The sequence below is a fragment of the Lytechinus variegatus genome, chromosome 3 (genome assembly GCF_018143015.1).
Source record: "Lytechinus variegatus isolate NC3 chromosome 3, Lvar_3.0, whole genome shotgun sequence".
In the NCBI taxonomy this organism is placed as follows: Eukaryota; Metazoa; Echinodermata; class Echinoidea; order Temnopleuroida; family Toxopneustidae; genus Lytechinus; species Lytechinus variegatus.
The window spans coordinates 22,972,780-23,093,653 of NC_054742.1; the positions used below are offsets into that span (position 1 = coordinate 22,972,780).

A 120,874-nucleotide genomic window follows, 5' to 3' on the forward strand; every position below is an offset into this window, starting at 1 on the left:
TGCCCCCATTTTTTTAAATACAAAGGAAGATTGCTGAATTCAAAAGATTAGAATATAGCTGCTGCTCAATTTGATCTAAATTTCATGTGAATTCTGGAAAACAGGTGCAACAAAACAAGGAAGTAGATTTTTTCTTCCTTTCCCTCCCTCTTTCATCATTTAATGAAAATGAAAGATTTGATTTACCCAATTCTGCAACTTCATTGTACATTATGCTGAGTACGAGTCATCAAAGACACTTCATGAAGTACTTTGTGCCTCTTAATTCCTTTAGAGAGTAATATTCAAATATTCAATTCATTGATATGATCGTCCTTTGGTATACATTACAAGATGAGATAGTGTGTTGTGTCAATAACGTATATATTGTGCATATATTTCATTTAGTTTCATTTCATTGTTTACATGAATATGCAATCTTATTGAAAACCAACACCTTTGGACTGGGCTATGAAAGATTGTAATAATTGCTGACCTTTACATCTCTCAGTAATTAGCAAATTTGTTTTATACAATTTTTTTTAGTAACCAATAATTTTTATTCAGATTTTGTAGATCTCTTCATACTTACCGCAAAGGATATCTTTAATTTATTCTTGCCAACTTTTTGACTGGAATCAGAAGGTTGTAATAATGGATTAATATTTTGAGCATTTCCATTTAGAGATATTAAAGTTTGTGATTGAGTTAACATCTTTTAATGATTCTTAATGTATTTTGTGCCATTATATATCAAAGTTGGTCAGTCTGCTAACATCAGTAGAAATCATTATGAGTCAAAAATTTTACAGTATAGAGCATGTATTTCATTACTCTGGGTTTACTTTTTTAAGTTTATTTTTCTGTTTTATTGAATGTGAGACTAAAGTGTGTGCCATATTGCCAAACTGAAAAAAAAGGATTCTTTTCATGGCAAAGAATATTTCCAATATTCCCCTTTCAAATATAAAGGTTATTGATATTCAGAACATTTAACTTGACATTTGTGAGTTAGGATTTTGCTTCTCTGTTATATGCAGCTAGTACAAAATACAATGAAATGATATGATTGATTTGTGGAATGTTTGCCTTTATGATCAATAGAGAAAAAAAACAGCCTATGGCACAAGGCAAGAATTATGACAAGACATTGCACTTTTGGGAGAAAAGGGAACAATTCAGTAAATTTAGGCTTTCTTTAGATATATACATGTATATGTCCAAGTTTTTTGGTACATGCAATTGTTGTCTCATGGATAGAATCATGTGATCTGGACATACCTTGAATTACAATGGAGGGGGGGGGGGGCTCAATAACAAATTTAGAGGGGAAAATAGTTACTGGGGTATTAAGTTGCATGTTTTCAGTTGTAAACATATTTTTATCTGTTGAAAAGAGAAATTCCTCTCCCTCTTTTTCGCTTTTTTGGCAGGAAACTATTAAAGAATTGAAGAAAATAAAATTTGTATTAATTTCAGTCATACCCTACTGTACATGTATCTCATATTTTTTAATGCATCTTTCTTTTTATGATTTTGATGTTCTTTCAATAGAAGGTATATTGATAGTATTTTGAAATGATACACATGTGTGTCAACATCAGTCTGTATGTAAGTGTTATTATTCATTTCTCTGCTGTCTCAGATATCTATATTTCCATCTAGGAAACATTATGGGGATATATCACACTAAAAGGAAATAATAGTTTGGCATGGTGTATTCCATGGTTTCTACATGTATAGTATCTAAACCAGAGTGTTTTAAAGAAGTTGGTCAGCATGAATAATGTGATTTCGTAAGAGTCCCTTGACCTTTTTGATGCTTCTCAGCCATCAGTTGCAAAAAGCTGCTGGGGGGGGGGCAGGAATGAGGTGCATGATAATAATCCGGTCTCTCTGATCACAGTCATTTGGAAGTCAGTGCTGTGCTAGCTGCAGGCAGGTTGAGTGATGAATGCTAGATGTGGAAGTGGGAATGGAAATGATCTTTACATCAAGCTTTACGAAAGCTGGCACAATTTAAGATCTGCATAACATGGAGATGAATACATGGGACTGCAGGGCAATTATAGTGTGATAAGGATGATGTATGATAGACTGTGTTGCAGATTGTCTTTGACTTGTAAGTATCATGGACCTACAAGGTCCATTTAAGTATAGATTATTAGTATGGCTGTAAGGAAGGAAAGAATCTATGTGGTACAATTGTTCATGCTTTCTCACTTAATGTTTTTATTATTAAATGAAGAACTGCATACAGTTTGGTAGATTACATTTTTTGACCATGCTTTGTGTTAAGACTGATAGTGTACGTGTAATTGGTTTGAAGAAGTGATACAGGTTCCAACGTTTCTGGCAAACATATTTCATTTTAGAAAGGGGGAAATTTCAGGAGAAATATTCTGTCGGGAAAAACTATCTTGTTAATCTTAATTTTCTTTATTACATCCTAGTATATTCCTTTCTGAGGAAAAAGGGTGATCTGTGGGTAGCATGAGAAGTATTTGATAGAAGTAATCTAATGCTTGACTATAATCAACCCAGGCTAGAAACCAAATTTCACACTTAACGTGATCCAGGTGGCCATGAACTTTCCTCAAAATCTAATTTGTCAAATTATGAAGAAGCCGTGAAGATTTGAAGCATCAGATTGCTGCATGGTATGGGTTTGTGAGCAGGCTGACTTTCGTGTAGCTTCAACATCTCCTGTTTGATTTATCTGATCTACATGTTTTAAGTTTTCAATGACATGAAGATGCCATTTGTTTATTGAATAAATTCACTTGCTGATAGTACTAAAGCAGTAATTAAAGGAGAATGAAACCATTGGAACAAGATAGCTTGTGTGAAAACAGAAAAATCAAAGAAACAGATCAACAAAAGTTTGAGAAAAATCGGACAAATAATGAGAAAGTTATGAGCATTTGAATATTGTGATCACTAATGCTATGGAGATAGCAAATTGGCAATGCGACAAAGATGTGTGATGTCACTTGTGAACAACTCTCCCCATTACTTTAGTATATATTTCACTTTAATTGCCTCTTTTATCACATCTATCCATAGATCATGTGTTCTTTCTACATGAGGGCATGTAATACATATTTTTTTAGAATACATCATGGATAGAGAGTTTGTATCATCATAAGAAAAAGCAAAAAGAGACATTTTGAGGGTATTTTATAGTCCACAAAAGGGAAAGTTGTTCACCAGTGACATCACACATCCTTGTCGCATTGCCAATGGGAGGATCTCCATAGCATTAATGATTGCAATATTCAAATGCTCATAACTTTCTCATTATTTGTCAGATTTTTCTCAAACTTTCTTTATTCTTATTTTTTTATTATTCTGTCTTTACACAAGCCTATTTGTTCCAAAGGTTTCATTCCCCTTTAAGTACTTCCACTCAATGTGTCATGTAGGGAGCCATATTAATATGCACCACTGGGTGGTATAAATTATGTTATTTTTATTACCTGAATATTTTAATTATTTTCTTTGTTAAAAGTTTGTTTATTTTCTTGTAAAGCTGACATTTATTCTTCAATTTGTCAATTTGTTTATTCATCCTTTGATTTGCAGTAAATATTATTGGTCTTTAATCAGGAATCTCAAGAAGTTATTGCTATCTTCTTGAGATGTTGATGTATTAAGAGGCGTAAATAATTGGCAAGTAAATGCTCAATAGTTCCTATTGATATTATACCTGGTGACTAAGGTTTAAACAATCAAGTTTACTTGGTCCTTCTGAGAGGATGTACAGACCTTTGTCAAGTGATAGCTGATGTACATGATGCCATTTAGGAATCATGTAAAAGAAGATATCTGAATCTATAGTATTGGGTTCTGAACCAAATTATACTTCAATAGTGCAGGAAATGTTAGTGTCCATGGGCACCAAATTAAAAACATACATATTTGTAAACACCATATACAACAACTGAATTGATTTACATTGTGTAAAACAGAACATGCTATATTCATGGACAACCAAGTTTAGACGTCAAATATAGTAAATTTATTTGCAGTGCGTAGTGTAATATTTTGTTGTTTGGTGAACACAAGGAAGGTGATTTGTTACAATAGAAGCAGCACTCATAAAACAATACATTATACATGCAGGTGTGTGAGATTTTATAGTGATGGAAATGAACTAGGCTATATATTATTTAGATCATGGTTATAATGTACAATTTCCAGGCAACCTAATTTCTGATACTCTTTTGAGTTGCCCCATTCAGGACCAACCACTTGGCCATTTTGACACACATGGATTCACTTGATGAGTATTATTGTTCCATCATTGAACCGCATCCAAACGTTCTCTTCTCCTTTCATCTCAACATCCTTTACTGTATTGGCTAGCCATCTGTCTTTCTCATATTCACCAAGACAAATTTCATCTTGTCTCCCTGTGTACTTGATGTTTTGAGCATATGCCAATGTCGTGTCTGGGTTTGCATTCTCATCATGTATATGAAGCTTTCCTACCTCACCTGTATGGTGAGTTGTTGTTAATAGCAAGAGTAAAATTACATGTACAGTGTTTTTGGTGAGTGTATTATGCATACCACATAAAGATTGTGATATTGCACTGATAGTATTACATTGATATTCTTCATTATTATTTACAGAGTGATTCTTCAGACTAATACTTTTTCATTTAATGATGGATGTATCTCATACACATAGGCCTGTGGTTGTAGCTTCTTACCAATAATCATATCATGGTCTTCAGATTGATATTTTTGCGGAAGAAATATAGTTTTAATCTCCTTGTTAAGTGAATTATACTTGATAAAAGAAATTTCAAGAAACATCTTTCATGCATCTCATGATACATGCACGCAAGTTGCACCCTTGTTATGATGTTGCTTATATGCATTAATCCTGAGAGATTTTTTTTTACCAGTGTACTCCATAAAATTGTACTGATTATTCCCTTATTCTTTACTATGCTTTGTTCAGTTGAATTTCTTTACATATAATTTTTCAATTCTTGTCGCCAATACTGTCCTGTGAGTCTTGAGGAAAAGAGTAGTTGACCTACAAGCCTCATGATAATTAACATGGGTGGCACATGTATTATGAAATGCATGAATAGGAAACAAATCTTTGGTATTAACATTTCATTGTATATTTGAGCTTGTCATGGTTTAATTTCTAATACTTTGATGAGAAATCACAGCCTCTTATTACTATTTTTCTTTCTTTTCTTTCTTAACGCTTGTAAAACTAATGTAAATATAGGGTTGCACTTTGCCTTCCATTGAAGTCAAACCGTAATAAACTGAAGGGTGAAAAATATCATTCCAGCTTGGAATTTCAGTTTCATTAATTTCTTTACTAATGTAAAATAAAAAGAGAACTTTCCCAATTTAACTGAGACTGCTTTGATATTTTTTTAAAATGAGCTTACATGAATTTGATATAAAATTGTAACAATCTTTACATCTAGTAAAAATGACTTTAATACCAATACTTATTTCATTGAGGTGATACATAGACACTATTAAAACTACAGGTATAATGATTGAGTGTAGGGGTGCAAAAATAGACAATGTATGAACTTAATGAAAGTGCCTACATGTACAAAGAATGATGCATTCAGTGAATGATTTCCATTTTGAAAGCCTATCTAGCTGATCAAAGGTGTTATCCAAGCTTAGGAAGCATTCTAAATAAAGTATCAATCCACACACATAGCAATCTACCCTCACTACAACAGTAGGGAGTGAGATTGTGTGCCTCTTCTATGTAGAGCTGATGATCATGAACGATGATCATTTGAGTGACGTAATGTGATACCAGTACGAGGCACGTTTGACATTTGCAATTCCGCCAGAGCTTCATGCCTCTTTAGAGAGACACAACCATGCAAATAAAAATGGAGTGTGCCTCTATCCTGTCCATTTCTTCTTCCTATTTTTCTCAATTTTAATAAATTTGTACCTTTTGTAATGTAAGTAAAGGATAGTCAGATGATATTAGCCAGTCCATAGTATTCATTATTTGTTTTTTTATTTCTAAATGCATGTCGCATCACATTGTGTAGATATAGTTTTTAGCTTGTTAAAGTCAGTGTTTGTACTTTGTTGCATAAAAATGTGAAATATAGTACAATAAAGACAAACTTTGGACCATATTAATTTATCAATGACAATAGACAGCGGTAATAAAATCACAAATTTTGACATAAAACATTTCATTCATTAGATGTTAGTAGTAAAAAAATTGACAAAGATATTGAATACATTAATTTTAAAAAGAAATTTAAGGTAATTAAGTAGAGGACAAATCATAACATAGATATTATTATTATTGGATTGATCATAACTTGCAGTGACTATTAAAATCTGTTCATTATTTGTGCAATACATGGAAAAAAATCTTATATATGCCTTTTGAGATAAGGCTTCTTGGGAGATTTATATCTTTCAACATCCATAAGATAAATTACATAAATTTTTTATTAATTGTGAAATATCTTCTTCATAATGATAAGATATTTACTGCATGTAGATGGCTCTGCTAAGTTGTGTTTCATCATATGATTCAACTTAATATTAAAGGTTTAATCCATTATGAATGATGATTTACTAAAACGTAAAAATATTTCTGCTTAATGAACATATCTATACTACAAGCATTTGCCTTACTGTTGTGGGATAAATTGTCACGTTGACTACCAACTTGAACTTATTGCTTAATTTTTCTTTTCAATTTGTTCAATTTCTATGTATTTATTAATTTCATTTTCTGTTTTATATAAGTTGTATTACAGTATGTCAATTGTACACCTTGAGTGTCATTATCAACAGATGCATGTACATGCGCTATATACATTGTAGATTTTAAATTATTATCATTATTAATTATCTTCATGTAAACTAATAGTCTACAGATATTCTTTGAAGAATTTCTTATGGGCATCTTTGATAGAGTGGAAAGAATCGATTGTTAATCTAAATTAAATAATATGATAATTCATAGAAGATGGGTTGAGTATATCCATGCATAATGGTAGAGAAAGAATCTGGAATGTATCAATGAGAGAAGAATACTCGGCAAACTAAGTACAGGTAACTCTGCCTAAGTTGAATCTCCTGGTACCAGAGAAATCTGTTTGACTTTGGCAAATTTGAGAAGAGGTGTATAGCGTACTGTATGTTTTGAATAATCTGGTATAAAAAATTGCTTTGACTTAAGGTGATTATGCGACTTATGGAAGGTCGACTAAGGCAAATTAGGTTACCCGTAGTATTTTTTATGAAGGTTTTGGTGAATATACAACTTTGCAGAAAAAAGCAATGTTTTGCTTATACCACAGTTTATATTTTACATTTCATACATTTACATTAAATCACATTTTAATCATGTCTTTTAATACAGAGCCAGCATAATTTGATCTGTAGTAGAAATGGTCATTTGAAATGAAGTGTTTCCATGATTTGCATCTTCCCTTCCCTCTGTTAACAGAGTAAGACTACATGTATATGCACTGCTTTTCTGCCCATCATTTTGCACAAGTTTCAAGTCACATGATCAAGGTCACAGGTCGTTGAGGCTCAATGAACTTAGTATTTCATTTTTGAATTAACAGTGTTTTTGTCTCACCTGCGAAGCAAAGTGAGACTATAGGCGCCGCTTTTCCGACGGCGGCGGCGGCGGCGTCAACATCAAATCTTAACCTGAGGTTAAGTTTTTGAAATGACATCATAACTTAGAAAGTATATGGACCTAGTTCATGAAACTTGGCCATAAGGTTAATCAAGTATTACTGAACATCCTATTAGAGTTTCATGTCACATGACCAAGGTCAAAGGTCATTTAGGGTCAATGAACTTAGACCATGTTGGAGGAATCAACATCGAAATCTTAACCTGTGGTTAAGTTTTTGAAATGTCATCATAACTTAGAAAATATATGGACCTAGTTCATGAAACTTGGACATAAGGTTAATCAAGTATCACTTAACATCCTGCATGAGTTTCACGTCACATGACCAAGGTCAAAGGTCATTTAGGGTCAATGAACTTTGGCCGAATTGGGGATATCTGTTGAATTCCCATCATAACTTTGAAAGTTTATGGATCTGATTCATGAAACTTGGACATAATAGTAATCAAGCATCACTGAAAATTTTGTGCAAGTTTCAGGTCTCATGATTAAGGTCAAAGGTCATTAGGGTCAATGAACTTTGGCCGAATCGGGGGTATCTGTTGAATTACCATCATAACTTTGGAAGTTTATTGGGCTAGTTCATTAAACTTGGACATTAGAGTAATCAAGTATCACTGAACATCCTGTGCACGTTTCAGGTCACATGACCAAGGTCAAAGGTCAATGAACTTTGGCTGAATTGGGTGTATCTGTTGAATTACCATCATAACTTTGAAAGTTTATGGATCTGATTCATGAAACTTGTACATAAGAGTAATCAAGTATCACTGAATATCCTGTTTGAGTTTCAGGTCACATGATCATGGTCAAAGGTCATGTAAGGTCAATGAACTTTGGCCATGTTGGGGTTTTTTGGTGAATAACCATCATATCTCTGTAAGTTTATTGGTCTAGTTCATAAAAAGTGGACATAAGAGTAACCATGTATCACTGAACATCTTGTGCGAGTTAGAGTAGTATTCAAAGTCAGCATTGCTGCTATATTGAACCGCGTGATGCAGGTGAGACGGCCAGAGGCATTCCACTTGTTGTGAATAATCATTCATCTTAGTTTTCAAAGTCAGCACTACTGCTATATTGAATCATGTAATGCAGAGATGTTCTACTTGTTTTGTATTTTTAGATTATCGAGTATTGTAATCTATAGGCTTATGTTGTAGAAGGTAAGACCACATGGTCATTATAATCAGCCCATGTGACTTCCATGTATAACTGATATCAAACCATTGTGTGAACAGTGCATAATTGTGTTATCACTGTACTGACAGACACTCTTGAAAATGATACCAAGGAGGCATATTTCTATCTCCCTGTTTAGTTCTCAATGTTCTTTGATGCCTAAATGTATAGTGTGTCAGCTACATCTGTAAGCCACTAAGATCTGACTTTTTTTTAAATTGAGAAAGTATTTTGTGTGAATTATAGAATGTAAAATTGTATTTTTACTCATTCACAGGTTACCAAAGAAAATCAGTATACCAAGTTCCATGGGATAATTAAAATGTCATAAGCCAGATCTCCATTAATTTCATAAGCAAGATGAACCTGCTTGGTCTAATGAATATTACAGCAATTAGAAACATTACTCTAAAACTATTATCATTACACTACATGTACATGTATGTGCATGTACAAGTGCCTTCCACCTTAACTGTTATATCAGTCAGTCTTTGGCCGAAATTTCATTTTTATAGTTTTCTTTAGAAATCAAAATGGGAAGTGACTTCTTTAAAAATGTTTTATATCATGATTTAAAAACACAACAACCTATGTTGATACATAGATACAACTTTTTAAAAAATGTTTCCTCTTTGAGAATGTGTATTATAGTAAAGTGATACAATCATTTGAATATGATAATTGTGGGTAATAATGAGCATCCATTAACGCATGTAGACTAATTTCATTTAATACATGTGTGAGCAGTAGGTTGAACGTGATATTGATTGACAGGTTAGTGAATTTTAAGCGGCTGGAATTCTTGCCACATGGTGCTGTTTGTTGTTAGTGTTTTTTCCTTACTATTTATTGTGTACAGGGCCACGTATTTCAATAATTTTTGCTTGAGGGATGATGAAAAAAAAATTGGCCTTGGGACAAGTACAGATCAATCAGAATTGAATTTGATCTCCCAAATGCCTGAATAATTGCTTAGTAAGAATCGATGGATTAGTTCAAATTGCTATAGATATGCATGCCAATTTTACATATTCATATAATCACATATATTGCCAATGCAGCGGGAGGGGACAAATTATGATACAGTTTGTTATATGTACATGCATTGATGTCTAGTATTGTTAGTTATCTAGTATGAAAATTGGGCTGCATTTTTTCAAATATTTAGCTGCTACATGTTAAATTGTATATATATTTCAGTATCATTCATTGTCTTTTTATATCGTCCTTCTATCCAGTTTGTTATTCTGTCTCTCATGTATAAAAAATATAACTCAATTCAACATTATGGTCTGAATGAATCATATGTACCTTCTTAATTTATTATAGGCCTCTAGTTTTATAAAAATTGCAAAAATAGATATATTTATACAAGAGTTTTTTTGAACTTCTGTTGTATATATTCAGTATATGACCTTCAGATTTACAAGACTTTGCCTGGAAAATTGCTGTTTGTAAACTTTAAAAGGTCAACAAGTTTTCTGAATTTGTGGTTCCATCAAGAATCTACTTTACTCTTACTGGTATGGTATCTCTGAAATTAAAACATTGTTTTGATAGTAAAGCAGTTTACACATTTTATTTAATTTCATTTCTTCATTCTATCTATAGCACAAAATATTGAACCATAATTATCAACTGTTGAAAATTCCATTATTACCACGTAAAATATGAATGATAATATAGACTATGATGTGAGTCATGTTTGTGAGTTTCATTTTATCCCTTTTATTTAAGATCATCTTCATTAACTTTTATTTTAAAGAGTTCAGTTTATGGAGGTGTAGACTGCAGAAATCAAATAAAGTAAAAAAAGAAATAAATGTCCTCTGATATAAAATCATTTTTGTTCATCTGTATCTAATCAATTCCTTATAATGATTTGAAGTAAAAAAAAAAAAAAATTCGTATCAAACATGTTTCTCATTAAAGTTTTATTATGTAGCTTAAATAGCTATTTTGCAGATTGTAGAAGAAAATAAAGCAATTATCTGTTCATTGTAAGTGAAAAGGGTCAAGGACATTTCTATTTAGTCTTTGCATTTGTATGTGCATATTGATATTGGCATGCCTTTGTATTGTGTTAGATTTTACCTTGAAATAAAAATGATATACATTTTACCATCTGTTTACTGCAAAGCAATTGATATTTAGTCTCTTGGTCTCGTTATAATTGCAGACATTTGCAACAAAAAATATATTTTCATATCTTAGGTAGATATCAACTCAGTTTATGATATAGAAAGGTTAAACCAGTATGCATAAACTTTCTCTTTAGCTTTTAGTATCTGTGAAGTGTGAAATGGCATTGGGAAATTAAATTAGATTAGGGAAGGACAATAAGACAAAATTTAATCAGAAATGTATTAAAAAATCTAGAGCCAAGTAATTAAAAGAGTGATACATGAAGAGGGGGCAGGGTCAAAATTAAGTTTATACATGGTACATTAATTTTATGATTGTATGTTAATACCCATCCATGGAGTCCATACTTGAAATACGCTAAAATATCCCATTAGCCACATTCATTGAGGAAATCCAATACTTGCATACAATTTTTGGGCAACATGGGTCCCATAACACAAAGGTTAGCGATTAATCGCTAACCTTTAATGATTGATTGTGTATTGTAGTCAATGGAATCAATCATAGAAAAGTGTGTCTACGATCACTGCTAAGCTTTGTGTTACGGGCCCTTGTGAGTTGCTGGTCCAAGTATTCAAATCGCTTTGTAAAGTAAGGGCTTGTTCACATAAACTAATAACATGAACACAACCATAAGCTATCCTCTATAATTTTTCACACTGCCCATTAGACGTGGTATAATACAAGTGGGTCAGTTTGTATGAATACTCCTCCACTGTTATTCATCACTTAATTTCACACACCCATCTCATCATCCTTTGCCACGTGTAAGCCTGTGTGTGCATGAGTGCCTAGATGCTGAGGATCCTAATTGACCAATCAAATGCTACTGGCTGTGGAATGACCCCTCCCATTTTACCTATCCAAGAGATGATGAGTGTATAGTATTACAGGATCAAGGATGAGAAGAGATAATCATTAACCTGGAGTTCATGCACTCCAAGAAGTAAAATCAGAGAACTATATGGAGCTATGCATCTCTTAAAACTGCCACCTACAGTTTAGTACCAGGAGAAAAAAATCTTGGTTCGCTTAAGATTTATTTGCATTTCATAGTTTATGAATTTATGAAATTTGTATAATTTATTGATTGTACTGAAAATCCTTGTGTATGATTTTCAATTAATTACTGACAAACCAACTACATTCATAGGTGCTATAGTATCCATGTACACATACACAGTAAATTTCTGTTTTCTCTGACAGTATTGTACTCTTGTTTGTATAATTAAATGGTAAACAGCAATATAAAACACAATAATAAATCGTGTTCATAGATGATGCAGTGATGTACTGTGCTTGTTGGAAGAGGGAAATTAATCATAAATACTTGTACAGTATTATGACTTCTCCTTTGAAATCTGATCTCATTTTTTTTTTCCTTTTAGAACATTTTCCTCTTCAGATACCCACAATTTTATAGAATGACAAGAAAAAAACCCCAGTAGAAATGTACAGCCAAATATTTGTATGTGCATGCATGTGCAGTGTATGAGAGTCACAGCCAAATATAAATTTAGTTGATTTCATTTTGGTAACAGAATACATGTACACTGATTATTAGGTGCATTTAAATCAACATTTTATGATAATTTTTCTTTCTCAAAATTCAGTCTCATCTGAACCTTATCTTTAAGCCTTACACCATGTTGAAATAAACGATTTAGACATGAAGTTAGAGGGAAGTTGCTAAGCATACATGCACACGTACTGTCACAAAAAAAATACCAGAGGAATTCCAAGCCAGAGGGGTGTTTCATGCAAAGTCTGCCGGGTTACAAGATAATTTGGTTATTGTAAGTGGTAATGTTAAGTAAAATCATTTTTTTTTCAAATGACATATTTGTCTATTTGGCCAATGATAAGATTTAGCTTTTGGCACAAGGGCAGTGAGTATATAAAACAACAGAACTTTGTAAACTTGCAAACTTAGGGATGATGGTAATTGAAAATTTTGGAGATATTGCCTTGTGTAAGAATTATAGTACCATTCCCATGCTATTTATGTGTTATTTATTAAACAAATAAACAGTAGGAAAATATTAAGGTATTCCATTGATCATCCAAGGTCATGCTTAGAATTTTGCCCCTTTTGTCATTCTATTTTGAGCAAACAAATATTGTTCATACCATTCCTGTTCTTAATTACTCTTGGTATCTCTGCAAAATATCATGCATGTTTCAAGTTTAGCTTAGGCATTAGACATTTCGGAAATTTAACCATATTCTGTGCATGCTGGATGATATGAATGTCTCTTTCTAATAGTTAGCTTGTTTTGAAAATGTTTTAGTATCAGGATTTGTTGTCCATTATAAAAAATCAGACTTTTAATTGTGAATTTTTGCAAATGCCTCCTCACCATACACATGACGGGGGGGGGGGGGGGGTTGACAGAAGATAATGGGTGCATGCTGTAATGTGCAATGTCTGGAGCGGTGGTTTAAGCTTTCATTCGCTTAGATCATTTTTTTTTAATTGACAGGAAATTGAAGGATCAACCTATAGTTTATCAGTTTGTTACAAACTTCCTTTTTTACCTTGATGACAATCCTGCAGGTAACAGCTTCTATGGAAAATTAGGATTTTTAAAACTATACAGTCATGAAAAAAAATGAAATGGAAATTTGGAAGTTTAGACTATTTATTAACTCAATATCTCTTGACAAAGACATGACAAGTACATATACATGCATTAATAAACATTTGCTTTGCTTTTACCTTAAATGTCTAAAGGCCATAATTTAATTTTAAAATGAATTTCATGGGAAAGTTATTTGAGTCATTTTCCATCTTGTATTGGTTCAGTCCTTGAATGATATGCCCGGAATAATTCCATGATGTTGTACCCTGGTAGTTGTCAATGTAGGTAGGTATTAAAGACCAAGAGACATGTTGGGCAAATTTGTTTGAAACCTACTCTTCCAAATAATAATACTGCCTACTATTATCATACCATCAAATGTGAATTATTTATTAGTGTACTTTTTATTCACCATAATGGATGGTTAATTTAGAATTTCCAGTTTTGAATGCATAGGTCTTCTTCTTATCAATGGACGTGCAGCAAGTGCTGTGTGTACCAATCAATAACATGAACTAGGGACGCCCTGGTGTCCTCCAATAGGGCTCACCCATCTGGTTACAAACAATAGAACTACTATCGTCATCACAGGTCTCTGGGAGCACACATGGTAGAACAAAAGACAGAAGGAATATGAAAAGAAATGGGGTTGGATCAATATGCATTCATTATTGCCATCCCAAGCACTCCTGATGCAACTTTAATAGACTGTAGCATAGCAGAATGAAAGAGAGGTAGCATAGAGATGGAAGTTGTGTGGCAATGATGTAGATTTAGGGGAAAACAAGATACTTTTATACGAATCAGAATAAAAAAAAAACATTTAATTTTGATAAAATAATTCTAATTCATTATATGAAAGACAGCTTTCAGTCTCATCCATTGTGTGTCCTATAATTGTCCTGAATATAAAGCTTTTTCTATGATTTTATCATTATATTCACAAATTACAAATTGGTGTACATACAAATAGCACTAACAACCTGGATTACCAAGACTCATGTTTATGAAACATTGTAAATACACTCCAGTGAACTGTACCACCACTAAACACATTCAATTTGTTTGCAGTAAACTATGGTGTATTATTTGTATATTAAGGGAAAATGTTCTTGTCCTGGTTGGAAAGTGATGTGTACTTACCACATTTTTCTTCCACAAGCATACTTGTGATGCTTTTAACAAAAATAAGTAAAATAACAGATTTCAGTCAATTAAATTAGAAAAATACATGTACACATAATGTATATTATTTCTTGATGAAAATTTATTTTATTTAAAAAAAATTGATCCAATCAGTGTGGTACATGCAAACCATTCAATAGCAAAATATTTCAAGATTAGCATTGAAATATATAATTGTAGAAGCAAACAATCAATTGAGTATGAATTAAAGGTCAAATATGTTTATCCAGAAATAAAGAGAGAGAAAAAAAATAAGAGCTTAAAAGTAGAATAGGTAAGTAATATTATTTCAATTTAAATGATCAAGTCTGGTAATTTATTTGCTTTATACCAGGAAGCCTTGTAATATAGAATCGTGCCTCCCATTGAAATGTGGGACTTGCATGACATTTAGCAATTTGATCACTTTTCCTTTCAACGAAAGTTGATTTATAGATATTAAGTTGCGTGAATTGCTTCTGCGTCTTTTGGTTTTCGTCCTTTTTGCAAACAAGGGGGTGAATTTGGGTTAATAAGTAATGCACACCATGTTGTTATGCTAAATGTTCTCTAATGATTTCACATTCATGTTCAACTCTTTTGTGTGCTGCAGAAAGTAAAAAGTTTGCCTTCTATGTTGCACAAGTTTTTTTCTTTTATGTATTCTTATATTTCTTACGCTGTTACTAACAGTGAGAAATAGTTTTGAAATAATGATCTGCATTCAAATATTTGGCTTGAAAATTATCTGCCTGCAGATCTGAACATATAATCCACGGTCATAACTATTGCTTTTTCTCAAGAAATTTACACTTACAAAATGAAATTTAATGGGGGTTTCCAACTAAGAACTTAACCATTTACTCCATTTACTGTTGTACCTTACTGCAAAGAAACGCTTATGATTCAGACAAGTATGAAATTATTAGTTAATTTTCATGATGTTCATATGGGTCTATGTTATCATGGAGTATACTATACAGTTGGTGATCCCATATAGTGGATTGATGGATGGATAAGGGAAAAAATGTTTGACGAAAGAGCCATGTTTCGCTCATGATTTTATCGAATTAATTTGACTGCCAGACTACCTTCAAAGGTCAATATATATCAAGCAACATTGGAGATGGGGTTTGGAGTAAGGTTTGGCTACAACATATGAACGGGGATAGGAGAAAGATGTTATTGATGATGCTCCCTTCTATTCTCCCAGAGGAAATTCTTCAAATGAATCAAATCAATTTTCAACATGTTGAAGGAGGGTTGCATCTCATACTTCCTCAGTGTATGAGTTCCATGTTCATTTTTTTTAAATTCTATTCCTTTGTTCATAATTTTGTTCTTTGAAATATAAGATTATTCTTCTATTATGAACATTTCTCTTTTTTATTGCTCTTTACATCCAACATGCATGTTCCTTCTTGATGTGTGATGCTTGATGCAATTCATGTTTTTCTCCCCTTCCCCATAGATACTGCCCCTTTATGCCCCTTTTCATGATCCCTTCCTGCTATCATATGCCCAATGTTTAAAGCTATGTAAATGTTAATTTCCTAACCCTCAAATGTATGACTGTATACAGTGTTAGGTTAATCAGGATTAAAAATAATGAGGGCTTACTATCAAATTTTAGTACTATTTCTTCTGATTTCTATGAGAAGAAATGTGATTCATGTTCAAGGTCTTTCCTTTACCAATATACATAATATGTGCTTTTTGTAATTGATTTAAGTATGGATGAAAACAATTATTAATGTGTAAATTTGCAAGTTAAGACAACTCAAACTGGACAGCACCCATGGTGAGAAGTACTATTATTGCAGGAGAAGTCAGGTGATTTTGGTCAATCGCCCTTCTCATAATACTGTTAAAGGTAATTCCCGGGAGTGTACAGAGGAATTATCATTTGACACTTGCAAACCACCTAGAGATATTATTCATAGCCTCTAGAGCCCACCAGATCAATATACTTTACTTGAACACTCATCACAAAATGGCTTGATGAAAATTCATTTTCAGTCTTTAGGATTATTCATTAAAGATGCAATAGAGTCTTTGCCCCTCCAGCCTCTAAGGGGAAGAAAAAAAAAGCCCTGGCCACAGGAGAGGAAAATTTGGCTTCCTGTTTCAATCCATTCATCTCAATCGTAATTCTTCCAATGAAAGCAATGTGGAGGAATTTGTATTAAAAATAAAGATACCATTCTATATATAAAAAAATGAAAATATACTGTGCTATTTTTGAGTCATGAATGGGTGTCATAAAAAAAGTTGTGAAAAAAAAATCACATGATGTTGAAGGTGCTTCAATGTCTGTAAATTGCAATATTCTGTTTGCTTTCACCTTGAGATTGTATAAATGTATATAAGCAATTTTGTCAGTTTTCATTAAATCAGATGGTTAAATCTATATAGCTTTGAATAAAGCGGTACTCATATCCATTACCAGGTCTGGATAAATTTTAGATACATTAAATACCTGTTCCGTGTAATCACAATTTAATCACAAATGCTTGAAGGCCTAACCTTTTTTCCATTAATACCTTTTTTTACTTTCTGATTTTTTATCTAATGTATTAGGAATTTTCTGGATTCATAACAAAAATGTCATTTTGCAAATCAATCTGATTCTCATTACATTAGATGCAGAATTAATGAATGTTAACCACAGATGAAATGTAACCCAATTGTGGCTGACCCATATCCATAAAGTAATTTACCTGATTTGTCCTCTTAAATTGACAACTTTTGCTTCCACTCTCCATCTGAATGATGAACAACAGTACACAAACAAAATGTGAATCAAGTGCAATATTAAAAATGATTTATTGATCAGACCAGACAATATCTCTGTGTGTAACAAAGATTGATGAAGTGAATTGAAAGCAGTTATTCATTTTAGCTGTCATCCAACCTCTTATTACTTATGAATGACAAGTACAAATGATGCCTTGTATGGTGTCTTCTAAAAGTATCACTGCTTTAATATGAAAGGAGCACATGCCTACATATTTTGGAAGTAGAGAAGAGTTGGAGCATGTTTTTCTTTACTCTGAATTTTGTTTTAATTAGTATATTTTAAATCTAAATGTAACATTTAATGTTGATATTTCAAGAGATGCAGAGATTCTAAATCATCTAGCTTCATCAGTGGCACCCATGATTATGGCTTGTAGTTAATATTGTACTATACATTCAGCTACACAAAAACATATATTTGTGTCACAAATTCATTTTTATGCCTTCGCCCGTCATTCTTTTACTTCACTGAAGTAAAAGAATGATGGGTGAAGGCTTAAAAATGAATGTATTTATTACCTTGTGTATCATTTATCAATACAAATGTTAACTACAATGTATGTACTTTTCTTGTATGAATCATCAGTATTTTTAAGTTTTTAATTTTTTCAGTGCAATGATGCATTACATATATGCATTGTTTTATATTTGTTCTCATGTCGGGTTTCATTTATCATGTCGTCGGCGGTCATCCGAACCGTCGTATCACACATGCGAAGGTGCAAACCCATTTCAGAGAAAATCGACTTCAAAGTTTACTATAATTTTCACACTTAGTCCCCCAGCCTTACAACATATTCATTGCTAGAAAAATACATGGTTGGAAAGTCCAAGACAATTGCTTGACATTGGTATCTTTATTTTTACACAAAACTGAGAATCCAAGAAAATATCGCAAAGGATCTACATGCTTGTAAATTCGGTTTGAGCGGTTTAGATTTCCCTGTACAAGAATGCCATAGGGAATACAACAACCCTGACCGCGATTTAAATGCGCGTGATCAGTCAAAAGGTTGTATCGCTTTTCACGTGCAAAGTCAATGCAGTTCCCATTGCCGATACGACAGTTTGGCTGACTGCGCACATTGAAATTGCGGTCAGTCAAAACATCGTATTGCTCTGTTACAGTACATGTTTCCAATGGGATTTGCGCATTTTATTAAAAATTTGTCTGGCATTGCCGTGAAAATCCTCTCATATCTCAGAAAATGAAATAAATTGCTGATTAGAAATTTAGTCATGAATAGAGTAGGACTTGTATTTCATTTTGTGAAAAAATCTCAAAATCATTTTTTTTTTTGACCAAAATTGACTGATACGACAGTTTGGGAGACCGCTGATGATGTATTGTATCTTTATTTAAATTTTCTTTTCATGTAATTTTATTTGCTATTTGTATATATATTTTCTAATGCTATGTTTGTTTTATTTTCATCAAATGTCCAGGTCTGGTCAAGCCCCTGGACCAGAGGGGGATTCACGACATACTAGCCACAAGGAACATACTAGTCCTAGATCACGTTCTACCAAACAGAGAGGGAGTGTTGCAAGTACTGCATCTAAAAGGGAATCACAACAGGTATGATTTATATCTCAGCTCACTCCATGTACATCAATTCCATTAATTACATGAGATAAACCATTTCAAGACTTTTGTTGGGGGGGGGGGTACCTATCATGTTCAGAATCCAGATGAATAGTGTTTCAGTAATAAAATAAATCCCTAATTTTGTAGCAATATCTGTAATGAATATTTCAAGGAAGGTTTTTTTACAATGAACTCTTTTCATCCATGGTAAAGCTACATCACTGCATGGTCCATACATCAATTTCAATCCTTTGAAGTGCAAAATGTTAAGAAGATAAGCCAACCTTTCATCTCAAGGTAAGAATAGGCCGATCCAGGGTATAAGGATTTCGGCTGAAATGTGTGGTGGATACAAGGAATGTTAAACCGTAGGACTGATTTTTCTCTTCTTATACTGAAATTAGCATAAATAAGTACATATTGCCAACATTTTTTTTTCATCACATTGATTTGTTAAGCTATAAGTAAATAATTTCTAGTGAAAAACTGATTGGAAATCTTCTCTCAGAATTTCTGTTCCTGTTTTAACCCAATCAATAGATTTTGTGATTTATAAGAGCATTTTGCTAGCTACAAGGTGCTTCACAAATTATAAAAATGTGTTTTAAAAGGAGCTCCCCCCCCAAAAAAAAAAAAAAAAAAAAAAAATTGTATTCTCAGTATTCTTTTCCCAATCATTGATTGGGGTACATAGGGACATGACCACCCCCCTTTGGTCCCAATATTGTACTGTCTGTACCCTGTGAAAATTTTTGCCACTTTCTTGTGCCTAACCCCCCCCCCCTCCACACACACACACACCTTTAGAAGTGATGGGAAAACTTGTTTTTATTGCCTCTTTATTTTTTAATGGGATTAGGAGGTGTCATAAATTTATATAATCTGTAGTAAATGTAGAGTATTCAATAGCTATTGCAAGGTCCACTTGTCCAGAATACACTATGGCTATAACTCCATCAGAGAAGTAGAATTACTTTTTTTCAAATGACAGATAGCTCAATATATGGAAAAACTGCTGCCATGCAGTATATACCCCAAGTACTATTGAGGTTGGAGATACAATGGCTAGATCAATTTATCACTTTGTCAAACAGCTCACAAGCATGATAAATTTGATCTGATCCTCTTTGATTACAAGGTTATTGCAGCCTAATTTCCTTATGAGGCTGAGGTACAAATACACAAAAGTCAGAAGTTTTTTTTAACCATTTTCTGTATCGATCCCCTCTCCTTTCTCTTTCTATGTTACACATTATTTTTCCACACATTTTCCCTTTTTTTTCTCTTATACAACTATTCAATCTCTTTAACATTTAGAGAAATGGTTCATTACAGACACTTGTAAAAGACAATTATTTTATTTCTTTGGGAATATTTCATGTAAGAAGAGAACATATTTGAATAGAGAATGTTGATGAGAGTAAACAGAAATGCTGATGAAATTGGGTGTCTGGTCTTAATGAAATACTGTGGATGCTTTTATGTCTGTATTATATCAAACTTGAAATTAATTTTCTCTGCCCAAGGATTGTACACTCAAAAGAAGTAAAAAGAATTGTTTCATTTTGACCTCTGAGTATTGATTGAATCAATTGATTCAAGAAACTGCCATGTCCTGTTAATAATCAGCTTATGGGAGTGTTATGAGATCACGATCGGGTAAGCTAGCCGGTTCCTGATGGTGACTCCAATGCCTTATGCGACTAAATATTGCCAAAAAGTTTGCATAATCTCGATGAAAGTGACAAATGTCATGTTTTGTTTGTGGAAAGCTCAAATGTGGTTCCATTAAATGCTCTTCTTCATAAAGCCATGAATAATTTGGGAAAAAGTGTAGATTTCAAATAATTAGAAATATAATTTGTGTTGGTTTGATCATATACATGAGATGTACACTGCCGCATATCCATCAATCAGATCATTAATTAAATTACATGTGTGAGTTGGCATTTAAGCATGACTCTTTGTCATACTTAAGTCATTCATAACAAAATGTAATAAGTAAAGTCTTCATAAAATTACCGAATCCCTTTAAGTAAAATAGATTGAACTAAATGCGATTCATTAAATGCATCAAAGTCAGATTGCATCCATGTACATGTATCTGATGTATTTGTTATAAATGGAATGTGGTTGTCAAAATAACAATAACATGGATCTTATTGATCTCCAACCAAGGATGACTTTATTCATTCTCCCTTTTCAAAAGCCTTTCTCTTCCTCATTCTTTCAAATTATCCAAAGTTATCTTGATAAGTGTCATTTTGTTGTATGATTGCATAATTATAGGTATCTTATTAGATATATTAACCACAGTCATTTATAAGCATTTGCCTTAAAAAACACCCTTTTGATTACTATTTAAAAAAAAGATGCAAAAATTTATAATTTACTTTGCACAGCGACAAATTTATTTTCAATTATTGATAACATAATTCTTAATTTGAAAATCACCCTACATATTCTCCAATAATATAATCTATAAAGAGGGGAATCAGCAATGAAATCTGCAAACATATTTTTTTTTTCATTCACAGTTTGTACTTTAGGGGTTTGATTCCTCTTGCTTGAACCAAACTAACCACTTTTGTTCAATAAGCTTCATTGTGTTCATTTATTGAGCCCCTAATCTTTCTCTTTATGTTGGTCTCGTAGTGAGTAGAGAAATGGCCGCCATGCTGGCATTCTCATTGGAACATCTGTGCTTGCTTTGGCATTTGGTTATCATGTTGAGGAATATTACTGCAAAAATAATGGCTTGAAATCAGGTATTAATTTATATTTTAAAAATCTGTTATTTAGCCATTTTCATGATGACTTGATCTGTCTAATTAGTTACTAACAATCTGTTCTAAATGACCAAGGTTCTTTTCCGTTTTGACAGCATCTGATCGTGCTATGCTTCAAGGTTCTCAAGTAGCATTGTCTTGTGCATTATACAGGTCTGTAGTATATTGTAAGCCACCTTTGGGTACAGTCAGAGATAGGCCTCTGTTATTATGTTATGATGATATTTTGAATAAGGGAAAGCAGTTTGAATAACAGGGGGGGGGGGGTCCTTTTTTCCACTTAATTGATGTACTGTGCATCAAATTTTGATGGAGTAATTTATCTCCATTGAATCTGCTTTTATATCACGATACTGTGAAATTTTGATGTGAAGTGTCTCAAGTAATTATACACACTATACATGTACATACAACAATGCAAAATGAGAAGATAAAATAAAATCCTAATTTGACTTTCATGAAATTGAATGAATTTATTTTGCATTTAGTTTCAAATTATGATCAGTCATGTATACATGAATAATTATATATCATATTTATATGTGATAATGCATAGCATGCAATTCTTCAATGATTGTGACTTATTTCATATTTTTTCAAAGAGATGAGATGATTTCATTTGATATACAATTTTAGTATTTCAATTGATATTAGACATTTCATAAACACATGGATGTCCGACTGCTGTTGTGTCTTTGATTTCTGTACAGGATTGCAATCACGATTTTTCACATTCAATTTCCTGTCAAATAATGAGCAGGATATGGATGTTATATTGAATGAAAACATATATGTATCATGTCATCTCTCTGAAAAAAATATAATATAAAAAGTCATGATCCTTAAAGCATTGCAAGTTAGGCTTCAGTTATCACAGATAGATCTGAAAATATGCATTATTGCACCTAATGAATTAGTATGACTGATTACAATTTACAACTATAGGTGAAAAATAAAGTCTGTAGATTTTATGTACCTCTTTATACTTTCCACAGGTAACCCATTTGTATAATTCTTTGTTTTTCTTCTTGCCTTTGTAAAATGGGTCACAACCAATCACACCTTTCAATCACTGTAATGAAGTAAACCTTGAGTGATATTAAATTTGCAACAAATTAAGCTCCCAACACTATTCCAATTAGATTGTTATTGCCCCAAACCAACTTCTCTCATGCAAAAGCTTTCATTTCATGTTACCAATTAATATCTAAACTGAAAGTTTATTGTAATAAACACAGTTATTGGTGGTTATGAAAAAGTGATTTTGATGATTTTAGGTTTCAGAAATGAATTTTTACCTTCGAATCACAATTTTCATTTCAAAATAGCTGTGTTTGAAAAGAAATTAATAATTGTAATTTAGAACTATATAGGGACTTGTGAAAAATGTCGAAGGATGCTAAAAATTGTATGATTGCTTTCAGATAGTATCATTTTTAATATTAAAAAAAATATATCAATAGTTCTATGGTTTAACTGATTTCAAATGATTTAAACTAGTTGAATGCACTGTTTTAAATCACTTTTCATATTTGACACTCTTTCTTATGCAGCTGTGTCTTAAACTTGCAAATGATACATTCTACTCGATCCTCTTAACCTGGATTAAGGAATACTTATGTTACATTCTAAAGTACAGTGTGTCAATGCTTTAGGCCAACTGTCTGTATCTAGACTCGAGGCTATTCTTAATGAAATGATTCACTTTAGCAGCCAGTCCCATTCAGCATCTATTTAGATTCTAAAATTACTCATCAACAGGTTATCACAATTGAATTTCAATACTGCCTGAATGCTAAGAGCATGTAGACCCTCCTCTATCCCTTCCGACACACTCCCGTCTGAATTAACCATTCTAGCTTACATTCTCTTGATACCAAGGTAACCATTTCTTAATTGATCTGAATCCAAGCCCTACTTTCATTATGTACATCCTTCCGTAAACTCCACTGACGATTTCCAATAGTGAGCAGCGGGGGAATAGTAGAAAGTCAAGGCCACACTCTGTGTTCTTGTCAGCTTCTTGTTCATAGGAGCATGCAATATTAAGTAGCTAAACAAGAGTCAATTTGTTTGGAGGTAAAAAGAGAGAATATTTTTATTCCTCTTGAGTCTTTATTTTACAGTGTTCTCATTTTAATTATTCTGATCAATGTTGAATGACCCATTCAGTATATTACCTATGTAATTGCTATTATGTATCCCTCTGTGGTTAATTGCTAGCTATTCATGAACACGCAATTATTTTTTTCAAAGTTTCTTTTAATTGGCTCATCACAGTGCCATGACTATACCGGCAAATTGAGAAATTATTTTTAGATAATAATCAAATATAAATTTGTATGATGTAAAGTACATGTATGTTCCCATTTCATGACCTCATAATTGTACTGACAAAGGCAGACTGAATTAAAAAGAAAGGAAATCACTTTCATTATTGCATACTATACCGTTGTGAATTTATTATTATTTTTTATTATTCTGTCTTCTTTTATGCTTATTTCCTCTCTTCCTATATATGTGATATGGAGAGTGCATCAGAAAAAATGATCACTTGGCAATTTGTTTAATACTCATTTCAGTCCTCAAACTGTAAATCTGTTTTCAAATTGCACTTTATAGATTTGAAATAGTTATGGAATTTTTACATGCATTTATAGTGAATAATCATGTTTAGTTATAACCTAATGATATGAAAACATATTATTCATATTTCTTGAACTTTGAGGAAAATCATGGTAGAAATGATGCATGAACTAAAGGGATTTTTCTTTGAAATGATTAAATCATATTGATTTTTGTTTTAATTAGTATTTCTATCTTTTGAAATGACCATATCAAAACCTAATTTAGTCAACACCTTTATTTCTTGACGATATCTATAGCAAGTGTAGATTGATTTTCTCTTTTCATCAATGTCAATTTTAAGTAATTTGTTACTGGAAAAGCATGAAAGAAAATGGTCTATAAATAAAGGAAGATACTTGACACATGACAGTAGGCCTATGCCCATTTAAAGACATGTTTTTTTTTTTTTTTTAAGTTTACACTTGATGCAAAACAGTTGCTTTCTAAATTGTATTTTTCCACACTGAATAGCCAGACCTTATTGAAAGTTCATGCATAATATGAAATTAAAAATTGATAGATGTAGCTAACACTCTACCATTCACCTTTCACTAATCCATCAATATTGATGGTCAGTGTATTCAGTCAATATAGAGGGCTGTAAATATAGTACAGGGTATATGTTTAATCCAGGTGCACTCAGGTATATAAAGATGGTTTCTGCCATTCAATCATTTTCAATGGTTGATACATTACATGTAACTTAGCAGCGCAATACTATAATGTAATTTCACTAAATGAGAAAGAATACATAGGGCATATATAGCCTCCTCTATATACTCCTATTTTTTCTATTTACATCAATTTTGTAAAGACTCATACCCAATTTTCAGGTGGTATTACTTCATAGAGCATATTCTGTTTATCAGCCAAAATCAATTGCATGGTTTTAAATACCAACTTTCTGCCAACTTTTTGCTGCTTTCATGTTTTTTTAGATTTTAATGCTTTTCACCATATTGTTAGTGGGTACCTTATGTAAATTCTCAACCCCAGTTACCCCACATCAGAAATTATTGCAGCCACTATGTTATCATATTAATATTAAATGATATTGTGGTCATGAAGTTGAAGGACTTTTCTGGTTATTGATTTTGAGGATGCATTTAGTATGCTACAAGCTTCTCAAAAGTTGAATTATGATACTATTTATGTGGAGTGTTTGTCTTATAGCAACAAGTGGTTCTCACTTGATCGTATGTGCTGTGTGAATAATATTGGAGTTTGGTTAATGCCAGCTGATATGAGGTAAATGCTTATTCTTAGTATGTGTGTAGTTTAGCACTGAGTGCATTTATCCTTGTAATTGGCGAATTGTTGTTCACAACTTTTTTGGTTTTACAAATCTGAACTACAACTCTAATAGTCTAATTACAATGATATTAAGGCCTCGCAATATTTCTATAGATGGATCTGAATAATCAATTATTTTCCTGTTCAATGTTAAAAAGGAAAGCCTTGGGTATTTTTCATTTTTCATGAATGAGCGTAGAGGAAAAGGATCTATAGTTTGATTCAATGTCTGTTGCTCCTCCTATTTGTAACAGTATTCAGCTTCACACCAGCTTTTACTAACATTTACTCTAGATTTGCCCTCTAATTGTGCCTCTATGCTAGTTTATCTTACAAAGTAAAATATGTTAAGACCACATGTTGTCATGGTAGACACAATACCATGGTGTCGGTGGAAGCGTTTTAAGGGGCGTCATCCTTCCATGATCGAGCCTGAAGCATCCCACGTCACACAGGGTTTCAACTGGATATATTCAATGTCAATTTTCTGCCCGAAAGGAGCTATTGTCTGTGCATTATACTCAGAGAAGCAACATGTGCGCAGTCTAAGTTATTAGATATTGAATTTTCCTATATTTTTATTCCCCTCTCTCTCCATTGAGGGTCGACAATGTATAGTATATTTCATAATAATGATTGGCCAGTGACTGGTGTATATGAGTGGTGTGTCTGTGTGTCTGTTTCAGAGTTGAAGCTATACAGGAGCTGATGATGATGATGTGTGATGAGGAGGAGGAAGAAAGAGTATATTCTAGGATTGATATAGTGAGGATGATGCAGGCAAGTGGTGGTTACCGTAGGCGTGCCTGGTGTTGTTTGCTGTCCGGTCAAACGCAGAGTATGCTCCCTCATTTTCATCTCTCTTTCTGTATCCCAGTCAGTCACTCAAGATGAGACTTTTCTAGGTGTAGAATCCCTGCATGTTGTCTGTTATGCACTTTATGCCAGTTTGTAACTGCAGGCAGGTGGCTTTTAGCAGGATGGGTGTTGTTGCTTAAGTTCTAGCTTCAAGCGATGCAGGTTCAGCTCTGTATTTAAGTAGGTAAGATTGTCTTATTACTGTAAACATGCTATCAATATGCATTTGATATTGTGTACCATGCAATATTTGTCATTAGGCTTCCAAATATTGGCAAGGTGATATATGTATTTAAAGTGTTAGTGTGAAAGAGGGGTGGGATGCAAACTTCAGGTAATCAGCTTTGTTGATCAACAAAAGAGGAACTTTGAAAATAGACACCTTCCCTCCAGCTAGCTTTCAGAGGCACAAAGGGAACGGAGTTAAGTGTGTCAATTTACCTGTATGCGATTGAGAAGAGTTAGATGGGTGCTATCAGCAAAGATCATTTGCATATAACTGGCAAACATGCCCAAGAAGAATATAGCCTTCTTCATTGGATTGATTTAGTGGTTGTAATGTAGAGAAGCTAATGACAATAGCCTTTGTTGGTTTGGCAGTATACCTACAAGTTTTTCATTGTTAGAGGGACATGTGGATAAAAGGAAACAGTTTGGGAAATTGTTGAGCATCTCTTTATTTGTTAATGCTTCTTCCTACTTTAAGCTTAAAGGACCACTCTGTATAATCTGATCACAGGGACATCTAAATATAGTCAAGCATCCAGCAAGAAGTCGAGTAATAGGCTCTGTGCTGGAGAGGGAGAGTATGATTGTATGTGTGTGCTCATTTAAGGGATGGCATTATACATTGTTTTCTTTGCTTCCATTAATGGATCCCTGATTTATGAAAATTGCTCTGGAAACAAATTAGTACTGATATTATTTTGCTAATATGTATTGATGATTATTTCAAATTAAATCTCTAAAAATGAATTAAGGAAGAAAAGACGTATGGATGTGTGTTGATGGGGGGGGGGGGAAGAGAGAGAGAGAGAGAGGAATATGGAAAAGGCAGCAGAGAGGGAAAACGTTATCTGTCATGATGCTAAATGACAATTTTCATGTTGTCATAGGAATATTATATACAATGTTCTATATGGGTCTTTTGTTGAATGCATTGAAAGCATACACCCATGACAATCTATTACTCTCATTCACTAAAATAGATTTTTCGGGTAGATAGAACACTCTTGTTTTAGTAGGCTCTTTTTACAAATATTTAATATAGATCTACCTGCGTGCATGTGAATCTCTATTGAATTGAAATGTCTTATTAATCATGCAAATCTACTGTACATTTGTATGTCAGCATCATTTGATTTGATATTCCAATATTTGAAGAAAAAAAAAACCCAGTCATACATGTACATTAGGTCAATTTCGTATAGAAAGTGCTCCGTATGGCATGGTTTAGGCACTGGTGATTGCCTTAAGGTCATAGGGCATCCAATATGTCTGTCAGTCAAGTGATGCAATGTGACCAACAAAATGTTCATACTAGGCATTGAATTTGCACAATAAACCCAAGTGTTTTTTTCCATATTATTCTTTTCCTTCTGTTGTAATCAAATGTCAAATGTATCTTTATAATGTAATACTGGTTTTAGAAGTTGTTAAACAGTGTATTCAACTTGTATATACTGTTTTACAACTACTGAAACCAGAATATTTGGACATTATTGGCAATTTCGGTAGTAATATGATTTCCTTATTTGAGATCAAATTAATCTGTAAAATCCTTTAATCAGTCCATTTCACTACCGCCCTTATTACAAGTACATCACAAGAGCTTCAGTTAATATACAAATGTTTCTCTATCTTACTAAGATCAGATACCTCCTTCATCAATGGGTCTTGGGATACCCAAGGAGAAACAACCAGCTAAACATACACCCCAACCTACCATTCATACTCTCCCTCTCTCTCCCACACTCTCCTCTCCCCAGCAACCAGTCATCAACTTTCACCCCAGCGCTCTATTCTACGCTACCCCCATAGATTCTGCTACCACACAATAGCCTGCTACTGTTATGCTAATGACAGCTACATATTACTCAGTCAATAGTAGCTCCAGTTTCCCTCTATTTTCTGTCTGCCAGGCACTTTATAATACACCATTGCTTTCCCATCAATTAGAGGCACAATAGCCCGGTGTGTGCGACCCTCGTGTTGCAGGGCAAAATGATAGAATAGGAAACGGTTTTGATCATCTGTCAAGGGGCTCCTTGTTAGCCGCCTGATCTTTCTGTCCTGTATTGATGGAAAGGTGGATCCTGCCATGGGATACAGCCACTTAATGTTTGATGGATTCAGGTAAAGTACTTGTGTTGATTTGATGATTGCATCAGCTAAACCAGAGTGGAATAGCTTCAGAGAAATTCTTGTATGATTGATGCTATTCATGCATAGTGTTACTAATCACCTGTGCGGTGTATGGGCATGTCATACAATTGTTGCATTTCTATGTTCTCCACTTGATAATCATTGGCAGGCCAGAAATAAAAAAGACCCTCTCATTTGACAATCAATTTCAGATTGACATGAGTGAAAGGAAATCAACAACATGGGTAGAAAAGATTTTAAGAGTGTCCCTGTAATATATCACTGTATGGTCAATAATATAAAGAATACATTGTGTTCAATGGGCTTTATATTAATAACTCATTGTTTGTAATTGTATTGCATCAGCTACTCATTTGTAAATTTTCAATTTCAGTGTGTTCCATGATGGAAACAGTAGTTGAGTGGGGAAAAAAGGTAGAGAAAAGGTGGAAAACAGCATTGGTATGTGATTCTGTGTGTATTTGTACAGACATATATGTAGATAATATTGTGTTGATTCTTATCTTAAAATGTCCAATAGAATTCATAAATTTAGGGATTGTTATTTGTTGTTTCAATTGGATTTTTTCTTTCTTTTTTTAGATATAAAAAGTATTTCAATTGATAACAGAGTATTAATTGCTGCTTTCCTCCTTTAAGTGAGGAATCTACCTCTTTCTGCTCATAATCTGGGCTATGAAGCATGCCAGTGATGGTAAAGGATGATTCCCCAAAGTGGAGCTCTGTTCCTACATTCTCTCATGCTAGGGTTGATTAAAGTATCATTCCAATTGGATTGAGCTCGAGTGATGCCCAGGACTGGAAAAGAAATGTAATAAGGAATCATGTATGCATTGGCCAAGCTTCTAGTCCATAGGCAAACAAGCCAGAGAGAGAATGAGATAGAGAGAGGGAGGGACGGCTGGAATAAACACGAGATGTTTTGCATGGAAGACGGAAGAATTAAGAGTTAAGACTGAATGAGGGAGGGGTAGAATGGTACATAGAGAGATGAGAGTGTGACTGTGCATAACTGTCACACAATATTGCCATACTCTTGGATTCTCAGTGTATATGATAAATAAATGCATAGGCAGACAGTATATCATATACGTGAAATCAATCCTCTTTGCTATTTTAGCTGCTGAATTGAGAACTGATCTCTACATCCTAAGAAGATATATACATTGCATTTTCAGTGTGAATAATGAATTCAAGAATGTTTGGATTTAGTTTGATTGTATTGGCTTTCATTGTCAATGCAGGCTGTTGTTGCTATATGAAATAGATATTTTTGCTTTGTGAAACTCTGTCATTGAGTTTTAATTATCAGAGGAGTGTATCATCCACATTTTTGTCTGACAAGTTGTCAGATCTGACATTTTCCTTGATTCTGATTGGCTGAGAGGCACTGTTGCCATGGTAACTGTCAGATAAAACGTCTTACAAGTCCTTAATAAAATACTCCCTCTAGGTATTATTTTGGCTATGAAATAGAATATGATTATAAATAATGTTTCAGTAGAATGTTTTTATTGCCTTAGACATCTCATTTGTTCCTTTATAAAATTGACTTTTTCTTGTCTTTGTTGCAAACTTGGCAATGCTGTTGATTTTTTATGACCCCATCGTGACGAATGCCAGTGGACTCTACGTCTCCTAAAACATACCTGTATCTTTGTATCACAACATGCTTTTTTGTGTATGTGCGCATTTGAGAATTTGAAAACAGTTTATAGGTTTCACTCTCAAATTATAAGCTTGGTGAAGCATCATATCAGTTTGCATCAATGTATAGTTATATTATAAAGCAAGTTGATTCATGTACATGGCCCAAATTTTTGTCTTACTATAGTTGTAGATAAACTTTGATTTTCTCTGTTTGTTTTTATATAAGCTGAACAAACAAGCAGCTAAATATGGGTATGAAGGTTTAGGTTTGTAAAATGGTAAATATTGGTATTGCAAAAAGTAAACTTTCAGCACAATTGAAGACAATGTCCTGTGGTCACAAAAGCAAATGATGAATTGTATGAATGCATGTCTGTGACAGGATGATTGTGATGGAGATATCAGTTCTGCCCTTTGGCAGTACTAGGAGTTTTCTAAAACTTGAATTACATATATATGCACTATGTAATGTTATTACATTTCCAGGGATGTCATATTCATGATTGGTAGAAAAACTAGAAATGAATGTAAAAATATTGTTAACTTGGATTATAATCCATGTAATTCGCAATACAGGTTATTATGTCTTAGGTGTTGTCAGTAGAATCTTATATCGTATTTTATTAAAAAACAAACATGAAGTTTTAAGATTATGTTATAATTACTTAAAATTGTGTATTTGATTGGCTGAAAGCATCATTGTTATCATGGATTTTTTTACATTTGTAATGTTTGTATCATAAGTTTGTGAAAATGTTGGGTCAGGGTTTTTTTTTGTCTTGATATCAGGGGTAGATGTTAACTGAGCAGATTGTATCAATTTAGATTTTTGAGCTTTTTCATCTAGAAATAGTAGGCCTACATGTATTTAATTACAATTCTTATGCATTTTGCAAAGCAATTTCACAATTGAAGTGTTTTGGTGACCTAAATTTATCAATAGTGATTTTTAAAAACAAATTTTAGCAGCCCATTTGATTGTTAGTTTTTTGTTGTGTAATATAAAATGGCCTTTGGTGGTCTTTTCTCATTTTTACTGTCTTTTTTTTTTTCAACCTTTCGCTGATTAATGCTTAATAATTTATTTTTGCCTTTTCAATTTTTTACTGTGCCTTGATATCTTGGGTGGACATCATTGTCCTAGTAAAAATGGAAACTGACATCGAAAATCAAACTAATCATCATCCTTGATATAAAATGATATCTATATTTGGTAGAAAGTGACGGTAAATTACTACATCCTTACTGAAAGCCCATCAGATTGAACGCATCAACCATCATCATCTCTTTGAGAAGTGGCGGTTGCCCACGTGCTTGCATACGTTCATCATGCTGCTAATGTAAATCAATTTTGACACAACCCTTGTCCCATTACAATTGCATGCCCCCAGGGTACCATTATGGCAGCAGTTATAACCTATGATGAAGAGAGAAGTAGCATGTGACAATTTTGGGCTCTAACAACAAATGAAGTGAGTCTTGAAGATGATGAGAAGATTGACTGCTATGAGAGTAGGACTACCTGGGTGTGAAAATGATTAGAGATGCCAATTCCCGAAAGGTGTTTCTGAAAAGTCAGCCTGTGTTTTATCCAATGTAACAATCATATTATGAATTAGGAAATTGAAACTAGTTCTCCAGGGGAGGGGAAATCCCTTTCTGGAATGTGGAAAACTCTGAGCTTATTTAGATGGTAACCTATTAATTTCTCTTTCTTTTTTCTCCTACTATGGACTTATACCTTGGAGTTTTTCTTACTTTGTTTCACTTTCTCTAGATATTTTACAAATTCTTGATGGCATTGTAGTATTCAGTATAATTGCTTGAGGAAGCACCTTATGATGATACATTAAGAATGCTCGTCTGTAAACTTGTACTTGATTTGTATTACTTGATATTACTTTGTACTATGTTTTGAATGGAAATGGAATAAAAAGAATTGAATTGAATCAATACACATTGCATTATTCTCGAGTATAACACACACGCTTAGAGACAAACCTCGAATATAAACACATGTATACATTCATAGGACAGCATTTAGTATGTTCACATCGATTGATTGATTGATTTTATTCGTCAAGAATATCACAAGAGATTACAACGAAATTGAAGAATACCTTGACAGGATAGCCCATGAAAGCCGAAAGGCTTATTTCCAATGGGGTCCTATAGTTAGTATAAAACATTAACATTTTGTAACAAAACTGGAATATGTAAAAAAGATAATGAAATACATACATGTTACATCAGTCAAATAATATGAAAACATCTGAAGCAAACAACAATCCTCCTAATATGTGAAACAAGATTATATTTTAACATGCCCTAATGTATACATTATCTAAAATAGTAGAAACCAACAGTACAAAATGTGTGATTTTTAATGGTAATATTGCTCCCGAGTAGCTTCCAGTTTTAGGTGCTTCTTTAATGCAGGGTACATATTTTCTGTATATATCTTTTTAAGTGCACAAAGGTTCAAATTTTACATTGTATTTTCAAGTGTGGTCTGCATTCATGAGTAATAGGAGAAACATGCAGAAAAAGATGCATGCTATTGCAGAGGTGGGGTTTTGAATTTCAAAATCAAAATAAAACCCTTTGTGTATGGATTACATATAGGCCTACCTCATTTCTTGGGGATGAAATTGATTATGCCATGGACCTAGAGTGGTAGGTATACTCTGTAGACAACAGAGCTGATTCTGTGATGTATTCGTAACTGACTTTCTGGAACCACATAAATGAATAAAGAGATCTTGTAGAAGATGGGTCGATAGTTCCAAGATTTTATAACATTGGGTGGATGTACATGTTCTGGGTGTATTACTGCTGGCTATTCATGTGCGGGGCCACACAAAACCTCTGACGACCACTTTGCGGCAATCTGTCTGACATTTCAGACACACACATATAGGAAACCGGAGCCGTGTTTGTGCAGCGATATCCCACATTCATCCATCCCACGACCCCCTTCAGGCCTCAGGGTTTTCATCCAGTGAGTGGAGCGATGATAGAACAGGGAATCCCTTAGAACTAGGGCACCCCTCTCAATTGGCATTGGTTAGAGAGAGGGAGGGGTAGTGACAGATTGGAGGTGTCTTTACTGCAAAACTCAACCACAGTTTTTGTTGCAAAAAGAAACTTGGACTACAACTGGTACTATATTGTCTCATTTTGTCAAAATTGGGGAGGAAAAAATCAGGATTTCCATGACTTGGAAATATGTAATGAGCATAACCTAAAAAAGTAACTGCTTTATTCTCATAATAGTAATCCATCTCGCCATCTGCAAACTTCACACATGCATATTCACAAGTTCTGTATTACCAAGCTATGTGTAGACATATTCTTTTACCTTGGTACTGATTTGCTGAAAACATGTTATAATAGATTGTAAACCTGGTACCAATTGGGTAAAACTTACAAGGTAGCTTTACCCTGTACAGTAAAAACGCTGTATCAAATTTATCTACAATGCTAAACCTTACAGTAAATGTAGTTGTTCAACTGGACCCCTCAGAAGAACAGCCGTTAGGCTGAAGAGGGCTATACAGCCCATGTGTTGGAAAATGAATAAATAAAATAAATAAATAAAATAAAACGTCTAAACAAGTTTTAAAATCTAAAACAAGTGTTTAAATTCTTAATCAAAGGGGATTTGTAGTTAATCGTCAATAAGTTAAGTAGGTAAGTGTGATTGTCTTAGTTAAACTTATTAAACAACCCCGGTAAGGTTCATATAGATAACAGTCTTGTATAAAATGTTAAAAAGTGTTTCAATTATGTGATTATCTGCTGTTACAGAGGAAATCTGAATTCCCTATTCTCCATCCGGTCTCATTCATACATTAGCACTGTGAAAAGCTCATTCATGAATGTATGTACATGTATCTTAAATTGTAATCACACAATTATATTCTGAAGTGGGATAAAATGAAGAGCCTTGAGAATTGCTTTATGCTCAGGGCTTTACGTACCAGTTTGAGTAACTATCATTTTATATAATTGAGAATTAATTTAATATTATACTAAATTCTTCTTTTAATAGAAAGTGCCTTGAAATCTGTATACAATGTAAATGCAGAATCATGATGTGTCATTCAGTTTCAGAATGAATGTAGCATTAGAATGAACTGTATTTTCAATCACTTATCTTATTTCAATACGACACAAGTTATCTTGAATTTAAGTTAAAAGGAAGTTATTGAAGAATGTGCAAGTGAGACCCTTTTACATGTATGAATGTAATACATTTTTTTTAAGTAGCGGGGACCCTATCAACTCTTGTCAGTGCCACAAGCAACCAAATTGACTTTGGTCACCAGTCCTCTCAATCCAGGCTACAGGATTAACCAAAGTGTATTGCTTTGTGTTGATTGGATAAAAGGGAGAGAAAGGCATAGAGAAAAAAGGGAGGTAGAGAGTAAGAGAGGGGAAAGGATATTTTTTTTTGGTATGTTATACACAAGAGTGGTAAGCCAGAGTACCTGCATGAATTTATTTTCTTCATTGAGTTTGTTTATTTTGGGTACTATGAAAATATAAAAGCATTGTGTATGATGATAATAATACCCAGGGTAGTCACTTCAGTTAGGAAACTGCTCTACCAGCATTCCCTGCATACATGTATGATCAATTATATGAAAATTCATTCAAAGTTTCCAAAATAAATTCCAAGAAATGCCAGTCATAATTTTGGGTTCATTTTCTTGAAGAAATGACAGATTTCATGAACATGTAAAATGTTTCATCAGATCAACCACAGTTTAATTAGAAGGGCCTGGGATAAAAAAATAATTTGCCAATGCTCTCTCATAAGGCATAAATTCTCTGTAGTAGTAAGTTTGTCAGAGAAAAGTTGAAGAAAATTATAATTTAAACATGTCAATCTATTAACAATGCTCTTTGATATCAATATTTTCAATTGAGTATTGAAGTCAATGCATATTTAATATTCTAGAGCACATGATCAGCACCTGTGAGCAAATCAGTGTAGGCCTATATATAACAAAGCTGTTGCAAAAACTTTGATGAAACATGTGTGTTACAAAGTAACAGTAAGAGTTGAAATATTTGAATAAATGAAAAGATAAATAAGGAGAGAGATAGAGAGAGCATGAAAGAAAAAGAGAGGAACAAGGTTATATTTATGCATCAGATTTTCTCATGAGAAATTTCACACTTAGTGCACCGGGAGTCAAACCCTGCTCCTAAGGAAAGGTGTGGAACCTTTTGTACTGGTATCAATACACTTGGACGGCACCATACTTGAATAATTGAATAGGGACAGCTGTGAGCCTCTATACTCCCTCTTTTTTCACTATTTTTCCGATGATTGTATTCCTCTTCCTACTTTGATATTTCTGCACAAATGTAGGATTATCATATAAAAATCTAAGGAAGAGATAAAAGTATAACAATTTGGATAATCAGAAGTTAATGAAGCTGTAAAAAAAAAAGAATAAGTAATTGTATATTTGTGAAGAGTTAGTTGACAGACAAGGACTGGGAGACATAGAGTGTGATAGGCAGCCAGCCAAGTGGTGATCAATAATTTCATTTTATACATTATTTCATAATCAGAATGTACATCTTTTTAACAGTTCATCAGTGATTTTATGGGGCTGGCAGAAATGTCGGATGGTGTTGAAAACATGATCTTGATATAATCGTGTTCATAGTTTGGATTTATTTCCGATGCTTATAACTTTCACTTAGTAAGAAACAAGAAATTATTTGTGCCAAGTTAAAGCTTAAATTCTATCCTTTTATAGTCTGCAAAATTTTGTTCATGATTCAAATTTATGTTCTTATTCTTATTTATCTTCTTAATGTGGACCATTCTGGAAACTGCTATAGTACAGAAACAATGGTTTTACGATTCCTTGTAAAATCAAAGGAGGGGGATATGACAGTTTGTGTGAAATTTCAATCTTCTATTATTCTTTATATAATAAGAATTTTAATCTGAAATTTGGTAATTCTACAGAGTAGTAACGCGTTTTCAGTATATGCTAAAAACTCAATATTAAAAAATATGACCATAAATAAGATTTTGCTGATATGTAAAATCACTGACAATTTTAGGAGGTATGTGCTAAATATGGTTTCATGTGGTGGGGATGTTTGTTTTAATGCATGTGATGTAACTTTTATAGAAGAAAAGTCATGTAGGTCTACCTCCTCTATAAAACTGATATATATTCATTTGAATTAGATTAATGATGTGCAATGTTCCATACATACATCAAGATCCCATCAACATGTATTTGCAGTCAGGAAACCACCTTCAGTCAATAATTTTGCATAAAGTATATTTATTTAAATTAATATAGCCATATCAGGAGCTCATATATTGTGCTGTTCAATATGTACTTATTGGTGGATTATTTCTGCATTTTGTAAAATATACATCCTTCATAATTAGAAACCATTTTAGAATCCTTAAATTCTCCTCTTATTTGTGTGTAATAGTGTTCCTTCCTGAAATCAATTCAGACTGACAGTGTGAAGTGGCTATTTTATCATACAATGGATTGAAAGATTCCCAATGGAATACCATTGAATATAAATGCTGCTTATGATTTAGCAAGAGAGTGGCAGAAATTTAGATCAGGGATAAACAGTGATGATGTTTACAGATTCTCCTAATGTCTTTAGGCCTTGGGGATAAAAGCTTTGCCAACAAGTCTTACAAAATTTCATGTCATCATATTTCAGATATCTAGTCATTTTTTCCAATTAGATATAATCAGATGATGCTTATAGTTGTACAAATTGTAAATTAACCTATCAACTAACATTTGACTCAATATTGACAATAAAATTGTAAGGTAATTGTAGCATTAGTCTTTTTTTACATAAACGTTTTAGAAGTAGTTTTTGTTACAAGCCTTGTAATTCATAGAAGTAATAGCCTTTTTTATTTTTATATCCTCTGAAGTCTTTTTTCAAATTGATATCAAGAATTAAGATTCTTCATATATATTCTACAATGGTGAGATTGCTTGACCAATATTATACTCTAATTAAAGGGAAAGTTCACGCTGACAAATAGTTAATTATAAAAATTCCTTGAAAAATAATAAAAGATATTGGCAAAGGTTTCAGGAAAATCCATCAAAGAATAAAAACATTAGAATTTTAATCTCCACCATGGTAATTAAACAAAGTATGAGCTTTGCTGGGCCCTGTTTCCATAGTGAGAAGGAAGTTATTTCTGATGTACTTTTGTTGTGCCTCCCTCATAAAATGAGAGGACTGAAACCTTTAAAGTTTGTTGATTACATATGTAGGGATACAAATAATTTTGTTACATGATTTACCAACTCTAATGTCAGATTGCCAGACCTGGCATATCAATGTTGATTCATTCTGGAATGCATCCTTATTGTAGTGTATAGTAGCATTGGAATGCAGTAGTACCTTTAATGCTAAATTTGTATTTGAAACAGTGGAAAAGGACAAAATTTTGTGCTTGGATGCCTTTTAGAAAATCGAGTCTTGAGCATTGAAGTATGATGTAATGCCCACATGCCCTTGAACTAGGAGAGGCATTTATACATAGAATATGTTTGAAAAATCTTCAGGATTCACTGAAAAGAATGATATTATGCATTATAAAGTGCCTTGTAAGATTGAACTCGCTGGAGAAAATATGCCACTGACATTGCTTCCAGATAACTGAGTATGGACTGTTTTTCCAATTTTTATAGGGGTTGGGGTATTTGGTAAGTTGAAAGGTAGAAAGATTACATTTAATTAAACTCTTTCAAAGCATATAGTAAAATTAAAAACTGCAATAAAAAATGCAGACTTATTTTTTTTTAATCCCAAAATAAAATCACTGTAAAATCAACCACATATGAAGAAGTATTACAATTTTCTAATTACATATGAAATGCCTGAAGCCATCTATAAAAGTTTTGAATACTTTGCTCAAGATTGAACATTCATTTCACATCTCTTAAAAACAGGATACAATACATTGTGAATTAATGCAATGAAATAAAAACAATAATGACAGTTGTACAATATAGACAAAAAACAAGAAACATAGAGTAATGAATGGGATGTGAGGAGTAACAAAAAGCTGATGGCCTATCTAGGCTACTCCCTTTTTACATTCAGTACTAATAATAAAACAAAACAAAGAAAATACAAAACTCATTTCCTTGCTGTGTTCCATGTTTTGTTATATCCATGGTTAAATCAAGTTGAATTTCCCACGCCAATATTATTTCATGTACCAGTCCTACATGTAGCATATTTTACTCAAAATAGGTTGACATATTAGTGTTGATACATGGAGGTACTTTGGAACAATTCATATTTGTCTTTAGAAGGGATGTGTACTAATTCCTTCAGAAAATCAAGGCTTATCCCCTTTTTCACTCCAAATATATCTCTCTTTTAATTCTGGTTTTGACATTAAAAAACAAAAGAGTGAAATGTGAAAAAGTTATGATTATGAACATCAAAGTAGTGTCTGTATCATAGTTTGTCTGAAAAAGATTTGTTACAAAGTCAAACTTATTTGTCTGCAGAGCAAATGCTTTCTGTGCAACAAAACATCCATGAAATATAAATTATGTACTTCAAATTTCATGTCATCTAGATACACCTACAGTCACAGATTATTATGATGGATGTTATAATGGTGACAGTGAATGAATATGTGTCAATTGCACACTTTGCTACATAAGGCTGATGCTGGTTTCTTGTGTAAATTTACATTTCTTTTTGTTCTATTCAGGAAATTATTACAAAGCGAATCATGTCTCGTGTCAATAATATGGCTTTGCATATTCCAATGAAATTTGGTTATTATGTTTACTTGTCATAGGCTGTTGTGAAGTAACCTCACTTAAAATTTGTCATCTACAGTGAAAAAGTCATACATATACTCACCTTCACATGCTTTTATTCAGTAAGACATGTTTGGGTGAATGTTTGACCCCGCTATCATAATATCATGGCTATTGTGTAAAAATAAAGAGAAAATATGTACATGTAGTATATGCCATACTGTAGGAATGAACCTATGATGGAAAAAAATTGAGCCCATTTATTTTTTGCTTTGTGGAACGAAATTTCAAACGCTATTGGAGTTGTGCCAAATGACCACCTGCCTTCATGCATGCGTGGGTTCTGCTCATTTTTCTTCCATATTGTATTCATTAGTTTTCATTTTATTCGCTGAATTCATACATATTGTGAAAACAGATGTATATATAAGTCTTGGAGTGTATGATTCATACTTCAGAGATCATTTTCATGTATATACATCTACAACACAAATAACAAGGGAATATTTAGAGAAAGTGAACTCCAACAAAATCCACTTGCAATCAACGGAATGGGCAATCAGAATGATTGCCCGTAAAAGGCAAAAAAGACATTTGCAAGAGCCCAAGATATTGAGAAAAAAACCTTATTAGTGATGTAATGACTCGCTCAAATCTGGATTTAATCCTTAATCATTCTTTCATGTTACAGAAACAAGAGGATATTTATAGGAAGTGGGAGGAGTTTAAAGCTTTACAACGAGAAGACAAATTCAACTACTTGGAACAAAAAGTTGCACTGCAGCGAGAATTAATTCAAGCTTACGACGACCTTTTTCTTGAGAGGCGAATTAAAGCTGACAGAAAACTTCATAAGGTGAGAATGCATTCTGATCTTTCTTCTTTTATCTCCTCATGTTGATAATTGACAGTATCTTCTTGCTCAATAAGTTTGCCTCATTTGTTTTGAGGGTAAACGAAAGAAGTTGCAGCAAACAACTAAGTCTTTTAAATCAAGGTTAATCTAGATCTGGTACATTATAAGCTTATCTTTGTGAAATATTGAAATCTTAGCTCAAAACCAATAATTCTGATGATCACTAACACAGAATCGAATATATGGGACAGTGTATTAATATTGTTTGGAAAAGTACCTGACATCTGATGGAATTCTATGCTTATTTTGCTCATTACTCAGTAGTTATGCATTTTTATCCAAAGTCATTAGCACATATTTTTTCCAATTATACATGCAAACATTTGGTAACTTTATTGGATTCTGTTCAAACTAATTTTGAGATCGTTACCACAACTGGTTTTTATCTTTAAATGATAATAAAATAATATTTTTGCATTATATAAAGATACTTGTTAAGGTATATAATATTGAATCATATTGTTGGTGGTAATCTGAACCTTTGTATCACACATACAAAGGTGCAATCCCATTTCAGAGAAAGTCAACTTTAACCCTTATAAAAAAAATTGAATGGTATACCATTGACTACCATTTATCATACACCATTGATATACCATTGGAATACCATTCGCACAGCACCCACCATACACCAATGGTATACCATTCAAGCCTCAATGGTATACCATTCAAACTAATTTAAATAATTCGGACGTTACTATTACCATATTCATGAGCACCATTTACCATTCATATACCATTGATCAAACACCATTCACCATTGATCTACCATATGGCCACTATAGACAGGTTTACCATTGACCACCATTCACCATTCAGCCACCATTCACTGGCCTACCATTTACCATTCATCCACCATTCACTGGACACCATTGGCCTACCAATTACCTTACACCATTCACCATACACCATTCGCCTACCATTCAACATACACCATTCGTGTACCATTCACCATTCGTGTACCATTCACCATCCGCGTACCATTCATCATACACCATTCACTGTACACCATTCGCGTACCATTCACTGTACACCATTCGCCGTACACCATTCATGTACCATTCACTGCTCACCATACACCATTCAACTACCATTCGTCGTACACCATTCGCGTACCATTCAAAGTACACCATTCGTGTACCATTCACCACTCACCATACACCATTCAACTACCATTCGTCGTACACCACACACCGTTCACCATTGATTGACCATTCACTTTACACCATTCTACCATATACCGTATACCATTGACCTACCATTTACAGTACACCATTGGCCTACCATACACCATTGAACTACTATTCACCGTACACCATAGGCTTACCATACACCATTGGCTTACCATACACCGCACACCATTGACCTACCATTTACCATACAACACTGTCATACACACTATACTATTAGTCAACCATTCAAATAACACCATTGGTCATACACTATAGACCACAAGTGTAAATTCAATGGTAGACCAATGGTTACACTGAATGGTAGACAGTAGAACAACGATGTGCAATGTATAGTAGGCCAATAAAGTACAGTGAATGGTAGACCAATGGTGAACAGCATATCTCTGGGGTTAGTGGTAGGCTTAATAATGGAATAAGTATACACAAGAAAAAAAATGAAAACAGTTACTTATTTCAAGAACGTCAATAAAATGTTTTTACTATAAGAAGTTTAAGTACAGCATAAATGGCACAGAGTATTCACAAGTATAGACTTTATAATTAAAGCACATAAGTTATTAATATATATGACTTAGCTACTCGTTGATATCTATACTCTGTCAATCTTGTTATCTAAAAATAAACATGCATCAAGACAGAGTTTGATTGAAAAACACAACAAATGAAGACTAACATTTCCAAGAATAAACCTGTTCTCTCATATTGCTTTTTACATGGATTGAGTACTTGGCAAAACCACTGTTCTGCATACAAACCTGATATTTGTAATACAATAAACTTGATGTTAAATCTGTTGTGTGTAATTGATTTCAACGACATTAATAAACATTTTTTTACTAATAAGTTCAAGTACAAAAGAGTATTGACAGGTATGGCATAAAAGCACCATATTATGAATACATGTGACTGTGCGACTCCACAAGAGATCAATGATTGCACTCCACATAAATATTATGTTAATCTTCCTATAAACATTTACATGTAAGACAGAGTTTGGACAACAAACTAATGAACACCAAATTTCGAAGATTAAACTCAAAATGTGTGATAGCCTTCACATGGCCAAATGAATAAAGGGTGCCACACCTAGAAGAAATGAAATATCCCCAAAAGGGGGGAAAATAGTACTCCCAAATTGGTCTCTTTTTTCTTTTCACCTAAAAAGATATATCAATGGCATGTTTCTACATAGAATTGTTAAAAGGTATTACCCGCCTAAGTATCCAGAATCCCTGATAACTTTCCTGTAGAAACAGACGCGATGCGGTTTATTGATAAATTGCATCGCGCAAAATACGGTTTCTCATAACCATCTCTCTGAGAGGTGGTTATTGCCATGTTAATCCGTTTAACTTTTCTGTAAAAACACGGGGCAAAATAGCATACGTGTCTGGCTTAAGTGCTTGAACCAAGAAGTGCGATCTCACAGTAAACATATATTCTGGCCGTTTTTTATCTCGCCAGCTGATCGCGAAACGTGTACCTGCTACAATGAGTGAGATCTACCATGAATTTTGAAAATTTTCCTAACGAGATGCAATTTTTGACATACCAAAATGCAATGTGAGGTTATAGGTTGAATTTTCCGATTTCCACCGTATTTGCGACGCGAAATGCAAGTTAATCAGATTATTCAGTCTGTAGAAACAGGTTGGTTTAAGAACGATAAGGTTATTCAAGTCCGGAAAAGATAAACTGTTTTTAATGATTTACTGTAGAAACACGCCAAAAGTTTATCATAAATACAATAATGATACATTAAGAAATAAATAATATATCACACATAGAAAAAAATGTAATGAAAATAAGGAAAGAAAATTATTCAATTTGGAACACTAAAAAACAGAAGAAAAATAGAGACCTTTTTTGCAAAATATATAGAAAATAATATATACAAGATACCAACTTATTTCTTTTCTGTCTATTTTTGTTGTGTTAAATATGTGTGAGAAAGATTATTGTCTTACACAGTAAATTAGTAGTCAATCGTAATTCGAGTCCGGAAAAGATAAACCGTTTTTAATGATTTACTGTAGAAACACGCCAAAAGTTTATCATAAATACAATAATGATACATTAATAAATAAATAATATATCACACATAGAAAAAAATATAAGGAAAATAAGGAAAGAAAATTATTCAATTTGGAAAAATAAAAAACAGAAGAAAAAGACCTTTTTTGCAAAATATATAGAAAATAATATATACAAGATACCCACTTATTTCTTTTCTGTCTATTTTTGTTGTGTTATATTGTCTTACACAGTAAATCAGTAGTCAATCGTAATTTTTTACAACCGAGCTTGGACAAAATTTAAATTCATATAATACAAAAAATATATAAATTGTGATCTTGTATATTCATGAGGACTTGCAGAGAACAGTTTTAGCAAAAAATAACAACTTTAATTCGTCAAAACTTTGTTAATCCTAAACAAATTTGGATGAGATTTTCAGTGTTTTTTGTTTGTCTGATGTACACTTTGAATTATATCACATAGCTTTCAGTCTCGAGTACCTCTAGCCCTTCAATCAAATTGGTTGGACGACCGGTTACACTTTACATATAACATAGTTATAAGGAGAATGAAGGGGACCATAGAAAGAAAGCATGAGAAAAGGGGAGATTTTGGTAGGGAGAGAATGAATCAGAAAAGGATCATGCTGAAAATTTCATTAAAATCTGATAATAACAAAGTTATTGAATTTGAAATTTAACAACATTTTGGTAAAAAATTAACCCAATGTACACACGATCGTCAGGAATATTTGTTAGGCTTATTCTATAAAATGAAATAATTATTTCATATTTTCATACATGTGTGTATGATATGTCCCAAGTATCATATCATTATTTCCAGCAATGCATATCTTCACATTAAAGGTCTAGTCCACCACAGAAAAGATTGTTTTGAATCAACAGAGAAAATCAGGCAAGCATCATGCAAAATATTTCATCTAAATCGGATGCAAAATAAGACCCTCACTTTTTGTTTTGGTTTTCATTGTTTGAATTGTACAATATTTCAATTTTTTACAGATTTGACAATAAAAAATAAAAATAAAACTTTATTTCATAGGACAATGAGGAGAAAATTATAATATTTCATATTTAAAAAACAAAGAAAAGTGAATGAGTGATGTCATCAGTTCCCTCATTTGCATACCGACCTGGATGTGCATGTAACTATTAAGTGAAATTGAGCGAAACTTAAAAATGTCATACCTTTCTTATTTTTCATCCGATTTTTATGTTTGATTTTTCTCTTTTTAATCAAATCAACTTTTTTGTTAGGGTGGACATGTCTTTGAAATAAATTTTCACTCCATTTTTTATAGTTCTCGGAGGACAAAATGTAAATTAGCGCGACTTCTTGTAATAAAATACAAAAGAACAAGTGGGGATATGACATCAGCTGGGAACGTCGTGGTCTAGTGGTTCTGACTCTCACCTTTCAAACAGAGGGTCGTGAATTTGAGTCCTAGCCATGGTGTGTTTTCCTTCAGCCCGAATTTCATCCACACTGTGCATCACTAGACCCAGATGAAGTGAATGGGTACCCGGCAGGATTAATTCCTTGAAGCTGTAATAAGAAATATTGGATGAAAACAATGCAAAGGACAGTATATTAGCTAAGGGTTCAAAATATGAATGCTTGTCATGTGTGTAAGCTTTCTTTAGAAGTTCATATATTTTTTTATATATTGAGAAATTTGCAGTATACTCTACCATTCAATTGAATGATACCAATTAACAAATATCAACAAAACATTTTGTAAAATATGATAAATAAATTTATGTTTAACCATAGATGGGTAGACAATAACCTATTATATAATGGGAGGTTGCCCCAATGATGACAAATACCACAACAAATGAATACCTGGGGAAAAAGTGTCCACCCTTCCCCCCTCAGCCAACATACTGATTTTTTTCTGGGGGGGGTGTCAGAAAAGACGTGTGCTCCTCTAAATAGGGATGACATTTGTCCTTTCTAAGGATTTTTTACCATTCCTGACAAGGTTTTTTTTTCAGCTATGCCACTGCAGGAATACAATCTGTTTTATCTCATGAAGCTTTGCATTTTTTTCTACTGAAGAAAATTCTTACACACCTACCTTTCATAAACTCCAATTGTTTCTTGTACACGGTACGTTTTCTGTGTTCAACACCCGTCGTGTCATTCCAAGATAAGGCTGGATCATCTACCTTATCATCCAGTGTATCCGTCGTCCAAACTTTGAAAATGAAATAAAATCAATTTAAGTGTTGTAAAATCTGCATGTATGTGCAGATACAAACAAAAATAGAATACTAATATAGTAATAGAAAAATAATGATCTTAGAACTTTAATGTTAAAGATATTTTTCATGGACCTCTGATTACCAGCCCAGAATTTAGGATAAAAATAAGGAAATGTGATAGTATTTCAGCGTAGTTCAGACAAGGCTGTATTATAACTGTGCATGCTTTATACTAGTAATAGCTATGTCATCTGAAATCAAATTTCTAGAGCAGCAATTTTCAAGAGGGTAATCGATGACATAAATTCCATTTTTCTGGTATTGACAATCGCAGAAGCAGATCCAAGTGGGCACATTTGACCTGTGCCCCCACCTTGAGAGCAATAGTTGATGTGTTTGATAAAAATGTGGCTTTCTTACACAAGTGTTCTCCCCCCCCCCCTTCGAAAGTTACAGCAAATATTTATATTAAAAATATTGTCTCATACAAGAGGATCTCCTTTTTGGTTTGCTTGTTATTTAAAGTTTCCTTGGGAAAATGTGCCCCACTACCCCCTTTGAGAAATCATGGATCCGTTCATGGACAATCATATGCCAGTGGATGAACTCCAGACGTTTTTTAGGCAAGTTTTGATCAGTAAATAAATAAAAACAGATAAAATGTGATCACAGGACAAACTTAACTTTAAAAGAGGATAAAATTTACTTTAAAAATTGATATGCCTAGCCCCATGAAAGGATCTAAGAATACCCTCCGGCACTAATGCAGTTTCACACCAGCCAACTCACAGTGAACAATTGTGTACAACGGATAGCGGAGCGTGAACGTAGCGGTCGTGTACATTTTTGCTTATTACATGACGTCATCCAGCCACTGCCGAGAACTAATTTATGAATGAAAATATAGTAAGCATGCGCAGTGCAAGCCTTTTTTTTCCCCACACAGAATTCCACCAAAACAAGTGTGCAATTCCCTATCACCTCGTACCAAAATCGACCTAGAATTTCAATTTTCCTATATTTTATATGAATTATGAAAGGTATTCTCGGAGGATCTATTTTCTCACCGATACCGCACAGGTAAGCGAATTTTGAATACTTCTTGCTTTTCCGTCAAAATCTTACGAATTAGCGTCTATATGTCATCGTGTTCCTTGGAATTTGTAAAGTCTATCGCAACGTGCATAAAGTCAATTGGCTTCCGGGTTTTGGAGCGTCGCATGAATATGCATGAAATTGCAGTTTCGATAATTTTCGATCGATACCGGAGCGATCCGATCACGAACCAAGACCATTTACCGTGTACACAACATGACCGGATATCGTTATCGATACTTCCGCACGCAGTCCAAAGGAATTATTTTTGGGACCACGTGGTCATGACGTGATCTGCGCTATTGACCAATCAGCGGTCTTCGAATCGCTGTGCGGAGACGATCTATCCGTTGTACACAGTCTATGGACAATTGTTCGTTGTGCATGCAACTTCAAGCAAAACTCCCCACCAGAATTGTCTACACACATTTTGAGATCAATACACAATATGCCCACCACTTTTCAAAATTATGCGGATCGCTTGGATTCGCCGTCATGTTGATATGGACCGAAGTTATGCGATCAAAAGATTCGCATGCGGCATGCTGGCAGTTTGTTTGCCACATGTTAGCATGATTTGGTTGCTAACTTCAGTCCATATAAATATTACGGCGAATCCGAGAGATCCGCGAAGTGATGTCTACGGATTAGATCAACGACGTCGAGATCGAAGACTAAATACAGCCATTCCCAATATTTTGAAAAACGGTGGGTATATTAACATCGAAATGTGACTGAGAGACCTGTCATGACATTTGGGAACAAGTTTTGGTGATGAGGTATGCTGGTAATCGGCCGGTGCAAAACTGCATTAGCGCCAGTTTTCTCTGCATATTTATTGCAGCCTCTGTAGAAAAATTGAATAGGAATCGTTTGTCACTCCGTCCAGTCACAGTTCCACACACAAAGTGCACATTTTACCATTGAAATAGTATGTGCAATGAGTGGTGTGTACAGTGTAGCAAAGTTATAGACCTGCGTAGCCTTTATCATTTTTTAAACTTTAGGACCCTTACCATGTTTCACCTCCATTTTATCTCATTTACCAACATCTATCAACAACAACAACAAATTATAGGCCTAATTTCAAAGCAATATTTGTCGGCAAGTTTTCAATTTCAGTAAATTAACGTGTGCAGTAACGGTCTATTTATTCACAATTAAAACTTTGACAGTCTTGACATTAGCATTAACAAATCATTCATTCACGAATTCAATGTATTCAGAGATGGTTTTTGTAAAACATTGACAATAAACATCAGGCAATATGAGCGAATTACTATTCAATGCTCGCCGATCTTAACTCTGCCAATACAAAGCATAAACCATAAGCACTCCCTATCGTCAAAGCCACGTCCCGGCCCGTAGAGCAGCGGCCAGCGCCAACGGGGCAGTGACGGTGGCAGTGCAGTGGTCGTGCATGTCGTGGCAGTACAACGACATCTAACATTTTGAGACAATTTGAGAAATAAATCAAAGAAAATTGTTATAGAACTTACTGTTATAGCCTTCTACAAATGACTTTGAAGTCGCTGTCCGAATCTGACCCGTGTTCCTTTAGTTTTTGATGAATTATCGACGGACTTATCAACAGCAAAACGGTAGTACCGGTAGATCGAGTTTTCTTTTTCAAATATTGCACTTGGCGGTTAGACGTTCGCGCGTGCGTAGTGCGAGAACAACACGTATAATAGAGCTACCTGGCAAGCAGCCAAGCGGCCCCTCTCGCCAAAGCATATGGGGGGGGGGATAAATTATGACAAAATATGGGGGGAGGGGACTTCTTCGCCAAGATAAATACACATCCCGATATGGGTGGGGGGTGAATTAAAACCAAATCAGGGGTGTCTTCTTTTTCCTCTCGATTGGTTCTGGGTTGGAAACCATGATGGCGTGAGTGCATGCCACTGTTTTCCTTGGATCTTGGAATCTATGAAAAAAGTTTTCGATCCCTTCACTTTTTTTTCCTGTTCTCTATGTTATTTTCTTTTTTATTTTCATTGTCTTTTTTTCTTTTCTGTTAATCTTTCTTTTCTTCTTTGCCTTTTTTCTTTTCTTGTTTTTTCCCCTTTATATATATATTTTTTACTCACTCCTCTTCCCTTTTAATTTGCTTTTGTAATGATTGAAATTGAGATTTCATTCAGTAGATTTCTTTTCTGTTACATTGTACTATACCCTGTATGGCGGCAGGGAATTTTGATAGGGGTGAGGGAGCAAGACCATGTGGATAATCAAGTAATGCCGGCCTATAGAATAGCTCTCCTCTTTATAAACGCCGTCCACAAGTGGGAAAGAATATTTAGAGCCTAAAATAGAATTAGAATTTTGGAAATATCATTTGTAAAAAAAAGGGTGAAATAATTCATGATTGGAAGCAGCTATAATAGCGTACAAATGGGTCAGATGGGGCTTTTGACGTTGCAGACAGACCAAATCAGGGTTTGCGGATGGGAATTTGATAGAGGTTGGGGGACCAAGACAACCAACAGTGAATTCATTTTTAGCAAAATATGGGGCATTGCAAGAAACTTGCAATCGAAGCAATCGAACGCAAATCAATTTCAGACTCCAAAATCATGAGAGTCATACTTTTCATTGCAAACTTGCAACTGATCCATAAAAAATCCAAATTGATATGTTCTAGATAAACTTAATGTATCATCACCTGTAAATTTGCATCTGATCGAATTTTGGGATTGATTGCAAATATCTTCTTGGAACACTAAATATATAGTTCTTTTTATAAAAAGCGGCCATAAACAAGCAAAATGATTATAAAAATAGAATAAAACTTATTAATTAAAAATTAAAACCCTTTTTATCAAAAAAGATTTCATTGACCGATTGATTTTATTTTTGCATGCACCCATTGCATCAGATTTAAATTTATGTACAATAGTAAAATATAACAAATTTATAATATTGTATCATAACCACTGGATCAATAATATTTAAACACATATAGACCTTTTACTTAATAAGGACAAAGACAATTTAAAAGAATGCAAGAGACCATGTTTACAATCATGAGCGATTACACTTGATTTGGGGAAGCTGCTCGCATAAAAGTCACAGGTCAAATATTTAATTAACTCTAAATACCTTTTAATCTTTGATATATTTTCTTTAAATCTTCGGAATTATGTTAATGGGTAATGCAATTGGGCATATCATTCAGCATTAACACAAATGGCATTCATTAGGCAAACACCACTAAGCCACTATAGCTTTACAATTATCCAACATGATTATATTATATACCACTAGGCACATACTACTAAGACACCATATTGATACCAATCATACCATTATAGAGGCACATACTACTGAGACACCATTGAATACCACTGAGACACCATTGTATACCACTGAGACACCATTGGGTATATAATGGTATACCATGCAGTCATACCATTAGAGGCACATACTACTCAGACACCATTTGACACCACTGAGACACCATTGGGTATATGGTATACAATTCATCATACCAGTCATACCATTAGAGGCATATACTACTGAGACACTATTGAATACCACTGAGATACCATTGTATACCACTGAGACACCATTGGATGTATGGTATACTATTCACCATACCAATCATACCATCACAAGCACATACCACTGAGACACCATTGAATACCACTGAGACACCATTGTATACCACTGAGACACCATTGGGTATATCATGGTATACCATGCAGTCATACCATCAAAGACACATACTACTGAGACACCATTGAATACCACTGAGACACCATTGTATACCACTGAGACACCATTGGTGCATGGTATACCATCCATTATACCAGTCATACCATTAGAGGCATATACTACTGAGACACCATTGTATACCACTGAGACACCATTGGTGTATGGTATACCATTGATCATACCAATCATACCATTACAGGCACATACTACTGAGACACCATTGAATACCACTGAGACACCATTGTATACCACTGAGACACCATTGGATGTATGGTATACTATTCATCATACCAATCATACCATTACAAGCACATACCACTGAGACACCATTGAATACCACTGAGACACCATTGGGTAAATGGTATACCATTCATCATACCAATCATATCATTAGTCACATACCACTGAAACACCATTCGGTATATGGTATACCATTTACCATTAAATAAACTACCAATTACCATTAAGAACTTACCATTGAAACACCACTTAAATACCATTCGCGTACCATTTACCATTCAGATTACCATTCAACTACCATTCGGCACCATTCAAATACCATTGGCGATTTTTATAAGGGAAACTTTATTATAATTCTCACACTTAATTCCCCCACTTAACAACATATATTCATTGCTAGAAAAATACATGGTTGGAAAGACCAAGACAATTGCTTGACATTGGTATCCTTATTTTACACAAAACTAAGGATGGTAGAAAATATCACAAAAGAGCTACATGCTTGTAATTCGGTTTTGACGTTTTGACTGATCGCGATTCCAATGCGCATGATAAGTCAAAACGTATCGCTTTTCACGTGCAAAGCCTATGCAGTGCCGTGTTGATATGATGGTTTGGCTGACCGCCCGCATTGAAAACATGGTTAGTCATAACATATCGCTCTGTTACAGTACACGTAAAGGTAAATGCTAGTTTTGGTAACGATATCAAAATGAGTTTGTACAGAATCCAATACAATGACCACCAATTAAGTGTCTGTTTGTATAAATAAAACATATGTGCCAAAGGATTCTGGAAGAAATTGTGTAATTGCTGAGAAATCAGCAAATAAGCACAGGATTCGGGTAGAGCGTCGGGCCCGACATTCAAAGCAACAATTATACACTGTCCCACATGCGCTTATCTGTGTTGGGGATCTTTAGTGTGAACAGTTTTCAGCGTAGATTTCAAGATTTCACTAAGTCCAGTTTATGTAACTGTACCAGATCTAGGTATTCGATGATATAGTGACAATTAAGCCTTGCTTTACAGACTTTCTCATGAAATCCGTGTTTACTGCAACTACTGGAATTTCTTTTTAAAACCAAAATTAACTGATATGATGGTTCGGATGAATGTCAACGATATGACAGACTGTCAATATTAAAAATTCAAAGGTTTATTTTATTGTCTTTGGTATAATAAATGTAGGTCCATGGTATTAATAAAAACCATAATGCATACTCTACATGAAGAGTGAGTGCTATTTGTAGGCACCATTGAAGTTGGATTAGTATGTACTGCAGGGCTTTTTTTATAAGCCTGTTTTCACCAGCAAGAGCTTTAAAAAATATCAAAATTTTCTGATCAGTTAAAGCTCATAATTAACTCTGGGTAATAATAGCAGGGCCCGCTTGGAGAACAGTTTTAGCAAGCTGAAGTGGCTACCCTCTGTACATGTAAATATACTGCTATTATTATTATAATAATTTGTAATGAAGGTGCAAATAGCATGAATTGTTTGTGTTACTTCTCTGAATTCCAAGCCCAAGTCTACTGAAGTTGTTGTTGTGGGGGTTTTTGTAAAAAAAAACCCTTGCTATGTATCAACTTAGCCAGGTTATTTAAAGACATACTGAAATTTTGCCTTGAGTTAATTTATTTCCTATGATAGACCATCGCATGTTGTTCAAAATGTGAAGCCCAAAAGTAGTCATATTATACTGTATATCTTTTTTAAAATGGAGTTTTTCTGAAATCCTGTCAAGTGTCAACCCTATATACTTGTACAAATTTCAGATGAAATTTTTTATGATAAAAGAAAAGGATAAGAGAAGAAGTTTTATTTAAAACATATCTCCTATGATCCTTTGATCTTATGAATTGTTCTCAACATTGTTTCTACACTATAGCAATCTCTGAATAAAGTGCACAAGTCATAAAACCGACCGAGATGTGGCACTTTTGAGTGATTTCACAAACTTACAATTTAAAAAAAAAAGTTTATAATGCTAACAATCATGTGCATAATATGGATGGCATTACTAAGTGATCTAAGACCCTTGTTTTTCATAAATTTTAACGGTTTATGAAATTCCTGGATTGCGTTTCATTTCAAATATTGAAATAAGAAATTCAAGTTATAAACAAACTTTTGCATATTCGTGGTAGAATTTATAATGCTTTAAATGGGTATAAATAATTGTTGTTGTTTCCTTCAAAATTACAAAGTTATGAGCATTGTTAAAATATACAAAGTTTGAATGTGATTCTATAAAAATCTAGAGACCGGGGCCTGTCACATAAAGATTTGCGAGTATATGCATCCCTAAAATCAAATGCAACTTGATTTTGTGAATATCAGACATGCATATTCAGGACTTGTACTTGATTTTTTTTCCTGCAACAGGACCAGATCACGGCTTGTTAGGCTTAAGCAAGAACTGCCCCTACTTGGGCTGCTCATGATTTTATTTTGTCTTTTTCTGTGGTAAGGGTAGTACTTGGGTTAAAATGTCTAGTGTTAGCTTGGACTGATGATGACCTGGCTTTTTATGCATAATGAAATGAGGCAGAAAAGTGCCTCTAGTCAAAGGTTGTAAGGGTTGAGAGGTGTCTATGATCATACATGTATATTGACTCATACTCCTATGTTCATAATTTGTCAGTCCTGTCTATTATGAAGCTCATTAAATTAAAGCATGGCTAATGGCCTTGTTGGCTTGTGTCTAGGCAAAACAGTTATTTTATTTTGAAATAAAAACTGACTTAAAACTATTTAATGTAGAACAATCGTGGTATTGTTGCCTATTGTCATCTGTCACAGTAAAAAGATTTTATTTTATTTATGTATTCCATTGTTATCTGCACATGAACACTTTATTCAGAGTTTGAATTAATACCCCTTTCATAAACCCAATTATGCGGATGATATCCGCATAATTTGGTTGTAATCGGAGCGGGACCAGAGTTATCCGCATTATTTCGATGCTGCAATTATCCACATAATAGCGGCATCGGGACCAGATTTTGACTTTATGAACGCATTTCTTAAGTAATGCGGATAATTGCCATGGTGCGGTCACAAGGTCACCCTTTTCCAACACAACCCCATCGGAGGGGGTGTGTGCAGTTGCCATGACAATTATCTGTTTTTTTCAGGTCGGGCGCTCGTAAAAAAATAGTGCGGATTATTTTCAGAGTTTGTGAATGCAATTTTTATTGAATTATCCGCATTACTCTTAGGCGGATAATTGGAGAATGGGTTTATGAAAGGGGTTAAAAGGATGGATTCTGGAAATTTATACCCCCCATGCTCTTTCCAACAATCTCAACCAAAGGGAATAAAGGTAATTGTAAATAACTCAATGTTGAATAACACATTTGGTTTCAAAACTCTATACAATATCACATAGGTCTTTAAAATAATCGTTTAACCCAATGGCAATGGAGTGGCACTAATTAACTGCCCACTCTACCATCATTAGTGTATGACTTGGATACTTGATTGTATGCAGCTCATTAAAATTATTAGCATTCTCACTTATATTGAACTATCAGAATTTGTTGATAGCATTTCCTCAGGGGTTATTGAATGTACACTGATGTATGTATCACAATAGCAAATTATATACTATGAATATTTATGTTTTCCATATAAAAATAATTGGTTATGTTTATTTCTGATCAGTCTAGAGTCTGATACGGTAATGGATTTAGCTCTTATTACGGTGAACCTACAATGTAGCTATGCAAAAATGGACAAACTTCACTGTTAGCCATGCTTAGGTCTACATAAAAAGATGAACTGGATTAAAACCAGGGTTAAATCTTACTGTACATTCCTGTATAGTAACTTGTTCAAAATAAACCACTATTGATACATGCCTGACTGCCTGTATGAACATCTGTGTATATTATATGCATTTGATAAAATACATGCGTAGAGATTGGTCGACCACAGTGTACCTAACACCATGTTCATAATGTTTTTTTTTTTCTTCAAATATTACAAACCTCATTTATTCACTACAGATTTCTTGTGATCTCAGTTTAGATCATCAACTGAATGATCTAGTTTTCCCCTGTGCTTTGGATTCATTCAGTTAGATATTTCTATAATTTTTTAATTTTCACTAGCGGTACATGCTATCGGCATGTGATGGAAAAAATTGTTTACCCGCAAGATGAAACTAGGCCTCATGAAAATGAACATTCGTGATGCAGACATGTATTTCAAATTGCCCAAAATACTATAGTTTGAAATTACAAATATATTCTGTGCAGTCTTTGATGTAGAGCAATTATTTGTATTTTTGGAATCGACTTCAAAGTAATTATTGATGTGCAGTCTGCAATGATGATACATGTATAGAGGATCTCAGTTTCTCAAGAGATGCTGATGGAACACCTCGACCAAACAGGACATCAATGTTCCTCTATTGCCTGATTGCAACTGGTGGATAGTGTTCAGTTTTCAGAGTCAATCTAAGCACCAGTTGAAATCAGAGCTGTAGGGGAATATCCTCATCATGTGATCCTGTACTAGACCTGATGATGTCATCAACCAGTGATTTGTATCTTCTCTACCACCTACAAGTATAAATTATTTTATATTGTAATATTCTGTAAACTCGCTGTATAAATGTATGTACAACATGCAGCTTGTTCAGTGAAAGCGTATTCATATATGTGGCAGATTACCATGGCCATACATGTATCTGTTGGTGCACTTTTCTTTGCATGAAAATGATTTGAAGATGCAGTTTTAGGAATTTTGTTTGTGAAATAATGCATGTGAACAAGCCCAATAGGGCCACATAGATTTTTAAAGATGGGAAAAAAAATGCAAAACTTTTTTCTAGCCTATGTGAAATCTTGCAGGCAGATCAGTGCACATTCTGGCTATGCAAAATAATTTCCTGTATTACTAAAATGACTACATGTATAATACATCAATAAGACATCACCTAACTCTTTTTTTTTGGGGGGGGTACATATAATATGATCTCTCAAATTAATATTATCCCCAAGGAAGCAGCCATTTGTTAAAACTCAAATTTGCTCATAGTCATACATGTAGTGTATAAGGATTGTCTGCATTGATTGTGTACATGGTCATGGACTTAGTATACATTTTTCTTATTTGAATAGTAAAAAGCTAATGCGACATTTGAAGAAGATCTTTCTGAATAAATATTCGCCCGTTCATTATCTGTTGGGAGAGAGCATATGTTACTAGTGTAATAGTAAAATATCTGTGATTCAGTAAAAAAAAATGATGGCTTACTATACTGCAACCCGTTTTCATTTGACATACATTTTACTACAATTTTTATAGGCTGTAGCTGTATGTCATACGAAATGGATATATCCAAATTTTGTTTGCATGATATAATTTTTATTAATGAAAAAGGGTTGTCAGGCAGCCAACTCTCAGCACACATCAAGTGTTTGGATGTGTTACCATGGCAACTATGGGAAAGTGTCTATATGCATCTGTGCATGTGTGTGCGTACTGTCAATACAATAACACTTACTGACTGGAGAATAGTTTTTTGCTCTCTCCCATTATCCCTCTTGCTCCTTCTCTCTCTTTTTCTCTCGCATTTATTTCCCCATCTCAATCATTTAGTGTTTTATTCATTTTGGAGTGTTGATAGATGACTGGATAGAGATATGCAGACCTTTTGACTCCCATAGATTAATCATTTATTGATTGGGATATTCATGCAGTTTTTATTACAGCTAAAAACCTGGTTGGTTTTGTGTGAAGGGATGCATTCTGGATAATACAACCATTATTGATTCCTTTGTGATACATTTTTCTGTTTGTATATAATGTATTTTGTTACCAATTGTTGTGTACTTTAAAAGATGAAATTGTCATGTGTTCTTGCTATGATTTATTTTGTTAAATACACATTTCTTTAAAAAAAAATAAGACAGGAATTTTCATTATAATTCTGAAAGAGAGTCAATCAGCCTTAAAAAATGAAGGTTGGATACAGCATACACACTCAACCTATTAAACATGTACATGTATGTGAACACATTAGTCAAACCTTTTTGGTTTTAAAAGATATTTGTTTTAACTTGTAAGAATAAAACTCAATTGTTTGGGTATGAAGGCTATTTGTTCTGCTTCTGTTTTATTCCCACCAACATTTTAAATTGAACCCTCTTGTAAGCTTTGGAGGAGATCCACCTGTTCATGTCAGGCATTGGGGTTTGGTTTGCAAAGCCCTCTGTCATGTTCTAGAGATGTGTGTGAATGGTAATGTTCTTGTACAGAGCTTACAAAAAACGGAAATGGAAATATATATCTAGAATGCAGAGGGACAGTGATGTATAATAACTTGAATATCTACATTAGTGTGTGACATATTTGGATGAAATTCTAGTAAAGTCTCATGACCCAACCACATAATTATCATTCTATATATTTTTCACTTTGTTTCACATCATTACTTATATTAATTTTCTTTTGCTCATGAAAGAATGGCTGTATTGCAAAGTGTGCAATACTTCATTTGATACCAAATCTAGATGGACACAAAGACAGACAACTGTTTGCCAGCAAGCAAAGAATGGTACTCACATCTACTGTTTTCTATTGGTGCATAGAGTCCTTGTTTTATTTCTTCTAGCACCATGAGAAAGCAGTATTTGTAAGACACCCCAGTCATCTCTTATCATCCATCAGGCAATGCATATTGATTACAAGCTGAATTGTTGGCTACAATCCCTTAATTTGAAATAGTTTTTTGTTGTTTATCAATCTCAACTTTGTCATGTTGTTACATTGACTAGCAATGAGTCAAATTATTTCATGATGTTTTAAAAGTTTTTATTGCCATATTACCCATCCAATCATTGGTTATTTCATTATCTTGTTTTATGAATTATTAATGCTTCATCAACTCCCATCTTAATTATATCGCGTACCTTGTATTGTTTTGCATGCCTTTTCATGTCATTTAACATAAAGTGGCAAAATGAATTCTGAAGAAAATGAAAATGTAAGTTGTTCCATACATTTCATCAATATTGCTTTAATCACTACTGCCATAATCCCTAACCATTTTACCATACAGTTAATATCATTTGTAGTAGATATTAATCCCGTCACCTTTATTACTTTCCATCTTTTTCTACCCCACAAACCAATAAAAGATTGACATTTGTAGCTTTCACCGCTACCAGTAATCACCTCAAAATACCTCAAATGCATTTTTTTTCATTGAGCAACGTCAGCACTGTAATACTATTATAACCAAGTGAAGTCGACTACTCTAATCACCACCAATCTATTAATTTTCATTATCAGCATTAACATCATCATTACTACCACCATCATCATTATTATTTGTAAATTCCATCACCACCACCACATTTTAGTCATCATAATCACCATCATTATCATCATCATCAACAAGAACATTAACATCATCATCATCAACAACATCACCATCAACTTCACAATCATCATCAACAACAACCTCATGATCATTATCACCACCTCCACCATCACTGATATCATCCCTGGCCACTGCAACCAGTAAATACACACAGACTTTCATGGATTTTAAATCCAGATCAGCTATGACTACCCCCAAAATGGATTTAGATTGAAACCCTTAATATTCCAATGTCAAGCTTTAAGATGAGAATTCAAATCATTTGGGATTTAAGAATATACCTTTCAAGATTCAAACTCAGTCAAGATATCAAATTGGTTCTAAACACAGCCAATTTATTTGCAATCCATGAAATTACAGATTGTTTCATTGGTGGCAGTGGTGGGGATGATAATGATTAATGAAGATAATGATGATGGTTATGATAATCATTTTATCTTCAATTCAGAACCCATTTTCAATATTGACACAACTTTTACCATATTTTGATGACAGACTGCACAAATATCTCAATATCAAACTCCACATTATCTGCCAAATTATTAACATCTCATTTACTATCATCTTCATCTTGAGCACAAATATGTATATTGTATCACCCATTAAACATTGTCATTTTGCACACTACACACTATTGCAACCGCAACTACCATTTTCATCTAAATCATTACAATTTTCATTTTCTCCAATCATGTTCACAATTACATTCTTTTATCTATTGCAATAAAATATAATACATAGTAACCATATCTTTCATGTTCATTTTTATTGTTTCCATAAAATATTTATCTACATTACATGCATGTATGCCCTATGACATTGAATATGCACTACGTCTATCCAATACCTCTCATACGAGCCTATAGCTTGAGAGCTACAGGCCTACTAAATCAATATACTAGTGTTTTTTGTTTGTTTTGCTGGCTGTGTTGCTTTTACCATTATTAGTTTTACCATTCTCCCCATCTTGATTTAACTGTACATCTTTTTTTTCCTATGTGTAAACTCTGAATTTCTCATTAGCTCACTTTTTATTAATTTCATCAGTAGGAGTCTTTTTCCCTATAATTTCCCTCTTATAAATCTGCATTTGTTCATTTTGACATTTTCTTAATCTTGTAAATGTTCATGTATTTAATGATACCTTGAATAATGAATAACATTTTTACCATGGTCATTTTAACTTGCACATTTAAACTTCACATCTAACTTAGTTATTCAGTTGTGACCTGTTATGCACTTTTGCAGATTTATTATAATTGTTAAAGTGTTGTATTATCAATCTAATAAGAAATGTAGTTCTTTCTTTTTAAAGAATTTACATAAAGTGAGCTGAAAAAGGGTTGTCTCATTCACATCATGACACTTGCATTTTGCAAGCCGGGTTTTTTACTCCTTTTTTTTTAATTCATAAGAATGCCATACCTGTAGAGCTCATCAAATTGCCACCTGTATGCTCTTAATACATTAAGGTGACTATATTCGGTGGGAATATGTATCTTGGTTTAGAGAATAACTGAATGAATGAAATTGAAAAAGATTTGTGTTGGGAAAATAACCACATTGATAAATTCCCTTGTTGAACATGAAGCTGAATGCCAAATTCATCAAAGTCTCAATTGTAGGGATGGAGAGACAAATCAAAAGATTTTAGAGGGGATATCAGGGATTTGTTTGACATGAAGATTTTAAAAATTTGTAGAATGGTTGACATCAATAGGGTTTGATCTGCATTGGGGAACTTAAGGGAGAAGAGTGCTTTAATTGTAGGTCATGTTCTCTTGAATGTCATCTCAGTTACAGACTATGATCATCCATCCTAGAGCTGTCAGATTATCTATATTGATTCAACATGCCAACATGATAACCTTAGTAAACCAGTGGTAAATCCAGTGCACGCGATCATGTTTGGATAAAATCAACCACACCATTCCCAAAACATGAATGATACAGATTTAGTAGAATAAAGAAGAATGTTTCCTGAATAACAGGAATCCTGATAGCAGTTCATTTGTGTAGAATGATGATACAATGTTGGCATGTGGTGCCATAGTAGGGTTAGGAAGCATGTATTTTGGTGAGATGGGTGAGAGAATTTGAGAGAACGTGACACATTTAGAGGCCAGGTATGAAAAGTAACCTAATCGTTGACACGAGTTGACAAATTGGCATTATTAGATTAAAAGAGATATGTCAAAGGAATGTGTGGTTTCGGAAAGAGGGACTCATTGGGGAAGAATTGGCTGAATTTGTCAAACGCCATTTTCCAATTTGCGGCCAATTTGGTTTGCTCAATTGGAGAGGGTTCCCTAAGTGATTGTAGCTCAATAGGTGACCCTGAGAGCGTTGAGTATACAAATGAATAGTATTGTTTGGACAGCGAATCAGGGAGAGAGAGAGTTGGGGAGAAAAGGGGGGCTTGTTGCGATAACAGAGATAGTCAGTGAAAGGTACATACAATAAAAAAAGTGATGAGTTAATGAGAGAGGGGGTGAAAATATGAAGTTTATAACAAGGAAAATTGAAATGTATGTAAAAAACAGCAGAGTAGATAAGAAAATCTTAATTACATTTGTCGTCTTTTTCTTTATAAGCACTGTAACCATCCCAAAGCATATGAGTTGGCTCTCTTTGAACATTTATAACATGTTTCCTAAATCACTGTTTAGTCAGTAACTTGCTTTTTTTTTCTTCTGTTTCTTTTTCAGCTGAGGGAATCGGACCTACAAAAGAAGAAGGAAACAGAAGAAGCTCTGGTACAGATATGCAAGGATGAATTGGGTAAGAAAAAGTATTATTTTATCTATTATTTCAGATATCGTATTACTTCATGGTTTATAATATGAGGTTATTTCTTAGTGTTCTTTAAAACATTCTTGTTGGAAGAGTATGAAGTTTTTAATGATCGATTCTTCACAACTTTGTGCTTTCCAGGTAAAGACAAGGAAGAGCAACTGACCAGAAGAGCCCAAGAGAGGGCAGCAGAGAGGAAAAAGCAGAAAGATGAGAAAGAGCAAGCTGAAAGTGGAGATGCCACAGGAGGAGGTGAGGATGTTCCACCAAGCCCAGGTGGACAATGGGTAGGAAGCAGAAGGGTGTCAATGGATAGAAGAATGTCAGAAGATAGTGTCTTTGAGCCTCATGATGCTACAGGTACTCTCATGGAAGAACCAGAGGATACCATCCAAGAAGAGGTCAGATTGATCCCCCTCTTTACTTTCTCTAATTAAAATATTTGCTTGTAAATCAAATCGTGATTATCAGTGTGAATTTTGTGCATATCCCTATATAACTTGTCTCCAGTCTTATGAAGAAATTCCATTTTGATGCGCTCAAATCGCCCTGTATTCCTTTATGTGTGTGGTATAAGTTTAGTATGCCTTTTGTGTATGTGTTGTCAATGATAGAGGTACTTTGGGTCATTGAAATTATAGTGTAATTAATTTATAAATAATGTAAAGTCAATCCAGCAATGGACTGGTTTCATGAAACTTGTAATGATTGCATGATAAGTCCATGCACATATACTTTTAAAATTTAAGATTGCAGATACTTCAAATTACTGCCAGTATAAATTCAATTATCTTCAGAATACGGTATTTAAATCACCCGACATTAATATCATTTGTTGGTTGATTTCAAAATTTTCTGAAGTATGATGTTTTACTTGTTTTCAGGTACATAATTAAAGTGTGCTATATGAATGTGGCGAGAATTCATGTTTTGGAGTTCATATTTGGAACGTACAGTTCATCAACATGAACCATACAGTAATTTTTACCAACCATTGTTTTTTTCTTATTAGCTGACATTTGATCAATTGCCTCTTCACAAGCAACGGTTGTACACTCTCTTTGGTCAGGATGAGGCTGAATATTTCCTTCATCCAAGAATTGAACCTGAGCGTAGGAAGGTCATTAGAATGCCACATGCTGTAAAGTCACTGGGAGGTAAGGACAGATGTAAATGTGATAACAAAATATTTAAAGATTAGGCCCCCCCAAAAAAAATGAATGAATAAAAATAAAATATTAATAATAATGATAATAATTGTTTGCCCCAGCTGAACAGACCCTGAATAAAATTGAATGGATTGAATTTCTAAAAATATATATGTATGTTGACCAACTCTAATATTTTTGTATCATTTTCTCTACATTAATTTTTTGCTTCCCCCCAATTAAAAAGGTTTACAATATAATCAATACATAAATAGTATGACCTTTATTTAAAGAAAAATATGCAATGTAAGATTTGTTTTTGTCTGCTTTTAATTGTTTGTTTTTCTAAAGCTTTCTCAATAAAAAATATTTAAGACCAATGCTATGGTGATTTAAAAATTCCCTAATTATAGTGAAATAAGTTGTTATTTATGAAGTTAGAAGTGCAATACTAGTAATTATCTACTTACATGAAAGTAGTGAGTTATATCCGAGTCATTTCATCCCAATGATCTTACCACCAGGGACAAATGTATTGCTCCAAAAGTTGAATAGATGAAAGTCACTCATTATATGTATATTGTAGCTCAGTTAGAGTGGTCTCTACAGAGACCTAGATTCAAAACCAAGTCAAGCGTTGATCTCAATTACCTGACCCAGCAGGAAGGATCCATGACCTGTCTATCCTCTAAAACTTACTGCATAAAAAGTTGCAATAAATGCTACTTTATGCTTTACAAATTACACACATGTATGTAGGACTTGGGAGACTTTTGCATTTAAATGAAACAACAATTTATGCATTTGGTCATGAGATGCTTTCAAACATTCTTCCTTTGGTGAAATGTAATCATTGATCATCGATGTGCTTTGCAAAAAGAAAGTGCAAATGATTTTGTCCCATTTTGCCAAGACCATTCCCTTCCATGTTATCTCTGTTGTAGGGCGAGTTGGAGCTCATACCTTGTGGAATACATTAAGAGACAGGTCACAGATCAAACTCAAGTATGCAGATGCTCGTATTCCTCTGGAACTGAAGGATGCATATGGAGCGTTTGTTAGAGAATGCCTGACAAAGAACAAGACAGTAGCAAAGAGGAGTTTCTACAGTGAGACAGAGGTGAGATTTAGGAATTTAAAAGAAGTGTGTAATGCATTTTGGGGTGTGTATTCTAATCTCTGGTGTTACTCAAACTGTGGTCTAAAATTTTGGTTTCATCGATGGTAACCAAGTATGACACAAATTATTACAGATGGATGTTTAGTTTTATCAGCACATGAAATTATATTAAAAAAAGCCAAGTGAATACATGTACTTCGTAAACAACTTTTTGACACCTGGCTTCCCATGATTTTAGCAAAGACTTAAACCATGGCTTAAATTAGACCCAAGTCCAGAATAATATATTATATGATTAATCATTGTTTAGAAACCGTATATGATTATAAACCAAAGAAATTTAGTTTGTCAATATGTACAATAAATTGAAAGTTTTCTTGAATCTCTAGGAGAATCAAAAAAGGAGATGTATTGAGTTGACCTTTAACATTGAATAATTTCATCAGGTACCAGAGAATGAGAAGCTACAGGACAACAGCTACAAGGATCGTGTGAAAGAGACCCAGAGACGTATGGAGCTCATGTACCGTGCTGCATTAGCTAATGAAGATAAGACTGGTGTACTCCTATACAACAATCCCATGCCAGACTTTAATAACTTTGAAGGCCATGAAGGACCTCTTAGATACCTCCCATCCTGGCTTCAAGTGGTATGTCATTTTTTTTCACCTATCTACTGATGATGCATTTTAGTAAGCAATCAGGAGACGTACATATCTTAGTCCTCTCTCTCTCTGTCTCTCTCTCAAAGAGACTTGATTAACTGTAGGACTAGGCAGTGGCAACAGAAAGCTCTACACAGAAAAAAAAAAAAGTTGAAAGCCTTAATGATGCTAACCTCTCAATATCCTTTGTTTGGTCTCTTTCACAAAACAAACCATTAATGATAATTGTCTTTAAATGGTAACTTTTAAAGTGATATTTGCAACAGATTATTTATTATTGAAGTTCTGATAGATTTTCATGCAACAGGGCCTTGCTTATTAAGATTTGACTAATGCACATTATTTTGGAACCTGCAGGTTTCTATATAATCTTCTATTAAGTAATGCAACAAATAAAGAAGACGCCTTGATGATGAACTCTGCTTGACATGAATGCAATATATATTAAGAAAAGAAAAGGAACAGAATGTCAATGTAGGAATTCCATTTATCTTGAGACCTCAATTATGAATGATATGTGTGTTTTCTTTTACAGGACGATGACAGTGAGGAAGGCTCAGAATTTGATAAAAGCTACAAGAAGTGGTTAACAAGTGCCTCTGATATGGAAATACAACCTTTACAGTTTGAAGACAACTTTCAAAGTTATGATATAGGTAAGAATTTAGATTAAAATTGTGTAATATTGTGTGTAAGTTTGAGAAATTATGTCTGAGTGATATATGTAACAGATGTTTGAAATATTGTATGTCAATTTTTGTTAACAAATTCATTTATGTTTGAAATATTGTATGTCAATTTTTGTTAACAAATTCATTTATAATTGAATGGATTTATTAGAAGATGAAATCTGTGTCTATGTACTGTGCCCAAGTAAGTGAAATGGAAATAAATCCAGCTATTAAAAAAATACTGTCATAATGGCTTGAACATGTGAATCAAATAATCAAATTATGAAAAAAAATGATGGATTTCATTTTGATGTAGACATGGTTCAGGATGCCAACAACCAAGAAAAAGAACCAAACAACGATGAACAATTCTTCAATGATTTGGACTACGAAGATGGCCAGACCGGTGATCGCTCTGTTAGCTCTTTCTCCCTGCCTGACATGATCCTCGGGGGTGATGAAGACACAGGTTATCCTCGACCAAACCAAGACCGACCTGACCAGTCAACCAGCAACAAAGACCCTCAGCTCCTACCAGGCAATGATGCAGGCAGTGAAGGACTGGATTTAGAAGGAGTCAAGAAAGAGAAGAAAACTAAACTTGTCTTCTTGACCGAGAAGGAAGCAACATGTGAAGGGCGTTTCCTTGAGAATCTTGCAGTGAAGGAGAAAAATAAATCTGAGATGGTGACAGGAGCTAGTGTAGAGGCTGCAGTATCAGATACTAAGACACCAAGAGAAGGTCAAAGTTCAAGTAGAAGTGGTAAGAAATATTACCTTGGTTGGTAAAAGGATTAATTATCCTATACTCACCCCCAGTGACCATTGTATCACATTCAGTTCCCTACACCAGTTTCTGGGTATTCATGTAAACCAAAAACGCACTAATCATGGTTCACAGAGAGAGAAAACAAACCAAAACATATAAAAGATATGTAAATTTCCCTTTCCCCCACATACCATTTTATATATTATAACTGGTATCTTACAAAGTTGTGTAAACAATAGCTCTGAATATATCTAGAGATATATTGAACAGCATTTTATATCTTATGCCGAAAGGAAAAGGACATTATTTTTGTGGAATATTATTCAAAATGTGTTGATCTTATTGCCTGGAATATTTTTTGGTCATATGCTGAAAATCCTTGATAAGTGTGCGTAGAGGTTCTTATGTTTTATGAAAGGAAGTTTAGAATTAGGTAATCTTAATGCTAGGTATACCATTTTTCATGTATTATTGTAGGAAAGCCAAAGGTCCGCTCCCTCACAGCACCAGCAACTTTGGGTAAAGCGGAAGACACCACACCAAGCACTGCAAGGACTTCGGGGACAGGAGGTACAAGACAGGGTCGTAGGTCTAGGCCTACCAAAGGACCTGGATGGGAACCACTGACTATGACGGCTCTTAATGATCATAAACCAGCCATACAGTTATTTGGAGGAGGTGACTTTGCTCATGGTAGTGAGTTTTTGTGGAAGCCAGTTCTATCAACTACAACAGCTACAAAAGGATCATAATTGGATGCACCATGATAGATAGGAACCAATGAAGTCTGTTTAGGAGTCTATAGGTGCTGTCACACTTAGCTGTTTCAGCCAGTGTATGTTGTCATACATATGGCAAGCCATTTCATCATTCAATCCTATTTATCGATATTGATGTAATTCAATTTTTTATTAAAAGAAGTTAAATAATTGCTATCACAAATTTATTCTTGATTTTAAGAAAAAAAATTTCTAAATAAATGGCAATCGTTTCTTGTTGCTAATAAATGTCCAGTCTTGATTATTAAATGGTATATAGAATGGCTTGTCATATGTACATTGGCATAATTATGCTGGCAAGAAAATCCTGTGTGACAGCCTCTTAAAAGAGGTTAGTTAGCTCTTGGATTCTATAGTGAGCTTTTGTGGAAGCCAATTTTTTTCCACGATTACAGTTACACACAATTTATAGCTAACACACTTACTAAGGAAGATAAGATTTTGATGAAATTAATTCATGCTGTCAGTAAGGATAAATTGTCTATAGTCATTAAAATTATTCACTTATAGAATCAAAGAGTTTACAAATTACTTCCAAATCATAGATACTGTATGGTAGGGAAATATCGTGAACAAGGAAATGCATCTGTTATTGTATTTTTAGTGACTTAAACAAAATAATAAAAGGATGATTTAGATCTCTGGGCACTGTCTTACAAAGAGTTAAAATAAATTCACATTAAATCTGCGATTGATTTAGAATACCTATCTATCAACTAGACAGAATTTATTCAATTGCAATTTGATTTTGATTTGAATCATTTGCAATTCTTTTTAAAATGGGCAACATGGCATTAAACTTACCAATGATAGTAAATTTGCCATCACTACTAATTTTGATTGAAAGTTTGAATGTCATTGGCTGTCAATCTCTATTGAAATGTTGGTTGCTATTGATAAGTTACCATTAATGATAAGTCTAATGCAACAGACCAAATATATAAATTATGCTGTTCATTCACCTTGTTATTGGTAACTCTACTTTTCTGAATCAATTGCATTCTGTTCAAAGCTAAATATCCAAAGATGGTTTCTTATTGGTATTGATATCTCTGTCTTTCAATTCTTCAAAGAATATATATTGACATTCCGTCCATCATTGTTGATGTACTTCCAAGGTAAGAAACAGATCACTATGAAGTTATAAAAACATTTCAACAAATGTAAATACAGATGTATATGTTGTAAATATTTTTTTTTTAATAGTTCTATATTTAAAAATTATCAACTCGTATTGTATAGAGCAATGAATTGTTACGGTAAAGCTTTGAAGTGAGAAATGCAGATTTTTGTTACACCATATCATCAATATTTTTTTTATATATCGTTTGAAGTGTAGATCATACACACCCACTTGTCTCTATTTCACTTTAAATGACTGTATGCAGCATAAATTATGTTATATTGGGTTCTTTGATGATCTTGAAAAATCAATGTATTTCCACACTATGATTTCTATAGGATTCTTATTTATATATTAGGTTCCTGTTTCATACATTTTGTCAACAATATAAATCCCATGACCTGAGAATGAACAGTTAGAATCCTTCTATTTGATTGGCTAAGAGCAATTATTGATATAGAACCATAGAACCATCATAGTATATGGGGGTCTTGTGAGCGGGGGGGGTCACTCACATACACATTGGTGGTACGGGGACATGCCGCATTGATGAACACCTTTTTCAGACGGAATATTCAGTTCTGTAGATACTCCGAATGACAAAAGTTCCATTCAGAAGCCGCCCCGCTCGCAAGACCCCCGTTACGAGACATCTTGGTTCCCTAGCCCTGCCAAAATTGTCCAGCGCGAGCATGGCATGCCAGAGCTGCACGCACAGCTTCACAACTCCCTCTTCTAGTAGCTCCATGCACTGCTAGTGCCCACATATACACGCACAGCGCTAGCGTGCACCTTATCTACTGTAGACCCTGTTTTTCACGCTGCCGGGTATATATTTAGTTCCTAAGACCTGGCATTTTACCCTTGTGGTCAGTTCCTTAGACCCCCATTTCAGGGTTTTGTGAAGCACACCCAATCAAAATATAATATGAATGCTCCCACCCATTTGGTGTTGTGAATGTTCATGCAACAGTGTTGGGAAGCAGTTTGTTAACCAACAGAATACATTGAAAATGCCGACTGCAATTTGTTAATATTCTTGGGATTTTATTGCTGATACATTTGCAATGTTTGTGATATATATCTGTTTTAGTTCTTGTTGGCACCAATCTCTTTGGGAAAGGAATAATATACTTTTTATTGGCATATCTCAAGAAATGTGCTTATAAATTATTTAAGAAATAAATGATTTGGTGAGAAATATCTTGAGGGGGGAAGCATTACAAAACTATTGAATTAATATTTTTTTGAAAGACAGTATTTTGATTACTCCAGTCATGCCAGATATAATGGAGTCTCCAGTCTAACTTTTTCATGTTTACTTTTTGTGTTGTGAAGGAAATTTTTGGCTCCTTTTGTTTGAAATTATTGTTTGTAATGCATCATGTCTTTGTGGTGATTTCATCTGCAACTCCCATTTTATATCGTTTGTGAATAAAGATGTACTCTGTTTGAGTCATATTTTGAATTCATTTATTTAGTTGTTAATGATGATTGCATGAGCAAGTCAAAACTGTTAATAAAGTGTGTGAAAGAGGAGGAAGAATAGGGATAGAGGGCAGTGTTTATGGGCGGGTTTGTGTGCTAAACACATTGAGAAAGAGAGAGAGAGAGAAATAAAGGAACAGAGAGAAAGATGATCTTTAAACGTATTAAATTATGTGAGGTGAGAACATGAATAGGGAGACAGTATAGGTGTTCGATGACTTCATATACCTGATCACTAATTCTTAAAATAGTATGTTATACATCATTTTGTGTTTTATCCCAAATTATTTGGTATCTGTGGGTAATACTATAGCAGGGCCCACTGGGAGAACAGTTTTGGAACCTAAGTGGCTCCCCTGGGTAAATATGCTGTTATTATTACTATCTATTTCATGTGGGACCTTTTACGCTTAGATCATCATGACACCTTCTTAAAAAGAGTGTAATAACGTAAATTCGGTCAAATTCAAAAGGCTACAGTTGAATGACAAATGAATGTTTCTACCAAATGAATCGGATCAATTTACATCTACAATTCCTATATGACATATAATGGGTGATTTTAAGGAAATGCATGCATTCACTTTGATTCAAATGAGTATTCACAAACATCATCATATAACCTTCTAAATATATACAAATGAAAGGGAGAATACTTATATAATATTGACTGGCCTCGAGGGGAACATCAAATATATTGCCAGCAAAAGAATCATATTGGCCCGAGTCTTTAGACGAGGGCAATATGGGTCTTTGAAGGGCAATATATTTGTTTTTCCCCGAAAGAAGAGCCAGTCAATATTTTTATTATCATCCAAATCAGATATCTATGGCAAAAATCATGATAATGGGGATATTTCTTTTAAAAATAGAGTTCTATTGTGTCATGTTAATATCGGTCTAGGCTCTGCACTTTACCATTATGACGTACTTGCAAGCGCTCGGATTCCAGTGTTGTCTTCATTATGACGTATATCTGTATATTGTTGGTGCGCGGATCCTTATATGAAGCGTATCTCTTTATACGCATCCACAAATGCCCGGATGTGAGACCAGGGAAAATACAAAGGTATATTTTGCGTCGTCTCTGCATGCAACTTAAATACGCGAATTGAGACCGAGGAAAATACGAACAATATACCTACCCTTCCCGATATTCAGAAAATGTAGGGCAATACGGTTTTGTAAATGACCAGCTCAGATGTCTGATACGGGTGATAATCAATGATAATACCTCTGAAATAATGGAAGCATTCGATATATTATATACATTGTATGTTTTTTCGCACTCTTGAAAAAATAGTCTCCTGTTCATCTAAATGTGCATGGTCAATAACACATCCCGGGTAACACAGTCATGAAAAAAATTATGTTGATTTGTGAAGAAAATTAAAGAAAACCGCATTTTAATGAAGTATAATTTTATTGAAATCATTGTCATGCATAATCTCGATTACTTTTATGACAGAGAGTGAAATGGTAAATTATTGTTGCCGCATTAGCAACATTACATAAGCACAAGGCTCTTAACCAGACTTTAAAAAAAATACTGCTCAAATTTGATATAAAAATGATTTGAGACATTACATAAATTATGATATATAATATTGATCTTTTTTTAAATCATGAACTGTGTAAATCTTCGTGAAAATGTCCATTCATTCACAGAGTCAAATTTCAAGAATAACAGCTGTTATCATTCAGACAATTTACTTTACCTATATTTCATTCCTATGATCGATTTATCACATTCGCGTGTAAGCCTATCAAGGCATCTTTTATGACGCAGTCACATTTTCCATACGGCTGGTCGGAAACGGCCATCTTAACATAATTTTGAACCAGCTACATATAAGGGGTTTTTCAAATCGCCGTACGACCGCCGGAGGGGAAATGTTAACTGTAGCATAAAGGACAATTCCACACCGACAAGTGTTGATTTGAATAAAAAGAGGTAATCAATCAAGACGCTTAAAATATTTATCAAAATCATGTATCAAAATTATGTCATTTCAAAATGTTGCTTATTTCGCGCACAACGTTTACAACACAATGATTATCATGTAAATGATAGAGTCGAAGATGTCACTCATTATTTCTTCAGTATTTCATTGTTTGAATTATACATTTTTTATCTTCCAGATTTGCCAATAACAAGACCTCTTAAAGCCACAATAAGTTACGACAATTACTATTCCAATTTTTCAGGGAGGATTTAAACTTTGTTTCACATTATATTGAGGATGAACATAAATATTTCATATTTGTTATAATGAAATACAAATAAATAGTGGGTAGTTGACCTCTCTGGTTCCCTTATTTGCATACTGGCCAGGATGTGAATATAATTACGTTTGTGAAATTAAGCAACATTTTGAGACCTCGCGACTTTTGTGTTTTATATCAGATTTCAGAGAGATTTCCAGCGTTATGCTTGTTTGATTTTTCTCTTTTTATACAAATCAACTTTTTTTCGGTGTTGCGGCGGTCTCTCGATCGGATGGGGGGGGGGGTGTCCAGTGGGTACGCAACGGCCCTAGGCCCATATGCCCCCCCCCCCCCCTCTGCCAATGATATACTTGGCCAGTCAAAGAAGGACCTGGGGAGCATTTCATGAAAGGACTTGTCAGACATTTTATCCGACAAGTCCCATTTTATCCGACAGTTACCATAGTAACAGTGCTTCTCAGCCAATCAAAATCCAGAAAAGTTGTCAGATCTGACAACTTGTCGGGCAAAAATGTTGATGAAACGCCCCCCTGGGGAGCGTTTCATCAACATTTTTGTCCCACAGGTTGTCAGATCTGACAAATTTCCTTGATTCTGATTGGCTGATAGTCACTGTTACTATGATAACTGTCCGATAAAACAGGGCTTGTCGAATAAAAAGTCCTTTCATGAAACGCTCCCCAGCTGTTTGAAATAATTCTTCTTTAAGTTAGCATTATATATCTTATACGTGTTTGTTTAGCATTGCTTAGACCATGCTGATTCTTTATGTACCCAATTCCAACCGTCAAGTTCTCGTAAATCAAGATATTGAAAACGAGCTCTCGGTTTCAGTATACATATTTTTCTTTCTCAGCGCGATCAAAGGTTGGTCTGTCTATTTACTTACTCAACTGTTCACCTGGCCTTTATGATGCTAAACAGAGGCAAACAATTTTCAAACATTAATATAGTTGTGCTTAAGCTTGGTCGACATGCATGAAGTATTATTATGACTACTTGAAAAGAACGGAGCTTTGCAGAGTTTAGAAGCTACAGCAGGTGGCGAAGAGCTAATAAGAATGGATAAGATTTCAGATTTCTTGTGTACTAATTGTGTTGGTATTGTGGCTTCTTCGATCTTCGTGTTCATCTTGGGAGGTATCTTGGCATACAGCGGGTTGTTCCACCGCGTGGTCGTCAGGAAATTGATTAACCCGGTTGGGAAACTTCGTGTAGCTTATCTCTACAACACTGGACCATATCGAAATTGTGGACCACTTTTCGACCGCGTGTCTCGTTTGGCGCCTCATGCACGATGTATGGGTATTTACTATGATGATCCAAAGGTGGTGAGTATTAGGCTACAGTGTGGACTTGAAAAAATACCCTTAATTTGAAAAGCTGTCGAAAGTACGTGTATGGATTAATATGAAGGTATTACAAAATGTATAGGGGCATAAATTAAAAGAAGCTCATAAAGGTTTAATCCACCCCAGAAAAAAAGTTACCATATTTGAAATGGAATTCTCTAGGGGCGGCGGAGCGAAGTTGAAAATGGGGGAGGGGGCAGAGGAGGAAAGGGCGCCCTAAAAAGCACAATCTTAAAACAAATATAAAATGACTTATCTGTAATGAGCCAAACAAAATTTAGGGACCGTAGATGTTGTATCACGCAATTCAGAATTATACTTCACCCTCCTCTCTTGATTTCCTTCTCTTTCCTTTTCTCTTTTTTTCCTTGGTTATGATTTTTTTTGTGGGTTGAAAGAGCCCCCCCCCCCAGGCATGTATTCTTACAAGTTTGTTTCCTTCATAATGAAAATTAGAATATTGTTTTTTTTTTGTATTCAGAACATGTTCGTGAGGGGCACTTCTTGTGTAAAATGTAAAAAGGGGCACTGATACGAGAAAGGGCACCTATAAGAAGGTAAAGGTGCAATTGCTAACGGCATAAAACGGGTCCTCAAAGGTGCACAAAACACGTCCGTGAGAGGCCCTTTTAGGGCCACTGATTCGAGAAAGGACACTTACAAGAAGGCAAGGGGGCATTTGCTAACACATAAACGGGTCCTTCTCAGGTATGAAAGGGGCACAGAAGACGTCCTTGAGGGACACGTTCGAGAGGGAGCATTTTTTTAGTAAAAGTTGGCACTTATATTACGAAAAAGGGCACTTGGTAACACCTAAAACGGGTCCTCCTCAGGTGAACTCAGGTGAAAGGGGCACAGCACACATTCGTAAGGGCATTTTTCTTGCACAAGAAGGGCACTTTTTCAGTGCTTCAAAAGTAGGAGGCACTGTGCCCCCCATATCGCCGCCCCTGTCAAACGTGAATTGTGTTAGATAAAACTAATGAACGAGCCAATGGTATTTGAAGCATAAGTCTGAGCCTATAGACGGTCATTTCTTTCTGCTACCCATAGATCTTTTAAAATGTTTACTTTTTATTTTGTTCAGTTGTACAAATTCAACAGAAAATAATATTCTAAATACTTTGCTTTTAAATGGGTCTGTATATTTAGGAAATTTGGTTTTAAAATGAAGAGTAGGCCTACACTCCTTGTAATCTGAAACAGTCATTATGTCATTTCATCCCATCGTTTTATATCACATCTTTCAGTAAGGATGTTACTGAAAATCACAATTATTCTTTTAAAAGAACAATAATATTGAGTAACTTTTAGTTATTTATTCCAGATAATCTGGAACTTTGTCATCTCTGTTTCTCACATTAAGAAACTTCCAACCTTATCATGAAGATAATTCTATAGAAATGAGGAATATCCATGCTCAACATGACCATCCCGATGACCATATATATTTAGGCCTATTATTAAATATAAATAATTCCCCGTTCTTTATTGATTTAATATTGAAGAATTTGAAACATCCTTGGTTATCGGCTTCTTTTATGCTCCCAAATCCATTTTTTAATCCATTTAAGAGATCATGGATCATGACATTTCTATATATTTTGTCGGGTCCATTCAAAATTAATCTGAAAAACATTTTTTTTTTAAAGAAACCACTGATAAAAGTGTGAAAGAAAATAAACAGATGCATTTGGATATTTCAAATGATTTGATTATGTGTTGGGGTTTTTCAGAATAAAGCTATAGGTTTCTCACTTTCCACATGTTCAAAGTAACTTGTATTGATGACTTACCAATATCTATAACAAAACCTGAATTTTTATGCAGAGCTTTAACTATAGAGATGTGGCTTTAACCCACTTAGTGAAGGATGCACCAAAACCAAACGAATTAAAGCATTCAAATAAAGAGTCATGGTCTAGCGAATCAAACTCTTTCTTAAAGGTCAAGTCCACAACAGAAGAATCTTGATCTGAATGAAGAAAAATCAAACTAGCATAACGCTGAAAATTTCATCAAAATCGGATGTAAAAAGCTATGACATTTTAAAGTTTTGCATATTTTACACAAAACTGCACAACTCAGTGACATGCAAATGAGACAGTCGATGATGTCCCTCTCTCACAATTTCTTTTGTCTTTTTAGTGTTTGAATTGTACAATATTTGATTTTTTACGATTTTTTTTTACGAAAATGACAATAGGGACCAACTTGACAGAACCGTATAGTATTAAAGAATGCTATAGTACTAAAGAATGCTAATTTCGCATGTTTATGGAGGAACTACTCATTGTTTCAATGAGGAGGAGAAAATTAGAATATTTCATATAATAAAATACAAAAGAAATAGCGAGTGGATGATGTCATCAGTCTCCTCATCTGCATACAGACCAGGGTGTGCATATTTTAACTGTTTTATGACATAAAGCAAAACTGAAATTGAAATTTCATAACTTTCATATTTTACATCCGATTTTGATGAAAATTTTAGTGCTTGTTAGATTTTTCGAATTTTATTTAAATAAACTTTTGTTAGGATGGACTTGTCCTGAAAAATGCTGAAGCAATGAATCCTGTTTTTTGTTTAAGTCCTAAGAAAATGATATACGTTATGTTACGTTTTGCTCTTCCGCGTAGGAATGCAAATTGACTTTTGTCAATTATTTCATTCTAAACATTATCACATTCGCTAATGCCTTTAAACATAATCACATTGATGATATAGGTCTATATCCCTCCAATGGACGTTTGTCTTTATTTGGCTTACAAATTAGAGATATGACATTTTGCTTTTGACTTGCTGAAAATTAGTTTTCTTGAAAAGAAAAATTCAAAGAAACAAGTAAGGGATCCTTTACAATGTCCCCCAAAATAATGTCGCATAAAATTCCTTGGAAATTCCATCCTTTCTTACACTAATATTCAGTATAGGAGTCCTTTACTTGGTGGAAGATTCAAAGAATTTGTGTCCGTTTGTTTTAAAAAAAAATATTTGCATTTTCATTTTTGTTTTATATACAGCTATCTTTTTATCTTCAATAATATCATTTTCTTTTAAACCGAGCTTTTATAAGTTTCAGATTGTAAAATTAACTTGACTTTTTTCAAGTGTAAGAAAATACTAGTTCCTTTTTCTCCATATTCAATCCAATTTGCCTTGAACCGAATAATAATATCTTGTGTAATTTTATCATAATATTTGTCTACAGCTTGTTTAGCTCGTTGATGTACAGAATTCAAATATAACTTCGATTCCAAAATTTGTACCCTTTCTTCCAATTGTATTCTTTCTTGTTTTTTTCTTTCTAACTTTATTTTTTTATACTTTTGTGTGTATCCTAATTCGAATTTTGATATTTAATATAATTCCACCTAACTCTGGGATAAAACAAATCTTTACATTCTCCAAACCATGTTTGGAACTTCCTCAGGATACTTGTACAGTTTTCCTTGTCCTAGCACAACGATGTATTAAATTTTAAAAAAAAAGCTTTTCCTGGATATTGCTTGTGACGATCGTATGCGTTCGCGGAGCGGGGATGGTTGCACCCTTTCTGGAAAACCGGAATGAGTTTTTATCGAAAGGGCGGGTTGGGGGACGAGAGTCAAATTAACGCACCCTCTCGGGAAAGTCCTCCCATTTCACTGTTTAGAGTTGACAATTCATTTTAAAAATCCATCCTTTAACAAAAATAGAATTTTCAGACGCAACTGTCTCTCCTGGGCCCCGTTGTTTTCAACCCATTATGCATCCACATGTCAGAATTAAGGAAAACATCGATCCACTTGCATGAATAGTCGAGCAAATAAAAATCACCCAACCATTTTTATCACATCGCGTAATCCAATCAGAGAGCGCCGTTCACTCTGGCGCGAGTCTAGAAAGGAGAGGGGGGGGGGGGAGTAGTCAGGTGCCACCCTTTTTGTATGATTTTTTGTTTTGCTTGTAAATCACCCCCCCCCCCCCCAATTAGGCAATGTGAATAGTGCATGAAGAACATTTTGAGTACTTTTTTTTAAGTAACCCCCTGCTAATGCCTATGGTTCTGTTCTTGCATTAAGTTTACAAATCTTATCTAGTCTTTCCCTTTTTAATTTCATTATTTTGGACAGACCCCCGAGAGTGAGCTGCGTTACATGGTCGGAACGATTTTGAGCGAGGACGGCGAGAGGGTAGATGATACGATAGAGAAACGATGTGAGGACGATGGTTTCAGAGTGATTGAGTTTCCTGCTATCTCTGAAGCTATTGGAACTAACTTCCCTTTCCCATGGATGTTATCCATCTTCATTGGTATCTGGAAGGTATACCCAGCTCTCAATAAGACGATTAAGGTAAGATCGAGAGAGAGAGCGAGGGGGGGGGGGTCCTATGATGTAGTTGAAATGGCAAAGAACTGCCGAAGGTATTTCTCAAATTACGAGCATTCCAGTCTTATCTAATAAAGTGCCTAAATTATTATCATGAACATTTTACATGTTTGCGCATTCAGTCGTAAATATTTCCTGTTGCATTTTTCTTCTGTTGGTAATTGCATTTTATTCGGAGGACATTGACCGTCATAGCAGTTGATATTGAATCGAATTTCATTGATTCGGTTATAAGACGATTAAATGACTATTTAATTTTAAAGGGATGCTCCGGGCTGGAAATATTTTGATTTAAACAGATACAGAAAAATCGGACAAACAAAACAATGAAAATTTGAACAAAATCTGACAAGGAATAAAAATGTTATGGCATTTTAAAGATTTGTATTATTTCGGTGAAACATCAGTTCTAGGCATGTCTTCATGAATATTCAATGAGGAAATTGATGATGTCATATTCCCACTTGTTCTTTTGTATTTTATTTATATATGAAATTGGTTTCATTCAAATTTTTTCTACCAAAAACCGAAAAAAAACTGAATAGACATTGATTTAGCGCATTGGATAATTATGGCTGCAACTTATTCCATTATAAAGGAGACACATTATTTACACTTAATTCATCTGAAAAATGTAACAATTATATCTATTTAGATATAAATATTTTCAGCCCTTAGTACCCCTTCAGGGGGGTTTCAAGCGAGGGAGAATGGATGGTCACTTGACAATTGGAACAGGAGATACGGTTATTTAAACTCGTGATTTTTTTATGAAATTCTTCCAAATAAAGTTGGAATTAGTCTCAAATAACTTTTAACGGGATGACGATCTTTGTTCATTTTACTGTGCAATAATCCCATTGTACAACTACATACAAAGTGAATGTTATTGTGTACTTATTTATTTTTTACGGTGTAGGAAGAAGAATTGCATCCGGGACCTTGTTTTGAGATATACAGCGATGGAATGACCAATTTTTACATCCCTCTTAACAACCGTGATGCGTATTACGTTCCTGAGGCACTGAAGACCAAATCAACTTAAATTTTGTTCACCAAGCAGAACTTATCTTAAACACGTTTGCGATAACCCTTAAACTCTGCATGGAGAGGAAGGATTCATCGAGTGGGACAGATTCAAGATTTCATCAGGGGCACTGAAAGGGACTTCATTTTAACGCAACAAACATTCACAAGAGAAAAAAAGGAAGGACCCTGCACCTAAAACATCCCTAATATTCCTTTCCTTTTTAGTTCCATTATGTAGATGAAAATTTGAAGAAAAAAAAACATGTCAACTGTCGCCGTTCTTGTAACAAGTCGTGATCTATTTTGTATGATGAACAAAAACGTATTTACCTAATTTCCCTCTCATTCCAATTTTCCTGTAACAGGGGAATGATAAAGTAAAACTTGTCAAAAATGGGCACACACCTCCTGTATTATGCACCTTCATATAGGGGCCGCGGAACCGGGGGCAAGGGCTTCAGCACGTATATAAAAACTTAAAAATGACCATCTGATTGTGATTTTTTTTATCGTTGTCAGCTCCCACTTACGTCTCAGCCACCCCCACCAAGCACTCACTTTCAAAATCTCTGCTTCCCCTCATCGAAGGTTCCGTGCCTGATCTTGAGTAGTAGATGATGTGGTGATTACAACTTTAGTTCTATGGCTTCAGGAAATATTCGTACAGTTTTCAACATCTAAGAGAATGAGTCGATCTACACACCATTTGTGTTTTCAGTCGGGATTTTAATAGATTCTAAAAAAAGTGATAAAAATAATTGGGAAAAGTATAATGTAATTTTAAGTCCGTTATCGTGTTTATTATTGATATAATTGTGCTGGAATTAACACACTTAGTATAAAAACAAAAGCTGTATTAACAAATTACTTTAAAGAATATTCTTAAGTAAAGGGGGTAATACTATAGTAACACTGCACACCGTCCAAGTATCTTATTTTAATGGAATACCGCTATTTTTAGTACAGTGCATATAATACAATGTATGTTCATAATGTAGGCCATGAAAGTATTTTCATTTTAAAACAAATTGTTTTGATAAGTATACAATTACATTGTTATAAGTTATAAATTCAGTCAATTAACTGACTCATTTTTAGTAGGATACATCATTATTTTGGAGATTGCTTGTGAAAACAGTATTTCTAAACATACTCATCACAATTCTAGCCATTTTTTGTTTTGCATGAATGATATGTTACACTGATTTTCAAGTATATACCAATTAGATAAAAGCATACTATTCTTTCATTTTTTTAAATAAAGTAACTTTTTTGAAGTCGTGTATACACATTCTTGTTTGGACATTATTTTGTGTAGAACAAGAGACGATGGTGGTGCCGTTATCGATAGTATCAGTGGTCAGGCGCGGATCCAGGGCACGTGCCCCCTCCCCTTTTGAGAAGCAAAATTAAAATTTGTAATGGAAAAATGCCATTAAAACAAAGGTAAAATATCCTTAATTGTGGTTGAAAACTTTCTTTTTTTACTTGTCAATTTTTTTCGGGTACCAAATATCTCTTATTTATGGTTGAAAACTTTTCTTTTTTTTATGGGGGGGGGGGGGCTTGTCAAAATTATCCTCCCAAAAATTTGCCCACCCCCCCCCTTTTGGAAAATCCTGGATCCACCCGTCAGTGGTGGTGTGTTTTTTATGACTTTGGTTGTGATGGTGGTGTTCGCTGTAATGGTGGTAGTAATGGTAATACTTATGGTGGTTTTGGTGGTGGTGGTCTACTTGGATTGGTATTGGTGCATTTTTTGGTGGTACATAATGGTTGTCACAATGGTTTTGACTTACATGTATGTGGTGATAGCTGGTTAAGAAGGTAGTACTAGTATATTAATGGTTGTATTGTTGTTGATAGTGTTCGTTCTTATAGCAAATTTTGTGATAATGGTTGTGTTGTGTTTTGGGGCTGGTCCCTAGCTAGGATTTTTATGGCGGAGTTTCTGATTTATTAAATGTGTATTCAGAATCAGACCAGAAATTCTAACATTCTGAGCAATTTTGTAATCATGATAAATTATTAAGATGCGTATCTAACTAGGCAAGTAGTGCGAGCGCGAAATGAAATTTAGAATATATTGAAAGGAGATCTGTTTAGGACTGTTTGCAGTGAACCCGGGCAGTGACTCATGAGGATACATATCTTCTCAACCAATGATGATGAACTTGACATTCTAAGCACTCTTTGTAACCAAGATCAGGATGGGTATTTAAAAGAAATATTGCAAGCACAAAGCGCGAGGTGAAAATGTTGATATTCCGACCTAAAAACTGGACAGTAAAGAACAGAGTATACGGGCGCGAAGCGCGAGCTTTTTTGTCGATTTAACCCCAAAACAGGCCAGGGACAGTGGCTGAAGTTGTGATCGTGAATGATGGCGGATGAGGGGGTAGGATTTCGGTAGTTTCATATTCATGTGTCTAGGCTAAGTGGTAGCCTATGAGGCGACGATAATGCTGCATGCTCCGGACGTAAATATTGAACAGCAATAATAAAACTTTATTCCAGTTCATTTGAACAAAATTACATGTGATTACTCCCTTCTCTGCAATAAAGGGATTCACACTCTTTTCGTTCTTCATGAATCGCATGACAAATCCAGAACGCTATTCGTGTGGTGTGAGTGAATTAATTCCAGAATGCTCACTTGTATGTAGTAAAAGAAAGAAATACTTTCATTTTTTAAACATATTTTCCATCTCTTGTAACTTCTTAGGATTTTTTGTTTAAATATACTGAAGCCCCCTCTGCGGCAGACCAAAAGACATAATTGTGACAGAAAACCGACGCAAAAACTGGGCTTGTATAAAACCTGTCCTTAAGTAAATATGCAAACTATACATGGCAGTGTATACTCAGCAGGTTGGCGGCAATCGCCCAACAGAAATTTTTGAAAACTTACATTTTTGATCGAAAATTTTCACAAACTTCACCAAAAGTATGCACAAAATTTACCACAAACTGCAAAAGCGTCCTACGAATAAGTTTGGTCGTTTCGTTTGCTCGCTTTCAATTAAAAAAAATATACTCATCCTGCCCCCGGAAAAAAATATCTGCAAACGGTCCTGAAACTACAACAAATTTAACTGTATTTCACATCTTCAGAGAGAGTAATTGCACACATGGTTTTGCATAATACTTAACACGAATAGGGCACACAGTCCAAGGAAACTTGTGTGTAAGTATAGTAAAGCACTAACTGTAATGATAAAAATAAATTCCTAAATAGCAAGTATAAAATAAAAACACACACACTTGTACCACATCAATTCCCTAGCCTATCTGTAAAAGATGAGATAGCGAAATATTCAGGTGTTATTTCTAATATTGAATCATGTGTGAAGCTTATTATAGACCAATGAAAAATAATATCAATACAAAGTCGTGACGGTATCATAGCATTCCCTGCATAGATTATATTTACATCATACACAAATGACAAAACTTGAATATTTCTTCATTTTGTCGACGAAAACATCACCAGTCGCAAAAGCTAGGGCTTTTTAAAAGTTGCTATTCAAAAGTAATTTGTATCCAACAATCTGATGAAAGATTTGTGAAAGACATATTTAGTTGCTGATCTCATATTACAGGTTGAGAGAGTGATGTTAAAATCATCCATTTTCGACATCTTTACCAGTGGTAATTGAACTGTACTGCGTTGCGTCTGATACATTTTCTGGTAAAGAGTCTTCGGTCGGTTTCTTCCGAAAGTGACGCACTCCAAGAATAACCAAAATCTGTAAAAGAAAGATAGAGAGAGAGAACGAGAATATATCAGTTTAGTGGTGATGGTGAGCGCAATCAGATGCATGTATAATCAGTTTGAATAAATATGAAAATGAAATTATGATAATTTAGTGACGATGATAGCATTGATATGGAAATTAAAGTACAATGACCATGGTGAGTAGGTTTATTATGATAACATTATTAGCAAAAAGTAACTCCCCCTTTAAAATACTCAACTTCGGGAAGAAAACAAGTTTGAGCAAAACAGTTTGACAGGGAAGTTTGTATACTCTTTATTTAATCATGAGGTTTTTTTTTTTGGGGGGGGTACCTTTTTAAGTCTTTGTGACTGGACATGACAGCAAAACTATCACTATTTGAATGGCCACAGGAGTCATTTATAATATACCAATATAACAGTGAATGATGTTTACTCAACCATGACATGATGACGACCTTTTGTATAACATGAGAAGACACATTTTGTCCTAAAAAATTGTCACTTTTTTATTTTTCATTGAATGAATTTAATGGCTTTATAATTACAGATTTTTTTAAAGATCACAACTTTATAACTTAGCTTACTGAACAGTGAAAAGAAAATGGAGAAATGGGTTAGGAGGCCTGTAAGGGTCAAACAATAGTTGATTAACATTTACATCCCTTATTTATTTACCAGACACGAAATTCGTCAAAATTTTGTATCCTCTAGAATGACTCGTTTGACTCTTGAAAGGTGAATTCTTTACCTTCGATTAACAATCTATATCTGCACACAGAGATTAATGAAGCAACATTCATATCAAATATTTTTTTCTTCTCAAAACCGCTTCGTTGAGAGTTAAGGAGTGAGCAGTGGCGGTTCCAGTGGGGCATTTCCTGTCCCTGCCCCCCCCCCTTGAGAATTAAGTCAATATTGACACATACATAACTCGCCAATCAAAATGCGAGCGTGCAGCGCTAGCTGATACATTTTGACAATCAAGCCTGAAAAGAGATATTTTGACAACTTTATGGGATTCACGGAAGTAATAAATACCTGATACACCAAACTTTGCGTGCGCGCAGCGTGAGCAGAAAATACTAACATTCTGACCGTAAAATTGAGTTTTTTTTACATAACACTATTTAAAAATCAATGTATAAATCACACAAAATAATGAAAGTGTGATCTCCGAGGTGAAAAATGTTTTGTATATTGATTTCCAAACTTGATATTTAAGCTCCATATTGAACAAGTTATGTAAATCACCTAACAGTAACAGGCAATGCGAAAGCGAAGAGCGAGCGAAAATTTTATACTGACATGAAATTTTCTTTGTATTTTCCAAGTCTTCCCCTCATATTAATCTTTTTAATTCAATCGTCTTCCTCCTCTTATTTTTTCTCCTCTCTTTTCCTTTTTTTTTGCTCCGCCAAAAAGGGGGGGGGGGCCTCTGGATCCGCATATGCCTTATAGCTGTCAAAGACATTCAAAGGCGCATTTTTGGAGGAGCCAGCCAATCTGGGTCGCCTAGAAGGGAGCGTACACGGAGTGTTTTCCACTATAGCTTGCATCTTTGAAACAGGGGAGAGACGTTTACACACAACGCACTGGCTTCAGCCATCCGCCCGGGGTGGACTCGAAACCCACGATCTTTGGTTCGACGGGCAGACGCTTTACTGACTGAGCCAACTTTGCTCTAGGAGCCAACTTCGCTCAAATATCAATGAAAAAGGACCACAGCGCTTTAACATGCAGTGACAACGGTATTACTGTCTGCCAGCATACATTCTTATAGGCTAATTTACTTTTAAAATCTTATGTATTTTGCTAGGACTTAACAAGAGTCCGTGTCATTTAAAATAAATAAAGGGCTTTAGCATAAAAAATCCAATTAAATAAGACTGGGGTCAAGATTTTAATAGGTCTTAGTGCACTAGAATGAAATTAATAGAATTGAAATAAACCACCCAAACTACACATGAGGTTCGTGCAAATGTTACTGCGATTACATTTCATAAATGTCGGGTGTAAAATAAGGCAGATTTTTGCATATTTTTACCTAAGATTAACATGCGTATCCATGACGATATAGGTGGTATGTAAATGAGGGTATAACGATGCGCCACAATTTTTTAAAAATTTATTCCAGTGGCTTCAAATGAGTGCGTTGTTGCTATATCCATCTTTTTGTTATAGAGTTGCAATACTTTGACTTTATTGTATTTTTTATGAATTTAATCAAGAGCTTAATTTTTACCAATTTACCCCAAAAATGTTAATCCTGAATTCTCATAACATACAAAATAGCATTCAGGTTGTATGATTATCATTGACGCTGTATTATTACATGCAATTCGTATCGTATATCATGTGAAATTGAAATTGTATAAAATTATTCAAAACGTATCAACTTTTGTTTATTTTACAACTTTATTTTATTACATTTTCAATGTTGTGCCTGCTTGATTTGCCATAATTTTATCCAATCAGCGTGTTACTGTAGTCACGGTAGTCGTACGATACTGATTCTGAACACTAGCGTACCTACGGGGGGGGGGGGACAGAGGGGGCAGTCTGCCCCCCCGCGGCGAGTCACAACCCATACAAAAGACATATCCCAGCACCCTGACGAGCTTGAATACCTATTTTGCCCCTCCTGACGAACTTGAAGACTTTTTTTTTTTTTTTTTTTTTGCTTATCAAATTTTTCGACCGGTTTTGTCCCTCCCCCCCCTGTGGAAATCCCAGGTACGCCACTGATTCTGAATAATTATTTACAGGTGCTCCGAGCTTATTCAGATCTGACTTTTTCAAAATGAAAGCTGACTAAAAGAACTTATTATAATTTCTAAGCTCGTTTCAACACGATCCTTTATAGTCCAGGATACAGGCATAACCTTGTTTTTTTATATATACAATATTTTTTGATGGTTTCTTGTCAATTCGAGGGTGCTGATTACGAATCTGAATGATGCAACTGGTGTAACCTTGAGCATTTTCCGCGAATTGGCAAAATCCAATATGGCCACCAAAATATGCAAATTACCCATGAAAATCATAAAATTGTCCTCACATTGGCTGTGAAATGCATGCAATTGTGTGGCAGGAGTGAATTTTTAACAAAATGTTTATTTTCCTGATATTCAAAATGGCCGCCATAGGACATTGTATTCCTTATTATGTACAATATGAATAGTGAAAACTAATTTTCACAAAAATGAGCACTAAACTGCAAAAAATCGCGATGTATGAACAAAGTAATATATGCAAATCATCATTACTAACGATATATATCATTTATAATGTCGTATATGGGAACACTGCTGTATTTTGATATCTAAAATAGCCGCCACTGGCCCAAACAGTATTGCGCACAATGGCAATGGGGAACAAAAAATTCACAAGAGTGGTCACTGAAATGCTTATTATGAAGATTAAACAGGTGGAATACTGACTGTAAACGTAATTATTAACGAAATATATTAGTCATATGCCATGTATGTGGTGAATGTTGTATTTTGATATTCAAAATGGCTGCCAAAGGCCCTAAAAGTATAATGCACAATGAGAAATGGGAGAAAGGAAATCACAAGAGTGAGCGCTAAAATGCATAATATTGTGATTAATTAAGTGGATACTGTCTAAAAACGTATTTTCTAACGAAATATATCATTCAGGTTTCAAGTTTGTGTTAAATACTGTATTTCGACTTCCAAAATGGCCGCCATCGACATTAACTGTATTATGTAAAATGCAAAGTGATCTGTGAGTAAAATATTGTCTGAAAGTATAATTTCTATCAAGATATATAATTTATTCTGCCAGTTAGGTGATAAATAAGGTTATTTTAAAGTCAAAATGGCCGCTACAGTCCCTTACGGTATTATGCACAATATGAATGGGCAAATCATTTCAACATAATTTGGCTTTTCATGGTGATGTATGAGTGAAATGTTGTCTGAAAACATGATTTATAACAAAATATGTCATATCTTATGTAATTTAGGTGATAAATACTGTATTTCAACATTCAAAATGGCTGCCATATGCCCATTTTGTGAACATTATTTGTCTCCACCCAAATTGTATATTATACGATAAGTGCCTATGGTGGCCATTTTCAATTTAAAAATGCAGCATTTATCACCTTAATTACACAACATTATGATATATTTCGTTAGAAACCATGATTTTAGACAATAATTCACCCTTACATCACAATTCACAATTATATGCAATATTTAGAGTCGAGCAAAGCCAAATTCTGTCAAAATTATATGTCCCATGTTACAATGTACACAATACTTTTAGGACCTATGGCAGCCATTTTGGATTTCAAAGTCCAGCATTTATTACCTCCACCATGTCCACGACCAATATGTGATGTATTTAGTTAGAAATAATGTTTAAGACATTATCTTTACTCGTACATCACAGTTATATGCATTTTATGATTCTCACTTTTGTGAAAATTAGTTTCCCTGTACGCATGTTACGAAATTTAGTTAGGGCTTGTAGAGGTTATTTTGAATGTCAAAAAAAGTATTTATCACCAATATGGAAGAAGAAATGCGATGATTAAAAAAAACGTTTTCAAATAACGTTTTACTCATACAACAGGATTATATGGATGTCATAGTCTAGCAAATCCGAATTCTTTCAAAATTATATGTCCCAATTCACATTGTCAATAATGCTGTTATGGCCTTTAGGGGCCATTATGAATTTCATAATACAGTATTTATCTCATGTATGACTAAAGAAATGATATGTCTTGCTATTAAACATCTTGTCAGGCAATATTTTACTCATAGATCACAATTACATGCATTTTTGTACATGATAAATATAGGGGCTATGGCAGCCATTTTTAATTTCAAAATACAGCATTTATCACATAAATGGCATACGTACAATAATGTTTTTAGTCCGTATTCTACTCGTTTATCTTAATAATATGCATTTTAATGCTCAATCTTGTCATTTGTTTGGCCCCGGCCATTGCCATTGTACATAATACTCTTTTGGCCAGTGGCGGCTATTTTAGATATCAAAATACAGCGATGTTCCCATATTTGACATAATAAATAATATATCTCATTGGTAATGATGATTTGCATATATTACTTCGTTCATACATCTCGATTTTTCAGTTAAGTGCTAATTTTTGTGAAAATTAGTTTTCCCTATTCGTATTGTACATGATAGTGTATACAATGGCATATGGCGGCCATTTTGAATATCAGGAAATTAAATATTTCGTCAAAAACTATTTTTTTAGATTGTATTTCACTCCTGCCATACAATTTCATGCATTTCACAGCCAATGTGTGTACAATTTTATGAGTTTCATGGGTAATTTGCATATTTTGGCGGCCATATTGGATTTTGCCAATTTGCGGAAAATGCTCAAGGTTGCACGAGTGGCATCATCCAGATTCTTAATCAGCACCCCGAATTGAGAAGGAACCATCAAAAAAAATATTGTATATATATAAATAAACAAGGTTTGGTAATATTTCTATGGGGCCTATCCTGGACTATGAGTTGGGATCGTCTCACCAAGGCAGGCAAACATAGAAAAACTTAAAACGTGGGCGTCTAGCTCGAGGAACATAAAGTGAAGAAAATGAGATACAGGGATATAGGCAAATAGCAAACCGTACTAGAGGTTATTATTTCTAAAGAAAGATTCAACTCGCGAGTCGCGCTCGCATTTCGTATCCGTATATATATATATATTCACCCGAAGATCCCTTACCAACTCACTATGGACACTGACAGATCAAAGCACTAACTGTGAGTAGTGCATCTTGTGGCTGACAGCATTGAAAAGGGCTCTTTGTTTCTAAATAGATTCCCTGGTATGTCTATCTGTATTCAACCACAGTAAAGTATTGAGGTATAACATGTATTCATCTTGTACAATACTGTACCTTCCTTCATCCCTCCTTATGATTAATGTCCAACAAGGCATGACGGATCACTCAAGGGTGTATTGTCCTCGTGATTATGCCATTCAATCTAGAGTTCCAATATTTATTATATCTCCGATATTATGTGAAACTTTCGCTTTTCTTTCTGTGAAAAAGTCGAAACGACGAATACAGAAGTGCTGTCTTTTATTTCTAACACCAATCTGAGAAGAAAAAATGCACAGGTGGCTAAACGCAAAGGGAAAGTGGAAATAGTTTCTATACAACTTTGCATATTCTTGAGAGATTTTATATAACGTAAAACGGAAATATTTTCCAAAAGCTGGCAAGCCATCTCTTTTTTACTATATCTGAACATCATGGACTGTTTTGAATATGATATAAAATTGAAATGTTTTACAATAATACGGTATATCCCACTAAGCACATCAAGATGGAGGAATATGAATGAGGAATTCTGTAAATGCTACTGGCCCATATAATCCGTAGCTTGATGTTAATCTTCTAATAGTATTACCTTTATCTACTTGAAGACATATGAGGACATTTTCCAAACCCTTTTTAAAAAGAATAAACTAATATCATGGCCATACGCAGGGGGGGTAGGGAAGGGGAGCAATTGTCCCCTTCTCCAGAAATTTTGAAAGCCTATATTTTTTCACTGAAAATTTCCATGAAAATCCTCCAAAAGTGTACACGAAATTCTTTAACTTCACTTTCGAAAATACAATATGCTCCAATGAAGTAGCTCCGTCGCTTCGCTCCCTCGGTTTCAATTTTCGTCAAAAAATATTTACGTGTGTTGCCCCCCCGGGTTTTTTCTGCGTACGTCCATGATCAGTATTGTGCATGTAGGCTCCATGACTCTATGGATTTTAGCCACACTGAGAGCCTTAGCCTGCTCGAGGAGACGAAGGATTTACAAAGACAACTAATTTGGCCGTTCTTTTTTTTCATACGATGGATTTTTGTACACTGTAGCATTCCAAACAGTTAATCCTGCAACTATTTTAATTTATCTGTGTTTCCTCCCTCAAAAGAGGAAGCCCCCACGTTTTTATTGGTAACACTTCTTCGCGTATATATGCATCTCAATGGGGATAGATCCACTGGGTAGATCCATAGTTCACTGGGTAGTAGACACTGATCTGAATACAAATCAGTGTTAGTAGATCCATTGTACTTGGTATTTTGCTTTTTCTTGACATGAGGATTAGTTCTTCATTAATGCCCCGAGTTATATTGCTCATTTGGATTAAGCATGGAGACATGGCATTGATTAAACATGTCGTCTGCGTTAAATGGCGCCATGCCTGTATGTATATCGGTTAGAGGTTAGAAGGAACTAAAATCAGTAGCAGATTTAAAAAGTCGGAAAAGTAGCTTTACATTTCTACAACAAGAAAAAGGAAGAACAATACTGTATTGGGTAAAATTTTAACAATAATCCAGATATAACCAGGCTTACGAGATTAGGAAAGAAAGGGATCTCATAGTGGTGCTTAAAGGAAACCAAAACCCAAGAAAATAAAGATTCAAATCCTATCTAATTCTCTTTGTCCAAAGTAAATCCTAAACCTATTTCCGAATTGGAAGTGCGCGGTAGACAAACCTTGCATAGGGGTGTATTAACGTTTGGAGTCGTTTGTCTCAAAATTGCATGATTAACAGCTTCTTGGTATAGGCTACAGAGGTACAAAGAATGCGAAGAAGAGGATGAGGAGGAAGAAGAAGAAGAATAATGATAATAATAATAATAAGAAGAAGAAGAAGACGAACACTCTACAAAATATTGGGTACAAGTGCCCAGTGAGGGCAATCATAATTATGTCCAACCAACATTGGGAATCTTTTTTGGGCATTTTTATTTATACAGTGTGGTGAAAATTTTGGTCATTGTAAAGTAATTAGTGCTTATTTTCTAACCTTACTGGACAATATCCTTCTTCCCGTATTGGGTAAAATACTGCCCAAAATTGGTTAGACACATGATTACCCTCGTGTTAGTAAAAATTTTACCCAATATCTTTTACAGTGAAGAAGAAAAAGAAGAAAAGAAGAAAAAAAGAAAGATAAAAAAAGGAAAAAAAAAGAAAGGAGGGAAGGAAGGAATGAAAGAAGGTAGGAAGAAAGAAAGAAAGAATGAAGTGAAGATAGAAATATAAAAACAGAAAGAAAAGGAATAAGTAATAAAGTTGTTTACGTGACTAAGTTTTATACTAAACTCCGTTTATGAAAAAAATGTTGACAAAAACGTTGCGAATATATTTGCCTTCACCAAGATAAGAATTGAAAAGCGACTAATATGACGAAGGGGTGAACCACCTTTTGAGATATATTAATTTGTTTTCTTTTTATCCTTAAATCGAGGTTTTCATTCACAACAACATATACATATTATATACAAACATTTAACCAAAACATAGTTTAACAATGCAATGATTTTTTTTAATGTCCCATTTTTACCAATTCAAAACTTGCTTTTTTGTTTAAATGAACTTTCTAATTATGTTTGTTTTATTTTATGTGTTACTGTGATACTTGTAAATACTTTCGTATTGTCTCACATTGACATGTTTTTAATGTTCACGGACTTGCTGAAAAGCAGTCTGTTATGACTGAATGTACCGTACTTTTAGGACCTATTAATTAAATAAATACAATACAATAAGTAAACAATCATAGAAACCAATAAATAATTTACATTATATTTTTACGTTTGAATAAGCTCTTTATATAATTTAGATAGAAATTGAGCAATAACGTAAAACAGATTACACATAACGTGGCTAACATGGCTGGAGTTTTGCAGATTATAACAATTAATATTTATTTCGTCTATACAGTGCGTATAGAAAAAAACGGGACAGATTTGAAAAGTCTATAACATTTTCGTTTCAAATATATGATCTCTATATTTTGGTGTCAATACATGCTCTGGAGTCTTATCCTTCAATGCTATTAAAATAATTTAGTTTCGTTCATGCTTGAGCGAACACAGAATGTTTTTTGTCTGGGGTAAAAAAGGAGGCTTGCGCCAAAATGGCATAAAATGATAAATATGATGGTCGGACTTCTTGCTAATTAGCAGACTTCCTCTTAATATTTTCATTAACTTTGCCATAATTTTCGAATTATGTGGTCAAAATTCATTTCCAAATCTACTTGTTTGCTTGAATATTTCTGTTGTTCCTTTTTAATATGTTCTCTTTTAGCTTTGAATATTCCTTCTTTATAGGCAAGAACATAAAAAAAAACAAAGTATGGGAGAGCGTGTTTTTTTCTAATTCTTTCATTGTGTGCTACAAAGGTTATGGTGCCTTTGAACAGTGGCATACTGAGGGGTTGGGGCTTGGGATGCCCCCCCCCCCAATAAAAAAATTATGATCAAGGAAAAATTGGGAAGAAAAATAACAGAAAACATAAAAAGTGAAATATGATATCATTTTCTGAATATTATGTCAAAATCACAAAACTGGATATTTTAATGAAAAAAGTGAAATTTTTTGCTTGCTCTCTTCACAACTTTTTAATACATTTTACCCGATCTGCCATATCTTGCTCCTTCAAAATTGACTCAATACACCATTGCCATTGAAAGACATTAATCCTTTCCTGTTTGTCCCGTCAAGCACATATTAATAAAACTTAAAGGATTCAAGAACCCCTTGAAAATAGGATTCATGTCTTTTATAGGTACAATAGCATAATTTGTTCACACAATAATTATTAAAGGTACCATAACATTTTTTTTCACATAATAAAAGGATTTGAATAATTACAAATTCTCCTAAATGCAAATCTTCTTACTTGGGTTGACAAAAAGTCTCATCTTTTCTTACTTATGAAGGAAATTTCAAAGGTAAAAGAAGTTGAAATGAAAAACAATATAATTCAGGTAAATAAATTTGTAAATGAAATTTGACAGCATAATTCGAAAATTATGGCAAAGATAATGAAAAGATTAAGAGGAAATCTGCTGATTAGCCAAAAGTCTAATCATCAAATTTCTCATTACTGCCATTTTGGCGCAAGCCTCTTTTTGAACTCCCGACAAAAACGTCCCGTGTTCGCTCAAGCATGAACAATTTTTTTTTTTAAATGGCTCTTCAAAGATAAGATTTTAGAGCATCTATAAACATTAAAATATTGATAAAACAATTTGAAACAATTTTTGTAAACTTTTCAAAACTGTCCCGTTTTTTTTTATACGCACTGTATAGAAATAATAATCTTGAAAATATAAAAATATCAATAATCTTCCAAACTAGTCGAACATCTTAACATTACGCAAAGAAATGAAATGAAAGAAATATATAAATAAAATAAAGAAAGAAAAAGAAGAAGTGAATAAAGATGTCTATATGTGACTAAGTTTCAATTCTGAATTATGTTTACGGAACAAAATATTGATAAAAAACGTTGCAAATATATTTTCCATCACCAAGATAGAATTAAAAAGAGCGAGCAATGTATCGAAAAATTAATGTGAACCACCTTTTGAGAATATATTATTATTTTCCAAATAATTTATAAGTAACCTAATATGTTTCATGTGATCGCAGATTTTATATATAGAAGACTTTCAAATCCATTTTATATAAAAAGGAATTCTTACCACAATACTCAATGATGCGACTAGAAACGCTGGCCAGATAGTTTTATGAAGTAAACTGGGTGTGTTCTGGACCTGAGCAGTATTATCAGATTCTGAAGAAAAATATGAAAAGCTTATTCATCAAGCATACACGAAACATCATTATGTTGCATATTATGTTCTCTGAATTATTGGATTGTGATTTCATGAGTATAATTATTTCTCACTACATTCATTCCCACGCATTAATTCCATTCATCCAATAATGCTGAATATTAGTTTCACAAAACAGTCAACTCAATTTAAACTAGAGCTCTTATCAGATGGCCACATATTCAATCAAAATGAAAGTTTCTTGTCAAATATTTGTCATTCGAAAGAGTAGGATTAACTATGTTATCAAGAATCTTCTATTTCTTCATAATAAAGATTAGGTGCCCCTCTCTTAGCGATATAATAATTCTGTCCTTGAGAAGACTATGCTATTTTTAATGAAATTTAGTTCTTTTGGCGTGACTGTGGTGGTTGTTCTGATATTATGTATAAATACTTACTAGATAAAGATGAATTACTTGTTGATATGGTTGTAATTTTGTTGTATACCACATTCACTGAGCTGGCAATGCTTTTGATGAGTGCTGTTGTCGGCATAGTAGTAGGAACATCAGATGAGACCGATGCTGTTACTTCCAACGTGGTTTGAACTTTAGAGTGAAAAACAAGAGGCAAATGGTGTTTTATATAAATATGAAATATGCCGATAATTATGTTTTTTTATTGGGTGGAGGGGTGCTATTTTGACGATGAAATTTCAATATGAATTATTTTACTTTCCATCATTAGGATATAAATGCATGTAAATGCATAATATTTCAAATTCACGTTTTTGATCCTTGGCTGTACGTATAAACTATTTTTTTTGGGGGGGTGTTGATGATGAGGATGATGCACAGCATTTGTATAGCGCGATATATTGTCAAAGACATTCAAAGGATCATTTTTGGAGGAGCCAGCCAATCTACAAGGGCGTGTTACAACCGATAATGTCGCAGCAATGCTTAATGTCACACCAACGCATAATGCCGCAGTCAACGCATAATGTCGTAACATTTCTAACGCATAACGTCACATGTCGCAACGCTGTCGCAACAAATTTCTAACGCATAACGTCACAATCATGTCGCAACGCATAATGTCACAACGGTATTTTCTTCAGGACTCGAGTTACAGATAAGATATAAAATATGCTTTCACTAAGTATTTTGAGACACGAGAAAGAGAATTAAGTGATTTCGAAATCAGGATTACTCTTTTTATGGATATTTATCGGTTTATTGCCATTTCTTATATTGCCTTTTTTTCCCCACTATCGCATGGTCTAATGTCATTTCGTCTACCATTTAGTCAACTATCAACATAGTCCAATAACCATTTCGTCTAATTACTATCTCGTCTAACAGCCGTTGGTCTAATAGCCGTTTTCTTTATCATCATTTAGTCAATTTTTCAATTGGTCCAATATCCATTTCGTCCAATATCATTACTTCTATTACCTTTTGGTCTAATAGCCAATATCGGTCTAAAAAGCCTTGTTCTACTTTCATTTCGTCCATGTTCCATTTGGTCTAACTTCAGTTGGTTCACTATCACTTTGTCTAAACCCATTTCGGCTAACAATCATTTGGTATCGTTGCCATGGGTCCAATTTAATAAAGTTTAATGACATTTTAATGTTTCCCTTATTTTTCTCAAAACATACTATGGACAACTCGGTGATATGTAAAAATAGGAGTCGATGATGTCCATCACTCACTATTTCTTTTTTTATTGTTTGAATTATACAATATTTCAATTTTTACAGAATTGTACATGTTCAGGAAGGAATAAAATTCAATTTAACATGACAAGTGGGAGAAAATCAAAATATTTCACATTTCCTATAATAGAATACAAAAGAAATAGTGTGTATTGTCATCACTTCCCTCATTTGCATACCGACCAGGATGTACGTCTGACTGTTTTTGCGAAACTTTAAAATGTCATATCTTTCTTATTTTGCTTCCGATTTTAATGAAATTTTCATTGTTATGCTTGTTGGGTTTGTCTCTTTTTATTCATATCAACTTTTTGTTGCGGAGGATTTGTCCTTTAAATCCAGATATTTGAGTTGCACGGTAATTCGATTAGTGAGTGACATTTATAGCGGAGCAATATTGTCGCCGGAGCAAAGTGTCATGGAACCCAAGGAGAACGTTCCCATCGCAACAAGATCACTTTACGCGATGTGGTTCTGACAACCAGTTCGTCTGAACTGGTTTCCTAAGTTCAAGAAAATATACTGAGAATGGGGTCTAGTTCAGGCACACGACAGATATGAGCAGAACGTTTTGCGCCACCTGAACACGTACCCTCTTGTCCCTATAAACCAATGTACATACTTCTTTGAGATTCAAATATGTCATTTTACAATTCCCTTGTATTATCAACCTACCTGTAGAAGGACTTGTTGTGGAAATGGGTATGACGTTTAGTATTTTGGTTGGATGTTTGTAGCACAATCCTGATGTCTTGTCTGCTAAACAACATCCATACAATCCTGATTCTTCTGATTCCACGCCAAGTATTGTCATTGTGCAAATGACCTTGTTACCATCAAATGTCGGACCAGATCGGACATATCTTGGGCTTCCATCAATTATTGTCTCGTTGTGTGTGAAGCTGATTGATTGACATGAAATTTGGGAGCTAAATCCACCTGAAATGATCACTCGACAGTCTAACGTCACGTCGGAGAACTCTACAGGCGACCATCCTTCTCGACTAGCGATAAATGTGGCTGAAACATTGAGATGAAAATTAATATTCTGATCGTTTAATAAATGAATATAATACTTTGTTACGTTATTTCAACCTTCCAGGTTTTATCTCTGTTTGGCAATCATGAAAGAGGGACCAGTAGGTTCATGTTGTGAGTTCATTCAATTAGAATATAGTGGATTAAATCTGATATTGGCTGTATAAAAACAGTGTGAAGAATGGTATACACAATACACAAGAGGGAGCGGAACAATTTTGAAATTTAGGGGGGGGGGTGGAGGTGGGCTGACAAGCAAAGAAAATCACAATCAGATGTTAATTTTCACGTTTTTGTGCATGGTTTTGGGGAATAGGGTGGAAGGCACCCCCCCCCCCCGTTCCGTGCTCCCTGGTTGTTGGGAGATGTATTTCATCACGAAAATGTGAAAAATTTTATCATAAATTCATTTTATTTGATGACGAATCCAAGGATTTAGCAGTTTTTCTCATTCATTACCCCCCTCCCTTAACTCCATGAAATTCATACCCGATACATGTACCGATTTCATCTTTGCAACCAAGACCATTGTAGGAAGCATGACATATACCCATCCCAGTGAGGTACAGGGGGGGGGCTTGTATGGGGACTCTTGTCACCCGTCACTCCCCCAGAAATAAAAAAAAATAATAAAAAAATCACGACCAAGAAAAAAAGAGAAAAGGAAAGAAAGAAGGGTGAAATATGATATTTTCTTAATATCATATTCATTCATTCATGTGCATTTATTTCGTTCATATATTGAAAATAACATTTACAAAACATATTGGAATATACAAGAAATAGAAATAATTTATGAAACGAGGAGACAGCTCAGAAGGCAGATAACCTTTTTTTTATGCTGTCACCAATAGAACAAAATACAAATTATATATAAAAAAGCTTACAATATACAACACCTAAAAAAAATTAAATACCTAACATAAAAACAAAGTAACGATAAAGCATGTCATATAGAAAGTGAATTTGTAGTTGTCAATTACATATGATTTTAGTCTCCTTTTGAAAAGTGAAATGGAAGGGCGATCTTTTATATAGGAAGATTATTACAAATGATTGTATTTTTGAAAAAATAGATTTTTTTTAGCAACATTAGTTCTCGTCAATGCAATATCAAAATCTATCACAAAATTTGATTTTGGTAATATTTTTTTTGCTCGCTCGCTTGCTCACAACTTTTTTTATATATAAATTATGCCCGATACACCATCTTGCCCCTCAAAATGTTTGGCTTACGCCACTGCCCATCCCCTATAGGTTCGGTATAGATTTTGTATTGTGATAATTATATAACAGAAGAAACATATTCAGATCAAACAAAACTCGGTCAATGGCCTCGAAGTCCTTCAGCAAAGTCGAAAACCTTGATTATCTCAGGTTTTAGATCTACACTATCACACTCAAGAGAGTTTAACAAAGTTAGATATGGCTTATCCCAGATTAATGGGATCAATGATCTAAGAAATGAAATAATTCGTTTTAAATTTCACAAAGGAAGTATTTAATCTGATTATTGTTTTATAGTTTCTAAAAAGAAATGTATATCTTAATGAAATATAGAACGAAGACAACGATTAAAATTCAAGCATGAAATAATACACTTGCATTATATTCCAGCAAAATGAAATTGCCTTTGAAATAATCCGGAGTAGTATCCAGTGGCGTACAGATGGAGTGGGCTTATATAAGAAGACGATTTCTTTCTTAGCATTTTTTTTTGGAAAGCGCACAAATTCAGCAATCAGGCCCGGGGGGGGGGTGTATAGGCATAAATTAAGATAACTTTGAATAGATCTAGGCTCTGGTGAGTTTTGAAGACGAATTATCACGAAAAATAATAACTCGTATAATAATGTGGGCATATAGTTCGCCTGTAATTGTAACATCGAGGGGTCGTTATCGATACAGAGGTCCGAGGCTCAAAACCTGGGTCACGTCTTTCAGATTATGACATTAAAAAGACTCGAAATAATGATAATATCTGATGATAGAAAGACCTGGCGAAGATTTTCATGATGAATGACAACACTTTATTAAATGATTTTTTTCTCGCTCTATACCCACTATAGCGTACAGCATGGTGATATCTAGCTAATCAAAACATTTCAAAATAGAAGGACGGACATTCTAGATTTTTTTTTAGAGTATGAGCATGACTATGTATCATTTTATGGTGAAATAATTATGATCGTTTAACCAATAAGAGTTTTTTTTCCCTCTCTCTCTCTTGTCATTTAGTGCAAAATAGGATTGTGTATGCAGGTTTACTTGAGAAAGGTAAGCAATTTCAACAATTTACAGTCGACCATAGGCCTATATATTTAAATCCCACATACGAAGCACCCTTTCTTTTTCGCTGCAGCTCTCTCGTTAATCCTAATCAAGATAGATTCGGAAACACGTCACTAATATTGTGACCCTCAGAACTAGAAAATATTAGACGAATTGATGCTTGTTACTCAATATCCGACGCTCAGTGACTTTATAAAATAGAAATAACTTCCTTTCTGCAATAAAACGACGAGTAAACCCTACTTAAAAGCTTTTGAAAGAAAGAAAGTTTTAAGAGTGATGTATCGTGCATGAGACAACCACTCACAAAAATGCAAACAACCCTTCAAAGATTATAATCTCAGCCCTGTTAATGTTGGAGAGACAAAGTTCTAATCAATAATATTGCTCCTTGCTGGCAGAACTCATCTCCATCTTCTTAAAATTGACAAAATGGGGGGGGGGTTACAAAAGTTGTCAGCTCCAACCACAGTTAAAGTCAGAGACCAGTTTTTCTTATCCAATCAAAGTCTTGGCATAGGATTCATTAATTTGTCATAGCTGACAATCTCTTAGTCAGTGCTAAATAACATTCATGCAAAAATTCACAAACTGCCAAGAAGTAGTATATGTGTTTTGAATGTTTTAAGCCGACATAAAAGTGCCGTGATTATGATACAATTTCATCAACAAATTCTGTCTGCCAGAAACTCTCATTCTACGTTCATTTTGGACATCTATAGAAGCTACTTTGGAAAAAGGGCGGCAGAAAAGAAAAGCAGATTGAGGACAAGATCTAAAGCAATATATGATATACTCGATCTAATAGGGCACCACCCAACCAGCTTCGATAACTGCCCCAACAATTTACCCTCTCACCTTGACACCTCCATTCTTCTTCAGAAAGATTAAAAAATACATGATAATGCCGCTTGAGGATATTAAGGTCGGCTTTTGTACCTTTATGCTTTTGCATACTAGTATGGATTTCCCCAGGTATAAAGGTGGCTCACACTGACCATGCTGACTAAACAAACCAAATTGATAATATTTTGTTTCCTGAAAAAAAAACACAGAAAATTATTTCAATAAAAGGCACCTATCGAAAATATCGCAAATTTGATATGTGATATTAGAAAGTTTAAATCTCAATGTAAAAATTACAACTATGATACTTATCAGCATCTTGGAATAAATGTCATGACTGATTGGCAATAATTAGGCCAATATGTGTTGTTTAAAAACAATTTTGATAGATCATGCATCCACACTCTCTATCCTCAATAGATAACACTCTTATTATTTAAGTGGCTTCAAAGCATTTTACAAAGTTCAGGTTGATGCACACAATAATTGAATAGGACCGTTTTCAATGAAGGAGACAGCGGACAACTTGTGGGACCCGGTGCTCATACCATTATTGAGGGATGTAGTAGGAAAAAAAAAAGTTGTCACCAAATTTGAAATTCGTTCTGACTTTTTGGAGACTGCAGTCTGAGCTTGATGAAATTCCGATATGGAGTGATGAGAGAGTCTGCTTCTTCTCGAAGACACGTATTTACTCTTGACAGGTTTTAAACATGATAAAAGGGTGTTCATGATTTCCCAATTCCAACGCAATTCCAAACTTATGACTTTGCTGTTTTTTTTTTCTAATCTTGCGTTTTGCACTGTTTATATCTTTTATCATGATAATTGGAATAATCTTCCAAGCGAAATAAGCAGCTGTTTATCTCTAAGTATGTTTAAATGTAAACTGAAATCATTTCTTTTGTCCAGTTATGTACACCGTTAAGACGCACTGGCTGAATATATATAATGTATTTGATTTGTACCTTTTTAAAGGTATAATGTGGTATAGTTTTTCATTTTTTTTTCATTCTTCGCTCACCCCTCCTATATTTCACATTGTCCACTTTTCCTCTAATTCTTTACCCCTTGATTTTGCGCTGTTTGGCTTTTCCTTTGTAGTCTACTATTCTTTAGTGTCCGATCTCCTTACGAACTTCATAATTATTTTAAGGAACCTGCAGACACTACAAGCTCTGCTTTTTATGCAGGTTCCTTCATATTTCACTTTATTTACTGCCATTATCTTTGTATTTTCTATGTTACCAAATGTATTTCTTGTATTATGTTATTATTTTGTTATCTTGTGAAGAATGAAAATAAATTCAATTCAATTGTAATCTTATATTTTACATTGTGAATTTCTCTATTTTACTCAATGTTCTGACACGGTTATATGACAATGTATTTTTTATTAGAATCGGATAAATTCATTAATTATTTGCGCCGCCCTATTTGGAACAAATTCAACAAGCTTCAGCAAGTAAAGGGAGTATATGCACGATCACATATTTTGTTTGCCGCAGTAATTGCTCCTTTTTAAAACGTCGAATGTTATTTATTTCATTAATATTATTCATCTATTCATTTATTTCAATTATGTATTCATTCATGTGTGCATGCAGGCAGACAGGCGTGCATTTCTTTAGCACTTCCCCTGGATGCCGATTTTACTTTTAAAATTCGAACAAATAAATTAAGCTTGACAAAAAAGCTTGTTTTACCGAGTTGTTGGTGTATGGTTTCGATATGATGGGAGTGCAACAGCATAGCCTACGAGTGAAAGTACACGCCTTCATGCTGCTTAATGATATCTCATATAATAGTTCCGAAGAGTTGTGGGCCTATAACCGATCCTTGCGTTACACCATAATCCAGGGACTGATAAATAAAAAGTACACCTTAATTCCGCACAAGTCTGTTTGTAAAAACTAAAACACAAACTGGTATTTTTCCATGCCATTGTCATGATATTTTTTGCAGAACAAAGATTAGAAGGCTGCTGACAAATCGAGCAGACCAAGAAATGCACAGCAGTCTCAGTATGATGACAATACGGAGTTTCGTAACTTCAGTAGATGCTCAGAAACGTGGATCAGTGCAGTGCTGCCTTTCTAACGCACTTTTTGTGTAGAAATGACAAGCCTGAAACTCATCTTGAACCCGGGTTGGGCTTACTGATTTAACAATATTTTCTTGAGATTATAAAAATTTATTGCTTTTCGCACAATAAAGTGATGCGAAACAAACACGTGGCCACTAGCATACCTAAGGGGGGGGGGGCAGACTGCCCCCTGACGAGTCACAACTGGTGCAGGGGACGTACCCCTGCATGTCCCCTCCCCTGACGAGTTACAACTGAACCAGATGAATTTTGAATACCCCTAAAAGATGACGGAGGTAGCTCTATTGTCAAGAATCAGCAGAAAGGAATATGGAATTAAAGTTTTGTATCTTGTTGTTTAGAAAATAATCTGCATCCTTCAATTCTGAACTTCGGCCTATTCACGATGTGCACATCGTTCTCCTTTATTGTAAAGCTATCATTCAACAGTTGCAGCACATCTAGGGGGGGGGGGCACTTACACTGACGAGTGGATACCATGCGCGACCAAAAAACACGTAAAAAGGATTCTTTTTCACGATAGGGCACGTTACGTACGTAACGTGATAAGGGTGTCAAAAACACAAAAAATAATGAAAAAAGGGTATCCATTTCGCTAGGAAAATTACGTGTTTAGGGTCGAATTTGCGGGAAAGATAAAACAAAATTAAAACGTTTTATAAAGGATGTCCTTTCTGCCCCAACACTTCGTGTTTAGAGTCTGATTTGCGCGAGGTGTAGAAGGTGGGGTCGTACTATAATAAGGTAAAGCCGACGACCGAAGGACCCGTAACAATAAAACATTCCTGTACTTGTTTAGGGGTTCATTTCAGGGAATATTTGCCAAGAGTATCGTTTTGATTCCAATACTTGCATTTTTAGAATATGGAAATTACGTGTTTAGGGTGCTTTTCGAGACCCCATGGTCGCGCATGGTATCCACTCGTGAATGGAATTGGCCCCCAGGCTGTTCATGTACTTGAGTTAGCTTGTTGGATTTTCAAAAGGGAAAGGCCCATCAAGTATAAAGATTCCCGATCTTGTAAACTCACCGAACTATTCAACCGTATCACCAACATTAAAATGTCAGCTTATCGGCGTCGACAACGTGTGCATAATTCTAAGAGTTCCTGTGGATTTCAATATGAAATCTCTGACTTGATTAATCATTTTTATTTGTAAAAAAAAAATCGCCTTAACCGGATTTTAATATCATTTAGAATTTTGCACTTTATGCAATTTTTTAATCTTTTTAAAAACTTATACAGGTAATATGAATATAAGTTACTACAAGCTTTTTCAAGATTTTAGTCATATAGCAGGCCATATCGATCCTGGGTGAACATTTCTTGCACATACGATAGTACATAAAAGAATATAAATGAGCCTGTTATTTGCCTGTACATTTGATTTCGAAGAAGCACTCTTTGTGATAATAAGTATTAAGCATGTTCATGCATAACTATTCAGATCAAATAGATAATACACTTGGGGATGGGGAAGTATTTGGAACAAAGTAGACCTGCATGAATCTAATGTTCATACCTGGACCATAAACATGGTAAATGGCAAAATTTTATATTCGTATGAACGTGATGAGCAATATGACGTACGTTAAAGTAAAACGATAAGACTATAACAAAATGAACAAAATTGTCATGCGCTCATAAGAAGACAAAAAAATGCTGTCTATAGTTGTTTCAACCAGAAAATTTTAAAATACATGTACTGTACATAGAAATTTTGTGCAACACCCAGCTACATGGAATATTGCCTCTCTAGATAGGGGTGGATCCAGGATTTTCCAGGGGGGGGGCACTTTTTCCCCAAGGAAAATTTGACAAGCAAAACAAGAAAGTTACTCACTCTAAAAAGGGGGCATATACTTGTGTAAGAACGGCATTATTACATTAAAAAAATGATTGTGGCTCTCAAAAGGGAGGGGCACGGGCCGGATTTGGCCCCCCGGATCCGCCACTGGATATATATTGGGAAATAAGATCAAATATCGATCACATATGGCATTTTATTATTACAAGGACCTTACCTGCCGAGTGGACCAGCTTAATATCCAGAGAAAGAAGAATGATGACAAAAGTCAGGAAAAACGGTTTTCCTTCAGACGGCAACATTTCCCAAGGAGTGGACGATACTGTACGTCTACGAAGGCAAATATCCAACATTAACTTTGAATGCCGATAAACCCTTTTTACAGGGGTTTGTCTTCGTCTACTTGATAACCATCATTCGTTTTAATCCATTGTATGAGAGAACCTGCTTTTCACCATGGTCCATGTATATCAAAAGAATGATGAAAATCGCGTGGAGATTACAATTTATCCTGTTCGAATGAATTGGTCTACTTCATTGTCCAGTCACGTATTACCGGCTATAGGGGTTGCCCAGTGATCCGGGCCAGTGATGCAGAAATTTCATAAAACCTTGTACAAAGTATTCTTGGAAACTGCTCCAACTTACACCCAATGTACAAGGACTCTGATTTTAATAATGTCTCACGTTTTGACCAATAGTAATATTGTAGAGTCAGTAAGATAATATAAGGGGCATTTTAGTGTGCCATTCTCGACATACATTCTCACTTTCGAGCAATACAGCAATAATCTAGAATTGGAAAAACCATAGCATTATATAATGTGAGTAAAGTATTTTCATTGACACATCCTTTTAAACTTCATGATACCTAAATTCAGATACATGTTCTGTCCATAATAATTCATTATCAATAATTATACCTAAACATTCAAAAGATTGAACTTGTATAATCTCGTGACCATTACAATTTATTTTTAATTGAGATTCATTGAAATGAATAGAGTATAATGTAAGTCGAACTCGTGTACCAATTATTTTTCGTAATTCATCATCATGCTGTTTTTCTAACCAGCAGGCTACATTAGACTAGCCCCGGGGACGGGGACCCTCCTTCCACACCCTCCATCCGCTTGGTTTACTCCCTCGAGGATCAACCACTGTAAAAAATTATGCCACCTACAAAAATTTGGCTTCCTAAAAACTGGAAGCGTTCCGGCTCGCCGTATAGTGTTTAATCAGTCGAAACATATTGCATGCCTATTTTGTATAGGACCTTATTGAAAATAAGCCACTCATGTTTCATGGGTTATCCTGTTAAGGTATTCTTCTCACTTATTGTGTCTTCTGTCCTGTGATAATCTTGACGAATGAAATCAATCAATCAGTCAATCAATCAATCAATCAATCAGTCAATCAATCTGAAACCAATCAATCAATTTGGCCCCCCTCTCTCCGGTAGGTTGATGATCAATTCGGCCCCATATGTCGAACATCGATTCGGCGCCCCATAGTGAAACATAATTTCACCCCTATTATGTCGACCATCAATTCGGCCCTCCTAGTAAGAACATCAGTCCGGCGCCCCCTCCTATGCCGAACATCAATTCGGTGCTCCTAGGTAGAACATCAATTCGGCGCCCCCCTATATGTCGAACATCAATATACGGCGCCCCGAGGTAGAACATCAATCTGGCGCAACTAGGTCGAACTTCAATTCGGTGCCCCTAGGTCGTATATCAATTAGGCGCCCCCCCCCCTTGGTCGAACATAAATTCGGCACCCCTTTATCAAACTCCAATTTGGCACCCCTAGGTCGAACATAAATTCGGCGCCCCCAGGTAGGACATCATTTCGTCGCTCCGAGGTAGAACATCTATTCGGCGCCCCTATGTCGAACTTCAATTCGGCGTCACCTATGTCGTACATCTATTCAGCGGCTCTAGGTAAAACATCAATTCGGCGCCCCTAGGTCAAATATCAATCCGGCGCCCCCCTATATGTCGAACATCAATTCGGCGCCCCGAGGTAGAACATCAATCTGGCGCCTCTATATAGGTCGAACTCCAATTCGGCAACCCTAGGTAGAATGTCAATTTGGCACCCCCTATATATAGGTCGAACAAAAATTCGGCGCCCCATGCATATCAAACTCCAATTCGGTGCCCCTAGGTTGAACATCGATCCGGCGCCCCCTAGGTTGAAGATCAATTCGGCACCCCTATGTCGAACTCCAATTCGGCGCCCCTAGGTCGAATATAAATTCGGCGCCCCCTATATGTCGAACATCAATTCGGCACCCCGAGGTAGAACATCAATCTGGCGCCTCTTGGTCGAACTTCAATTCGGCGCCCCTAGGTCGAATATCAGTTCGCCCCCCCCCCAGGTCGAACATAATTTCGGCGCCCCCTTTATCAAACTTCAATTCGGCAACCCTAGGTAGAATGTCAATTTGGCACCCCCTGTAGGTCGGACATAAATTCGGCGCCCCATGAATATCAAACTCCAATTTGGTGTCCCTAGGTAGAACATCAATCAGGCGCCCCCTATTTCGAACATCAATTCTGCACCTCCTTCCTTCTTTTTTTTCTTCTCCCTCCCCTTTTTTCAGTTTCTCTTCCTATTTTCTCTCCTTTTCTCCCCCTTTTCTTTTCCTCTCTTTTCTTCTTCTTTTTGGCACCCCCATTTTCACCTACCCAGGGGGCCCTGGCCCCAAATGTACCCCCTAAAATACGCGCATGGTAACTATAATTTAATTTGGAACTACAACTTAGTTTGGGTAAATTTATAAAAGCATTGTCAGATAAACGAAGTTCTTAAAACATAAATTGTGTGAAAGAAGCGATATACAGATGAAATCGTTTTCCTCAGGTGCGGATCCAGCTTTCGCCAATAGGGGGACGGGTGGAATTTTTATAAGTAAGACATGATTGTTTATTTTAGCATCTTGTTGTTTATGTAAAAATCCAACAATTATGGTTTGTTCGTCTAGTGTTGAAAAATCAAACATCGGTAAATAAGCTTTAAATTCGTCCCAAAATATGTTTACATAGTTACAATGCCATAGTGCATGTTCTAAGGGTTTCATATTCTTTACAACCCAAAGAGCATTCTGGTGATTTTAGTTAAAAAACAAAATGCTGTTTAGGACTTTGAACTGAAATTCTCTAGTTTTTGTATCGATGGTAGTATTTATCATTATCTTTCTAACTTTAAATAATTCGAAATCACTTAAACTGTATTTACCCTTTAATCGAAAAGAACTGAGAGATTGCTCTCTTACTTTTAACCAAATAATCATATAAGTTTTTTGCTATGTATAGACTTAACTTCTCTAAAAGTATTTGGCATTACTATATTTTCTTTTAGAAAATTAAGTTCGTCTACATGAAATTGAATAACATTTTGATCATTGTTTTTTTTATATATAGAATAGTATATTCCTTTCAGTAGCAAATAGTCATTCCCGTTTATTTCGAATTGATCTTTAAGCAAGTTATATTTTTTTAGAGAGCCATCTGATGTCATAATGTGACGCCTGGTTAGAAAATCAATCAGGTGCCCCCTAGGTTGAAGATTAATTCGGCACCCCTATGTCGAACTTCAATTCGGCGCCCCCCTATTTCGAACATCAATTCGGCATAGGCGGCGGAAGCGGGGGGGACGTGTCCCCCCCTAAATTTGAGGAGGGGGACGGTCCCCCCCCTAAATTTGTAGTTGATGACCTTTTTTTTTTTTTTTTTTTTTTTTTTTTTTTTGCTTGTCAATTTATTTTCGTACGCGTCCCCCGTAAAATTTTTAGGTTGAGAAACTTTTTTTTTTTTTTTTTTTGCTTGTCAAATTTTTTCTTGGGTTGTCCCCTCCTAAAATTTTTGGCTTCCGCCGCCAATGCAATTCGGCATCCCTATGTAAAAAATCAATTCGATGCCACACCCCCATGTCGAACATAAATTCGGCGCCCCCTATGTCGAAGATCAGTTCGACACACCCTTCCGTTTTTTTTCTTCTCCCTCACCTTTTTCAGTTTCTCTTCCTATTTTCTATATTTCTAAATTCAATTTTCACCTAAAAATCGACACTCTATTCATGTTTTGCAAAAGGATGAGTAATTAGAAATCTTTCTACATTAATAATGCGAGCCCAAAGCGCTAGCCGAAAAATTTTGATATTGAGATTTCATGATTACTATTTGAATTTCGACATAGGATCGGGACATTCTAAAAACATTATGCCATCTTATGAAAATGATGACTATCTTCCTATTTCTCATCCTGAAACTTGTCGATATTCCATTCTAAAAAAAGGGAAAATTTGATTGTTAGATTAAAATTGTATTTATTAATGTAATAAGCCTAATGAACGCTCGAAATCTGTTAATATTAAGGCCTGAAAATTTTAAAGCACCTTTGTAATTATGAAAAAGATGCACGAGGTAATGCAAGCGCTCACATCATTTATTAAGAGCGATCCATAATATCCACTTCACGATTTTCCGACACAGTGCTTGAATTAGTTTTTAAACTAACCCTTTTACAGTTAGGAATATAAAATATTTTCAGCTCGCGCTTCGCGATCACAATATTGATTTTCATGACAAAAAATATGTTTAGAATGCCCAGATACTAGGTATAAATCTTACGCACACGCACGCATGTTTATTGAGATACACAGCTTGTTATTGATTTAATCAAATTATCCAGTTTCATAAAATTTTCTGCTCGCGCTTCGCTCTAACATTGATTTAGGATACCCAATTACCCATTTCTTTTCATGATTTACAAAACGAGTGACCCGTTTTTATGTCTAAATCTCTTTTTTCCCCCGCTCACGCTTCGCGCTCGCATTGTTTAGTTATACTTGTATCCTGTCCATGATTACAAAGTATGGTTAAAATTTCATTTTTTTAGCTTGGAATGTCAAAAAAAATCAGCTCGCGATTCGCGCTCGCTTTATTTGATTATAATATGTAGGCCTATCACTTTATGGTAAACTACAAACAGTCCTCAACAGGTCCCTTTCCGATCAGTTATATACGGATTTTGTTCAGGATCACAAAGATTGCCCAGAATGTTCGATTTTCAGGACAAGAAAAATAGCTCGCGCTTGCACTATTTAAAGGTCAAGTCGACCTCAGAAAAATGTTGATTTGAATCAATAGAGAAAAATCAAACAAGCACAATGCTGAAAATTTCATCAAATTCGGATGTAAAATAAGAAAGTTATGACATTTCAAAGTTTTGCTTATTTTTAATAAAATAGTTACATGAACGAGCCAGTTGAGAGAGTCGATGATGTCACTCACTCACTGTTTTTTATTGTTTGAATTATACAATTTCAATTTTTACAAATTTGATGATTAGGACCTCCTTGCCTGAAGCACAAAATGTTAAAATAATGGAATTCAATAAGTGTTCAGGGAGGAACGAAACTTCATTTCACATGACAATGACGAGAAAATCAAACTATTTCATATAATAAAATACAAAAGAAATAGTGAGTGAGTGATGTCATCAGTTCCCTCATTTGCATACCGACCGAGAGATGTGCATATAACTGTTTTGTGAAATGAAGCGAAACTATAAAATGTCATAACTTTCTTACTTTACATCCGATTTTGATGAAATTTTTTGCTATTGAATTTTTCGATTTTTATTCAAATCAAGTTTTTGTTGGGGTGGACTTGTCCTCAAAATATGGCTTGAGATTACAGCAAAGAAGTGACTGTTACGAAGAAACAAACAAAATCATCTTTGAGTGGCCGATCGGGGAATATGGTGAATATGCGGGTGAATATGTTTTGGGCCTCCCCCTTATTGGCGAAAGCTGGATGTGGGGCCGGCCCGGCCGGGGGGGGGGGGGGCTGGATCCACCTATGTTTATAAGGTGCCCTAATAGACTGCCCTTACATTGTCTGCGCACACATGCCATGGGCAGAAATCCCAGGAGGACAGGGATTTTGCTTGTCAAATTTATCATGATCCGCACCCCCTACCATTTGGAAGGGGGGGGGGGGACACAGTATCAGATATACCGGTACCCCCTACTATTTGTGTTTTTTATGGTGGAAAAAAGCCGGCTCATGCCCCCCCTTTTGAGATCCATGATAAACATTTTATATTTATGATAGAAAAAAAAGTTTTTCCAAGTGTGCCCCCCCGGCCCCTCCACCTTTTGAAAGTGACAACCTTTTTTTGTGTGTAGGCCTATGTGTGTGTTTTTTGCTTGTCAAATTTATCATGACGAAATTGACCTTACATTTTGGGTGATAAACCTTTTTCCCTTTTTTGCTTGTTGAATTTTCCGGGGGGAAATGTGCCACCCCCTTGGAAAATCCTGGATCCGCCCCTGGTTTGAGATTTATATATTCGAGTACAGTATAATAGGCCTACCGCATTGCATGGTGGTACCATAGAGCTACTATGGGGCCGGTGTTAACATTAACGCCATAGCAACAACACAAATTCATTTGTTGATGACGACGACCGACCGCGTACTGTAGCTAGCGCATCATTTCAATTTGACAACACCAACGAACCGCAACGGAAGGCAAAGTTTCAAAGATAAAACAAAAAAGGAAAGCTTAAATTGACGAGTAGTAAAAGACTTCCATATTTTTCTACAAACGGTAAGGAATAATATATTACGTTAGTTATTTTAGACGAGATCTATGGTAGATCTAACATACCATAGGCAGTAAAAAATCTTAACTTTAGTTTTTAGACTGAGTTGAGGGTCCGCTTTAGCTGCATAGGCCTACTGCCTGTCGGTCTCCCGCGGCCGCGCTCCCGGGAAGTTCATTCATTCACTCCGATACGAGCTTCGAGAAGAAACGGTCGAGCGCGGGCAGCCTGCCCGCTGATTTTGTTTTCATTTTACAGAAAATGTCGGTTGGTAGTAGGCCTATATGGTTGGAACTACCCCTTATCGACCACCTAATTTCTAAGCTTCGTATCTGTGAAAATCTTATCAGATTAACATATTTTTTGTCTCATTTGTGCAGAAAATTGAACAGATCAGATTCTAATGTTTCGATTGGCGATTCCGATTTATTTTGCATAGGCCTATACGGTACTAGGCCTAGGGTGCACCGTATATCGGCGAACAACAAATACGACGGTTTTACATTTGCTCATTTGCACCCTTTTGAAACCAACCACCCGCGATACACTAAATTAATGGCCAATTCTTTCCGCATGGCGAAATATTTTGATTTCCAATCATTTCTATGAATGATGTCAACATGCTGATTGTCTCATTCTCTGGCACATGATTCGACGATTGACGAGGGGTATTTGTTCTAAAGCTGTTTCCTATCGGAAACGGGGCGAGTTCGGGGTCTATAGTATTAAATCGAAACAATTCTTTTTCTCTCGTAAAATTGTTTCTTACCGTTTCTATATGGACACTCCGCATACCGTATGTACTCTCCCGCGCATATCATTTGTAATACGCAATACATGTACTGATGTAGCCTAGGCCTAACTTTTATACGCGCAAGGAGGTCGGTTTCAAAAGAGGTGGTCAATATGTAGTGGTCTCACTTGGTAGGATGGGGGTCGGGTGTCCGGACACTTTATATTTTTGAAGCCTTCTGTTTTGTCTTTGGATCATATAAAAATATGAATTCAACCTTCAAGACAATCTTATATTTTGTTCTAATCTAATTAGGCCTAATATTTTCTAGCATTTTGTACTAAAAATTGATGAAACTTTGCTTGTAAATTTGTCCAAATGACTTTCTAAAATTGATCGTCCAGACAACAAATGGGTACATAGATTAGATAGCTGGCAGCTTGCTGTTTCGAGGAGTTTTTTAACATTCTTGATTTTTTTAATTTCTCCTCGTACACAGATGGCTCGCTATCATGCATCCACCATTTGGCATTAGGGGGTTAACAATGCAAATCCCCCTGATGGGGGCTCATCGATTTTTTTCTTTATTTCATAAAAATGAATGTTTTAATTAGACTTTGGTATGAGCTTGAAGGTAACCATTGCCCTATTCTAAACTATAGATGAATCTATTGGTTTAAGCATGGATTTGTAAATGCCATAAATTGACATTGAAACAGTAATGGGTAGCAGTAGTGAAGTGTAGAAAATCAAGCCTAATAGAAGCCGTGTGTTGTGGATGTCGGAACGAAGTGGCATCGCAGCAAGCACGACCCACTAAAATAGTTAAAAATTCACTGCCAAACGTGGTTCTTTGACCTTGTGCAAGGTTAAATCCGACTAGATCTAGGTATAATCTACTAATACATGTACTAACCTTGTGTGAGTGGACTTAGATTGATCCACTGTTTCGAAGGAGTTTTTCAACATTTTCTGATTTTTTTGTCCTACACAGACGGATAAAGATAAATTTATAAAAAGATAAATTTATATTAATGCAATCAGCTTACCACCTTTCTGAAAAATATGCTGGAAAATAGTGAATTTTAATGAAAAACAGATCAGGATCAGCCAGGTTCTTTGATTGCTCGATCACCATCAACGCAGTTCTGCTGAGCATGCGAAAATGCCAGCCAATCTGTTCAGAGATGCCAAGTTTAAAGACCAGCTTTGCGTGAGATTTTCTGTGAATCTGAGTGAGATCACAGACATTGTGTACAATGTATATGGGGATAGGCTGTGATAGAGACAAAGATTTGAGGGGATGAACAAGAGTCTAAAATGCTTGAGTCTCTCGCATAATGTGTGAGACTTGGTAGCTCTGTCCGTTGGCGTGTCCGTATGCTCAGCTGTAGCTGACAGCAGTTGAAGAAGAACCTGGCTGATCCTGATCTGTTTTTCTTCAAAATTTGCTATTTTCCAGCATATTTTTTGGAAAGGTGGTAAGCTGATTGATTGTATTTAATATAAGTTTATCATTTCTTTCTTTTTGAATTTATGAATACAGTCTCGCCTAATTTTGTTCGGTGTGTATAGAACTTCTTTCACTAGAAATAGCTCCAAATTGTATTAGACATGAATGAAAAAATATTGATCTCACTTTTCTCTTACAGTTCACTGCTCTTGCCAAAGAACCATCTTAAAATGGCTGCCGTTGCTCAACAACCAAAGGGAATATCCAGACCCAAAAAATGGTCAGATGAAGTAGAAGAGAACTACAGGTTTCAACTGGCTGGATACAGAGATGCTGTTGAATATTCATCAATTAAAAAAGATGAGGTATGTTAGATTCTACATAACTTTTTTTTATGAATGTACATGTAACTGAAAATGTTTACTTTGACGGGATGTTATAATTATCAGTTGACATTTAAGAATATGATGAGAAGTCCACTAATTGTTTGTCATGGTGCACTGTGTGTTTTAAATAAGCTATGATGTGCAATGTCCAATTAGTCTAGGCCGATACCATTGACATTTGCATCTGAATGATGCAGTGAAAGCATACATGGTAACAAAATGATTTGTGTATAATATTGTCTAAAACACCTTACCACCTGGGGTAAAGGGAAAAAAGAAATATTGAAAAAAAAAGGATACAGATAATGCATTATGAATCATGAATCAATGAAAAAAAAGGAATTATTGTGTATACGCATTAATTTAAATTTTAGTGAAAGAAAGCTTTAAAAAAAAGAAAGGAAGGTATTATTTTTATAACATCATTGCCACATACCACCTGGGGTAAAGGGAAAAAAGAAATATTGAAAAAAAAGGATACATATAATGCATTATGAATCATGAATCAATGAAAAAAAAGAATTATTGTGTATACGCATTAATTTAAATTTTAGTGAAAGCTTTAAAAAAAAGAAAGGAAGTATTATTTTTATAACATCATTGCCACATACAGTACTCTGAGCAAATCAATATTGTAAAACCATGATAGATGAGTCTTTCCCCAATTGTTAATTTATTTCAGATGTTGAAATATGAAAAAAAAATTCATGGGGCCAGTGCCGCCAGTTAGGGAGTATTTCATTTATCCTTGCCTTTTTTGCGATTTTATTTTTTCATTTACAGCTTTTTGTGAAAACTACCTCTAGATAAAAGTTTATGATATTTTGTAATTTCAGCCTTTTTGTTATATTATGGTCACTCTCTGTCCTCGTATTCACAAGGCATCTAACTGTGCCCCCCAACAAAAAAAAAGACAACAAAAACAATACCAAATAAACACATAGCAAAGTAGAAAGCAAACATACAATCATGTTGTCCATATTGATCAACAAAAGAAGTGTGCACCAAAACCATTCCATGATTGGTGTCTTTGCATATTTTTACTAAGTAATAATTTGGTACTTTTATTGTTATCGAATTGTTTTATTTTCTCATTACAGCCCAACAGGTGGCCAGAGACTGGTTATGTGAAGAAACTGCAGAGGAAAGATGGTCTTTTTTACTACTACAATAGGAGTAGGGAATGTCAAGATAAAGATGTACACAGGACCAAGATGTATACTTATTAGACATTTATATTTAAGCCAGTCATTTTAAATATTGTCATATACTCATCTCTTGATACATTTTGTGTTCAAAGACACCATTACTATTCTTTAATCTATTGGTAATATTCAGTGTAATGTATTAATATTCTCGTACTTTTATTTTACTTTTTTGTATTTGTTTAGGATATTGTCATTCATTCCATTAAATAAATATCCTCATATTACCTCTAATATTTCATGTGCTGTACTTACAAGTATGTTTAGTAGTCTTTTTTTTTAGAATGCACATACTTTATGTGAAACCACAAATGTACTAGTATGTCAATGTTAGTGAAACTCATGGCCATTGTAAATAGATAATTACTCATTTTCATTTGTATATTGTAAATAAGAGTTAAAGTGGATTTTAAAGTGAGTTGTATGTAGGCCTATTGAAAGCATGGGAAAAACAACTGTCTGTCGGGACCAATTCAAATGATGTTGCAAGATACCTATTTCATGGTTTGTTCTAGTCTAAGTGTGAGAGTACTAGTTTTTTTTTCTGGGATACTAGTATCGCTTTGTATTCTTGATTCATACCAGAGTGCCTTGATATCTAGCTGGTACTAGATTGAATGTTTTAATTAGACTTTGGTATGAGCTTGGAGGTTAACCATTGCCCTGGTCTAAACTATTGACAAATCTATCTGTTTAAGCATGGTTTTGTAAATGCCATAAATTGACATTGAAATAGTGATGTGAAGCTGCTTCAAATTAGCCCGGTAGTGTGACATCATTCACCTTGAAAATATAGATAATCATAAAATTTGCAAGATCATCTGACCCTTCCATCCAGCAAATGGTTGCTGAATCAGCATCCGTCTTGTGATCCAGACGTTAAGTATTTGTTTTTAATTATGTTAATTGACTATTTTAAACTACAATGTACATGTAGAAAGGCTAAATCAATGTCAACTAATATAAAGATGTATGAATGACATGAGATATAAAGTAAGCAGATATATGAATTTCTGTAGAAAATTGCAAAGGTCAAAGAGATTAAAGGGAATGTGAATCTTCTGAGAAGATATAGATCATCACATGTTGCAGGAGTTTTTGTCTTCCTGATTTTGCCTGTGTTAATCTCAGTTTATTTTGTATTTGTTTCAAATACATTTTCACCGAGAAGAATGTGAATGTCTGCTAGAGTTTTGAATCTTTAATCAATAGGGGTACACACGTTTTCTTATTCCTCCTCAAATTAGCAACAATTATATTTACATGTATCTCAGTTTTATAGTATTCAGGGTAAAAAGAAAGTGTCCCCTTAAAAGAGACACATACATCTCTAGGGGTTACTAGTAATCGGCTCTTTGTACTGCCATAAATATTAGAGGGCATAATTGACTCCGATTTGAAGTTTGAATCATCCCAAACTAGGCGCAGGAACCAATTGAATTGAATTCACAGGAAGGAAATTGTATACCCTATTCTGATTGCTGTTTCATTTAGAATTGCAGTAAGATACAGAAGATAATTTTCATGTTATCAGCCATGGTATAGATTAGTCTGATAAATTGTATAGTGCACCCCTAATTTACATGCAGCTACATTGAAGCACTCATGATAGTAGTTTGGCAGTGTATATTTGGTTTATTGATTAACCAAAGGGGGTTGATCTGGCACATTTTTGACAAAAATATTTGAGAAAGAAATGTGTTTGAAATACTTTTGAGGTATGAATACATTATGTCTAGTAAGTTTTCATAAAAAAATGATTTAAGTTCATGCACAAACTTTCTGTTGCAAGAATCAGCAATGTTATATTATGACTAGGGCATTGGGGTAATTTCAGTTTGTCTTGAGATAATATTCTTTGGATTACAACAACTTTGCATACCGTACTGATTTTAAACTGAATATCTGTCATTTTAAAGTGAATGTGGAATAAAAAGACAAGTTCAAGTGAATAAGTTGTTTGCTTTATATATCTTGGAAATGCTTTTTTCACTTATACAATATTGGTCTCATACCTTACACCCCTTCTCTCTTTTAAAGTTCATGTCCACCCCAGGAAAATGTTGATTTGAATCCACAGTGATGAATCAATGAAGCATAACACAGAAAATTTAATTGAATTTGGATATAGCATAAGAAAGTTTAAAATTGTTAAAAGTTTTGCTTAGTTTTCACAAAACAGTTATATGCACAACTCAGTGATATGCAATGAGAGTCAATGATGTCCATCGCTATGTTGTTTTTATTGCTTAAATTAAATACAATGTTTCAATTTTACAGATTTGAAATTAGGACCAATCTGACTGAACCATAGAATGTTAAAACAATGGTATTACCCCATGTTCAGGAGGAATAAAACTTTGTTTCACAGGGTGAGGAGAAAATTTGAATATTTCATATAATACAATACAAGAGTGGGGACATCTGTCCCCTCATCAACCAGAATGTGCATCTAACTAGTTACTTTTCATAACTTTTTTTTTATTTTACATCCAATTTTGATAAAAATTTTTAGTTTTATCATAAAACTATGAGTTCAGAAAACAAACTTTGATTTATCATATTTTCCAAAAGTTCTTTGTATATAAAAATGGTTTGTTTGAGATCTATTTGCCATAGATGATTCTTAATTTCAAATCGATGTAACCTCCCTATTAAATTAAATATTCCAAGGCTAAAAAGAATCATTGATTAAAGCTTGTGTATAGTTTTGGTAAATCCACCAAAATGCACCTATCACTATTCCAATTCAATGCTAGCTAATATGAATGGATATGCCCTATAACAGTTATGATGTGGAGGATATGAAATTAAAATGTGTTTTACAGGATAAATTTTGTGATTTTACATGGAAATTTAACTTTATCGGGTCACCCGATCAAATTAAAATATCTGTGTGTTTTTGTCTTTCAATTAAATCCTATTCCAAATCATGGAATGGGCTGAAACTTTCAAGATATGTTCTTTGTCTGTAACTTTTGGATATCTAATCACTAAATTTATAAGATAAGTGCTTGAATGCCCATTTTTTAAATTTAAAACAAGCATCGCCGAGAGAGGGCGCTATATATCCAAGATTTGAATATTTGAAATTTTCTCAGAGAAGTGCAGTTGGAAAAATATCTAACGGTCTCTACGCTTCAGTAAGACTGTCATATTAGATGATATTCGATTATCAATCACATTATTGACCCTTTACCAAAGCTATATACAGGCTCTAAACACTCAATAGTTGGAGAATCCATCCCAAAAGAAAACATTTATTAAAGAGAGGCACATAAAAGTGTGAAAATATCAGGAAAACAACAAGTTATGATTTTGTAGAAGTAGTAGAAATGTGAATCACTATACATGAACCTATGGTATGGGGATTACAAATCAACCATTTATGTAAAGACATTGTGAAGTAAGATCGATACTTGTACATCATCTTTGATACAATCTCCGTAAAGGATGTTGCGCATGGGAGAAGAATAAATCCCTGGGGGGTATTCTGAAAAGTGTCTTAAGTTTCCTCATAACTTTCATCAAAAATTTCCTATTTAATGGAGTGCTAATAGACCTCCAAATTCATATTCTGAAAAATCTATTAGCACTCAATTAACTCACTTTAGTCCACTCCCCTACTGATCCAAATTGACCAATCAAATGTGCTCTTACAATGTAAAAATTTGCTACTAGCACGCGGTGTCTCTTCACTTTGCTGGCTTCCAGTGCAGCGCCCAGCTGCTGCAGGTGCACTGTGCCACGATCTTGATACAAAGAATTTTTGCTGAAATAAAATGGTAAAAGTTCTTACATCAGAGATTAGAGTTCTTTATGTTATTGAAGTTAAATGTTGTCTTGTCCCTTTCTCTCTCATATTTTCTTGCACCTTTGTTGTTTTTCTCTTTTTCAAAATTTCGAGCGCATTCCGATTTTCACATCCACCTACAAATCCATTTGTAGCTTTCTTTGTTTTTTTTCTTTTACAATATTTCATTTGCCTCTGTCCCAGGGCAGGGATTCTCCTAGAACATTAATTCCTGCTTATTTAAAAAAAAAACATGCATGTACTTTCCATTTTATTATATGAGAAATCTCCAACAAAATGCTGATTTGAATAAAAAGATCTCAAATATCTGACAAGCATAATTCAGCCGAAATTTTATCAAAATCGGATGTACAAAAGTTAGACATTTCATAGATGGGGAAAATGATGGCATCACTCACAATTTTTGTGTATTTTATTCTATGAGAGAATATGTATTTAAATACTAGAGGTGTCCTCATTTATCATTGTCGGAAACAAAGTTTGATTCATCCCTGAACATTGCTGCACCCATACCGTGATTTTGCAATCTCAATGAACTGTCAAAATAATGTGCAAAATTAAAATACTGTATGCTGCTAATAATAAAAGAAAATATAGAAAAATAATCATATTTCCCCTATGTTCACAATTTGTTTCCTTTTTCCCTCTACTAATTTCTTGATTGCCAAATGCATTCCCTTTTCCTTATTTTAGGCCTACACTTGTTTCTATGAAACCTTTCCCTTTATTCTATTCCCTTTATATACCCGTCTCCTTAATTCTCTTCCTTCCTCCTACTTTTGGTCAAAGTAGTGAACTGATTTAATGATATTTAAAAGAAATGAAAGCCAAAATTAGCACGAGATGGCAATACTTAATGGACCTCTTATCACCATTATGTTTCCCCCATTGGAAAGTCTGCTAATTGAGCACTAGGAGACTTCAAAATACCAAAAGTCTCATAACGACCCAAGTCTTCCGCGGTCATAACATCATAACATGTATTATTGCAAGTGCGCACAATGCAACCCTGCTAAATAAAGGGGCACCTAGGTGACTTTTTAGAACACCAAAATACTAACTGACCACTGATTGAGCTTTCAGAATACGGCCCCTGACTATTAAGGGCATGTGTATTACAATAGTGTGAGAGTTGTCCTTGCCAACTTGTGATTATCTACTTACCAAATATACATTTAATTGCGAATTGGCAATTTGGAGAGTAGATTTTACCGACTCTTAGTGATCATAGTTTAAAACGGCCGTAATTTTCCCTCTACCTTGTCTGATTTCTGTCAAATTTTTAACCTTCTGATATTTGCACAAATGATTTTACTACCAAGGTAGGATTTTCCAGTAAAAGGTTTGTTCAGTCATTGTGTGAGATAACGTCTGTAACTTGTTATTCTTTGTATTTGTTTGTATATTGCACGGCCTCTCTGAAAACCAGCCATTGGCTGATCGAGGGCTTTTTACCGTGTTTAAATAAAATAAATCAATCAAAATCAAACTATAAACAAGTGGAATGCCTCTGGCCGTCTCACCTGCATCACGCGGTTCAATATAGCAGCAGTGCTGACTTTGAATACTACTCTAACTCGCACAAGATGTTCAGTGATAAATGGTTACTCTTATGTCCACTTTTTATGAACTAGACCAATAAAATTACAGAGATATGATGGTTATTCAACAAAAAACCCCAACATGGCCAAAGTTCATTGACCTTACATGACCTTTGACCTTGATCATGTGACCTGAAACTCGAACAGGATGTTCAGTGATACTTGATTACTCTTATGTACAAGTTTCATGAATCAGATCCATAAACTTTCAAAGTTATGATGGTAATTCAACAGATACACCCAATTCGGCCAAAGTTCATTGACCTTTGACTTTGGTCATGTGACCTGAAACGCGCACAGGATGTTCAGTGATACTTGATTACTCTAATGTCCAAGTTTAATGAACTAGACCAATAAACTTTCAAAGTTATGATGGTAATTCAACAGATACCCCCGATTCGACCAAAGTTCATTGACCCTAAATGACCTTTGACCTTAATCATGAGACCTGAAACTTGCACAAAATTTTCAGTGATGCTTGATTACTATTATGTCCAAGTTTCATGAATCAGATCCATAAACTTTCAAAGTTAAGATGGGAATTCAACAGATATCCCCAATTCGGCCAAAGTTCATTGACCCTAAATGACCTTTGACCTTGGTCATGTGACGTGAAACTCATGCAGGATGTTCAGTGATACTTGATTTATCTTATGTCCAAGTTTCATGAACTAGGTCCATATATTTTCTAAGTTATGATGACATTTCAAAAACTTAACCTCAGGTTAAGATTTCGATGTTGAATTCTCCAACATGGTCTAAGTTCATTGACCCTAAATGACCTTTGACCTTGGTCATGTGACATGAAACTCTAATAGGATGTTCAGTAATACTTGATTAACCTTATGGCCAAGTTTTATTGACTAGGTCCATATACTTTCTAAGTTATGACATCATTTCAAAAACTTAACCTCAGGTTAAGATTTGATGTTGACGCCGCCGTCGCCGTCGGAAAAGCGGCGCCTATAGTCTCACTTTGCTTCGCAGGTGAGACAAGAAAGCTATACAAAATTTATTACAAAGTTGGGGGGGCTACATGTATATGAGACAATACAGTTCCTTCTTTCAGGAATCTTTCTCGCAGACCAATCATATTCTGAACTAGACAAACTTTGTCATAATTTGGTTGTTACATCTTTGGATAAAAATCTTTTGAAGAAGAGATATGTGATATCAAATGTAATTGTGCATGTAAACCATGACTGAATGAACTACTGTATAGAAGCTAGGAAATAAATAATGAAAATAAAACCAAAAGTAAATTCATTACATGTTTATTATAACAGTACATTCGTTTGTACACAAATATATAATCTCTTCTTATTCACTACACAACAAGTAGACATAAAATGAGTGAAATAATTATGTCACAACGTACAATCTTTATGTATCCTGCCATTGGTGGTTATTCAAGTCTCCAGTATATTACACTAAATCATTTGCAACTTAATTAATAACCATATATACATATTATGAAAATGAATTGTACTTAAAGGACAAGTCCACCCCAACAAAAACTTGATTTGAATAAAAAGAAAAAAATTCAACAAGCATAACACTGAAAATTTCATCAAAATCCGATGTAAAATAAGAAAGTTATGACATTTTAAAGTTTCGCTTCATTTCACAAAACAGTTACATGCACATCTCTGTCAGTATGCAAATGAGGGAACTGATGACATCACTCACTATTTCTTTTGTATTTTATTATATGAAAAATGAAATATTTTGATTTTCTCGTCATTGTCATGTGAAATGAAGTTTCATTTCTCCCTGAACACGTGGAATTCCATTATTTCAACATTTTGTGCTACAGGCAAGGAGGTCCTGATCATCAAATTCATAAAAAATGGAAATATTGTATAATTCAAACAATAAAAAAACAAAAGAAATAGTGAGTGAGCGACATCATCGACTCTCTCATTTGATAGTAACTGGCTCGTTCATATAACTATTTTGTTAAAAATAAGCAGAACTTTGAAATGTTATAACTTTCTTATTTTACATCCGATTTTGATGAAACTTTCAGCATTGTGCTTGTCTGAATTTTCTCTATTGATTCAAATCAACATTTTTCTGAGGTGGATTTGACCTTTAAATGTACTTGAAGTGGCACTAAATAAAGCATCATTCAATCTTATGTTGATTTTTATTTCATCTTAGAATAAAAAATAATAATTCAAAACACAGTTGGTGGACTAGTAACCTTAAGGTACTGGTATTTATCCTATTACTCAGTCTCTCAAGCAGTAGGTCCCCTACTTGCTTACCAACAAGCATTTTCTTTGCAGTACATTACCACCATCATCATTACTCCCTTAACTTGCTGAAAATTGATCAATATATGGCACTCAAGAGTAAGGACACATTCATGCATGTATTAGTTCAAAGATACTGGCTGAACAAGCTGGGCTATAATCTTAATACATTATTGCAACAACTGGGAAAACACTGATCAAGATTTCAAAATATTTCAAGGGTATTTGATCTAACAAGTTGTCTTCACAAAATTGGTCTCTGCATACCACATTAAGTAAAAGTTTCATAAAGTCAGTGGCCTTCAACACCCCCCCCCCCCTTGTCAAACTCACACATATCATGAAATTGTATACTAGTAGGAAATACATATACCAATAACAACAATATATTACAAAGTTATGTCTTAACATCAAGTACATATATCAGGAAGTGTATATCATGTTAAAAATCTTATGATGAAAATGAAGCATGTCTTGTCAGAATGGTCATGAGGTCAGATTTTATACATTGCACCTACACTGTAATCTTAATTCCTTCTAAGAATTTATTATTCAATCTAGTATGTCTTTGATTTGAATTCACAAAGAGGGGAAAGATAGGATACAGGTCCCAATCTCTGGCACACCAGTTTGATGAATCATTTAATAGAATACAAAGACAAAGAAGGCTTATAACTACCCTGTACAGTCCTAAATAAAGTTAACCCTAGTCTGGTTTCCTGGGATCACATAAATGTGTCTATCAAG

The 120,874-nt window shown here is 34.4% G+C and overlaps 4 protein-coding genes and 1 long non-coding RNA gene across 5 annotated transcripts; 3 read left to right on the plus strand and 2 right to left on the minus strand.

Moving 5' to 3' along the window:
* The first annotated feature begins 18,972 nt into the window (after positions 1 to 18,972).
* Positions 18,973 to 68,870, plus strand: LOC121411985. The gene is made up of 10 exons (XM_041604896.1): positions 18,973 to 19,113; positions 40,230 to 40,394; positions 61,058 to 61,130; positions 61,284 to 61,543; positions 62,155 to 62,299; positions 63,235 to 63,410; positions 63,857 to 64,060; positions 64,611 to 64,731; positions 65,063 to 65,509; positions 65,993 to 68,870. Exons 1-10 carry the CDS (start codon positions 18,973 to 18,975, stop codon positions 66,265 to 66,267), a joined length of 2,007 nt encoding a protein of 668 aa, XP_041460830.1. The 3' UTR covers positions 66,268 to 68,870.
* On the minus strand, positions 45,217 to 48,529 carry LOC121410534. The gene is made up of 3 exons (XR_005969355.1): positions 48,489 to 48,529; positions 45,768 to 45,887; positions 45,217 to 45,232 (listed from the first exon to the last, which is right to left on the minus strand). It is a non-coding gene; the product is annotated as an uncharacterized LOC121410534 (long non-coding RNA).
* Positions 68,871 to 71,955: 3,085 nt separating the features above from the next.
* On the plus strand, positions 71,956 to 79,174 carry LOC121410536 (testis-expressed protein 264-like). Its single transcript, XM_041602691.1, has 3 exons — positions 71,956 to 72,465; positions 76,603 to 76,824; positions 77,780 to 79,174. The coding sequence occupies exons 1-3, from the start codon at positions 72,196 to 72,198 to the stop codon at positions 77,903 to 77,905; spliced, it is 618 nt and encodes a 205-aa protein (XP_041458625.1). The 5' UTR covers positions 71,956 to 72,195; the 3' UTR covers positions 77,906 to 79,174.
* Positions 79,175 to 79,445: 271 nt separating this feature from the next.
* On the minus strand, positions 79,446 to 102,580 carry LOC121410535. The gene is made up of 5 exons (XM_041602690.1): positions 102,275 to 102,580; positions 94,641 to 94,985; positions 92,704 to 92,853; positions 92,171 to 92,262; positions 79,446 to 81,638 (listed from the first exon to the last, which is right to left on the minus strand). Exons 1-5 carry the CDS (start codon positions 102,408 to 102,410, stop codon positions 81,513 to 81,515), a joined length of 849 nt encoding a protein of 282 aa, XP_041458624.1. The 5' UTR covers positions 102,411 to 102,580; the 3' UTR covers positions 79,446 to 81,512.
* A 5,945-nt stretch (positions 102,581 to 108,525) lies between these two features.
* Positions 108,526 to 114,406, plus strand: LOC121410537 (meiosis expressed gene 1 protein homolog). Its single transcript, XM_041602692.1, has 3 exons — positions 108,526 to 108,684; positions 111,061 to 111,228; positions 112,350 to 114,406. The coding sequence occupies exons 2-3, from the start codon at positions 111,094 to 111,096 to the stop codon at positions 112,476 to 112,478; spliced, it is 264 nt and encodes an 87-aa protein (XP_041458626.1). The 5' UTR covers positions 108,526 to 108,684; positions 111,061 to 111,093; the 3' UTR covers positions 112,479 to 114,406.
* The last annotated feature ends 6,468 nt before the right edge of the window (positions 114,407 to 120,874 follow it).

Bases quoted from the DNA above. Each gene is read 5' to 3' on its own strand.
- LOC121411985 (XM_041604896.1), top strand. From the start codon at position 18,973: ATGTCCAGGTCTGGTCAAGCCCCTGGACCAGAGGGGGATTCACGACAT. The intron at 40,395-61,057 runs GTGAGAATGCAT...TTTCTTTTTCAG, and splicing joins CTGACAGAAAACTTCATAAG to CTGAGGGAATCGGACCTACA. The intron at 61,544-62,154 runs GTCAGATTGATC...TTTTCTTATTAG, and splicing joins AGGATACCATCCAAGAAGAG to CTGACATTTGATCAATTGCC.
- LOC121410536 (XM_041602691.1), top strand. From the start codon at position 72,196: ATGGATAAGATTTCAGATTTCTTGTGTACTAATTGTGTTGGTATTGTG. The intron at 72,466-76,602 runs GTGAGTATTAGG...TATTTTGGACAG, and splicing joins ACTATGATGATCCAAAGGTG to ACCCCCGAGAGTGAGCTGCG. The intron at 76,825-77,779 runs GTAAGATCGAGA...TTTACGGTGTAG, and splicing joins CTCTCAATAAGACGATTAAG to GAAGAAGAATTGCATCCGGG.
- LOC121410535 (XM_041602690.1), bottom strand. From the start codon at position 102,410: ATGTTGGATATTTGCCTTCGTAGACGTACAGTATCGTCCACTCCTTGG. The intron at 92,854-94,640 runs GTAGGTTGATAA...TTCACTCTAAAG, and splicing joins CACAACAAGTCCTTCTACAG to TTCAAACCACGTTGGAAGTA. The intron at 92,263-92,703 runs GTAAGTATTTAT...ATTTTTCTTCAG, and splicing joins AAGTAATTCATCTTTATCTA to AATCTGATAATACTGCTCAG.
- LOC121410537 (XM_041602692.1), top strand. From the start codon at position 111,094: ATGGCTGCCGTTGCTCAACAACCAAAGGGAATATCCAGACCCAAAAAA. The intron at 111,229-112,349 runs GTATGTTAGATT...TTCTCATTACAG, and splicing joins CATCAATTAAAAAAGATGAG to CCCAACAGGTGGCCAGAGAC.